Here is a 144,179-nt window from a genome sequence, read left to right on the forward strand (position 1 = left end):
CTCATAGGAACAGGCTGAATTTACTGGAACATTTTTCTCTTCAAGCGCTGGAGGCTGAGGGGTGACCTCATAGAAATTCATAAAATCATGAGGGGCATGGATAGGGTGAATAGCCAAGGTCATTTTTCCTAGGGTGAGAGAGTCTATAACTTGGGGGCATACGTTTAAGGTGAGAGGGGAAAGATTTAAAAAGGACCTGAGGGGTAACTTTTTCATACGGAGGGTGGTGTATGTATGGAACAAGCTGTCGCAGGAAGTAGTGAAGGGAGGTATAAGTACAACATTTAAAAGGCATCTGGATAGGTATGTGAATAGGAAGGTTTGAAGGGATTTGGGAAAATTGCTGGCAAATGGGACTAGGTCAAATTGGGATGTCTGGTCAGTGTGGATGAGTTAGACTGAAGGATCTGTTTCCATGCTGAATGAGTCCCAAATCCCTCTATTCTTCCTAGCAAGTGGATGACCTCAAATTTTCCCACATGATATTCAATGTGAGAGAAGGCGATGGCCTAGTGGTATTATTGCTGGACTGTTACTCCAGGGACCCAGATAACATTCTAGGGACCTGGGTTTGAATCTCGCCACAGCAGATGGTGGAATTGGAATTCAATATATATCTGGAATTAAGGATCTAATGATGCCCATGAATCCATTGTCAATTGTCAGGAAAAACCCATCTGGTTCACTAATGTCCTTTAGGGAAGGAAGCTACCATCCTTACCTGGTCTGACCTACATGTGACTCCTGATCCACAACAATGAGGTTGACTCTTAACTGCCCTCTGGGCAATTAGGGGTGGGCAATCCTGTAAATGAATAAAGAAATAAAAAAATCTGCTAGCTTTTGCCCATTCACTTCACCTGTCTATAACTCTCTGTACACTCAGTCTCATCCGCAAACTTGGCATTCGTGCATTCATTTTTCTCATCCAAGTCATTAATAGATATTGCAAATAATTATGGCCCTGGCACTGATCCCTGTGGCATTCCACTAGTTACAGGTTGCCACCGTGAAAATGCACTCCCAATTCCAACTCTGTCCACTATTAGTTAACTAATCCTCTGTCCTCATGTTAATATACTACCCCCAACTTTGTGGGCTCTTATTAAGTAGGCTTAAACATGGTATCATAACAAACATCTTCTGGACATCCAAAATATTACAGCTACTGGCTCCCCTCTGTCTGTCCTACTTGTCCCAAAAGAATTAAAGTCAATTTGTAAGGGATGATTTCCCTTCATGAAGCCATGCTGACTCTGATTAGTTCATGCTTTTCTAAATATCTCCTATTACATAGTTATTAATAGACTTGAATGTTGTCACAGTAATAGATATTAACTGGCTATAAATGACTCTTATTTTTGTCTCCTTCCGTTTTTGTATAATCCTTGTAATTTTTACAGCTTTGGGTACCTTAAAATTAAGTAGAATCTCACATGTATGGATTCATTTGTCAATTTATTTAATTGTCACTCCAAATACTCAGAATCATCTTCAGTGCACAGTGAAAGAAATTGTTTTAAGTTTGCTCGTCTGATGTGAACATTGCTGGCAAGCCCCTTCCTGAATCAACCCCTGGGTGCTGCAAACACAAATGACTGAGTGCTTCAAAAACAAAATTGCTAAACCCACATTGACAAATTTCCGATGTTGATTGTACATTGGTGCCAGTTCATGACACTGACTGTTCCTGCATCGAGCAGCAAGGGTCTGTTTCTTGCTTGCCTTTCCCCCCTCTCCACGTACACGTACTTATCTGGAAACTCCAATGCCATTTGAGACCGGAAGGTAAGCAGACTCAGGCCTGGTTAGTACTTGGATGGGAGAGTGCCTCAGAATACCACGTCCACAAGGCTTTGGAGGATAGTGTCCCTACCTCTGGGCCAGCAGGTCCAGTTTCAAGTTCCAGAGATGTGTCAAAACACAGCCAACCAGTCTATTAAAAACAAATTACCTCACTCCCTGGCATTGAATGGTTGGAGATGAATCTTATTCAGCAGAAATGTTCAGTGTGATGTGGGATCATACATGAACTCTGTCACGGTTAGGATTTTAAGATACAACTCAGATTTTTGTACCTGAGCTGATATTTACACTGTGCAAGTAGCACATACTGAGTAACAGACAGCAACTGAAACCTACACCAGCATCTTCACAAGTGGTTGAGAAAACATTTTCTTCTTGCAAACAGCTGCTGCGATGTCTGTCTATTACAAACTAAACAGTTCACTACCAGGTGCCAGACACCAATCCATATCTCAATTCTCACCTTGTAAAAAATATCTCATTGCTCATTTGTTCCTGAAGACAAAATGGCAAACAGTGTAAACTCTCCTTTCACCCATAAACAACAGTAGCTACGCCTCCAAAAAGAATTCACCAATTGTGAAACCCATTGGGATGTCCACTAGGTCTTGAAGGATTGATGAAAGCATATCTCTGTCTTTTCTCCAAGCTATGCACAATCCTGACATTGATGTTCATTCACTGTAACTGGTCAAGATGCTGGAACTCCCTTTCGGAAATTGGCTTGCTGAAAGAAGACAGAGGGTGATAGTTGATGGGAAATGTTCATCCTGGAGACCAGTTACTAGTGGTGTACCACAAGGGTCGGTGTTGGGTCCACTGCTGTTTGTCATGTTTATAAATGACCTGGATGAGGGCGTAGAAGGATGGGTTAGTAAATTTTCAGATGACACTAAGGTCGGTGGAGTTGTGGATAGTGACGAAGGATGCTGTAGGTTGCAGAGAGACATAGATAGGCTGCAGAGCTGGGCTGAGAGGTGGCAAATGGAGTTTAATGCAGACAAGTGTGAGGTGATGCACCTTGGTAGGAGTAACCGGAAGTCAAAGTACAGGGCTAATGGTAAGATTCTTAGTAGTGTAGATGAGCAGAGAGATCTCGGTGTCCATGTACACAGATCCTTGAAAGTTGCCACCCAGGTTGACAGGGCTGTTAAGAAGGCATACAGTGTTTTAGCTTTTATTAATAGAAGGATCGAGTTCTGGAACCAAGAGGTTATGGTGAAACTGTACAAAACTCCGGTGCGGCTGCACTTGGAGTATTGTGTACAGTTCTGGTCACCGCATTATAAGAAGGATGTGGAAGCTTTGGAAAGAGTGCAGAGGATATTTACTAGGATGTTGCCTGGTATGGAGGGAAGGTCTTACGAGGAAAGGCTGAGGGACTTGAGGCTGTTTTCATTAGAGAGAAGAAGGTTGAGAGGTGACTTAATAGAAACATATAAAATAATCAGAGGGTTAGATAGGGTGGATAGGGAGAGGCTTTTTCCTAGGATGGTGACAGCGAGCATGAGGGGGCATAGCTTTAAATTGAGGGGTGAAAGATATAGGACAGATGTCAGAGGTAGTTTCTTTACTCAGAGAGTAGTAAGGGAATGGACGCTTTGCCTGCAACGGTAGTAGATTCGCCAACTTTAGGTACATTTAAGTTGTCATTGGATGAGCATATGGATGTACATGGAATAGTGTAGGTTAGATGGGCTTGAGATCGATATGACAGGTCGGCACAACATCGAGGGCCGAAGGGCCTGTACTGTGCGGTAATGTTTTATGTTCTACCAGCACTTTGGGTACCACTATGCTACACAGGAAATAGGGAACATTCAGCCCCTCGAGCCTGCTGTGTCATTCATGTCATACAGCCATAGAGTCATACAGCTCAGTAACAAGCCCAAGGTGTCCATGCTGACCAGCTTTCCTAATGGAACTAGTCTCATTTGTCTACACTTGGCCCATATCCCTGTAAACCCTTCCTATCCACGTACCTGTCCAAATGTCTTTTGAATATTGTAACTCATTCTAATATATACACCACCCTCTGTGTGAAAAAGTTGTCCGTAAAGTCCTTTTTATATCCCTCTCTTCTCATCTTAAGCCTATACTCTCTAGTTTTGGACTTCCTTACCCTGGGGAAAAGACCTTTGCTATTCACCTTATCTGTGTCCCTCATGATTTATAAATCACTATAAGGTCACCCCTCAGCCTCCTCTGCTCAAAAAAGTAGTCCCAGCCCATATAGCCCCCCCTCATAACTCAAACTTCTAGTCTCGACAACATCCATAGGTCATCATGGATCTACTACCTCAATTCCTTTCTCCCCCATATTATCTTCGTATCTCTTAACATAAACATCCAAAAATCCACCTCTATCTTGAAGATACTGAATGATTGATTTTTCACATCCTCTAGCATTGAAAATTCCAAAGGTTCACCACTCTCTGAGTGAAGAAATTCCTTTTCATCACAGTCCTAAATGAACCGTTCTCACCTGACACTGCGTCCCCTGGCTCTTGACCCACCACCCCCATCAGAAGGGCATCCTGTTGAACCCGCTGACTGATTTATATGCTTCAATGGCATTGTCTCTCCTTCGTAAATTCAGAGAATATGGGCCAAATCTCCTCAGGATTAAATCTTGACATAATGGGTGGCATGGTAGTTCAGTGGTTAGCATTGCTACCTCACAGTGCCAGGGATCCAGGATCAATTCTAGCCTTGGGTGACTGTCTGTATGGAGTTTGCATATTTTCCCAGTGTCTGTGAGGGTTTCCTCCGGGTGCTCTGGTTTCCTCCCACAATCCAAAGATGTGCAGGTTAGGTGGATTGGACATAGGGTTACAGAGATGGGTAGGGTCTGGGTGGGCTGCACTTTGGAATGTTTGTGTGGATTTAATGGGCCAAATGGCCCGCGTCCACACTGTTGGGATTCCATGGGTATTCTGGCTACCATGGGTGAAGGGTCCTCAGCTGTGTCCAATCTACTGCCCCCACTTTTGCTCTCCCAGAATAACACTCAGGTTCTCCACCAATCTCTGTATTTAAATGATCATTGTCTGCATTTCTGCAACCCCCACCCAAACACATCTCTTTAAAATGTACAAGATCCTTAGGGCAATACTAGGAGGATAGTTCCCCTTGAGGGACACAGCTTAATGATAAGACTTTGCCCTTTTCTGACTGGAAGGAACGGAAACTTCTTGATTAATGTCAGAATTGTTACAGCATAGAGGAGACAATTCAACCCTTCTGTGGAATTCTCTTCCCCAGGAGCAGTGAAGGCTGGCCTGTTGAAGGGGAGGCAATGGCCTAGTGGTATTATCATTAGACTATTAATCAAGAAACTCAGCCTACGTTCTGGGGACCTGGGTTTGAATCCTACCATGTCAGATGGTAGAATTTCAATTCAGTAAAGAATTTGGAATTAAAGGTCTAATGATGACTGCGAAAACATTGTCGATTGTCAGGAAAAATACCATCTGGTTCACCATGTCCTAAGGGAAGGAAAAAGTTGCCATCCTTACCTGGGTCTGGCCTTTATGAGACTCTTAGCTGCCTCAGGGCAATCAGGGATGGGTAATAAATGCTGGCTCTCACCAAAAATTCCCACGTCCCATGAGTGAATTTAAAAAACGCTGACCTGGGGAGATTTTTGATAGACAAGGGGCTCAAGGGTTATTGAGAGTTTTGGGAGTTGAAACAACAACCAGATCAACCATAATCTCACTGTATGGCAGAACATGCTCAGAGGTTCATAAAAGAGTCAGTCATTTAACCTACTCTTGATCCTAATTCCCATGTTCCTATCTGAACCTCAGGAGCCTGGGTCTAAACCAACCAGATGCTAAGCTTGAAAACACCGAACCAGTGGGGCAACCGTGGCGAGACCAAATGGAAATATCATCACTCAAAGCAACTGGGATCAGCAATGAATGCATCTTTACTAAATAATTCTATATCGAGATTAAATCTAAGTGCAGAAGCTCTCACCATGCATCGATCTGGATATAGTGTCTGAGAACTGCAGGGTCAACAATATGACATGTTTGTTCATGAACCAATCCAGTAATTTTGCAGCAGACAGAGCAGACTGTATAACCTGCTTGTTTTAGAGGCAACGGTCATGGAGTAAACTATTGCTCATTCAGAGAATACCAGGGGTTGTAAGCAGCAAATCCTACCTGTCAAAATCAGTTATTTGACTTGGTTCAACAAGGAAGTTCAATGGATGATACCTGCAAAGGTTTTCAAAAAGCTATATTAGCGAGATGCTAAAAGAACAAAGCATTGAGATAATACAAGCAAGTATTCTGGGTTCTGTACATCTGTGAAAAAAACACGAAATACTGGAGAACCTTTGTAGGTCTGGCAGCATCAACACAGAGAGAAACAGAGTTAACATTTTGAGTCCAATGTCTAACTGCCACAAAGAGTTGCAACATAAACTTGGTTCTCTCTCCTCAGACACTGCCAGACGATTCTCCAGCATTCTCTGAGTTTGTAGCAAAGTCCTGGGATTCAATTTCAGAGGCCCAAAGTTTTAAAACAGGGAATGGCAGCTTTTATTTTCATCCTGCAATCCTCAGGATCACTTAAAAAAAAAACCAAAGAGCCCATCCCACAATAATTAAAGCAACGTGCTGGCTTCTGTCAGTTTAAAACAATTCTCACAACCACACCGATAGCCCAAGGCCAAAATTTTGAAACTCCAGCACAAATTGACAACATTGTGATAAATATAAAGGAGTGTACACCTGTCTATGGTTCTGCTTCAGCTCAATCTTTTAAAAACAGAATTCCCATCACCATACTTCTCCACTTTCAAATGTCAAGTTATATCTCATTGCAAACTTAAAAAAACACTAACAAATCATCTCATCTCTGAGTTTCTCATAGCACTGCCCTAGCCCAACCATCTTCAGTTGTTTCATCAATGACCTTCCCTCCATCACAAGGTAGAAGTGGGGATGTTCGTTGATGATTGTGCAATGTTCAGCACCATTCGCGACTCCTCAGACACTGAAGAAACTCATGTTTATTTGCAGCAAGACTTGGACAATATTCAGGATTGGGCTGACAAGCGGCAAGTAACATTTATACCATAAAAATGCCAAGAAATGACCCAGTGCAACAAGACAAAATCCAACCATTATCCCTTTATATTTGATGGGATTACCATTGCTGAACCCCTGCTTTCACCTTCTGAGAATTATCATTGACCAGAAACTGAACTGGACTAGCCATGTAAATACTATGGTTACAAGAGCAAGTCAGAGGCTAGGAATCCTTTAGTAAGTAACTCATCTCCAACCTTCCCAAACCTTGTCATTATTTACAAGGCACAAATCCAAAGTGTAACGGAATACACCTCACTTGCCTAGATAAGTGCAACTCTAACAACACTCAAAAAGCTTGACGCCATCTAGGTCAAAGTAGCCCACTTCAGTGGGATTGCATTCACAAGCATCCACTCCCTCAACCATTAACACTCAGTAGCAGCAGTGTGTACTACGTACAAGATGCTGCAGAAATTTATCATGATCCTCAGGCAGCAACATCTAAACACACAACCACTTCATCTAGAAGGATTTGGGAACACCATCATCTGCAAGTTCCCCTCCAAGGTACTCATCATCCTAACTTGGAAATATATCACTATTCCTTCACTGTTGCCATGTCAAAATTCTGGAAGTTCCTCACTAACAATGTTGTGGGTCAACCTATTATACATGGAATGCACGATTCAAGAAGGCACAATGACATAAATGTAGAACTTGCTAACACAATAAATGGATGAGGGGAAAAAAAGATACATTCACGAAAAGCCAGGTAAATACAAGGATGAAGAAATAGCTAGAGATATTGATAGGGGCTAGATGAGAGGGATTGGAGATTTAAGGTGTTTCAAGATGGATCATTTGGGCTGAATGGCTTGTTCCTCTGCAATAAATACTCTTTGATTTCTCTATCAATGGCATGTACACTCGATCAAACCCCAAAGGCTCACTGTGCCAAAACTACAAAAAATGTTTTGAGGATGTAACTACTAGAGTCGATGCAGAGGAGCCAGTGATGTAAGATACTTGGATTTTCAGAGGGCTTTTAGTAACATTCCACATAAGAGGGTAACTCATAAAATTAAAACACATGGATTTGGAGGTGTTGGACTAAAATGGATTCAGAAATGTTTGGTAGACAGGAAATGGAAATCATCGTCACCCAGTGGCAGGCAGTGACTGGTGGGGTACCACAGGGATCAGTGTTTGGGCTGTAGCTATTCAAAATGATTTAGATAAGGAAACTGTGTTATATCTCCAAATTTGCAGATGGCACAAAGCTGGGAGGATGAGCAGTGAGAAGGAGGCAGAGCTGCTTCAGCTTGATCTGAACTGTAAAGTAAGTGGGGAAAAACATGGCAGATGCAGTATAATGCGGATAAATGTGAGGTTATTCTCTTTGGTAGCTATCGCAAAAATAAGCAGGTAGATTGTCTGAATAGTGGCAGGTTACAAAACTGGGAAGTGCAACGAGATCTGGGTGTTCTTGTATATTGGTCACAAAGCAAGCATACAGGTGCAGCAGGCAATGAAGGCAGCAAATGGCACGTTAGATTGCACTGCTGGCAGATGAGAGAGCAGGAGCAAGGATCTCTTGCTGCAACTGAGTATTGTGTGCAGTTTTGGTCTCCATATCGAGGAAGGATAATCTGGCTATGGAGGGAGCGCAAAGACGATTTACCAGAATCTGGGATGGCAGATGGCAGGACTGATGTTTGGAGAGTGACTGGATTGGTAAGGACTATATTCACTGCAGTGTAGAAGAATTTAGCGGAGCGCAGCACAAGGTGGATGCAGGAAAGATGTTCTCGATGACTAGGCAGTCCAGGTCCAGGAGTCATAGAGTCTAAGGGAAAGGGGTAGGTAATTTAGGACTGAGACAAGAAGAAAGCCTGTGGAATTCTCTGCTACAGGAAACTGTTGTTGTCAAGACACTAAAGACTTTCAAGAAGAGGTATATTTAGTTTTCAGAAAGATTACTATCTCAATGGAGTCAAGTTAGGTAAAGAGGAAGCACAACAAGATCTAGGTGTTCTTGTACATCAGTCAATGAAAGCAAGCATGCAGGTGCAGCAGGTAGTGAAGAAAGCTAATAGCATGCTGGCCTTCATAACAAGAGGAATTGAGTATAGAAGCAAAGAGGTCCTTCTGCAGCTGTATAGGGCCCTGGTGAGACCGCACCTGGAGTATTGAGTGCAGTTTTGGTCTCCCAATTTGAGGAAGGACATTCTTGCTTTTGAGAGAGTGCAGCGTAGGTTCACAAGGTCAATTCCCAGAATGGCAGGACTATCATATGTTGAAAGATTGGAGTGACTGGGCTTGTATACTCTTGAGTTTAGAAGGATGAGAGGGGATCTGATTGAGACGTATAAGATTATTAAGGGATTAGACACTGTGGAGGCAAGAAGCATATTTCCGCTGATGGGTGAGTCCAGGACCAGAGGACACAGTTTAAAAATAAGGGGTAGGCCATTTAGAACAGAGTTGAGGAAAAACTTCTTCACCCAGAGTGGTGGATAGATGGAATACTCTGCCCCAGAAGGCAGTGGAGGCCAAGTCTCTGGATACTTTCAAGAAAGAGATAGATAGAGCTCTTAAAGATAGTGGAATCAAGGGTTATGGCGATAAGGCAGGAACAGGATACTGATTGTGGATAATCAGCCATGATCATAATGAATGGTGGTGCTGGCTCGAAGGGCTGAATGGCCTACTCCAGCACCTATTGTCTATTGTTTATTGTCTATAGTTTTAGCAAGAAAAAGAGTTCAAAGGATATGGGTAGAAAGCAGGAACAGGGTACTGAGTAGAATGATAAACCATGATTATACTGAATGGGAGAGTAGAAAGCCTACTCCTGCTCCTATTTTCTATGTTTCTAACACACCACAGAATTTGCTTTCCCAATGCCACTACACCTCAAAGCTCAGTCATCACACTAATAAATCCTAATGTTGGATCCTTGTAGAAAGAGGGGAACTGACATTTACATTGAGCTCTTTTAGTTTAACAGGGAATATCAAATCGTTTCATGTAATGAATGCTTGAAAAATGAATCAATGTTTTTGTAGGCAAATTAGTATTATGTTTTAATAAAGGGAACCAGTTATGATGCATGCCCTTTATTTGTCATTGACATTAGGTCCAAAGCAAAGACAAAGCCCTTGTTGCCACTGGAGAAGTGGGTGTATTAAGTGAAATGAATTTAAGTTTTCTACTTTATTTTGGAAGTCAGAATTCATCAAATACAGGGACACTCCCCTCAGATGTTAAGACAAGTTTTTTAAAAAAGACTATGAGTCCCATGGCTTTGTAAATAGAGGAACAGTATACAAAGGTAAGGCAATTATATCAAACCTGTACAAAACACTAGGTGGACTCAAGAAACTGCACTATGTCCAATTCCAGGCCATACGTTACAACGCACAGCAATGGATGTGAAGGAAATTTACCAGAATAGCACCAGGGATGTGGGACTTCACTTATGTAGAGAAGCCAAATTTGTTTCCCCCTGAACAGAGAAAGTTAAAGGGAAATCTGAATGAGGTCTTAATTAGCGGCAATAAGGTCAGTACACAAAGGAAACAGATTTAAGATAATTGACTAAAAAATTAGAGGTGACACCAGGATTTATTTTCTTACGGTGAGTTAAGAAGGGAATATGCTGCCCGATGTGGTCATGAAAGCAGATTCAATCGTAACTTTGAGAAGGCAAATGGAAAAAAAGGAAATGGGGCAGTGCAACTAATTGATAACACTTTCGAAAAGCCTGAACTCATATGATGGGCTGAATGACCTCCTGCTTCTCCTGCAAGATCCCATAATTCTGCAATTTATACTGAGTGCTTGAGGTCTGTGTTTGTGTGCGTGGGAGTGCTGCGAATTAAATATCACTCATACACCCATGGTGCTTTCAAACTCTATTAACATTGACAAGTATCTGCCTTGGGCTAAACTGCAACATTCCTAAAAACCAGTTTTGTCTAGTATTGTATGTGATATTTAGCTACTAGACATTAACTCCCTTATCAAGATTTGGTGAAGCCTGTCCCTACACCTTTCTAAAAGGGTGTGGTGCTGACATTATACAAATTGCAAAATGCAAATTTATTGCAATTAGTACCATTTAAGAAAATGTGAATTATTCGTAAAACTACGGCAACTTCACCTTTACATATAAACATACAGATTGGGAGCAGGAATAGGCCAATCGGATTGTGGCTGTTTGGAATGTAACTTCTGATTTCCTTTCTACCCACTCACCAGCCTTTTAATGTAAGATAACAAAGTGTGGAGCTGGATGAACACAGCAGGCCAAGCAGCATCTCAGGAGCACAAAAGCTGATGTTTCGGGCCTAGACCCGTCATCAGAGAGCTTTTAACAGTCTGTTAGTCGAAAACAACAGCATCCAACTGAACCAAAGAGCTCCACGCTCTACCAACTGAGTTAGAGGCATTATTGGAGGTACCATCTTTTCAACGAGATGCTGAACCAAGGCCTCCTCAAGCAAACAAGGATCCTACTGCAACTTTTCCAAAGAAAAGGAGGACCAATATTTAATCCTTAACCATTCAAAAATCAATTTATCAATATCACATTGCTGCTGGAGGGCATGTGCACAAATTAGCTGCCATGTTTCAATCATGAAAAATATTGCTCTATAGAGGTCTTTGAGCCATCCTGAGGTCATGCACGAGAAATTCAAGTTTTCTTTTTCAGTTGTTAAGTCAGCAATTTCATAGGATTGGCATCAAAGTTGAATCATCTTGTATTATACTCAAGGTATTTCTGGTACTTTCTAATCCATGGGCTGCTGAAGTCTACAGTTGTATGCCAGCTGATATCAGCTAAGTCAGCATTGACTTGAAATTGAATCTGAGCTCTGACCACATAGCTTGGCCACTCACAGGGCATCTGGCTACCCCCTTCTAATCACATAAGATCAACCTCCATGGAGCTGATGGGAAGAAGCAAACTGCAGACAATCGAACCAACTCAAATCTCAGTGCAGGGCTTCAGCTACATTCCTCACACACACTCCTCCAAAGTCTCAAGCTCTATACCTGCACAAAGAAATTTTCAAGTCAAAAGCTATGGTGTAGAAGGGGATCTTGTGGTGAAAGCTATGAGGATGGGGCTATGCTGGGTATGTAACTTTAATGCTTGCAGTAGAATCCTATCCATTTTTTTTTCAGCACATAAAGTAATTTCAAATAGATTAAGGCTTTGCTGAGAGTATCCAGTTCTCACGCTGAATCAGGAAGAAGTTTGGAATTTCTAATAGTGATCCAATATGAAGTTTGTCATCTGAAGTTAACCATGAAAGTTAATGCATAAAATTTATAATCAGTCATCAATTAACTTTGCAGAGGGCTTAACCTGGCATATTTTGTCAGAGATTATTGTATTGCCCTCAGGGACAGATATTTCGTAAATTCAAATACTCCGTAACATCAAGAATCCAGTTTTCAACACTTGTTGAGTCAGGACCTGTTCTGCAACCTTCTGGGTACACCCAAAAGATCTGTAGAATCTACATTCTTGTGCATGAGAGAACTGAAGTAATCACTTTCAGATCACACACTTATTGGTTCAATCAACTTGAACGCTTCTTACCTGATCCTCAGTCAGCAGAATGAAAAGCCTGGAAATGTTGGGCAAGGTGGGATATCCTTTGCCTTTCAGTTCACTTGTCACCTGATAAGATCAGCTCCTTGCTGTGTCCCTGTTTCTTGAGGGGCAATAAGAAGTTCTCCTTTGCCAGGGTGTACTTCTATAGGGGAGGGGTGGCATCCTTTTGAATGCATCTGACAATTTATCAACGGCAGACAAAATGACCAAACCTGAACTTGTGCAAATACCAATATTACAACAAGGGAACAAACATGGTGGGTACTTCTCTTGGTTGGTGAGACAGCAAGTCCAATTTTTTCTTTATTTATTCATGAGATGTGGGTGTCACAGGCTAGGCCCCCATTTATTGCCCATCCTTGGTTGAGAGTCAATAACATTGCTGTGGGACTGGAGTCACATGTAGGTCATACCAGGTAAGGATGGCAGATTCGCTTCCCTAAAGGATATGAGTAAAACTTTCGTTGTTATTTCACCTAATTTAGCAGGGACAGGGCACTGAACTACAATGTTTTGTAACAGTCAGCCTCACATTACTATTGGCAGCAATGGGATTAACTGATAAGTTAAAAAGTGATACAAACTTAGGCTTCAAATAATAAGAAAAATGACATTGTCAACAGTTGGAGGAAGTCAGACTCCTGCCATTGCTATTTAATCAAATTTGGTGGACATGTTGATGACTTCCAACTGTACTCTCCTAGATTTATCTTAGAGTGGGTATCTTGTCTATGTCCCAGTTGCCTTTCCATTACCAGACTAGTGTGAGGTAGCTCAGTATTTTGCAGGTTGTGCAATAAATATTTTCTAGTCTAAATACTAACTTGATTGAGCTTTTTTGAAGAGGTGGCAAATAAGATTAAAGAACGTCGAGTTGACATTGCCTATATGGTCTTCAACAAAGCATTTGACAAGGTTCCCCATGGTAGACTGGTTAGCAAGGTTAGATCACAGAATCCAGGAGGAGCTAGCTAATTGGATACAAAATCAATTTGGGTAGGAGACAGATGGTGGTGGGAGAGTAGTTTTTCAGACTAGAGGCCCATGAACAATAGTGTGCTGCAAGGATCAGGGCGGGGTCCACTGCTTTTTTTTGTCATTTAATTAAAGATTTGGATGTGAATATAGAAGGTATGTTTAGTAAATTTGCAGATGACACCAACATTAGCGGTAGCTGGAGAGTGAAGCAAATTATCTCGGAGTACAACAGGACTTTGATCAGGTGGGCCAATGAGCCAAGGAGAGGCAGATCGAGTTTAATTTAGACAAATGTGAAGTGCTGCATTTTGCTAGGGCAAACCAGGGCAGGTCTCATACAGTTAAGGGTCAGTGCATTAAGTATTGGTGTTGGGTGTCATGTTGTGGCCGTACAGGACATTGGTGAGGCCACTTCCAGAATAGAGTGTTCAGTTCTGGTCACCCAGCTATAGAACTTTAACAATTTCAGAAAAGATTTACAAGAATGTCACTGGAATGGAAGGTTTGAGCTACAGGGAGAGGCTGAATAGGCTGAGGCTATTTTCCCCTGGAGTGTTGGAAGCTGAAGGGTGACCTAATAGAGGTTTATAAAATCATGAGGAGCATGGAGAGAGTGAGTAGCCAAGGTCATTCTTCTCAGGATAGTGGAGTCCAGAACTAGAGGGCATAGGCTCAAGGGGAGAGGGGCAAGATTTAAAAGGGACCTTAGAGGCAATACTTGCACACAGAGTGGTGCATGTGTGGATCAAGATGCCAGAAGACGTGGTGGAGACAGGTAAAATTACATTTAAAAAGCATTTGGATAGGTACACAAATATGAAGAGTTGGAGAGAGATATGGGCCAAATGCTGGAAAATGGGACTGATCAGTTTAGGATGGATGGTTGGCGCGGAAGAGTTGGGCTGAAGGTTCTGTTGTCTATGACAATGGCTGATGTGGAACATACCTCCCCTCTGTATATTACTATGTTATTACATCTTTCATCCACCCAAACCTTGCTGGTGCTTTCCAATACTGCTCTGTTCGTATCAAGGCCACAGTTGGCCAGTCTCCTCCAGATGAACACCACTGTTCTTTCCCTGGTGGTCAGTCACTGCACTCCTGTCTTCTAGAACACATCATCCAGTTTTCTCCTCATCATCTCACTTTCTGCTTTCGAAACAGCTTCGGAATCTTCCTCTTGAAGACTTTTGTTCCCCATTTTACCTTCTTCATTTCCTCCATTCTGCAAGCAAGAGGCTCTTTACGAATACCTCTTACGAATTTCTATAACTGGGAATTCTGCTAGGTGCACAGCTCAGCAGTAGCTACACAATATAAATATTTTATTGGTGATGGGCTGAATGGCCTAGTTTTGCTCCTGTTTCTCATGGAAAGTGACTAAAACAATCAAAGCTACAGCCAGATTAAGACCTAAAATTCAGGGAAAAAAATCATTTTGTTTTCCAGCTAGTGAAGTGTTTTTGAACTGTAGTCACTATGGCAATGCAAAAAGCATGGAGGCTAATTTGCACACGCCAAGTTTCTATCAGCAGCAAGGTTAGTTTAAAAAGAAGTGTTGGAAAAACTCAACATCTATGGAGATAGAATTAAAGTTTCAAGGTGAAAACGACTCTAAGATAACAATGCTAAAGTCATTGTCTGCCCAGAAATTCACAAAGGTCAATAGCATAGAGGTGATAGGAAAACAGCACTCGCCATGTTAAGATATAGGTAGCAAACCTGTGGATGCTCTGAAGTAGCAAGTTTTGAGAAGATTTGTAGCTCAGGTTGAGGTTCTGGATGCGAGTTTGCTCGCTGAGCTCAGCGAGCAAACTCACATCCAGAATGCTCTGAAGTTTACAGAGGATCATGTTGTGATAGGTCCAGCCGAAAGTGCATTGACATAGTCATGTCTAATAACAAAGGAATAAATTAGGGTTTCAGCTGATGAACTGAAACAGGGACAAAGTCGGGCCATTTTAGAAATGGAACTAGATTAACCTAGTGATAGCACACGTCAGAAGCTCAGCTCACCATATCTGACACGAAAGTTGCCAACAGATTAGCTAATCTTAGACTGTTATAGAACATAACAGCACAGTACAGGCCCTTCGGCCCTCAATGTTCTGCCGACCTGTCATACCGATCTCAAGCCCATCTAACTTACACTATTCCATGTACGTCCATATGCTTATCCAAGGACGACTTAAATGTACTTAAAGTTGGCGAATCTACTACCGTTGCAGGCAAAGCGTTCCATTCCCTTACTACTCTCTGAGTAAAGAAACTACCTCTGACATCTGTCCTATATCTTTCACCCCTCAATTTGAAGCTATGCCCCCTCGTGCTCACTGTCACCATCCCAGGAAAAAGGCTCTCCCTATCCACCCTATCTAACCCTCTGATTATTTTATATGTTTCAATTAAGTCACCTCTCAACCTTCTTCGCTCTAACAAAAACAGCCTCAAGTCCCTCAGCCTTTCCTCGTAAGACCTTCCCTCAATACCAGGCAACATCCTAGTAAATCTCCTCTGCACTCTTTCCAAAGCTTCCACATCCTTCTTATAATGCGGTGACCAGAACTGTACACAATACTCCAAGTGCGGCCGCACCAGAGTTTTGTACAGCTGCAGCAAAACCGCTTGTTCCGGAACTCGATTCCTCTATTTATAAAAAGCTAAAACACTGTATGCCTTCTTAACAGCCCTGTCAACCTGGACGGCAACTTTCAAGGATCTGTGTACATGGACACTGAGATCTCTCTGCTCATCTACACTACTAAGAATCTTACCATTAGCCCTGTACTTTGCCTTCTGGTTACTCCTACCAAAGTGCATCACCTCACACTTGTCTGCATTAAACTCCATTTTCCACCTCTCAGCCCAGCTCTGCAGCTTATCTATGTCTCTCTGCAACCTACAGCATCCTTCGTCACTATCCACAACTCCACCGACCTTAGTGTCGTCTGCAAATTTACTAACCCATCCTTCTACGCCCTCATCCAGGTCATTTATAAAAATGACAAACAGCAGTGGACCCAACACCGACCCTTGCGGTACACCACTAGTAACTGCTCTCCAGGATGAACATTTCCCATCAACTACCACCCTCTGTCTTCTTTCAGCAAGCCAATTTCCGATCCAAACTGCTATGTCTCCCACAATCACATTCCTCCGCATTTTGTACAATAGCCTATTGTGGGGAACCTTATCGAACGCCTTGCTGAAATCCATATACACATCAACCAGTTTACTCTCATCTGTTGCCAGGGAGAAGGATGGATTTGTATGGGAGAGAGTTTGGAGCAGCAATTTTAAACAATGGCTCTAATCTTCCCAAAACATTACTGCAGGAATTTTCTACTAATGCAGTACTGGATGCTGGCGAAGCAGTCTAATCACTAACAATGGAGGAATTGTACTGGTGAGGTAGAACTGGGGTTCATTGGCGTTCAAGAAAAAATTAACAATAATGTCACTAAGATTTCAGGTAATTTATGTTTTGTGTGCCATTTGATAAGATCATGGCTAATCTGACTGGGCCTCAACTGTACTTTCCAGTCTGTCCTTTCTATTCTGAATCTCTTATCAATCACCAGCTTTAAAAATGTTGAATGGCCCTGCCTCCACTGCTCTCTGAGAAAAGAATTCCAGAGAAACAACCCTTTGAATGTAAAGGTTTTCCTTCCCTCCATTTTAAAACGGGGACCTGTTAACTTTAAAACTGTGTTCCTTAGTTTCAGCTTTTCCCGCAATGGAAAAATTCTCTCAACAATCATCCTGCTCCAATAAGACAAACTCTCATTCTTCTAAACCCCACAAGATACAGGCCCAGGTTGTTTGACCATTCCTTGTAATAGAACTCCTTCATCCCACAAATCCACTAAATTAATCTTATCTAAACTACGGCTAAAGCATTGGAATCCTTTTTGAAGCAAAGAAGCCAAAATTGTACTTGCATTCCAGTTTGATCTCACCAATGTCCTCCACAATAGCAGCAAAACTTCCTTATGTTAACACTACATTCCCCAAGCAATAAACACCAACGTTCCATGTAGTATCTTTAGCCAATCGTTTACTTTTAATGATCATGCAAAAGGACATCCAGATCCCTCCTAACTACAGAGTTCTGCAATCTCTTTTTATTTATATAATCCACTGCTTTTCCTCCTGCTTGCCAAAGTGGACAAGTTCACATTTTCCTACATTATTCTTCCACTGCCAATTTTTTGCTCACTCACTTCAGCTATTGAAGTCCTTCAGTAAATTCTCTGTTACATTCACCAATTTACTTTCCTACCTTTGCGTCATCAGAAAATTTAGCAACTGTACATTCAGTCCCTTCATCCAAGTCATTTATATGGTTTCTTAATAACCGAGGCCCCACTTCTGACCCTACACTCTACTGGTTACAGCTTGCTAACATAAGAATGACATATTTATCTCTACGCTGTGCTCCCTACTAACTAACAAGTCCTCTAACCTTATTAATAATGTTACCTCCAAATACATTTTTAAACGACTTGTTCAGAGATATTATTAAACACCTGTGGAGCAGATGAACTCATTTTGACTGGTAACCTTTAATATTGCACCTAATTAAATTTGCTTTTAAAAATCCAAGCACATCATGCCTATTAGATTCCCCTTTATCCACATTATCTGTCCCTCAAAGAATCCAAATTAGTCCAACATGATTTTCCTTTCACAAAATCATGTTGCCTCTGCCTAATTTCATTAAGATTTTCTAAGTAGTCTGCTGTAATCCCCTTAATAATAGATTCTAACATTTTTCAACAGCAGATGGCCTGTCAGACCTTTCACAATCCTTCTTCCTTTCTTGAGGAGTTGCCTTTTCCATCTTCCAATCTGACATTACCTTTCTAGAGCCAATGGAATTTTGGAAATTTAAAACCAATGCATCTACTATCTCCACAGCTCTTTCTTTAGCACCCTAGGTCTCATCAGGTTCTAGTAACGGGTCAGTCTTTAGTTGTGAAAGTGTTCTGTACCCTTTCCCTGATAATTTTAACTGTTTCAAATTCCTCTGCCCTTTCACCTCTTCTTGATTTACAAGTATTTTTAAAATATTATCTGTATCATCTAGAACGAAGACAGACAGACAGACCGTTCAATTGCTGTTAGTTGCTTCTTTAAAATTATCAATTTTCCAGGGAGAATGCCAAAAAGCCATGGCACTATTCCTACTGTCCTGCCAACAGTTCAGCCACATTATCAAATCCAACTACCTAACCAATTATCCCATACTTGTGAGATCTTACATGCAAAAGAATAGTCAATGTAATTGACTACAAAGCAATAGTGACTTCATGTCAGAAGCAATTAATTGATTGTGACGTCCATCACTGGAATGTCCTGAGGATGTGGAAGGTGCCATATAAAAGCAAGTTTGTGTTTCTCACCAGCAGGTGCAGTGCAAACAGTGCAGCTTCTTCATTCTGCACAGTAAAATAGTGACTAGCACAGGATCACAAAGCATGCAAAACTGCCATTAGATTAACTTTTTCTTTTATTGGGGCAGGGTAATCTTTTAAAAATAGGAAACTCAACATACTACAGAAGACACAAACAGCAGTGCCAATCACACTGGGAAGCCACCAGTGGCATCATCTTTGCTGGCATATTCCATCTTCCTGAAGCACAACCTCAACTACAATTCAATTCAACTGGTCATTAAAGGTATGTTCCTCCTCACAAAACAGTTGCCCCCCCAACATCAAACTACAATGTTTGCCAGCTCTATGGATTTGACTAGCTATTTGTGGTCTTGTTAAATTCTTACTGGGGAGACAAGATTCCACAGTCTTATACCAGTAAAATATCAACTCTGTGGCTACTTTAGTTAATTACAGGGCATTGTATGATGACACTTTTTAAACTATAAACTGCAATGAAAAAATGGGCAATAATCAAACAGATAAGTGAACTTACAGAAATCTCTGGGGCAATTGTTTTCTCAATTTCCATTAAATCGATTCCAGGAAGATAGGCACCAACTAAGTTCAAATGGCAGAAATACCACCTGTGATCTTGGTAAACTTTTCTATGGTCCAGAAAGCACTTGTAAAGAGTGGGTATAGGAGTCAGCTTTACCAGAAATACTATCCTTTTCAGTTTTCAGGAAGCAACATTCGCAGTTCTTTAACACATCAATCAAAATCCATGGAAATTAAGTACACAGAAAATGAGAGATAAAGATGTACATACATTGAAACGGAACGCTGCCACCTGTGCACTTTGACCTTGTGATTCAGGCATTAAGCCATATTTATTTAATGAGGAAAAATAAATATCCCTTAAGGGGACCAAAAGCAGGCTGGTTTAAGTACAGCATACAGCACCTTTAAATTTCTGTACCTTTTCTTCTGCCCCTTCATAATTCATTCATTCCACTTTGTAGCACTGAATCTCAAACTGGCCATGGGGCCGTAGGATGGGCTAAAAGAGTCCATTACCCCGGCACCTCTACAAATGTGTAAAAAGAAAATCCTTCTAACTTATATAAACAGGTAGAATAAAAAACGGTACAATACTAATCAATTAGTACAACTAACTGGAATGAAAAGTTTTGTATTTGTTGAATTCATTCTTTCTTGTCTTCACTCTCGGGTGTAGGCTCTGGCATGGTTTCTTCTGCCATGGCGCTGTTGCTCTCTGTACCAGAGGTGCTCTCGCTTGCTCCTTGCTCCACGCTGCTGTCTGTCGTGTCTTGACATCCCTCTTTGTATTCTGGAGTTGCAGTGCTCTCTTCACTACTCTGTTGGGTTTCTGGTGTTTCATCATTGCGTGGCTCATCTGTAAATAAGGATGCATGTTTTAGTCACAATTTTCTTCACTTAAACAGAGGGAAACTCAGAGTCAGCACATTCAGAACCCAATCATAAAATCTGCTGAGGTGGATGAAAAGTTGTGTTCAAAATGAAAGGTTCAAAACAATGCAGGGGACTTCTTATAAGGGCTTTTCAACTGATCTTTCATCTTGAACCTGCCTGACAAACCTCATTTAGAATAAACTGCCAGCTTTGTTCCACTTCAAAACACCAAATACATTTCAAAAATAATCCATTGACTGTAAAGCCCTTTAGCTTGTCCTGAGGATCTGCAAGTCAAAGTAAAAGGGATTGGAAGATAATAAAATGTGAGGCTGGATGAACACAGCAGGCCAAGCAGCATCTCAGGAGCACAAAAGCTTCATTGGGTCTGATTGGCTGTGATTCTCTGCACTACTTAATAGGATCTCAAAGTCGTCAAGTGGAGTAGTTCTTAGTTTTGTACTAAAATAGCAGACTTCACTCCTGGTTCAAGTCACTAATTGAGGTTTGAACATAAAATTGTGTAATTTAACTGCAGGAGTTCCAGAATGCAGAATTGGTATCATCCCAAATTACATTCTTTCTAATTAAAAAAAAGGTTAAAGATCAGGGCATGGAATTCTTGTATAGCTTCTTCTAATCACCCCTGACTTTAGCAGAGGAGGTGGGAATCCTAGAGAAACAGAGCAAGCCAACTTCTCCTGCCCATCTTTTATCAAAGTTTAACAAGAACATTTTCTCACTTCAGCTCAATTTTTTGCCATTTCATTAAGTTAGAAGATTGAAGTGCGAATAAGTGAGAAAAATCACTCAAGAGTTGCAAACATTTCTGCAACCTCCCAGGTTGGATTTAGAGTGGCAGAATTTTTGGGAATGAGCTGTTATGTAACATCAATTCTTCAAAAAAATCTACATAGAACAACAACCCAGTCCAATAATCATGGCTCCCAGCTAGACGCAGTCAAATCTGAAGAGGACGAAGGAACTTTGAATTGCTTTCCCACATAATTCCAAAGGCCAACCTGGGACACCTAATCTGCCGTTTGCACCATCCTTAGAAAATCAACAAGTTTGAAGAAAATCACACTGACAACATGGTTTTTTACCCAATTCCACAGGGAGATTCTGGAACACATTAAAAGTGCCTGGGAATTATGCAAACAGAGTCATAGAGTGCTATAACACAGAGACAGGTCCTTTGGCTCAAACTAGCCCATGCCAGCCAAAGTGTCCGTCCATGCAAAGCCCATTTCCCTCTAAACCTTTCCTATCCATGTATTTGTTCAAATGTCTTTTAAATGTTGTTAATCTATCTGCCTCAACCACTTCCACTGGCAGCTCATTCCATATGCCTACCACCCTCTGTGTAAAAAAGCTGCCCCTCAGGTTCCCTTGTATTCTTTCCCTTCTAACCTTAAACTGATGCTCTCTAATCGTTGATTCCCCAACTCTGGGCAAAAGACTGAGTGCATTTACCCTATCCATACCTCTCATGATCTAACACACGCTCTAAAGAAAAAATCCTTGCTTGTCCAACCTCTTCCTATAACTCAGTCCCTCGAGTCCTGGCAACATCCCTGTAAATTTCTTCTGTACTCTTTCCAGTTTAATAGCAGCCTTCCTATAGCAAAGTGAGCAGAACTGAACATAATCCTCCCATGTACGGCCTCACCAATGTCATGTACATCTGCACCATAACTTCCCAACTTCTATACTCAATACCCTGACTGATGAAGGCCAGTGTGCCAAAAGCCTTTTTCATTGGCTGTCTACCAAAGACTCTATTTTTAGAGAACTGTGCATCTGAACTCCAAGGTCCCTCTCTTCCATTACACTCCTTAAGGCCATACCAGTCACCATGTAACTCCCGCTTGGTTTTGACTTTCCAAAATGCAACACTTCACGCTTATCTATATTAAATGCCATTTGCCATTTCTCAGCCTACTTCCCCAGATGATCAAGATCCTGCTGCAATTTCTGATAACCTTCCTCACTGTCTGCGATACCGCCTATTTTAGAGTCATCTGCAAACTTATTAATCATGCCTTGTACATCCTTACGCAAATGACCAATACAGATAACAAACAGCAATGGGCCCAGCACTGACCCCTGAGGTATGCCAACAGTGACAGGCCTCGAATTAGATAAGCATCATTCCAGCATTATCCTTTGCTTCCTACCATCAAGCCCGTTAAGAATCCACTTTGCCAGTTCTCCCTGGATTCCATTTAATCTAACCTTCCAGAGCAGCCTACCATGTGGAACTCTATCAAAAGCCTTATTGAAATCCATACAGACTATGTCTACTGTCTTGTCCTCAACAACCTTCCTGGTCACGACAAAGAACGCTAACAAATTTGTGAGGCATCGTCTCCCACACACAAAGCCACGCTGATTACTCCTAATCAAACCATGTCTTTCCAAATGCATGTATATCTTATCCCTCAGAATCTTCTCAAGTAACTTATGTACAAACAGATGTTAAGCCAAATAAATAGCTAATAATGTTAAGCTAAATAATTATGTTTACTTGCAAAACCCCCAAGCACTCAAAGCAACTTACCTACCCAGTGACAAGAACTCTTTCTTCCGTACAGTTTTCATGTTTGTGAAATTCAACGAGTTTCAACATTGCTGAAATGGTGGGATTTACTTAATAGCCTAAAGCACAAGTACGGCAGGTAGTGCCCTAATTCTGAGCCAGAGGGCCTGGGTCAAAGTCTTATCTCCATGTCTAAATAGATTGATTAAAAATATGTCCAACATTACACTCAAATACTGTGAACTTCATACGCATTGGGTGGCATGCTCTTTGGAAGGTTGGTTCAGACTTAATGGGCCAAATGGCCTCTTTCTGCCCTTTAGAGACTCAATGATTCTATGATGTAGTGCCAATCAAGCAAGCTGGGTTTTTTTCCTGGATGGTGTCAAGCTTCTCAACTGTTGTTGATGCTGTGCTCATCTAGACAAGTGGGGAGTATTCTCTCAGATTCCTAAACTGTGCCTTACACACAGTGGATTACTTCTGAGAATGAGATGAGTACAGGTACTTCTAGTCTCTGACCTGCTCTTGTAGCCACAGTATTTACATGGTAACTTCAGTTCAGTTTTTTTTTGTCAATGCTAACCCAATGAATAATGATAGTGGGGGATTCAGCAATTGTAGTGTCATTCAATGTTGCAACTAGAAGGTTTGATTATCTTTTTTGGAGGCCGGCGCTGAATAGAAGCCCAAGACCGCGCTCTGAATAACATAGTGGTGGTTCTTCAATACAGTGAACTAGCTGCAAACTTGAGATTCCTGAGGATGAGTTAAATCCATACTGAAGCAAACTGCCTTAGAAGCAGGTGAAGTTCCAAAGGGATAGGGGACAGAGGGTGGCGCGTGTATGGAATGCACTGCCAGAGGAAGTGGTGGAGGCTGGTACAATTACAATAATTAGAAGGCATCTGGGACGAGTACATGTATAGGAAGGGCTTAGAGGGACAAGGGCCAAATTCTGGCAAAAGGGGGTAGATTAATTTAGGACATCTAGTTGGTGTGGGTCAGCTGGACCAAAGGGCCTGTGCCCATTCTGTATGACTTTGTGATTCTATACTAACCAAGCATTACTTATTTGCTGATGATTAATGTTTCCAACTGTGGGAAGTTCATTTGCCCATCTATAGTCTCAGTATCTCCAGTGTTCCCTCACAACTTTAGAATGTGTTTCACACAAGCCCCCACTTGCCCTTAAACATTTTTTGGAAGTACTGTGGTTCCTAAGAATCACAGTGCTTACAGTGCAGAAGAAGGTCATTCAGCCCATCATGTCTTCAATGTTTCTCAGAAAATTTTAACTCAATGAAAATCTCCTGCCCTTTTCTCCTAACCTTAATACGGTTTCAATCTTTGGAATGCGACAATTGAACTTACCTCCACTACACTTCCAGGTAGTGCACTCCAAACTCGAGCTGTTCATGTGTGTAAAAGCTCTTTTTCTCATCTTGCAGTTGTTTAATTTGAAAAGCAATTTCACACTGTGCCGCCTGGTTCTTGATACCTTTACAAGGTGCAGTTTCTGCCTATATACTCTGTCCACACTCCTCATGATTTTGAAAACTTCTCTTAAATCTCCTCAGCTTTCTCCTCTCCAAGAAGATAGTCCTAATTTTTCCAAGACAATAAAATGTGAGGCTGGATGAACACAGCAGGCCCAGCAGCATCTCAGGAGCACAAAACCTGACGTTTCGGGCCTAGACCCTTCATCAGAGATGGGGATGGGTGAGGGTTCTGGAATAAATAGGGAGAGAGGGGGAGGCGGACCAAAGATGGAGAGAAAAGAAGATAGGTGGAGAGGAGAGTTACAATGCATCATCCTCCGACACTTCCGCCATCTACAATCCGAACCCACCACCCAAGACATTTTTCCATCCCCACCCTTGTCTGCTTTCCAGAGAGACCACTCTCTCCGTGACTCCCTTGTTCACTCCACACTGCCCTCCAACCCCACCACACTCGGCACCTTCCCCTGCAACCACAGGAAATGCTACACCTGCCCCCACACCTCCTCCCTCACCCCCATCCCAGGCCCCAAGATGACTTTCCATATTAAGCAGAGGTTCACCTGCACATCTGCCAATGTGGTATACTGCATCCATTGTACCCGGTGTGGCTTCCTCTACATTGGGGAAACCAAGCGGAGGCTTGGGGACCGCTTTGCAGAACACCTCCGCTCGGTTCGCAATAAACAACTGCACCTCCCAGTCGCAAACCATTTCCACTCCCCCTCCCATTCTTTAGATGACATGTCCATCATGGACCTCCTGCAGTGCCACAATGATGCCACCCGAAGGTTGCAGGAACAGCAACTCATATTCCGCTTGGGAACCCTGCAGCCCAATGGTATCAATGTGGACTTCACCAGCTTCAAAATCTCCCCTTCCCCCACCGCATCCCAAAACCAGCCCAGTTCGCCCCCTCCCCCCACTGCACCACACAACCAGCCCAGCCCTTCCCCTCCACCCACTGCATCCCAAAACCAGTCCAACCTGTCTCTGCTTCCCTAACCTGTTCTTCCTCTCACCCATCCCTTCCTCCCACCCCAAGCAACACCTCCATTTCCTACCTACTAACCTCATCCCACCTCCTTGACCTGTCAGTCTTCCCTGGACTGACCTATCCCCTCCCCACCTCCCCACCTATACTCTCCTCTCCACCTATCTTCTTTTCTCTCCATATTTGGTCCGCCTCCCCCTCTCTCCCTATTTATTCCAGAACCCTCACCCCATCCCCATCTCTGATGAAGGGTCTAGGCCTGAAACGTCAGCTTTTGTGCTCCTGAGATGCTGCTGGGCCTGCTGTGTTCATCCAGCCTCACATTTTATTGTCTTGGATTCTCCAGCAACTGCAGTTCCCATTATCACTGCCTAGTTTTTCCAATCTTTCTTCATTATTAAAGAGTTTGATCTCTGGAACAATTGTCATAAAACTCTTCTGCAATTTTTCTAATGCATTGACATGCATGTGTTGTGTGACACCCAGAACTATACTCAAATTTCAGCTGAGATCCAATCAGTGCTCTATACAAGATCACCACAATCTCCCAGCTTTTATGTTCTGCACCCCAGTTATCGAAGCCTACAATACTGTATGTTTTATTACCAGCTTTTCTACCTGTCCTGACTAATATACATACATACCCTGGCCACTCTGTTCCTGGATACCATTTAAATAATACTTTATTTGATAAAGTCTCTCCATGTTTGTGACACTAAAGCGGACCACTTCACACTTCGTCATGTTAACTTCTTCTGTCATCTATCGCCCACCCCACGAGCATGGCATTGACATTTGAAATTCTACATTATCCTCAAAGAACAAACAAAGAACAAAGAAAATTACAGCACATGAACAGGCCCTTCAGCCCTCCAAGCCTGCGCCGATTGAGATCCTCTAAGCATATCATCTATTTTCTAAGGGTCTGTATCCCTTTGCTCCCTGCTCATCCATGTACCTGTCCAGATACATCTTAAAAGACGCTAACGTGTCTGCGTCTACCACCTCCGCTGGCAACACGTTCCAGGCACCCACCACCCTCTGTGTAAAGAACTTTCCTCACATATCTCCCACAAACTTTCCTCCTCTCACTTTGAACTCATGACCCCTAGTAATTGAGTCCCCCACTCTGGGGGGAAAAAGCTTCTTGCTGTCCACCCTGTCTATACCCCTCATGATTTTGTAGACCTCAAATCAGGTCCCCCCGCAATCTGTCTTTTTAATGAAAACAATCCTAATCTACTCAACCTCTCTTCATAGCTAGCACCCTCCATACCAGGCAACATCCTGGTGAACCTCCTCTGCATCCTCTCCAAAGCATCCACATCCTTTTGGTAATGTGGCGACCAGAACTGTACACAGTACTCTAAATGTGGCCAAACCAAAGTCTTATGCAACTGTAACATGACCTGCCAACTCTTGTACTCATTACCCCGCCCAGTGGAAGAAAGCATGCCATATGCCTTCTTGATCACCCTATTGACCTGCGTTGCCACCTTCAGGGAACAATGGACCTGAACACCCAGATCCCTCTGTACATCAATTTTCCCCAGGACTCTTCCATTTACTGTATAGTTCACTCATCTCTTCATATTTCATAATGCTTCCAAAGGTTTGCAACATCTTTGAAATTGTCCCCTGCACACCAAGATCTAGATCATTAATGTAAATCAGGAAAGCTTCCTGCCCGCTAATCCATCCAATAAATGTCATCTACTTTGCAGGTGGAGGCAATGATTCGAAAGCAATGCCAAAAAATCCATTCTTTCCACTGATTAGAGTTCAAATAACTTCTTGAAATAATAAGTTTGGACTAAACCTGAAAGATTTTAGGTGAATTGAATTAGTGGCATTTTCAACCTTAGGAGTGCTCCTTTCCAGTTTCTTCCTTCAATCACATTTTACCTTACTTTGAAGGCACTCGAGTCTATTCCCCTCGTGTTATATTTCAAGTTCAATCACTTCTGGTCACTGCAGCCAATTGTGAACGATTTGGAATAATAGAGTGCAGCACTGAAAAAAATAGCCAATTGCTTTGACGGTGGCTCTTTTCTACAAAACTAATAAACTGCTTTGCTTAATTTATAATGTTACAACTTCAAACAGAGGGCGACTCAGACTTGTAAACTCAGCTGGTTAAAATGGAATTTCCTTTCAGCGCGAATAGATTAAAAGCTAATTCCTGTGAGAAGCAACAGTTTAAAATATTCACAAAAGGTATTTAAGATAGTTGAGAAAGAAATAATCACCGTCTTTACACGAGTATAAAACTGTCAAAAGCAAACAGCTAATCCTGAAAGTTGTACCTGCAAAAATGCCCACAGAATGTGGTCAAACAACTTAATTCTGCATGACAGCCAATACTTGGAAGTCAGATAACCTAAATACCTGAGATGATGAGTTCAGTGACTGGATTCTTAAGTTTCCATCAATGAATTCATCATTTAGGAAACATCACTGATAAAAACTCACTCACTGCATTTAGCATCCTTTATTCGCTTACAAAAATAAACATTTGTACTGGCAGCTCCACTTCAAATGTTTTATAAGCACTCGGAGCTGTGAATCAAAACACTGAACTAACAGACATTCCACTCTGATATTAAGAGGTATGAAATCAGCAATGTAGCGCTAACCTGACACTGTTAAATCTGAGACCTATGTCAACAGCCTCAGTACAGGCTTGGTTCAACCATGGACAAAAGAGGAACTCCAGGGGTTTGGTGAGAATGATTGTTGTTAACATTATGGCAGCATTCAACAGAGTAAGACAGCCAAAAGCCCTAAAATAACTGAAGTCAATGTGAATTAAGGGAAAACTCTCTGCTGGTCATAGTCATACTTAGCACAAAGGGAAAGTGTTGGAGATTACTGGAGGCCAATCATCTCAATTCAGGGACATCACAACAGCTGCTGGTCAGGATACAGTCACAGATTTACAGCACAGAAAAAGGCCCATCAGGTCTGTGCCAGTCAAAAACAACCAACTATTCTAGTCCCATTTTTCAGCAGCTGGCCTGCAGTTTTGTATGCCTTGGCTTTGCAAATACACAAAATATTTTTAAATGTTACAGGCAAAAACCCTCATAGCTCATTATAGGAAGTGAGTTCCAGATTCCCACCACCCTTTGGGTGACAGTATATTTCTTCTCATCCCCTGTAAACACCCTGCGCCTTGCCTTAAATCTATGCCCTGATTACCAATCCCTCCTTCAAAGAGGGAAGTTTCTTCCTGTCTACCACATTTCTTATGCTCGCTGTAATTTTATACATCTCAATAATGCAACCCCCAGCTATGCCACCACCCTCCACTACTATCAAGTTTCCCATAGTCCAAGGCAAAAAATGCAGTCTAACCAATCTCTCTTCATAATAAAAACTCGCCAGGCCAAGAAAACTCCATGTTTATCCCTTCCATACCATCTCCAAAGCAAACTAATTTCTCCAATAATGTGGAATCCAGAACTGCACAGAATGCTCTAATCGTTGCCTGACCAATGTCTTATAAGTTGCAGCGTCACGTTCCTGCTCTGAAACTCTATGCTTTGGTTAATAAAGACAAGTATCCCACAATGCCTTCTTAAACAGTTTATCTAATTACCCTGCTACCTTAAGGGGCTGGGCCATGCATATTAAAGGTCCCACTGATCCACAGTGCTCCCCAAGGTCCGGCCATTCATCATGTATTCCCTTGCCTTGCTTGTCCTGCCAAAGTGCATCACTTTACACTTATCTGTAGCGTCCTAGGCTTAACCATCTTCAGTTGCCTTATTAACAACCATCCCTCCAGATTAGGTCAGAAGTGGGGATGTTCGCTGATGATTACACAACATTCAGCATCATTTACCACTCCACAGATACTGAAGTAGTTTTGTAACATCTAAGCTTAGATTCATAATATGCACCTTAGGTGGCAAGAAATAAGCATCATCTCCAAAGAATTTAACCATTCCCCATTACATTCAATGGCATTAATATTAGTGAATCTTACGCTATCAAAATCCTGGAGGTTACCACTGATCAGAAACTGAACTAAAGTAGTTATACAAATACTGTGACCACAAAAGCAGGTCAGAGGCTGGAACCTCAGCAGTGAATAATTCACCTCTTGAATCACCAAAGGCTATCTACCTTCTATATGTTATAATTTAGGAACTGGAAAACATTCTCCACTTGCCTGGATGAGTGCATCTCCAACATCATCAAGATGCTACCATCATCAGAGAAAACCCACTTGATTGGCACTCGGTCCATGACTTCCAACATTTCCCTTCAGCATCAAAGCACAGGAGTATGTACCATTTACAAGACTCCATTGACAGCATCTTCCATACCTGGTGACCTCTATCACCAAGAAAGAGGGGGGCAGCATATGCACGAGAGCATCAAACCTCCACATTCCCCTCCAAGCCACCCACCAGGCTGACTTGGAACTACACTGTTATTCTTTCAATGTCACTGTGTCAAAATCCAGCACTGTTAGTGTCGTCCCACCCCAGACACTGCAGCAGTTCAAGAAGATAGCTCACAGCCACCTCTGCCAGAGCAATTTGGAATTGGCAATAAATGCTGACCTAGCCAATAACATTCACATCCCACAAATTTATTTTAAGAAAAGATTAAGAGCAAGCAGATTCTTTTTACAAAAGAACACTACAGGCAGTTTTCTCAACTACTTAAATGGCAGTAGATTTAACAGCTAACAGCTCCCATGAGTTCATCTACTTTCTAAACATATTCTTGTTGACCTTTACTGATCCTAAAGGACACTTGGCCTTTTTCAAAAGGTGCACCAGGGTCATGTACAAAAGGATACCATATCCCTTCAAACAGTCCAGTAAGTTTACGCTTTATCCCACCAGGTCTAAAATGTACACATCATGTTTCTCACTCTCTCTTTGTGAAAATCAGATCAGAGTAAAGGAGCTGCTCTTCAAACAGATTTGTCTCTGTAAATCACTGATGTGGAAACTGTGACTCAATCTCTCCCACTGGCCTCTCAATTCAGACCACCGCCACTGTGTTTCAAATGTGCGCAGAAGATCAGATCAAATCTTTAGCCCTAATATTAAAAGGTATGTCTAGTCAGGTTTTGCAGAAACTATCATATATAAATTATATGGGTAGATTGAAAGTTAAGATAGGAGAAAATTATAGGTGCATCACCCAGTGGCATTGAGAGTCCAGTTCAAGTCATCAGAAATGCAACAAAAATTTAAAAACCTCTAGTCCACATGGTGGGACCTCATTTCAAACCATCTTTCCCTTACTATAAGATAATAAAATGTGAGGCTGGATGAACACAGCAGGCCAAGCAGCATCTCAGGAGCACAAAAGCTGACGTTTCGGGCCTAGACCCTTCATCAGAGAGGGGGATGGGGGGAGGGAACTGGAATAAATAGGGAGAGAGGGGGAGGCGGACCGAAGATGGAGAGAGAGATTCCCTGAGGTTGGTCCGGAGGGAGGAGGGTAACTTCTTCAGGTTAGGCATCCCTGGAAGAGGCTTCGCAGTGAGGTTAAAATAGTATCAGAGATAATGGGAACTGCAGATGCTGGAGATTCCAAGATAATAAAATGTGAGGCTGGATGAACACAGCAGGCCAAGCAGCATCTCAGGAGCACAAAAGCTGACGTTTCGGGCCTAGACCCTTCATCAGAGAGGGGGATGGGGGGAGGGAACTGGAATAAATAGGGAGAGAGGGGGAGGCGGACCGAAGATGGAGAGAGAGATTCCCTGAGGTTGGTCCGGAGGGAGGAGGGTAACTTCTTCAGGTTAGGCATCCCTGGAAGAGGCTTCGCAGTGAGGTTAAAATAGTATCAGAGATAATGGGAACTGCAGATGCTGGAGATTCCAAGATAATAAAATGTGAGGCTGGATGAACACAGCAGGCCAAGCAGCATCTCAGGAGCACAAAAGCTGACGTTTCGGGCCTAGACCCTTCATCAGAGAGGGGGATGGGGGGAGGGAACTGGAATAAATAGGGAGAGAGGGGGAGGCGGACCGAAGATGGAGAGAGAGATTCCCTGAGGTTGGTCCGGAGGGAGGAGGGTAACTTCTTCAGGTTAGGCATCCCTGGAAGAGGCTTCGCAGTGAGGTTACTATAGGCAGTGTAGTCAACATCTATGCAAGCAACATAGCCTAAGGCTTACTTCTAAATGGAGGCACCTAGATTAATCTCAATCCTGACAAAAAGAAAACTGCCTTGCTTCACTACTCAAAAAGAAAGTGCCTTTTCAATCCTTAACATCAGCCAAAGATGACAGGTAAAGTCATAGTTGTTTTGCTGATGTTACTTTTATAATAGAGAGCTTTTACCATATGGCCACTAGACTTAAGAAGCGAAAATGAGGCTTCTGATCATTTTCATCGTCACTTGCTTGCTTTATTTTCATAACTTGATCCTCTATCTAATTAAAAACATCTCTCTCAGCCTTGAACATTCTTAACTACTTTTCTCAACAACACTGTCAAAGAATTCCACAGATTCACTGCCTTCTAAGAGAAGAAATTCCATCTGACTTAAATGGGCAATCCCTTACTCAGACTTTTTCCTCCAATTCAGACCGTCCCAAATGAGAAATCACTTCTCCACATCTACCCAGTCAACCTGCCCAAGAATCTCATATGTTCCAATATGGTTCCTTCTCATTCTTCTAAACTCCCTTAAATAAAAAGTCCAAACTACACACAGCCTCTCCTCTTAAGATGATCACCACTTGCAGAATAATGCAGGTATATCTTTCCTTAGATAACAGGGCCAAAACAATTCACGGTATTCTAGGTGTGGTCTGATGTGTATCTTGTATAGTTTTAGCAAGATTCCCTTATTTTTATACTTCATTTTCTTTGAAATAAATGTTAACATTCCATTTGTCTTTCTCATTACCTCATGAATATGTATACTAACTTTCTGCAAATCATGTATGTGGATCCCTGAACCCCTCAAACTTTCTGCAGTCTTTCACCACTTAAAATGATATTTAGTGCCTCCATTTTTCCCACCAAATTGCATAATCTCACATTTTCCCACATTTTATTCCATCAGCTGGGCTTTTGCCCACTCATTAACCTAGCAGGTAACTATAGGCCAGTTAGCTTAACTTCGATAGTGGGGAAAATGCTTGAATCTACCATTAAAGGAAGAAATAGCAAGAAATCTGGATATAAATTGTCCCACTGGAAACACCCAGCATGGGTTCGTGAAGGGTTGGTCATGTTTAACTAATTTGGTGGCATTTTGCATGGTGGACAATGGGGAACCTGTCGATGTAGTGTTTCTGGATTTCCAGAAGGCATTTGACAAGGTGCCACATCAAAAGCTGCTATATAAGATAAAGTCATACTGTATTACAGGTAATGTATTGGCATGGATAGAAGATTGGTTCACCAGTAGAAAACAAACAGTAGGGGTAAATGGATGTTTTTCTGGTTGGCGGTCAGTGGCTAGTGGTGTGCCTCAGGGATCAGTGTTGGGGCCACAGTTGTTGATAGTTTACACAATGATTTGGAGTTGGGGGCTGTGTGTGGTATGTTAAAAGATGACACTAAGATAAGTGGTAAAGCAAAGTGCGCAGAAGACACAAAGTCTACAGAGGGATATTGATAGTCTAAGTGGGTGGGCAAAGGTCTGGCAGATGGAGGACAATGTTGAAAAGTGTACGGTCATCCACTTTGGCAGGAATAACACCAAAATGGACTATATTTTAAATGGTAAAAAACTGCAGCATGCTGCAGTGCAGAGGGACTTGGGTGTCCTTGTGCATGAATCGCTAAAAGTAGGATTGCGGATGCAACAGGTAATTAAAAAGGCAAATGGAATTTTGACTGCCATTTTTACAGGGATGGAGTTTAAAAACAGGGAGGTTATGCTGCAGCTGTATAGGGTCCTGGTGAGACCACACCTGAAGTACTGTGTGCAGTTTTGGTCTCCTTACTTAAGAATGGATACACTAACACCGGAGGGGGTGCAGGGGAGATTCACTCGGATGATTCCAGAGTTGAGAGGGTTGGATTATGGAGACAGACTGAGTGCGCTGGGAGTATACTCGTTGGATTTCAGAAGAATGGGAGGAGATCTTATAGAAATATAAAAGATTATGAAGGAAACAGATAGGGTGGAGGCAGGGAGGTTGGTTCCACTAGCATGTGAAACTAGGATTGAGGGGCACAGCCTCAAAATAAAGGAAAGCAAATGTAGGACTGAGGTCAGGAGGAACTTCTTCACCCAAAGGGTTGAGAATCTGTGGAATTCCCTGCCCAGTGAAGCGGTTGAAGCTACCTCGCTGAATATTTTTAAGGCAATGCTAGACACATTTTTGAACAGTAAAGGAATTAAGGTTTATGGTGCTGGAGCTACAGTTGTTTACAATATAAATGACTTGGATGAGGAAAAGTGAATGTACTGTTGTCAGGTTTTACCGATTACATGTGGAAAGGTGAGTGGTGAGGATGAAACAAACGCTGCAGCAGGATATAAGAACATAAGAACTAGGACTAGGAGTAGGCCACCTAACCCCATGAGCCTGCCTTGCCATTCAATAAGATCATGGCTGATCTTTTTGAGAGGCAAGGCAGGCTCGTGGGGCTAGGTGGCCTACTCCTGGTCCTAGTTCTTATGTTCTTATATCCTGCTGCAGCGTTTGTTTCATCCTCACCACTCACCTTTCCACGTGTAATCGGTAAAACCTGACAACAGTACATTCACTTTTCCTCATCCAAGTCATTTATATTGTAAACAACTGTAGCTCCAGCACCATTTCCTGTGGCACTCCACTTGTTACAAGTTGCCATTCCAGAAAATGCACCCATGTCCCTGTTCCATTCCTATTAGGCAGTCAATTCTCTATCGATGCCAAAAGCTTCAAATTAAGCTGCTCTTATCTTATTAAGTAGCTTTGCATGTGGTACTTTACAGAAATCCTTTTGGAAATTCAAATTTACTATATCTCCTGGTTTTTTTTGTACCCATCGTGCTTGTTACCTCTCCAAAGAATTGTGATAAATTTGCCAGGCATTGTTTCCCCTTCATGAAGCCATGTTGACTCTGCTTAATGATATTACGCACTGTTAAATGCTCTGCTATTACATTCTTTTTAATAGGCTTCAATGTTTTACAATGGCAGATGTTAAGCTAGTGGTCTAGAGTTACCTGCGTTTAGTCACCCTCCCTTCTTGAGGAAGGATGTTACAAATAACAGTTTTCCAAATTTTCTAGGAACTCCGCTTAAAACAGAGGTTAAACAATTTTAACCTACCCTCTCCCATTAGAAAGCTGTTGGATTAATCCAGCTTCACTCACTAATAACCATCTTCCTATTTAGCACGATGAAAAATTTTGCCTTTTCAAATTGTGACAGAATTCCTTTGTTGGTTCGGTTGGGTAGTGAAAATTCCTCAAATCATTATTTAGATCCTTTGACTCAATCCATGCTCTCATTTTTCTATATTGTTTATCAATTAAAATTTCAAATTCCACCAACAGCCATGGCAGGATTTGAATTTGGTCCACCACAGCACGAGCCTGGGTCTCAGGATTATTAATCTAGCGACACTGCCATTAAATCAACATCTCTCACCTTTGATAGCTGACACCGGGTCACACTCTACGTTAAAGACATGCTCTGCCAGCAGAGTAATATGGCAGTTTTTCAATAGCACCATCCAAATCCACTACCTCCAGCAGCTAGAAGGAAAAGGGTAGCACGTTCACTGGGAACACCACCACCTGGAGACCACACACCAGTCCAATTTAGAGATACATCACTGATCCTTCATCCTTACTTGTTCAAAATGCTGGAACTCCTCATCTAACTGCACAAGTGCACTTTTACCACAGACTACAGCAGGTCAAAATCATGACCTTGATGGGCAATAGACATTGCCAGAGACACCCAAACTTGAGAGGAAATGCTAATGCAACAATACAGTCCACCCATTCTGTTACCTGTGTCCATGGGGGTCTCCTCCACTTTGGATTCGTCAGCCTCAATGCTGCTAGGAGGTTCCTCAGGTATATTACTCTGGGGTTGTTCTACATGGTCAGCTTCCTTCTCCCTTTCTTCCTGACGCTTGCGGGCTTGCTCTTCGGCCTGAGCGATTTCAGTTGCAATTTTCTCCATGTCAACCTCCACCTTCAAATTGCACAACTAAGTAAAGCAAGCAGAGGTTAAAAACTCAAAAGGTAGTGACATTATTGCTCATTTAAACAAACACATGTTAAGCAAATATTTCCAATAATATCTTGTATTTATGTAACAGCTTTAACATCAATGTTAACATAGTAAAAATTAAAAGGCATTTCAAGAGAGTGTTACTGGAGTCACACATGTTATAACAGATAGCTAACAGTTTAGTCAGAGAGATTGATTTTAAAGGAGCGACTTAAAAACGAGAGTATGAAGGGGATTACAGAGTAAATGCCAGAGTTTTGGGCTTAGGTGCTTAAGACATGGCTGCCAACATAACAGCAAAAGAAATCAAGGATGTACAAGAATCCAAAACTGCAGGACTTCATGTAGTTACACAGAATTTTTTTGGGCCATGTGTGGAGTATGTGTTTGATTTTACAGGTTGTGCGTTTGCATTTTCCCAGTAAGTTGACAAGGCACAATTTGCCTCAAGTAGAGGTCAGGTCAAAGACAACACTCAGTATGCCACAGAATGGAAACAAACACCTACTAAACAGCATCACAAGCCAACAGCAAAATTCAACTGAAGTGACGTATGCACCCGAACACGAGTTAATACATGTAAGACAGAGTTATTAAATGCTTTTTCTCTGTCAACATTTGCTGCTAGACCTGCTGAGTTTCTCCTGTACTTACTATTTTTGTTTCAAATTTCCAGCATCCACAGTTTTTACATGAGAGATGCTACTGTTTTGGGACATATAGCAGGGCAGATTCTAGGCCTTTGCTTCAATTCTTTTGGAATTTTAACCCACCATTTTTTCACTTTATTTGATTTTTCAAATCAACCTTTTCAGAGATCTTGTTACATACCTCCACAGCAGGTGGAATTTGAACCCAGGCTTCCAGTCCAACAAGTGGAAAACTACCAGTGAGCCACAAGGTGGCGACCCTCTTTCTTCCTGAAGATATTGAACCCAAACAGATGCAGAAGTTCTCTAATACCTTTCCGTAATAGGTGCTCGCCATGTGTTAACATTGCCAGGTTATAAGTCCACAGAGGAGATCACAGTACAGCCTGACCCTGTCCCATTATCTAGCATTCTCCCAGGTATTTTTAAACAAGGTGAATGGAAAACAAACAGATTGAAGAACACCAATCAATTTGTCCTTTCCAGTCTGTGACTTCAAGATCAGCTAACTCTGACACCATAGAACACAGAACGTTACAGCACAGTACAGGCCCTTCAGCCCTCGATGTTGTGCCGACCTGTCATACCGATCTCAAGCCCATCTAACCTACACTATTCCATGTACGTCCATATGCTTATCTAACGATGACTTGAATGTACCTGAAGTTGGCAAATCTACTACCGTTGCAGGCAAAGCGTTCCATTCCCTTACTACTCTCTGAGTAAAGAAACTACCTCTGACATCTGTCCTATATCTTTCACCCCTCAATTTAAAGCTATGCCCCCTCGTGTTCGCTGTCACATCCACCCTATCTAACCCTCTGATTATTTTATATGTTTCTATTAATTCACCTCTCAACCTTCTTCTCTCCAACAAAAACAGCAAAAGTCCCTCAGCCTTTCCTCGTAAGACCTTCCCTCCATACCAGGCAACATCCTCGTAAATCTCCTCTGCAACCTTTCCAAAGCTTCAACATCCTTCTTATAATGCGGTGACCAGAACTGTACACAATACTCCAAGTGCGGCTGCACCAGAGTTTTATACAGCTGCAGCATAACCTCTTGGTTCTGGAACTCGATCCCTCTTTTAATAAAAGCTAAAACACTGTATGCCTTCTTAATATCCTGTCAACCTGGGTGGCAACCTTCAAGGATCTGTGTACATGGACACAGATCTCTCTGCTCATCTACACTACTAAGAATCTCACCATTAGCCCTGTAATTTGCCTTCCAGTTACTCCTACCAAAGTGCATCACCTCACATTTGTCTGCATTAAACTCCATTTGCCACTCTCAGCCCAGCTCTGTAGCTTATCTACATCTCTCTGCATCTACAGCATCCTTTGTCACTATTCACAACTCCACCAACCTTCGTGTCGTCTGCAAATTTACTAACCCATCCTTCTACGCCCTCATCCAGGTCATTTATAAAAATGACAAACAGCCATGGACCCAACACCTACCCTTGCGGTACACCACTAGTAACTGGTCTCCAGGATGAACATTTCCCATCAACTACCACCCTCTGTCTTCTTTCAGCAAGCCAATTTCCGACCCAAACTGCTATATCTCCCAAGATTCCATTCCTCTGCATTTTGTAAAATAGCCTATTGTGGGGAACCTTATCGAACGCCTTGCTGAAATCTATATACACCACATCAACCCGTTTACTCTCATCTACCTGTTTGGTCACCTTCTCAAAGAACTCAATAAGGTTTGTGAGGCACGACCTTCCCTTCACAAAACCGTGCTGACTATCCCTAATCAATTTATTCTTTTCTAGATGATTATAAATCCTATTCCTTGTAACCTTTTTCAACACTTTACCAACAACTGAGGTAAGGCTCACTGGTCTATAATTACCAGATGGTCTCTACTCCCCTTCTTGAACAGGGGAACCACATTTGCTATCCTCCAGTCGTCTGGCACTATTCCCGTAGACAATGACGAGTTAAAGATCAATGCTAAAGGCTCGGCAATCTCCTCCCTGGCTTCCCAGAGGATCCGAGGATAAATTCCATCCGGCCTAGGGGAATTATCTATCTTCACCCTCTGTAGGATTTCTAATACTTCTTCCTTGTACACCTCAATCCCACCTAGTTTAGGAGCCTGTATCTCAGTATTCTCCTCGACATCATTGTTGTTTTCTAGAATGAATACCGTCGAAAAATATTCATTTAGTGCTTCCCCTATCTCATCTGACTCCACACACAACTTCCCACTACTCTCCTTGATTGGCCCTAATCTTACTTTCATCATTCTTTTATTCCTTAAATACCTGTAGAAAGCCTTAGGGTTTACCCTGATCCTATCTGCCAACAACTTCTCATGTCTTCTCCTGGCTCTTCTGAGCTCCTTCTTTAGGTCTTTCCTGGCTACCTTGTAGCCCTCAAGCGCCCTAATTGAGCCTTCACATCTCATCCTAACATAAGCCTTCTTCCTCTTGACCAGAGATTCCACCTCCTTTGTAAACCACGGCTCCCACGCTCTACAGCTTCCTCCCTGCCTGACAGGTACATACTTATCTAGGACACACAGGAGCTTTTCCTTGAATAAGTTCCACATTTCTAATGTGCCCATCCTCTGCAGTTTCCTTCCCCATCCTATGCTCCCTCGATCTTGTCTAATCTCATCGTAATTGCCTTTCCCCCAGCTATAACTCTTGCCCAGTGGTATACACCTATCCCTTTCCATCACTAAAGTAAACATAACAGAATTGTGATCGCTATCACCAAAGTGCTCACCTACTTCCAAATCTAACACCTGGCCAGGCTCATTACCCAGTACCAAATCTAATGTGGCTTCGCCCCTTGTTGGCCTGTCTACATACTGTGTCAGGAAGCCCTCCTGCACACACTGGACAAAAACTGACCCATCTATAGTACTTGATCTATAATGTTCCCAGTCAATATTTGGAAAGTTGAAGTCCCCCATGACAACTACCCTGTCTCTCTCACTCCTATCGAGAATCATCTTTGCTATCCCTTTCTCTACATCTCTGGAACTATTCGGAGGCCTATAGAAAACTCCCAACAGGGTGACCTCTCCTTTCCTGTTTCTAACCTCAGCCCATATTACCTCAGTTGATGAGTCCCCAAACATCCTTTCTGCAACTGTAATTCTGTCCTTGACCAACAATGCCACACCTCCCCCCCCCTTTTACTATCTTCTCTGTTCTTACTGAAACGTCTAAATCCCGGAACCTGCAACAACCATTCCTGTCCCTGCTCTATCCATGTCTCCAAAATGGCCACAACATCGAAGTCCCAGGTACTAATCCATGCTGCAAGTTCACCCACCTTATTCCGGATGCTCCTAGCGTTGAAGTAGACACACTTCAAACCAACTTCTTGCTTGCCGGTGCCATCTTGCATCCCTGAAACTTTATTTTGGACCTCCCTACTCTCAACCTTTTCTATACTCGAACTACAATTTTGGTTCCCATCCCCCTAAATTCCCAAACTGTGAATAAGTGCTATGTAAGTAATATAATGTACAACAAGATGAAATCTGCCTGGGTGTAGACATCTGCCTATGAAATTACAGCCATGGAGAAAATTAAACCTCATAGAATAAAAACTTGGCATGACAGAGATTACAATAGAAAATACTAAAGGGCTTCTTTGAAAACTTAACATGTGCTCTTCCAACCACCAATAACTTACACAATACTGATACATGAGCAGCTGACTCAGGACCCAGCAGATAATTGAACATTTTAATTGTTGGATAGTCGCAACTCATCATCTCCCAAACCAATTGCTAATTTATTCTTACCCGCTTTAGTTCATTATTAAATAACTCTGTAGTTTCAAGAAATTTCCTTTTCTTGTCTTGGTGACGTTCCTCAATCTGAAGGAGCTCAGCTTCCAATTTTCGCTACAGGAAAATACATTTCAAAAATTATATTTAAAGAGCAGTCAAATGTGACTGAAAATCAACAGTGTTCAATATATAGAATCTCCAAACTTCTTTAATAGTTGCATTTTTGTGTTGATTTGTACTGTTTAAAAAACACATTACCTTAAATCCATATTCCAGTCTGTCCCCAAAGACCATTCACGAGCTTGTTTATCAAGGATCTATCCACCTCGATCTTAAAAATATTCAAAAGCTCTGCTTTCTCCACTTACAGTCATGGAATGACTCTGCCAACGTTGTCTCTCATATGCTGCAGGCAAGGATGCCCTGAGGCATGGCATATTGGTGAAACCATGCAGACGGTATGGCAATGGATGAATGGACACCAATCAACAATTGCCAGACAGGGATGCTCCCTCCCAGCCTGGGAACACTTCAGTGGTCAGTGACATTTGGCCTTGAATCTTCAGGTAAATGACCTCCAAGGCAGACTTCAGGATACACAACAAGACAGAGCCACCAAGCAGAGGCTGACAGCCAAGTTTGGTACCCATGAGGACAGCCTCAACCGTGATCTTGGGTTTGTGTCACACTACAGGTGACCCCACCACACACACTCCTGCACATGCACGTGCTCACACACGTGGGCATCTATGGGGTGAATTAGATACATTCTATTTTGTTCAAAAAGTGTACAATTCATAGACAGTCAGTCAATATAGCGTTTTATAAATTCCTGCCTTAGAAATACAACCATTCTGACTCCAAACCAATACAAGCAGATTCTAAACAAGGCCTCACACCTCCCATGCATTGTCTGACCTAAAATGTCATCCTTTCTTAACAGTGATAAAACCTTTAGTTCTCGGAGGACAGTGACTTCAAAAGAAATTTGGGGATTTAATCCATTAAAAGCTTCTCAGTGATTAAAGAGTTAACAGCACTTTAGGCTTGTTCAGTCCATCCTCATCAATGGTGTGACCCTTAGATCTTTTACTTATAAACTCTGTGTCTGATACTACCTCTTGCACAAACACCTGAGGAAGGACTGAGGCTCTGAAAGCTTGTGATTTCAAATAAACCTGAGGGACGAGGACTTGGTATTGAGAGATTTCTGACGGTACAGTCACGGAATCGTAGAGTTGTACAGCACAGAAACAGACGTTTCGGTCCAACCCATCCATGCCGAGCAGATATCTGAAATTAATCTTGTCCTTTTTGTCTGCGTTTGGCCCATATCACTCTAAACCCTTCCTATTCATATACTCTTCCAGATGCCTTTTAAATGTTGTAATTTACCTGCCTTCACCACTTCCTCCAGCAGCCTGTTCCATACACGCAACACGCTCTGCATGAGAGAACTACCTCTTAGATCCCTTTTGAAAATTTTCTCCTTTCACCTTAAGCCTGTGCCCTCTAGCTTTGGACACCACTACCCTGGGAAAAAGACCTCGGCTATTCACCCTATCCATGCCCTTGTGGTTTTATAAATCTCCATCAGGTCACTGTTCAGCCTCTGACGTTCCAGGGAAAATAGTCCCACTCTATTCAGCCTCTCCGCTTAGATCAACCCTTCAACCTTGGCAACATCCTTGTAAATCTTTTCTGAACCCTTTAAAGTTTTCACAACATCCTTCCTACAGCAGGGAGACCAGAATTGCACACAATATTCCAAAAGTAGCCTAACCAATGTCCTATATGGCCGCAACATGACCTCCCAACTCTGGTACTCAGTGCACTGACCAGCAAGGGCAAGCATACCAAACACTGCCTTCACTATCCTATTTACCTGCAATTCCACTTCCAAGGAATTATGAACCTACACTTCAAGGTGTCTTTGTTCAGCAACACACTGTAGGACCGTACCATTATATGTACAACTCCTGCCCTGATTTATCTTTCCAAAATGCAGCACCTCACATTTATCTAAATTAGACTCCATCTGCCACTCCTCAGATCTTTGGTACATCTGATCCCCTTGTACTCTGATGTAACCTTCTTCGCTGTCCACCATGCCTCCAATTTCAGTGTCATCCACAAACCTACTAACCATACCTCCTATGTTCACATCCAAACTATTTATACAATGATGTAAAACAGTGGGCCCAGCACCGATCCTTATGGCACACCACTAGTCACTGGTCTCCAGTCTGAAAAGCAACTAACCACCACCACCCTCTGTCTTTAGGACATACTGGCGCTGCAGCATGTCCAGCGGAGATTCACACGGATGATCCCTGGAATGTTAGGTTTAACGTACGATGAACGGCTAAGGATCTGGGATTGTATTCATTAGAGTTCAGAAGGTTGAGGGGAGATCTAATAGAAACTTACAAGATAATGCATGGCTTAGAAAGGGTGGATGCTGGGAAGCTGTTTCCGTTAGGCAGGGAGACTAGGGCCCGTGGGCACAGCCTTAGAATTACAGGGGGTCAATTTAAAACTGAAATGAGGAGACATTTCTTTAACCAGAGAGTGGTGGGCCTGTGGAATTCATTGCCACAGCGTGCAGGGGAGGCCGGGACATTGAATGCCTTCAAGGCAGAGATCAATAAATTCTTGATCTCACAAGGAATCAAGGGCTACGGGGAGTGTGCAGGGAAGTGAAGGTGAAATGCTCATCAGCCATGATTTAAATGGCAGAGTGGACTCGATGGGCCGAATGGCCGTACTTCCACTTCTATGTCTTATGGTCTTCTCTCTTTGAGCCAGTTCTGTATCTAAATGGCTAGTTCTCCATGTTCCATGTGATCTAACCATGCCAACAAGTTTCCCATGCAGAACCTTATCAAACAACTAACTGAAGTCTGTTTACATCACGACCACCGTTCTGCCCTCATTAATCCTCTCTGTTACTTCTTCAAAAAAACCTCAACCAAGTTCGTGAGACACGATTCCCCCATGCACAAAGTCATGTTGACTCCCTAATCAGTCCAATCCTTTCCAAATACATGTAAATCCTGTCCCTCAGAATCCCCTCCAACAATGCTCCCACCACCGACATCAGGCTCACCTGTATGTAGTTCACTGCCTTTCCTTACCACCTTTCTTAAATATTGGCACATTAGCCAACCTCCACTCTTCTGCCACCTCATCTATAGCTATCGAGGATACAACTGTCTCAGCAAGGGGCCCAGCAACCACTTCCCCAGCTTCTCACAAAGTTCTGGGGTACACCTGGTCAGGTCTCTGGGATTTATCTAGGATATTCAACACCTTCTCCTCTGTAATATGGACATTTTTCACGATGTTGCTATTCATTTCCCCACATTCAATATCTGCCATATAGTTCTCCACAGTAAACATTGCTGTAAAGTACTTTTAGTGCTTCTCCCATCTGCTGCGGTTCCACACATAGGCGGCCTTGCTGACCTTTAATGGGGTCTATTCTGTCCCTCGTTACTTTCTTGTCATTAACATATTTGTAGAATTCCTTGGATTCTCCTTAACCCTATTTGCCAAAGCTATCTCATGTCCCGTTTTTGCCTTACTGACTTCCCTCTTAAGTATACTGCTACTGGCTTTCTTCTAGGAATTCACTTGATCTCTGCTGTCTCTACCTGACATATGCTTCCTTCTTTTTCTTGACCAGAACTTCAATTTCTCTAGTCATCCAGCATTCCCTACACCTACAGGCTTTGCCCTGCATTCTAGTGGGAACATACCGTCTCTGGACTCTCGTTTCATTTGTGAATGCTTCTTATTTTCCAGCCATCCCTTATTTGCAAAACGTCTGGCCCCAATCAACTTTCGAAAGTTCTTGCCTAATACCGTCAAAATTTGTCTTCTGCTAATTTATAATTTTAAACTTTTAGATCCGGTCTATCCTTTTCCATCATTATATTAAAACTGGTAGAATTATGGTCACTGGCCCCAAAGTGCTCCCCCACTGACGTTTTTCTGGAAAAGTTCCAAAGACTCATGGCCCTCAGAGAGAATGTTTGCCAAATCTGCCTTAAGTGGGCAAACTACTTTGAAACCTATGACTAAGGGTTCTACATTCCTCCACACAAAGAAATATCTTTTCACATTCACCCCATCAAGACCCCCTCCTTTCTGAAGATGGGTCACTGGACCCAAAACATTAACTCTGCTTTCTCTCCATAGATGTTGCCAAATATGTTGTGTTTTTCCAGCAATTTCCGTTTCCATTTCTGATACTGATTTCCAGCATCCGCAGTTCCTTGGGGTTTTAGGTTTTCTTTCCCCCTCAGAATCTCGTATGTTTCAATCAAGTCACCTTTTACTCTTCTAAACTCCAGTGGATGCAAGCCCAACCTGGCCAACCTCTCCTCACACTACAGCTTGCGCTTTCCAGATATTAATCTAGCAAACTTTCTCTGAACTGCGTCCATTTGTCAGCAATGATTTTAAAATTAGCTGTGACTCAGTGGACAGTATTCACATCACTGAATCAGAAGATTGGACGTTCAGATCCAACTCAAGGACTGAAACTCTAGTGTACTACTGAAGGAGATCTGCACTGTTCAAGATGTCTTTCAAATAGGAGAATAAATAAAATCCCCAACTCCCTCAAGTGCAAGTAAAAGATCCCACTGACTTTTCCCAAAGAACAGCAGAAGAATTTATTGCTAGTGTTCTAGTCAACATTTAAACCTCAGATCAATATCACTTGGAGGAAAAAAAACTAATTGTGAGAGCTGATGTTAATACGGGACAAGTCAGATCCCAGCTGAAATCTGGCTTGATAAATCATATTTTGTTTTTATTTCAAATTAATGTGGTGGGCTTGCACTGAAACATAGGCACACCAGGCTGCAGATTTGCTTTTAGCAATAAAACAGAAGTTTACTGTGCAAATGAAAGAAAAATAAAATAAAACAAGCCAAGCTGATTCTACACAGCAGTTTTTCTGAGTCTGGAAAACATAACCAAAAAGTCATATTCAAAATGGAAAATAACAATGGGAACAGCAGCCTCATTCTGTTATATGAAGTGCCAACCTGCTACCTTAGGGCAGAACAACCATAAGCTTTTTGTCCCATCTCCACCAAGACCAAAGCTAGTTGGTTTAAGACATAAGATACAATTGGTTTTTTAGCATCTTAATCTTATACTAGATCTAAATCTACTAGTTTTTATTAGCCGCAGGCCAGGGGTTCTACTTATAAGAACAAAAGCAAGGGATTTTGTGAAAAGTGCAAGAACGAAAACTTCCACTGGCAATTTCCATTATACAGCAGACTCAGGAATTTATAAATGGGAACAGCGCCAGGGACCCGGGTTCAATTCCAGTCTCGGGTAACTGTCTGTGTGGAGTTTGCACATTCTCCCCGTGTCTGCGTGGGTTTCCTCCGGGTGCTCCAGTTTCCTCCCACAGTCCAAAGATGTGCAGGGTAGGTGGATCAGCCATGCTAAATTGCCCGTAGTGTTCAGGGGGGTGCGGGTTATAGGAGGATGGGTCTGGGTGGGATGCTTCAAGGGGTGGTGTGGACTCGTTGGGCCGAAGGGCCTGTTTCCATACTGTAGGGAATCTAATCTAAAAAAAGTTAACAGGAAGTGCTGAGACAACAAAAATATAGCAGTTAATTAGTAGTTAGTTTCATTAAAATTCAAATTGCATAGAGCAAAGAATATGATTCAGTATTCATTACCTACCTGGTGAACCATCAGTGACTGCACCTGCCTTTTTAAAACCTGCATTCGTGCTGTCGTCACCACAGATCGGACATCTGGGACTACACTCTCGCTCAGAATCTCACTAATCAAACGGTGGTTTCTCTGGAAACGTGCTGCAGAGATGTGTTTCATTGAAAAGCCATCATCATAATCTGAAAGGATCAGGAAAGAAGCAAGTCAGCAAAAATACCGACACAGTAGAAACTAAACTAATTAATTGTGGAATTTCTTCAGTTCCTGACACAACTGAAGTTCAGAATAACACAGCTGACAGTACTCATGCATTTGGAATGTCAAGAATGCAGCAATCATCACATCATTCTGCTGCAGTGAATCGATGCTGTTGAGCTATCAAGTGCCCAAGGCCACCACAGATTCACACACCAGTCTAAAATGTATTGTAGAGGGTGATTTTATTTTTCTAGTTTAAGCAAAAGGTTAGATGCTATGAAGTAATTTCAAAACAAACCTAAATACCACTGGAAATCTGATATCAAAATAGAAAGTGCTAGAGCTACACACAAAAAGGTTCTCCAACCCCTTCGAGTCTGTGTTGATCAAAAACAACCACCTAACTTTTCTAACCCCATTTTCCAAAAGTCTTGGCATCGCACATCCACATCTAAATACTTTTCAATGTGTCTGCACCAAGTAAAAGAACCCCAGTCTCCTGTCATAAGTGATTCCATTGTTTTTCACTCCAGTTACATCCGTCAAATCTGAAAAGATGTGTTTAGAAGAAACTGAAGAAACATTCCACATCCTACCCATGACACTTTTCACAAACTCTCTTATTCTGGTTGGTTATAATTATTTGCCTAAATGGGGATTCACAGAAAATCAGTATCAAGTTTACTTTCACTTTTCTAACAGAAGGACTTCAAGTGATCAGGAACTCTTGTCCAAGGCCACCAAAGGCAACTTTATTGGAAAGATGCTACTTCGTGTGGATATCAGTCACCAACAAGAAATCAAAATCTGGGCTTTTCCTCTTTTAAGCAGCTTGTTCCTTGACACTGATAACAAAGTGTGAAGCTGGATGAACACAGCAGGCCAAGTAGCATCTCAGGAGCACAAAAGATAGGTCAGATTGAAAAGTTAAAACTCTAAATTGGAGGAAGGCAAATTTTGATTAGGCAAGAACTTTCAAAAGTTGATTGGGAGGCGAATGTTTGCAGGTAAAGAGATGGCTGGAAAATGGAAGCCTTCATAAAATGAGATAATGAGAGTTCAGAGGCAGTATGTTCCTGTAAGGGAGAACGGTCAGGCTGGTAAACAAAGGAACTGCTGGATGACTAGAGAAATTGAGGTTTTGGTCAAGAAAAGCAAAATAAGCATATGTCAGATATACACAGGAGAGATCAAGTGAATCCCTAAAACAATATAAAGGCAGTAGCAGTATACTTAAGGAGGAAATTGAGGGCAAAAAGGGGATATGGCAATTAAGATTAACAAGAATACAAAGAGATTCTACAAATACATTAAGGACAAAATGGTAACTGGGCAAGAGAATAGAGCCCCGTAAAGATCAGCAAGGCCATCTATTTGTGGAGCTGTAAGATACGGGTGAGATACTACACAAGTATTTTGCATCAGTGCTTACTGTGGAGAAATAGATGGAAGATACAGAACATGGGCAAATAAGGAGCGATCTCTTGAAAAATGTCCACATTACAGAATACAGGCTGGAGGTTGGCTAATGTGGTGCCTCATTGAAGAAATGTGATTAAGGAAAAGTCAGTGAACTACAGACCAGTGAGCCTGACAACGGGTGGTGGGCAAGTTGATGGAGGGGATTCTGAGGGACAGGATTTACACGCATTTGGAAAGGCAGGGGCTGATTTGGGTTAGTCAACATGATCTTGTGCAAGGGAGATTGTTACTTCTTCAAAAAGCTCAACAAGTTAGTGACACACAAAGAGGATTAATGAGGGCTGAGCAGTGGATGTGATATATATGGACTTCAGTTAGTTGTTCAATAAGGTGCCTCATGGGAGACTGGTTAGCAAGGTTAGATCACAAGGGACACAGGGAGAACTAGCCATTTGAATACAGAACTGGCCTGAAGATAGAAGGCAGAGGGGGGTGGCGGTGGTGGGTTGCTTTTCAGACTGGAAGCCCATGACCAGTGGCCTGCCACATGGACACACTGGATACACTACTTTTTTGTCACATTCTATGCATATAAATAAATAATTTGGATGTGAACTTGGGAGGTATGGTTAGTAAGTTTGTAGATGACACCAAAATTGCAGACTTGGTGGACAGCGAAGAAGGCTACGTCAGAATACAAAGGGATCTTGATCAGATGGACCAAAGAGCTGAGGAGTGGCAGATGGAGTCTAATTTAGATAAATGTGAGATGTTGCATTTTGGAAAAATAAATCAAGGCAGGAGTTGTACACATAATGGTACGGTCCTGCAGTGTGTTGCTGAACAAAGACACCTTGAAGTGTAGGTTCATAATTCCTTAAACTTGGAATTGTAGGTAAATAGGATAGTGAAGGCAGTGTTTGGTATGCTTGCCCTTGCTGGTCAGTGCATGGAGTACAGGAGTTGGGAGGTCATGATGCGGCCATATAGGATGTTGGAAGTGTTCCCATATACTTGCTGCTCTTGTCTTTCTAGATGGAAGTGGTTGTGTGTTTGGAAGGTGCTGTTTGAGGATCTTTGGTGAATTTCTGCAGTGCATCTTGTAGATGGAACACAGTGTTGGTACTGAGCATTGGCGGTGGAGGGAGTGGATGCTTGTAGGTGTAGTGCGAATCAAGCAGGTTGCTTTTTCCTGGATGATGTCAAGCTTCTTGAGTGTTGTTGGGGCTGTACCCATCCAGGCAAGTGGGAGTATTCCATCACACTCCTAACTTGTGTCTTTGATTAGTCAGGACATGAATTATCTGCCATAGTATTCCTAGTTTCTGGCCTGTTGTTGTAGCCAGTATTTATGTGGTGAGTCCAGTTGAGTTTCAGGTCAATGATAACCACCAGGATGTTGACAGTGGGGAATTCAGTGATGGTAACACCAATGCATGTCAGGGGCAGTGGTCAGATTGTCTCTTATTCGTGATGGTCATAGCCTGGCATTTATGTAACGTTAATGTTACTTGCTACTTGTCAGCCCAAGCGTGGATATTGTCCAGATCTTGTTGCATGAGAACATGGGCTGTTTCAATATCTGAGGAGTTACGAATGGTGCTGAATATCATGCTATCATCGGTGAACATCCCCACTTCCGACCTGACGATAGAGGGAAAGTCATTGATGAAGCAGCTGAAGATGGTTGGGCCTAAGACACTACCCTGAAGACCACCTGCAGCGATGTCCTGCATGATTATCTTCCAACATGTCAGGTGTGACTTTAACCACTGGAAAATTTGCCCCTGATACCCATTGATTCCAGTTTTGCTAGGGCTCCTTGATAACATACTTGGTTAAATGCAGCATTGATATCAAGGGCTGTCACTCTCACCTCATCTCTGGAATTTGGCTCTTTTGTCCATGTTTGGGTCAAGGCTGAAATGAAGTCCAGAGTTTGGTGGCCCTCGCAGACCCTGAACTAGGTGTCACTGAGCAGGTTATTGCTGAACAGATGCTGCTTGATAACACCCTACATCCCTTCACTTATGATCCAGCGTAGAGTGATGGGGCAGCAATTGGCCTGGTTGGATTTGACCTTCTTTTTATGTGCAGGATGTACTTGGGCAATTTTCCACATTACTGGGTAATACCTGTGTTGTAACCGTACTGGAATAGCTTGGCTAAGGGAGTGGCAAGTTCTGGAGCACATCTTCAGTACTATTGCCAGAACATTGTCAGGACCCGTAGCCTTTGCAGTAGAGTGTCTCCAACCCGTTTCTTGATACCACATGGAGTGAATCGATTTGACTGAAGACTGAGATCTGTGATGCTAGGGGCCACTGGAGGAGGCCAAGATGGATCACCCATTCGGCACTTCTGGATGAAGATTGCTGCAAAAGCTTCAGCCTTTTCTTTTGCACTGATGTGCTGGGCACTTGCATCATTGAGGATGGGGATACCTGTGGAGCCTGTTCCTTCAGTGAGTTGTTTGATTGTCCACCAGCATTCATGACTGGAGTGTCAGGACTGCAGAGCTTAGATCTGATCCACTGGTTGTGGGATTGCTTAGCTCTTTCTATCACTTGCTGCTTTTGCTGTTTGGTGTGCAAGTAGTCCTGTTTGGTAACTTCACCAAGTTGACACCTCATTTTCAGGTATCCCTGGTGCTTCTCCTGGTATGCCTTTCCACACTCTCCATTGAGCCAGTGTTGATGGTAAAGGTGGAGTGGAGAATATGCAGGCCATGAGGTTACAGATTATGCTGGAGTACAATTCTGCTGCTGTTGATGGCCAAGCGCCTCATAGATGTCCAGTTTTGAGTTGCTAGATCTGTTCGAAGTCTGTCCCATTTAGCACAGTGACAGTCCACACAACATGATAGAGGTTATTCTCAATGTGAAGGTAGGAACTTCATCTCCACAAAGACTGTGCAATGGTCACTCTTACTGATACTATCATGGGTAGGTGCATCTGCAGCTGGCAGATTGGTAAGGATGAGGTGAAGTACGCTTTTCCCTGACCACTCGCTGCAGACCCAATCTAGCAGCTACGTCCTTTAGGACTGACAAGCTCGATCTGTAGCACTGCTGCTGAGCTACTTTTAGTGATGGACATTGAAATCCTCTACCTAGAGTACATTTTGAGCCCTTGCCATCCTCAGTGCTTCCTCTAAGCGTTATTCAACATGGAGCAGAACTGATTTATCAGCTGAGGGAGGGCAGTACATGATAATCAGTAGGAGGTTTCCTTGCTCACATTTAACATGAAGCTATGAGACTTCAAGGAGGTCTACAGCCAACATTGAGGATTCACAGAGTAGCTCCCTCCCAAGTGAATACCACTGTGTCACCACCTCTGCTAAATCTGTCATGCCAGTGAGACAGGACATATACAGGGATGGTGATGGTGATGTCTAGGATATTGTCTATAACGTATGAATCTGTGCGTATGACTATGTCAGGCTGTTGCTTGACTAGTCTGTGAGACAGCTCTCCCAATTTTGGCACTAACCGTCAGACGTTAGTGACAAGAACTTTGTGGGTCAACAGGCTGTTTCTGTCATTGTCTTTTTCGATGCCAGGTGATCCATCTGGTTGTATTTCCTTGAGACTTCGTAGCCATTTGTACAGCTGAACGTCTTGCTAGGGAAAGATTTAAAAGGGATCCAAGAGGCAACTTTTTCCACACAGATGGTGGTGCGTATGTGGAACTAGCTTTAAGAGGTATCTAAATGGGTGTATGGATAGGAAAGGCTTAGAGCGATACGGGCCAAATGCTGGCAAGCGGGACTAGATTTTATCAAGGATATCTGGTCAGCATGGACACATTGGACCAAAGGATCTGTTCCCGTGCTGTACATCAAGACAATTCCATCATACCCTAATTGAAGCTGTTCAATAAATGAACAGGTTGTGAAGGATCAGCTGAGCCACATTTCAGAGAAGACAGCTCAAACCTAACAGGAGACTGTAGCAAGCAGTGAGAGGAAAATAAAAATCATGCACAAACATAGAAAATAGGGACAGGCCCTTCGAGCCTCCGCCAATGTGACTGTGGCTTATCATCCAACTCAGTATCCTGTTCTTGCTTTCTCCCAAAACCATTTGATCCACTTTGTGGAAACCTTTGTCTAACTCCTCCTTGAAATCAATTATTTGGCCTCAATTCTCTGGTAGAGAATTGTACAGGTTCACCACTCACTGGGTGAAGTAATTTCATCTCAGTCCGGAATGACCTACCAGTATCCTTAGCTTGTGACCCCCGGTTCTGGACTCTCCAGTCCTCAGGAATGTCCTTCCTCTATTTATCCTGTCTAACCCTTTTGAAATCACACCTCCAATGATTGTAGTCCTAAATAATCCAGTCTCTCATCAGTCCTGCCATTGCAGGTATCAGTCTCGAAAACCTTCTTCGCACTTTCTCAATAGCCAGAACGCCCTTCCTCAGATAGGGAGGCCAAACTGCACACAATACTCCAGGTGGTCTTATCAATGCCAAGTAACAGCAAGACATCCCTGCCCCTGTATCTGAACCTCTTACTGTGAAGGCCATCATACCATATGCGTTCATCACCTGCCGAGCCTGCATACTTACTTTCAGCAACTGGTGTACAAGGACAGTCAAGTCTCACTGCACCTCCCCCTTTCTCAATCTATCACCATTCAGATAATCTGCCTTCCTGTTTTGGCTCTCAAAGTGGATAAACTCACATTTGTGCACATTATACGACTTCAGCCACACATTTTCCCACTCACTCAACTTGCTCAAATCACACTGAAGATTCTCTGCATAGTCTTCACAGTCCACCCTCCCAGTCAGTTTTGTGTCATCTGCAAACTTGAAGATATTGTATTTAGTTCTCTCATCTAAATCATGGATATATTTTGTGAATTGTTGGATTCCAGCATCGATCCCTATGGTACCTCACTTGTCACTGCTTGTCACTAGGAAAAAGGCCTGTTTACTTCCACCCTTTACTCCCCGAGTGCCAACCTACCAAACCCGTGCACTTCAATTTTACATGCGCATTCACTGACGCCTCCCTTAACTCTACTTGCTACATCCTGAAAAAAATCCAGTAAATTTGTAAAGCATGATTTCCCTTTTGCAAATCTATGTCAATCCTGTCACTGTTTTTCCAAGTGCTCTGCTTATTATAAAGAACTTTAGCATTATACTACTATTGAAGTCAAGCTAGGCAGTGATGCCAGAAAACACGGCTAGTGGAGAGGATACTAGAGGAGAAACAGACTGTGAAAACAGGAGCAACAGAAGGATGTTCACACTACTGACTGAAGAAAATACAGGACAAGTGCGTATATTTGATGACATAATCGGCAAAAATCCACCGGGCAGAACGGAATTTGATCTATACTCAGAGGCTATGGCAGTGCGTATTACCAGGGCTTACCATCAGGGTCCTCAGCTGGCTGTATACTCATGTAAGGTTCTCCCTTCTCCATCCGCGATTGCCGTTGGCGACTCTCTTCCTCAAGTGCTGCCTCAGCCCGGCTTTTTGCATTAATGTAAGCGAGATAGGCAGGAGAGTTGTGATATGCTTTCATGGCTTCATTATATTCAACCTAAAAATAGAAGTAAATCCCATGAAGTGGGAACAACCAAATGCAATAACTCCAACATATATTTTCTTCTAAGGGTATGTACTAATTTGGAGGTAGAGGGAACTTGTCAACTTGTCTGCCTTGAGATCATCTTTGGGAGGTACATATCTGTAATTCTCCCAACAGTGTCCCTCTTTCCAAAGGATTCCTGAATAGTATTCATACAGTAAATCAGATGTGATCACATATCAAAAAACATTAGGGTGACAACTGAAATGGTAAAATTACACAACTCTTTCTATTGAGATCAGAAAAAATTTAAAAGGATTTACAAAGTGTTGTTCATTAATATGCAGTATTGACATTTGTGAAATGCTGCCAAAGCGTAGAAAAGTTTAAAGCTTCGTGTTTTATTAGCTTAGATTAAACCAGTTCAATTAGAAGTAGCAAAATAGTAGCAGTGGTAAGGGTGTTCCACGCCCTGCTTGCCAATGTAGTTAACTCAGCCACATTAGAGGCATTTAAACAGTCCTTGGATAAGCATATGGATAATGATGGGATAGTGTAGGGGGATGGGCTTAGATTAGTTCACAGGCTGGCGCAACATCAAGGGCTGAAGGGCCTGTTCTGTGCTGTATTGTTCTACGTTCTATGATTTCCCTCAGAATGCAAACACCTTCCCTCAGCTTCAAACAGGTCTGCAGCAAAAAAACGTTTATGAAGGAAAATTCAAAACAATGTAAGATTAATATAAACCTCAGATAACAAAACTCATCCTTTACTACATGCTGTCCCATAACATTTCCTGGACCAAGATCAAGAAGAATCAAATGAATTCTCTTTAAGGGAGTTAGTTTGAAGAGAAAAAATGTCATAATGCTTTCATACAATTGATTCTCCAAATTAATTCACTGCTTCACAAAAGTTTCTTTCTCTTCCGTCCAAGAACTTGACACCAATCTAGCCTAGTGTGCTCACAGATTTTAAACTCTCAACAAGGACACATATTCCAACCATGTGTTTATAACAAACCATGCTGTGCTTTTACGAAGCCTATATACAAGGATTGGCTGGATTTGTCGTGAAAATAACAAGCAGGTCCTTCACCAATACAGAAGTGTCCAAATCCCAGAGCAATGGACTGATAGTCTTAACTCTCTTTCCAAAAGACATGGATCCATAGAAAAGGAATGAGCAAAGGCTGGCAATTTCACTCAAACGATGGCTAAGGAATTGATGCCAAAAGGCATAGCCAAAATCATGTTTATTTTGGGGGGGGGGGGGGTGTTGGGATTAGGCAAAGGAAGGTTGAAGAGGTGAATTATGCCTCACTGTTTGGGGCAGACTTACAGTGTATCCAAACAGTACAGGATGTGGCTTGATGGATGTATAGAGGGAGCTTTACTTTGCTGTCGAACTCATGCTGTATCTGAGCTGAAGCAATGAGGCAAATAAATGCTCGATTCCTAAATGCAGACATTCCTCAAGTCAAAGTTAGCATCCCCACAAAATAAAAACAGGACAGGAGAACAAACCTAGATAGTTAACACTCCCAACCAATGCATTTTATGGTCACTGAAACTCATTTACTGAAAGGAAACCTGTTCCTGCTGTTTTACCTTTTCTGCTTCATAGTCATTCAGATATTCCTGCTTTTCCTCATCTGTGAGATCCCGCCACATTCCACCGATGATTTTCCCTATTTCCCACAGCTTCAGATCAGGATTGGAGGCCTTAACCTGGTCCCATACCTAAAATGTAATAAGGAGACTTATTTACAGAGCTAATACAGTAATAGAATTATCACACTGTCAACCAGACAGTTTCTGGGTATAGTACGATCAACACCCGAATGTACTTACTAGAGTTAGGCATTAATGAGGGAGTCCTGTGATTAGTACTCCTACAAATCTTTTTTTTCCTTTTTCTTTCTAAATTTAAATTTAAGCTGCAGCTCTTGGTGACATCATCGGTGGAAGCTGGCTGGGAGTTAGTATGTCTGAGAATGCGAAGGAGCTGAAGTCTCACATGGATACAAATGGAATGACAAATAATTGCTGTGAGTGGCAGCAGTTTAAACACTGGCAACATACATTCAGCCAATCACATTGTCAGACTCTAACTCATCCAAGTTAATAACTAGCACAGTGTCTTCGAATAAGAACAGTAAGAGGAAAAGCGAACATCTGTTAAAGCAGAACACAACATTTAAAGATGTTATTCTTTCGTGGTTGCGCCTATAGCAAGACTCACTTTAAAACCAGGTGAGAGACAGTCACAGACCTGGATTTAGTAACATTCAGGTACATATAAAAATTTCCCTTTAGGAATGTTTACAGCCTCCACCTAATACAAGATGTCAGATGTTTACATCAATGACAATGAAGATCCAACAGGAAGTATAAACTGCAAAGTAATCCCAATTGTTGCGAGAAACTCTCGATACTGAAAGGCTCATGGTTTAACAGTGATATTCTTTCCTCAGTTGGCTTGTGGAATTAGACTGGGTTCAGCCTGATGAACGCATGTCGCAGTGTATGCTGTGATACAATTCTGCAACTACTGTACCTTTCTGCTGTAGCGCATATAGGGCATCAGAGGCTTGTCTGGAGGCTTTGGGGGCTTTGGAATAGTGATGCCTGAGGATGTCTGCGGGAGACAGAAACATATCATGTTACCTTGCATTTCAAGGGGACAACAAATAGTCAAATTGTCAATCAGCAGCATAAAATAAAATCTAAAAATTAATCACAGCAGAAATTCCATCTGCACCCAGGTGGGACTGAGATTTGAAATATATCACTTAAGGTTAAACTTTGAACACCAAATACAGACAAATGAAGATTGCAAACTGAAGGTCTTTTAGGCAAGGTCATATTGGGAAAGGTCTGCTAGGAAAAATATGATGATCAAATAAATGCTTCTCATCAATGACTGCAGCTATAATGAAGCATAAGACATTCATGTAGAAGTAGGTCATACAGCCCATCAAGTCTGCCTGCGATTCAATAAGTTCATGCCTAACTCCACTTCCTGCCTTTCCCCCATAACTCTTCATTTCTTTATTGACTAAAAATATCTATCTTACCCTGAGTATGTTTAATGATCAAAGCCTCAACAGTCCTCTGGGTATGAATTTCAAAAGATTTATTATCTTCAGAAAAGAAGCTTCATCTCATCTGTCTTAAATATGCAACCCCTTACTCTGAGACTTTGCCCTCTGGTCCTCCTACAAGGAGTTTGGGAAATACTGCGGAAAGCTACTTCACAGAAGGCTTTGGAGGGGTCCTCATGCATGAATTACGGAAAGCTAGTATACACATTCACATGATAATAGGGAAGGCAAATGGAATGTTAGTCTTTACTTCAAAGGGAATGAATTATCAACATAGGAGAGTCTTGCTAGAACTACACAAGAGATCATACCTGAATACTATGAAAAGTTTGGTCCCTTATCTAAGGGAAGAAATATTGGTATTGGAGGAAGTCCAGAAAAATTCTCAGGTCTGGAGGGTTTTTCTGATGAGGAGTGGTTAAGTAGTTCACTCTGCGCACCTTGAGTTTACGTGAATGAGAAGTGACCTTATTAAAAGGCAAAATGCAGTAGGTGTGCAGGTGGTTTCCCCTTTCTGTGCATCTTTCTTGTCACTATAATAGAACAGTTTGCAGTCAAGGCAATTGTCAAATGTTCAAATATGAAGATCATTGGAAATATAAGCTTGGGAAGTCACACTCAGAATTTCATCTGACTGATTTTTCTTGGCCAAGACTTTAAGTGATACAGAACATGAGAAGGTGGATAGAAACAGGTTACACAATCTCATTTGCGCTGAATGGCAGAACAGGCTGGAAGGGCTGAACAGGTTCCATCAGGGTGCAAACACTATCTTGCATCTTAACAACCAAGAATGCAGTTTATTCACATTATTCCAGAAAAGTGAGTTTGAAATAGAATAAGTGCTGCTATGTTCCATTACCAAATCAGAAATTCTGAATCTACTGAATTATAAAGCAAGACTTTGCCACAGCTCAGACCCAGATATCTTCACAAACTTGGAGTTCTAGACTAGAATGATTTCTATTTTGCCAATCAGGGTTTCCCCAGGACTCCCAAAAAGTATTGTTTAAACAGAGCTTCAACAGTTCAGCAGGACAGAGTTTTCAGAACCAACATCAAATAAATGTATTTCAGGATGCCAGCATTTAAAAACCTGAACAATTTCATCTGAAGCTTTGAGGACTGTGGTATGGAGATATCAGTATAAGCACATAAAAGTTCTCCACATTATAAAATCGGTCACACAGTCAGCCAATGCCTTCATTCACACTCCACAAACCTTGCGCTAGTCCTCTGCATCTGTCATATAATCCCAGCAGCAAATTCACTTGGTCTTCTCATTTCCATCCAGATGTGTTTTCTATAACTCACCCCAAAGAAATATTGAGGCGATATGTTTCACAATCTTATCGTTCTTTTTATCATCATGAATTCCTGCGACAACTCTCTGCACATTTCAACTGTTGAGACCGCACCGTACCCACCCCCCCCAACCACCACCCCGGCATATAACTTCTATTTCCCCTTTTTATTCATTTTTCTTTATTTCTTCTTGGCCTTTCTCTCCTGTCAATGTGCCTCTTCAATTCAGCCCTTTCGGTAGTCCATTCTTTCACCCCTAACCCCAAACAATTGTTACCCCAATCTTTCAACATTCCTTGACTGTACAGTGCTTCGCCTACATCCTAGCTCAACTTCCTCGAACAGGAGCTAAAACTTCCCTTTATGCTTCTCCTGGTGAACCTGGAAGAGCCAATTGTGTATTTTCCCCCTTTCCCTTCCAAGTAACAATCTTAACTGTCCCATTCTATTCTTTCAATGACTAGCTCCTCACAAGCAGGCAATGCAGCTAATTCTGGCTGATCACTTTCCACACAAATCATTTGTTGCACTGTTGAACTTGTGAAATCTAGTCATCACCACCCTGCTTTGTACCATGCTTCATAATATCCATTCCCTTGAGACGAGGTCAATGCCATTTACTAACCTGCATACGAACAACAGTCGGCCAATCAGCACTTTCAGCCTGCCTCACTATTAAATCAATCATGGCTGATCTGATTTTAGTCTCAATTCTACATTCTGAAAATCCCAATAAATTTACAGCCTAGCTCTGCCTTAAAAACATTTAAAGATTCTGCATCCACTGCCTTTTCAAGAAAGGAATTCCAAAGACTCTCAATACTCAAAAAAAAAGTTTCCTCATCTGTTTTAACTGGGTGCCCTTTTAGACTTTGATCCTGAGTCTAGATTCTCCCACAGGAAGAAACATCACTTTAACGGTCCCCCAGTCAAATCCCCTCACCATCTCACGGCGTTTCAATCAAGTCACTTCTGACTCTTCTAAACTCCAGAAAATTGAGGCCTAACCTGTCTATCCTTTCCTTATGAGGCAATCCACTCATTCCAGGTATTAGTCCAGTAAATGATCTTTGAACTGTTTTTAATGTATTAACATCATTCTGTAAATATGATGACCAGTATGATACACAATACTTCATATGCAGCCTCACTAATCTCTTGAAAACCAAAGCACAATCTTCCTACTCTTGCATTAAATTCCCCTCGCAAACTAACACCACACTGTTAGCTTTCCTGGTTATTTGCTGTATCTGCAAACTAACACTGTGCTTCATGCACTGGGACATCCAGATCCCTGTGTTTCTCAGGGCTCTGCAACTTTGCACCATCATGAAGTTATTGAGGATTTATTACCAAGGTTTGATGGAAACTTTCCTGAGAAGTGATTAAACTTGTCCCCAAATAAAGCCTCTCTAGATGGTTATAATTTTCACCAGCTGCCAGTACAATTCATCAGTGTTATTTCTTACAGAGATATTTGAACTGCTTTCCTTTCATAGCATCTATACTAAACAACTTCTCATCGTCAACACTTTCAACCTCCATTTCTACTCATTTTCCAACTGTTCTGCATTCACTGACTTCTTATCCTCCCTCAATCACTGCCTCCATATCAATACCGCTAGCTATTCAAACAGCCATCCTTTTAAACTTAATGGCCTCATGGCTCCCTTTGCAGGAATCACAGATAACCATCTCTAATAACTTCCTCGCATGCTTTTTCAATGCTCATTCCACTCTCCCTCCAATCCCACTTCATGTCTAACCTCAAAAAAAAGATCTCTCTCCCTCAACCCTTCAAAATCACTTAAAGACATTTCCAAACTTTCTTTAGGTCTTTATTCACCACAAAGAGATAAGCAGAGTGGTAGGCCATTCAGCCCCACTCTGCCATTTAACAAGATCATGAACGATTTGATGTCTCCACATTTCTGCACAGCCCTGATAACACTGAAATGTTGTTGCCACTTATATCAATGTCTTCTTGCATTTTGTTGTTGCCACTTTGTGTACCTACACATATGTAGTGTCAACAGCAAGTTTTGAAATGACACTCGATTTCCTAATTCCAAATCACTAATGGATGTTGAGAACAGTCAGTCCAACATTAATCTCTAGATGCCAGCTGTCTAGTTTCCACTTTAAAAAAGGCATATCTCAACTCTAAGCACTAAATTTATTTCACTCAAGCAAGCAACAAATCCCCTATAACATCCAACTCATTTCCAGTTTAAGTGAAACCCACCCACCTCTAATTTGTTTTGAGGAAGACACCCCAAATTAACAGCTGATTACAGTTGTTTTTTCACTCTTGAAATTACAATTTCATAAGTTCAGAAGTTCGATATTACCTTCTCCCTGCCGATTATACTGGAAGCACGTGGAGTTCCATTGTGGAATGGGGCTGTGGGGCCACAAGAATCCTATTTATAAACACAAGTCATGTAATTTGTCACACAGACAGGACAGTAAATCAAGTTGATTAAAAAGCAATTGTTGACAATACCAAATAGATCTAGTTGTTTCACTATAATTTAATATTGTTTAAAACTGGAATATCAAATTACTTTTAGGAATATACAGCTGGCAGAAGTTGCCACAAGATGACGCACTTAGATGGTGTGGAATAACACAATACAGCAGTCAAAGTTTAAGCATACTTTTTTGGTCACCCTCACCAACCCAATGAAAATAAGCATGGTTAGTTAATGTTTGGAATTTAAGCATCAAGCCATTTCAGGAATCATTTGGCATATTTAAGAACACACTTCAAATGAGATTTGCTTTTCATTGCAACAAAGTTGCAAAAATAGGTTACAAAATGGAAAAATAATGTGGCTTCAAATACAATGATGGTATTGAATCTGCACCATGCTTTCTTCTTCCATTGAAAGAAATTACCAATCCCATTACAACCCAACATTTGAAAAAGCAAGCTCACTATAATTAGTTCAAAAGGTTGGTCACTTAGAAATTTATTTGACTACAATGAAATGAAAAATTGTTGAATAATTTCAGGGATGTATGAAGGCCAAATCATTTAAAGAAATCATTTTTTTTGCAAATCATAAATTCTGCCTATATATTATAACCAGACTCCAGTTTAAATCCCAATGTTTACTGTTAGATTATTATTGGTGTTGTCAAGTACCCACTACAGTTACACTGGGATTTGTTTTGGCAGTGTGGGGAGAAATCATACTGAAATAAATGTTGCTAGTTATTTATTTGTCATGTACCATCAAGCTTTCTTTATGAAAATGTATTCACATTTTAGCCTTGCAAGTTGAATCAAGAGAGCACAAATAATAACAAGATAACAAAGTGTGGAGCTGGATGAACACAGCAGACCAAGCAGCATCTCAGTTGCTGCTTGGAGCTTCTGTGCTCCTAAGATGCTGCTTGGCCTGCTGTGTTCATCCAGCTCCACACTTTGCTATCTTGGATTCTCCAGCATCTGCAGTTCCCATTATCACTGATCACAAGTAATAACAAATCAAGTTTCGGATGAATTATTTAAGCAGGTATTAATTTAGCTGGCTAATGGCAACCTTAAAGAAGGAAAAGGAGATTCTGAACCAGTCCATTCATTGTTAATGTGGGAACTAACTTTATACATTGTAAAACAGGAAGCAAGAGCGAGCAGAAGGGGGAATATGGCACTTGCTATGCATGTGATAAAATTGGGCAAGCTACGGCAAACAACAATATCCAATTTAAACTTGGTATAAAATAGGCATCTATATTAATCTCTCTGACACATCAAGTGTAAACTTCAGCAACATTCTGACTCCAAGGTGAGTGAAACTGCTGAGTCCAAAGTGACAGCCAAAGAGTGCGAGACAACAAGAAGAAAGGCTGTCAAAGAAAAAAAGAATAGGCTCACTGAAATATTTAGGCCTCTGGTGGCTTGTATCCAACCCTCCACTGGTCCAACCCACTCACCCAGTTGAGAGAGACTGGACCAATTTCTGATTCTCGCAAACAGTGAACTGCACTGACTCATAGCCACTCCATCAACTTCACACCTGTTCCAGGTGAAAAACAATGCATGACTTTGAAGATATGAAGGAAAACTGTATGATTTCCAGCACTAAATACGTACATGAAATTAAAAATAATGATTTCACCATTGCCATATGAACGGTTGTGACCATTCTACAATTTAGTTTTATTTCAGTCAGATAAAATTTGAAAGGGTTAAATGTTGAGTGAACAGCAATATAAATTGCAAAGATAAGAACAGGAAACAGAATAGAGAAACTTAAGGGACTAAGAACGGAATGTAATACCCATCTCTCGGACTTGTTTGGAGGCGGGGTAGGGCATTTAATCAGACAGAAGGGTGCAGACTCCGACATTTTCTGCCTCCACCCCAGTTGAGCCCATGGTAGCAAGGTTCACGGATAGCCTTTGTGCCCCAGCACCAACTGAAGTCCTTAAGTGGGCCCTTAGTGCTCAATTAAGGGCCTCATCCCATTGCTGCTGTTACTCACCCAGAAGTGGGTGCACAATTATCAATGTGGGGCCCTCATTACCCAAGTTGAATTCCACACTAAGAGACAAAATCAGAGAATGAACCATTAACTACAGCAAGTAAGGAGTGCATATGCTCTTTATCTTAGTGCATCATGCAAAATAATGCAAGGACTGCGGACGCTGAAAAACAGAAACAAAAACAATGGGTCACTGGACCCAAAATGTTAATTCTGATTTCTCTCCACAGATGCTGCTAGACCTGCTGAGGTTTTCCAGCAATTTTTGTTTTTGTCCCTGATTGGAACATGAACTTGCTATCATTGGAAGTGGCTGAGGCATTTAGATAGATACATTCAAAGGGAAATTGGACAAATATTGAAGGAGACAAAGACTACGATACTTTGACCAGCGAGATGAACAGGCAGGTGCAGAGTGGTGCAGGAGGCCTGCTTTGGTGATGTCAATGCACTATTAACCCTGTAAGTTCAGTGATATACAAAGTTTGAATCCAAACTGAAGATTACTGATACAAATTATTGTATCAATAAATAATTTAAATTATTTTTATGTAGGAACTGAGAGTAGGCCATTCAGTCCCTCCAGACTGTTTCACCATTCAATGAAATCATGGCTGACCTGTGGTCTAACTCCATTCACCTGCCTTTGTCCTATGTTCCTCAATGACTTCGCTTGCCAAAAACTTATCCATCTCCGATTTAAAATTATTTTAATTAGTTTTATTCAAATTAACCTGGAGACGACACCGTTTCTTGGTATAAAGAAATTTAAACAAGACAATCTAATCAGAGAAACACCATCCCAAATTAAAAGAATTGTATAATCATGAAGAGGGGAATTACAGGAAGGGGAGCACAGATCCCTTTAGCTCAACCAAGAAAGAATAGAGTGACACAGATATGAAAATAACAGCACCTCTGTAGAAATACACAATGCCAGAGCCAGATAAAAAATTTTAGAAATATCTACTGTTGAACCATTCACAAGGAAGACTTTGTTAGCAGACAACAAACTCACCACCCTTTGCCAAAATCGCAGAAGGTGTTCACAGATTACGTGAATAACGTGTAAATTGAAGTACCAATTCACAATAGTGTTGTGGACAGAAGGGCAAGAGGATAGACCCCATAACATGAAAGTGTATCCTCAAGCAAGGCAAATTGAAAGTAAAAGGGGCACAGATGGAGGTGCTACACAGATTATGGGTTAAATTTGAAAGAAACACACTTTGAAGCTGGCAGACAGGATACTATTAAAAATCAGTGAAGTCACTGGAGTGCAAGGATGTTCTGACAAATTAGGCCGGTATAAAATTTGATGTTGGGCAGAATAGTAAAATAGAACGGAGGCAATTGTGCTGCAAGATTGTTAAAATCGGAATTGGAGAGAAGAAAATAGGTTTCTCTTTTGGAGAACTGGCAATTATAGAATTGGAATGAAGTTTCCAAAGCCATTGCTTAGGATTCTCAGCACAAGCTCCACTCCAACACAGATTTCGACCCCTCCAAGCAAGTGTTCTGAAGCTGAACCCGAGCACATGCAAACTTGGTATTCTGTGTGACCTGAGAACCAACTTTTGACCACAGCTACTTCATCTTGCTGTCACAACAAGACTGCTATTTCTACCCCTGTATCCCACCTTGACTCAAAACAACTGCTCACCCACGTCTCTGTTACCTCCAGAATTAACTCCAATGCTTTCAAAGACTGCCTCACATCTTGTATCCTCTATAAATCTTAGTTCATCTAAAACTCATTCACATTAAGCCCTGTTTACCTATGAACTACTTTGCCTCAATCTTGTTTTAGAATCCCTTCTCACACCCTCCCATCTTTGTAACTGCCTTCAGCCCCACAACCCTCAGATTTTGGCACACCTCCAATTAGAGTCTTCATGAGATTCCAAGTTTAACAGCTCCTGAATGGGTGGCTGTGCTTTCAATGGCCAAGCCCTAAGCACTTAAATTTCCTCCCAGCTTTAATTATGACATTACAAGATCAGTAAAAGGTGAAACGTTCAGAGTCAAGGTCAGAGCTTCAACATTCAACATACAGACAGCGGACATGCAGAACTAGCTGTTTGGAAAAAGAGAAATCAGCATTAATAAAAAAAACATTCAGGGGTTCAAATGCAGTTTAAAAACAGATGAGTTACCTTTACAGTCACTATTTGTTACCCTAAACTACAACCTGTCAAGAAAAAGTAACTAAACTTGTGCAAATCTGTCACTCAGACTCATCTACAGCATTAAACGTAATCCTTTGGACTATGATTTGTTAAATGATTACAGACATCCAGCTGACAGAAAAAATTAGAAAAAAATCTGTATTCACATACTCCCTCTCCCAAATTACACTGCCATCCTCCCCACGACCACGACCACGACCACCAACACCCCCCCCCCCCCACCCAACCCTAAAACGTTTGGGGGGAAAAAAAGAACCTTTTCTACTCAGTCTATGCCTCCAATTTTATTTTAGCCTTTGTTGGATCACTAGGTATTACAGGAAGCAATGCTTAACTGCTGACAGATAAACATAAAGACCAGTGGAACGGAGCAAAAACAGGGTGAATGTGTGTGCATTTCCAAGAACAATTAAATCAATATTGGCAAGGCGGACGGCAGCAACAACAGCCACTCTACCTTGTGTCTTCTCTCTTAATAAACTGTTTCTAGTGAGTGATTTCTATTAACCTGAAATTACTTGCATATTTTTAAAAAAAAACTGAGAGACTTTCTGCATAGGATTATGTTCTTTGTAGAAGATAGCATCTGTACAACAATCATGAGCAGACTGATTCTACTTCCATACCTAACCAGATAAATAGAAGAGGGACGGACTTCTCAACTCATTTTCACCACAACTGCAAATTCCAGTAGCAATGGAATTTACGTTCCGTAATATAGCAGAGCAAACAGTAACACCCCTCTCAAGCCCACTCTAAAGTTGCCCTTCTGATTTAATTGGTCTGTAATCTTCAGATATTACAGCACAACAATCCATTTTATTACATGAAGTTCAATTGTAACACTTATCAAAAGCAACAGACCTAAAACAGGATATCACATATTTACGATAAATTAATAGGCTTTAATCAAAACTGAAGGGGAAGGAGTGAGATGACATCAGACTGCAATTCTAATGTACCCAAAAACCCTCTCAACGAAGGATGTAATTGTTATATTTTATGAATGCACAAAGCTCATTCACCTCAGTTATATAAATTCAACCTTCAGGAACAAGTGTTGCAATTGAACTCATGTGCCTAGCTTAATGAGTAACTATTGTTCGAAGGTGTGTTTTTATGAAGGTAAAGTGTTCACTGCAATGAGAACAGTGTCAGTCACAAGGTCCTGCATTGTCTGGTATTTTGTTTAGGAAGGTCTGTTCATCCAAAAGAGATCCAGAAGAAATCAGAAATTTCCCACTCTCCATTCCAAACAAAACTTCCTTAAGATGAACTTCAGTGGTATCCCAATATAAAATGTGGCTTTCAGTTCACCCTCTCTAATTTTCCTTTATTCATTTGTGGGATGTGGGCATTACTGCCTGGCCAGTATTTATTGCCCATCCCTAGTTGCACTGGAGAAGGTGGTGGTGAGCTGCCTTCCTGAACCAGTGCAGTACACTTCTCTGATGAAGGGTCTAGGCCCGAAACGTCAGCTTTTGTGCTCCTGAGATGCTGCTTGGCCTGCTGTGTTCATCCAGCTCCACACTTTGTTATCTCGGATTTTCCAGCATCTGCAGTTCCTATTATCTCTGATCACAGTACACCTGCTGTGGGTTGATCCACCATGTCCTTAGGGAGGGAATGCCAGGATTTTTACTCAGCAATAGTGAAGGAACAGCCATATATTTACAGGTCAGGGTGGTGAGTGGCTGGGAGGGGAGCTTGAAGGTGGTCATTTTCCCACGTATCTGTTGCCCTTGTCCTTCTAGACAGAAATGTTTGAGAGTCTGGAAGGTGCTGTCTGAGATTTTTGGTAAATTTCTGTAGAGCATCTGAAACAATTGGCTGGAACTATTGAAAATGATTTTTAAAGTTTACACAAGTTAACTTCTAAAGCCTAGTAACGTTGGTTTGTTATTTCGAACAAGGTCTCTTCACATTAATGATCAGGTATAAAATGAAAGCTGCAATGAGCAATCAGAGCAACATCCTCCTCAACAGAATGCATCATAGAACTGAAGTAATAAATAAGCAAATTGCTTCATACTTTGTCCTCCATCTCAGCCACAATTAGAATCAGAACTTAAACAGCTGTTTGTGAGGGAGCTACTGTCATTTATTTTGTCCATTTAGCAGGTATTCACATGACAGACTAAACAATCACAGGAAACAGGATTCAAGGAGCATTTTCCTTAAGATGGCCACACAACTCACAAAGCAATAATGGTTTCCAAACAGCAGAATACAAGAGATGCATACTGCAAAGGAAAAGGAACAAATACATAGAAGGGGGGGGGGGGGGGGGAATGATAGGTAACATCATATGCACTATGGGAAACAATGGTGTCTTAGCAAACTTTCTGCTCAATATCGCCAAACCTGTTTAGTTTAAAGATCTGAAGTTGAAATGACAGATTGAGACACAGATGTTTCAAGCCAAAAAAGTGATCTGAACCAAAATAATTATATATTTCACAACAAAAAAGACTTGGTATGACAGATGGTCACTTCACTGCAGATGCAGAAATGAATATTCAGTGCAATTTAAAATTCTAAACTCCCACTCCCTTGGTCACTTAATTGATGTTGTACCTAATTAATGCTCACACAAGTTGGAAAAAAATTACCAATCCCCAATACTGACATTTCCTTTAGTTCCCAATGTGATCAATATAACCCAGCATGAGGGGAAAATAAAAGCAAAATATAAACATCGCCAAAGTCTCCACTCTGATTAAAGTCTAGTTTATAATATTCAGCAATCAAGATTTCCAAAGACTAGTTCTGCAGCAGTTGTTGTTATTTGGACAAAACTAATCGGTTTAAAAATCACAAATGCTGTGCACACAGGGTTATAATCACGACTGCTTCACTGAAATGGCCAGACGCTGATTTTACTGCATTTTTCAAACACTCGTTTTTGAAACAGTCAAATTTTTCCACTTCCATCTTTAGACGTCCAAAGTAAATTCAGAAAATCTGGAAATGCACAGCATGTCTATCAACATCTGAAAATAGAACAGCCAGATTATTAGTTCAGCAACTGACCTTTTTATGGTAATTTATCACAAAAGAGAAGGCCACTCTGCCCACAAAAGGGACTCCATCATAGAAGTTAATTTTTGTTTCACCTTTCCAAATGCTGACTGACATGCCCAAGAGTTCCAGGACTTTCCATTTATATCTTAGATTTCCAATATTCCGACATTTTCATTTATCTTTCTTGAAGAGTTAGCATTACTCCCACATTAATTAATGAAGTGGCCAAAGTTAGCCTCCAGAGGCAGTGTTCCCAAATGAACAATACATTGTGAGAACAGAGTGCCAAACACTTCCTTTCTAAATTACCAGGTAGAGAGACTCGGCACATACGCAATCCTGGCCTAGCCTTTAGATTTTGTTGCAGTTCAATAGTTAATACTCCTACCGTGACCCGGCTGTTGGTGCCTGGGTTCCCTCCCAGCCTGTAGTTGTTGTAGGCCAGATGACTGTATGGATTGTATCCCACAAACCCTGGGGTGCTGGGCATTTGCTGATGGAACAAATGAGACAAAACACGAATGAGAATGAGTTCAAACAAGAAACACAGAAATGAAATGGTCAGCATACAAAAAATGTGGCAAAAATTTAAACAAGTCATGGTTGCGCATGGAAAAGCACAGTTGTAACTACACTTAAACTAGTGTCTTCCCACTCTCCTCTGAATACATAGCATGCCCACAAGATACATCTATCACCTCTGTGGCAACATCCCCTCCAGTCAAGAGGTTTTCATAAAGTAATACGACCCTTGGACCTCTGATAATAATGCTCCCTTTTCTATTTTTAGGCATGCCACCTTCTTTTGCGACAGTATGACATACGACAACCTAATCAGGAGTGAAAATCCATACATGTAATGGTGCAGGAGAATCCCAACTGGATACTGTCAGCCAGGAAACAGCATGATTCAAACGTTCAGTTAAATATCGAGTAGGTCAGTTAAGACACTATAACCGCTAACTTTGAAATTGGTGTTACAACGAATTATAATGCTTAACCAATGCTTTTTGTGCTGCAGAGGGTATTTAATTGCCCCACTTGGATGTGATATATGTTCTCTACAAAAAGTAAAACAACAGAGGAGCAACAACTGAGGAACTTGGAGATGCTTGAACGTTGACAAACCCAACACAAAACATCATAAAGAACGAATGTTTCTTTTCAGCCAATACTGCTCCTTATAAAAAGACCAGTTATGTAATAGGACGGTGATTTACACACACCCAAAAAGCATTTTTTAAAACATTCCTGATAAAAAGGTGAAACAGTTTAAAATGCTTTCAGTCATGCAGGTGACATACAACAAAATAAAAATGCTCTGAACATTCTTTCACAAATACTCCAAAATTACTGGGACTGGATTGACCATACTATAGAAAATCTGATATCTATTTCACTGGCAGAGTGTATTCCATCATGAGGGTTCCACCAAATGAATGGGCCTCTGTAATTGCCCACAAGGAACAATGCACAGCTGCACCACCTCAGCTCCGTACGTTACTGACCTGAGGACATGCAAGAGGTTTTTGAGAATGTATTGTTGAGTGTGGCGGAACACACTTTGGATGAACAGCAAACATTCCAGTGACTTTTGAAGAGTTAAACTATGAAGGCTCCCAGCTCTCATAAAATGATGTTTGCTTCAGATCTTTTGAACTGATCTATCCTAAAGTTAGGTTTTACAGAAATCAGTAACTATTGTAACAACATTCTTAACAAAAGATAATATTTTTCCACAGCAATGTTGCATCAGTGGTAGGTTTCAAAAGCAAACAAAAACAAATTGACTAACCCCAAATAGGCATTATCACTTAAGCTCCTGCCAAATCATTTTGTAAAAACTACACATCCTAACAATATCAGTTATTTTAGGCCACACTGCAAACTCTACTTTCCTATTGAGTGTCTACTCAGTTTTTGAGTGTTAATAAGTGAAGATTTCCAATACCAAATTTTAACCCAAAAGTTGAAAAATAAAAAAAGGAGGTTTTTAATTCAGTGAGAGTTGCATCACATAGGAGCAAATATAACCCCTCTATTAAAGAGGGGGAAAAGACATCTAGGCCCGAAACGTCAGCCTTCCTACTCCTATGATGCTGCTTGGCTGACTGTGTTCATCCAGCTCGACACCTTGTTATCTAGAAAACTACTGAGCCAGTTTGCTTGATACTGGTCATGGGGCAAGTTCTAGAATCAATCAGTAATTATGTCTAGAAAACTTGAGGTAATCGTAAGAGTCAGCATGGCATCAAATGAAAATCATGTTTAACCAACATTCTAGAGTTCTTTGAAGGAATAACATGTGCTCTGGTTAATAAAGATCCTGTAGACATACTGTACTCAGATTTCCAGAAAGCATTTGATAAGATGTATTTTAATGATTACTGCAGAAAATAAAAGCTCTGGTATATGGAATAACATATTATCACGCAAGACCAATATGGTTCCCCTTGTCCTTAGCTACCATCCCACCAGCATCCACATCCAGAAGACATCAGATGCCATTACCACCACCTCTAGCGAGATGCCATCACCAGACACATATTCCCCTTCCCTCTCTTCTCTTGTCTGCCTTCTGCAGGGACCATTCCCTCTGGAACATCCTGGTCCACACTTCCTTCACACCCAACACTAGCCCCCCCATAGCCCTATGGCACTTTCCCCTGTAACTGAAGATGAAACACCTGCCCCTTTACCTCCTCCCTCTCCAGAGTCCAAGGGCCCAAACATAGGAAACACTTCACCTGCACTTCACAGAATCTAGTCTACTGCATTCGCTGCTCACAACGTGGTCTCCTCTACATTGGGGAAACAAGGCATTGACTGGGTGACCACTTCGCACAGCATCTACATTCTGCGTGCAAAAAAAACCCTGAGCTACTTGTTGCCTGCCACTTTAACGCACCACCCTGTTTCCTGGCCAACATTTCTGTCTCTGGCTTGCTGCAGTGTTCCAATGAAGCTCAACGCAAGTTGGAAGAACAAAACCCTATTTTCTGCTTGGGGACCCCGCCGCCCTCCGGACTCAATATCGAGTTCGATAATTTTAGGGCCTAAACTGTCCCTACCCTACACACCATACCTTGTTATCCACATAGCCTGCCATTACACACTACCTGTAGTTAGTCACTAATAGACCCCATTAACAACTATTCACCATCCCAGCCTGATCATCATCAACTCCTTTGTCTGTCCAACTGTCTTAGTCTCTCTTAAGGCTGTATCCTATCGTTTACTGCCCACCCTACTCACCTCCCTATTTTCTGCATAATAACTGATGTATTCCCAGCTACCATCAGTTCTGAGGAAGGATCACCGGACCCGATACTTTAACTCCGCTTTTACCTTCACAGATGCTGCCCGACCTGCTCAGCTTTTTCAGCAACTTTGTTTTTGTTCCTGATAACATATTAGCTTGGATAGAAGATTGGCTGTTGGCAGAAAAGAGTATGCATAAATAATTGGCAGGATGTGACAAGTGGAGTCCTGCAGATCTCCGTGCTTGTGCCTCAAGGGGATGTCAGAGGCAGGTTCTTTACGCAGAGAGTTGTGAGAGCATGGAATGCGTTGCCAGCAGCAGTTGTGGAAGCAAGGTCATTGGGGTCATCTAAGAGACTGCTGGACATGTATATGGTCACAGAAATTTGAGGGTGCATACATGAGGATCAATGGTCGGCACAACATTGTGGGCTGAAGGGCCTGTTCTGTGCTGTACTGTTCTATGTTCTATGTTCTAATTTACATCACTTAGGTGAACAGAGTGAAGCACAGTAGTTAACTTTTCAGAAAACACCAAATTAAAGTATGCTGCGAAGAAGACACAAGGAGGTTGGAGATAGCTTTGGGCAGAGTTGAGTAAGGAGCCAAAAATCTAGCAGATTGAGTATAATGTGGGAAAGTGTAAAGTTGTTCGCTTAGGTAGGAAGAATGAAAAAGTAAAGTATGACTTAATGTGAATGATTGTGGAATTCCAAGTACAGAGAGATTCAGACATTCTAGTTAGATTCACAAAAAGGTTAACACACAAGTACAATATGTATTCAAGAAGCTAAAATGGGATGCTATCCTTTATTATAAGAAAGTTGAAGTAATGAGTCAGGATGTTATACTTCAGTTGTACAGGGCATTCGTAAGATTATATCTAGAATACAGGGTGTAAATTTGGTCCTATGAAGAAAGGTTGAACAGGCTGGGCCTGTTGCCACTAGAAGAATGAGGTGACTTCATTGAAAAGTCTTAAGGTGGAAAAGATATTTTCAATTGTGACTCAGTCCACAAATACAGGACACTATTTTACAATTAAGGGTTACTGAAGATGGAGATGAAAATGCTTCCCGCTGAGGGCTGTGCAACTTTGGAACTCCCTGCCTCAGAAGGAGATGAAGCCAGCATAATCAAGTATTTTTAAGTCAGAGGTAGACAAATTCCTTATAGGTAGATAAGGAAACTTGAATTCTAAATACAAATCTGAGCAGCCACGATCTTATTATATAACAGAACAGATTCAAGGAGCTGAATGGTCTTCTCCTGCTCCTATTTTATATGTTTGCATAAGGACCAAACAAAGGATGATTAGCACAACAATGTCATTCATTGACATTGGCACATTCATTTGGCAAAGCAGTACACCTTCAATGCATTGCATATTACTCTGAAACTACTCCGAATATCTAGATAATATTCAATACACACATACAGCATCGTTCTCAATATGTTATTCACTTCCATCGATTCACACACATGGTCATTTTGCACTCAACAATAAGACTTTTCACTGCAAGTTTGAAGTGTTCCACAGTCTAACATTCCCCAATAAAAACAAACCTGAAGTTCAATTCCTATCCCACCAACAGGTGCAAATAGCAATGCCATAATACTTTGTTCTCTGGATATGTCAAAAGTAGCTACTATGAACGCTGATGGCTTGCAGTGAGCATCATTTGCATATTCCAAATGTTTACATTATAGAAAACATATTCACTAATACTAACCAATGTTGCACCTGCTACGGACATTGTTTAATATTCAATTCCAAATTTGACAATGCACAATATGAGCAATAAGTCACAGCTAGGTAGCAATTGCTGTATTCAGTAATACTTCTGCAGTTTCAAAAGATCCATTTTTGCCTCAAAGAAGTAGTTACCTTACTTTCTTATAAACACAGTGGTTGAAAGGTTAAAGATTGTCATCTGATGCCTATGCTGATGGCATTGTGGTAATGTCACTAGACTAGTAAGCCACAATGCCGGGTTAATGTTCTGGGGAAAGCAAAGTGCTGCAGATGCTAGATGATGTTCTGGGCATACTGTTTCAAACCCCACTGTTGCAGGTGGTGGACTTTATTTTATATTTGTAATAAATTCAAAGAGCTAATTTGATGGTGACTATGTAACCATTGTCAACTGTCATAAAACCCACCCAGTTCAGTAATGATCTTCAGGAAAGGAAATCTGTCATGCTTACATGGTCTGGTCAACATGTGATCCTGCAATATAGTCAACTCTTAACTGTCCCCTGAAATAGCCCAGAGGGCACTCAATTGTATCTAAACACTACAAAAGTCAAACAAAAAGGAAAGAAGGGCAGCCTGGCATCAACCTGGACACTAGAAACCATAATGATCTGTAAATGCCTTCCTTAACAACATCTGGTGGCTTGCACGGCTATAGGAAAAGCAATCTCACAATCCGACATAGTCATGCTTACAGAATCAAATCTCACAATGTCCCAGATACAACTACCACCATCTCTAGGTACATTTTGTCCTACTAGCAGGTCAGATCTGGCAAAGTGATGTCATAAAAGGTGTACACAAATGGCACTTAGTCATACAACACAGAAAAAGACGTTTCAATCCAACTCATCCACACTGACCAGACATCCCAATCTGACCTAGTCCTATTTGCACACCCCCAAACCGGTCCTATTCATATACCCATCTAGATAGCTTTTGAAAATTGTACCTATAACTACCTCCACCACTTGCACTGGCAGCTCATTCCATACATGCACCACCCTGTGCGTGAAAAAGTTACCTTTACAAATCTTTTCCCTCTCACCTTAAATGTATGTCCTCTAGTTTTGGACTCCCACCCACTCTAGGAAATTGGGTATTCATCCCATCCATGACATTCGTGATTATTCATCACATGCAAGGCTGACAAGACATCAGACTGCTGGATATCAAAGTCAAACTCAGAATCCTACAGTTTAGCATGACCCATACACCTAAGCCGCACATCTTTGGGCTATGGGAGGAAACCAGATCACCCACTGGAAACTCATGTAGACATGGAGAGATTGTGCAAACTCCATATAATTGCCCCACGCTGGAACTGTGAGATGGTAGTGCTAACTACTGAGTCACCGTGCCTTGTATAGTCATACAGCAAGCAATGTTTCTTCAAACTTCAAAAGCATTGTGGCAAGCACTCTCTGAGATTGATGCATGTGTTTTAAAAGGAGAGTTGTTTGTACATGGTCTGTTCATTTCCAACACTGCACATACACAACTGCTGCACAACTGTGTGCAGACTACACACAGGTGAGGGAATATTGTTTACAACCATTTGTTCACAAAACTTTGCACTGCAAATCTTTCAACATGCTCCAATATAAAAATAAGCAATCTGTTCAGAGATGTGTTGTAACACCTCTACAGTCATCACATTCTGAGATGGGACTTGAACCTGGACTTTTTGTCAGAGGTAGAGGTAGGGACATGGCTACCACATCATAAGACCCTTAACCTGCTCCGGAAGGAAAATTATTTTTAATCAATCCATTCAGACATCTGATTACACACATCCAAAAGAAGCGAGACTGGATCTTCTGACCCAGAGATGGAGACACCACTGTTGCGCCACAAGATATGTAGGTATGGGAGCTTAATCCAGAAACTCCAAAGGCAGAAACAGGTCCTGTGCCCACCCCAGCCAAACAGAGACCAAGCCCAATGTTGTCAATACAAACTGATCCACATCAACCATTGAGCCAACTGTGTCAATCATTCCACTGCAAAAATTATTTTTAATCAAACTATCTAATATGTTAGAATACACCTCTGGGATAGGTGACAGTTGAACCTGGATCTTCTGGCTCAGAAGTAGTGCCCACAAGAACCTTGAACCTGCTCTTAATTCAAGTCCCACCTGCTCCAGAGGTGTGTAATAACCATCTCTGAACAGGTCGATTAGTAAACAACCTACAAATATACAAGCACACAAGAGACATCGATTAATATCCACTATTTGATACAATTAAACTCCCAATTAATTAAATTTATAAAATCTGGCAAATTTATAATATTGTTTCAAAAATACTGCACAAAAGAAGAATCAGATTTTAAAAAAGTGAAAATGTCAGATTAAAAACTTGATATGAAGAACAATGCTCAACAGAAAATGTAGTAGACATCAAGGTATCTGGAAATAGTCAAAACCTAGCCAGATGGTAATAGAAGTTAAAGTGTTTGAAGGAGGAGCTCAGTAAGCAAATGGCTACTTATCTTCCAAAATCTCTTCACATATCACTCTCTGGTGTGTCATGCTTCAGTGAGCTGGATTTCAGAAAGCAACAAGACTGAGCTTTTTGGTTACTTGATTTTTTAAAAAGAATAAAGTGCTCTCCAGAATATTCTTCCTGATCAAAACACTCACTTAGAAGCAAAGTGCTCGTAGTCAATTAAACTAAACTGAGAAGGTAAATAATAAGCAAGTGCAAGCAAAGAGACAACTAGTCCTAAGTTTTCCAAGTGACGTATTGTTAACATCGATAGTGAACGTCTCATTTTAAATGGGTCACAGTCCATGATACGAAAACACAAAAATCAGAAAATCGAGGCTATAATATATTCACAAAACAGGGCAATAACCCCTCAGGATTAAACCTTCCCTCTTTCACTCCACATTTTAAATATAAATAGCCAGAGCACAGTGTAACTATAAGCTGTTTGTTACTCATATTTCCACACATAGTCTATTCTCTTGCAACACCTGTTGGAAACTTTAATTCTGTTAAGTGCAAGCCTATTGAAATAAAAATGACTGGGCATAATTTCTCTTGTGTAACTAAACTTGAATCACATTTTTTCTTTATAGTCACATGGCCATAATTTGTATAACAAAGTGTTCTTAACACCAGCAGGGGTACTGCATTTATATTTCAGATGTCACTCTCTCTCCCTCCCTCAAATTGTTTGCCTGATGAATTCTGACAAAAGGTTTTAATGTAGGCTCTTTACGCAGCATCCAGGAGAAAAAGCATCCATCTCTTCACAACATGCACCCACTATGATCATTGTACCATGACACACAGTAACAGCATGGAGGCTGGCACACTCAATTCCACACGGAGAACAACTCCACTACAGTTCAGAGGACAGGTCACTAGACCCGAAACACGTACTCTGATTTCTCTCCCCAGATGCTGCCTGACCTGCTCAGCTTTTCCAAAATTTCTGCTTTTGGAACTTTGCCTTAGGACCTTGGTCAGGGTAAACAGAGATTATGACAGAAGGTGCATCAGCTTCATCATCTACAAAAAAAACATTCCCCTTGACTCATCCCACACAACCCCTCCCTGCAATAACAACCAAAACAGAATCCCCCTCATCCACATGTACCATCCCAACAACCTCTGGATCCAACGCATCATCCTCTGACACTTCTGCCATCTGCAGTCCAACCCCACCACCAAAGACATTTTTCCATCCCCACCCTTATCTGCTTTCCAGACGGGCCACTCTCTCTGAGACTCCTTTGTCTGCTCCACACTCCCATCCATGCTCACCACACCTGGTACTTTTCCTTGCAACTGCAGGAAGTGCTACACCTGCCCCTATACCTCACCCCTCCACCTGCACATCTGCCAATGTGGTATACTGCACCCGCTGTACCCATTGTGGCCTCCTCTACATCTGGGAAACCAAGCGGAGGCTTGGGGACTGCTTTGTGGAACACCTACACTAGGTTTGCAATAAACAACTGTACCTCCCAGTCACGAACCGTTTCCACTCCCCCTTCCATTCCTCAGATGGAATGTCCATCCTGGGCCTCCTGCAGTGGCACATGATGCCACCCGAAGGTTGCAGGAACAGCACCTCATATTCTACTTGGGAACCCTACAGCTCAACTGCATCAATGTGGACTTCACAAGCTTCAAAATCTCCCCTTCCCCGTCACATCCAAAAACCAGCCCAGCTTTGCTTGTCCGTGCCTCCCTAACCTGTCCTTCTTCCCACCCATCCTCTCCTCCCATCTCAAGCCCCACTCCCATCTCCTAGCCTCATCCTGCCACCTTGACCTATCCTACACTCACCCTTATTGGCTCCATCCCCACCTCTTTGGCCTGTTTGTCTCCTCTCCACATCTTCTATCTGCCTCTCCTTCTCTCCCCATTTATTACAAAACCCCCTTCCCCTCCCCCATTTCTGAAGGAGGGTCCAGGCCTGAAACATCAGCTTTCCTGGTCGTCTGATGCTGCTTGGCCTGCTGTGTTTAACCAGCTCTACACCTTGTTAACTCTTATACCACAATGGAAGATCCCTAATGGACCAATCACCCCAGCCACAAAACTGATGTGTAGGAACCACAAACAATAAGTCAAATAATATTGCCGGGTGGGAAAGAAGACTCATACTATGACTCACCATATAGGGTCCAACAGCTTATTTTGAGAAAGTAACAATAATAACTGACAATGTTAGAAATAATCGGATTCATCAGCATTTGAAAAAGTACTGTTTACATGTTCATATCAGAACATTTAGATGATGTTCCCACTCAAAACAAACTTACTGTGCTTTCTGTATTTCTGAATGAAACAGCAGTGGATTTCCAGCATTTACATTTTTAAAATCTGTACAGAGAGCTCAGCAACTTAAATATCACAGATGAACCAAACTTCATATTTTAGCACGGCACCTTATTTTACAGTGTCACAACTTTTCCAAAATCATTTAATACTCAAGAAAACCCATCAATCTTGAAACATTAAAACCAACAGTCTAGTATCCATTCTGAAATGTCTGCCAAAATCTACAACCATACTGTAGCTGGAGAAACAGATAATAAGCATATACACATATCACCAGCTCTTGACAGCAAATTCAGCAGGAGGTGGTACAAAATCACCCAATCAATAAAACTTTAACAGACTAATTCTAGTTCCGAACTTACATTAGTCTGGAAGCAGGTTGTCCAAGACAACTATTTCATTCCAAATGTCAACATACACAATGACAGAAATTTATCTCAGAAAGTGAAGATAGGAGGGTGGCACAAAATGGAGGATATCTGACTGACTACAACATCTGACACATAATTCTACTAAGTACAGAGGAACTGAAGTATCAATCGCCGAGTATAATGAGTAGCCAATCTAATATCCTCTATTCTACATCACTGCACAAGATTAACATTTACCTATCAACTTTTAAGTTCAAGGGCTTCAAACCAAAAACAAAACTGCAACTCTCTAAAATTTAAATCCCAAATATTCCATGCATGAAATTACTTTCAGAGTTGGATCACTGCACGAGTAAAATAAAGGTAAGAATGAAACATTCATTGCAAATGTCAAATATATAAAAGCCAAGAAAACTAATATTTAAACTGAAATTTTTCTCCTTTCTAAGTACAGGCACACTGAAATCAGAGTGATCAAGATTCTAATACTTCAAAAAGCCGTTCAGCAGCTGCAAAACTGAAACATCATGACAATGTTGAAATATCCAAAGAACCACAGGCTCAAAAGGTCAGATTAACCAACAGCCAGACTTAACCATCAATACACATTCATCTAATGTTGTTAACACTTGCAAAGCCTTCATGCTGGCTCTAATGGATGGTGGATTTTCTGTCATTATATGACAATTTGTCTAAGCTAGTGTTTTTAGAAAACCTCTGACAACTTTAAGAATAAATATGGAAACAGGATTCCATCATTCTCTTCATCAGGTATGGCATCTTTTAATAGAAAATACTACTTCCATTTCAGAATCCCTTTGACAACATACTGCATAGGAGGCTGCTAAATAAGATAAGAGGTCATGGTGCTAGGAGCAAGGTACAGGCACGGATGGTGGATTGGCTGGCTGGCAGAAGTCAAAGAGCAGGGACATAGGGTTCTTTTTCAGGACAATAGCCAGTAATTAGTGGGGATCAGTACAGATCAGTGTTGGAACTATAACTATTCATGTTATACATTCATGACCTTGATGAAGGAACTGAGGGAACTGCTCCTAAGTTTACAAATGACACAATGACGGGTGAAGAACAGGAGGCACAGAAGCTGCAGAAGGACCTGAACAGGCAAAGAAATGACAGACAGAAATCAAAGTGGTAAAATGTGAGGTTGTGCAATTTTGTAGGAAAAATAGAAGTATAGACTCTTTTCTAAATAGGGAAAGGTTTCGAAACTCTGAAGCACAAGTGGGCTTGGGAATGCTAATTCAGGATTCTCTTAAGGTTAACAAGCAGGATTTGTTGGCAGCTAGAAAGGCATATGCAATATTAGCATTCCTTTCAATGGGGCTAGAATACAACTGCATGATTTACTGCTGAAGCTGTATATGACTCTGGTCAGACCACATTCGGCATATCTCGAGCTATTTAGGACTCTACCTAAGGAAGGATGAGCTGGTCTGGAAGAAAGTCCAGAAGAGGTTCACAAGAATGATCCCAGGAATAAAGAACTTGTCATATGAGAAGCTGTTGAGGACTCTGAGTCTGCAGTCGATGGTAGTTTAGAAGGATAAGGAGGGGGTGCGCAGAGAAACTTACAGAAAACTGACAGACCTGGATAGAGTGGGCGTTGAGTAGTAGGAGACACTAATAACCGAGATCACCTTCTCAGAAGCGACTCACCAGTCAGCCGATCCACTATTCATGCCTGTACCTTGCCCTTAGCACCATGACCTCTTATCTTACTTAGCAGCCTCCTATGCAGTCCTTTAAAACTGACATGAGGAGGAATTTCTTCAGCCAGAGGGTGGTTAACCAGTGAAACTCACTGATGCTGAAATCTGTGTAGGTCAGGTCACTGAGTGCATTTAAGCCAGAGATAAATAGGCTCTTCATGAGTAAGGGGATCAAAAGGTTACATGGCGAAGGTAGAAGAATGGGGTTGAGAAACATATCAGCCATAATCAACTGGCAGAGCAGTTTTTTTATGGACGACTGGCCTAATTCAGCACTTTTTTGTCTTATAATTTTGTTTAAATTATTGGTCAAATCCAATATCTAGTACCAGCTGTTCCTGTAACACTTAAAAGTAAAAACCTTTTACTCAATCTCCATAGATTACTTAACCATCTATGCATAATCTACACCCTTCAGCTACCAACCTACACATAATCAGGGTAGTCCCCTAACTCCCTCAGTTAAGATTATATAAAAATCTCTCATTTAATTAGAAAAATAACCGTACATACTATCAGAACAAAACATTCTGCCAAGTCACAAACAGGCTGCAAAATGACACTCACGAGTGCTATTTCACAAAGTCTTGAAGTTATACAATCTACGAATGCATCTTTCTTCTTTAACGGTCTTTAAGTATACTTGCACATTAATTTATTTTGCAACATAAGTATTTTATCTGATTAACTATAAAAGAATATTGATACAGCAAAACTTTCCAAGTACCCGTTCTTCCACTTTCTCTCATTCCACAACCAAGAGACTCTTCTAGAGACCATTGTATAATAGACATGACACTATGTCATGCATCAATTCCCACCTTTTGTACAAAAAAGATTAAACCATTCGCAATGACAACATTTGTGTCTGGTTCTGGCCAAGGATAACACTTTGACCCACCAGTTCAAGCCAGCACCACATCTCATGATTCAAGAATCAGTTATGTAAAAAAGTTAAAAGTCATTCAACTTAAGATTGTGTTTTTAATTAAAAACAAAAACATAAACTTACAGTGGTGGGAGCAGGAGCAGGGGGTGGTGCATAAGATGGTCTTTCTGTAAGAGAAGAAAGTAATAAAATGTATAATTCTGTTTTATGGGCACATCACAACAATAGGAAAATCCTAACCAATCGTATTCTGTCTCATGAGATGTCTTAAATCTTTAATTAACCTCCCTGAAGGCAGTACCTGCTACCAAAAAGAATTCTATTGGTGCCAAGTACATTTTAATATTTCAACCAAGTGCCCATGCTTCCAGTGTAATTCATTCAATAAGGGATAGAGTTTCTGAAGAGATTTCCAGAGCTCCAACAAAACTCCATGTTGGAAGAATTCCCTCTTTATTTATTTAAGCTTGGCTACGCAGGGAGAATTCCGGGTCTGAGCTATCACTTTAGGAGATGATTCATATAGGCAGACACAAACTTTCCAAAGAGGAGGACAAGCAACCTGAAGAGATCTTACACACTTGGCAATACATGGTTAAGGAGTGCCATTGGCAAAGAGCTGTCAGCAACAGGCTGTGTATCGGTGGTGCCACAAACTCCTGAGACTTTTTTTCCTCCCTCACATGCTGGGTCAAGCAGTAGCAGCATACGAGTGTATTTCTACCTGATATAACTCCATCCCTTTCCAGATCTGTGGCACTTAAGTAGCATATTTTCCTCTTAACTTCCCATTTGGAACTATAAACACAACAATTGAATACTGAGAGGGGGAGAAGCCAGCAGAATAGATGAGTCTAAAATCAGCACTGGGAGCTCGAACTGTGATGAAAGAGTTTACATTTCAATCTCAAAGATTTAAAGCAGCAAAGCAACACAAAGTAAATGGATTAATTGAAATGAAAACAATTAGAAAGAAATTGTACTTGGTGACAGGAGGAGAAATATTTGCTGGATAGAGAATTATAATGATCTGCCTTATTAGAAAATATTGAAAGAAAATACAGAATTACGTTTCCATAGCAGGTTTTAGGAGTCTGCAGTACTTCAGCAGGCCTTAAGCGTAGTCACTGTCACAGTGTAGGAAATCTCTGGTAACTTGCATAGATCAGAATCCCACAAAAGGCAACGTGTTGACGGGCAGACATTCCGTGAAGTGATCTCAGTTGAAGAATAAATGTCAACTAAGAAGAACTTCCCTGTTTTTATCTAACTAATGACATGGGGATTTTCTTTTTACAACCATCTGAGACAGTTTAACATTGCATCCAAAACCAAAATATTTGATTTGGAATTGGTCTTGTGTATATGTTTGTGATACATCAGTTTATCTATCAAAATTAAAATCATGCAGTGTGTTTCAATATTCCAAAATGTAAGTATAAATATTCACATACACATCTTCCCTGCACTGGAGCACTTTTGCATGTAATTACATACATGCTCCAATTATTATTACTTCCTGTCTTCCCCCTTCAACCACCAGTACAAACAACTACAACAATATGCCACCAAAATGGATACAGATTGCCCACAGAAACAATGAGCAATTAGAGACTAATCTAAACAGAGTTAACAATGAAAAATGATTAAATAATTGCAATCGTAAGCCTGACAACACTTGGTACTCAACAAATGGCTTTTTTTTAAATCTGAAGAACTATTCAACAAAAAGTCTGTGTTTAAATTATAGTTAAAAAACACACCGCTTGGTAGCTCATGGTTGAAAACTAAATTACACAATATGGAACACAGCCATTCACAATAGGATGATCCAGTATCCAAAGCAGTGCGACTTTCAGTTAACTGGTTTCGAGTAGGGCAGCAAAGAGTTATATCTGATGCTGGTACTTATAGGCTGGAGAACAAAAAACCTTCCTGGTCCTCGTATGTCTTCAGTCCTCTAATCATATTAAACTACTTTGAAAAGAATAGTTACTAGAATTAAAAATCATGACATTGTTGAAGTCAGTAATGTGCACAAAACATTAGGTTAAAAACGTAAGACATGTAAAGAGCAATTTCCCAAGAAAGTGGATTTGAATGACAAATGATAAAAACTCGAAAGAAATGTTGCACTGCGACGAAACAGCATACTCAATCATAAGTGGCTGATCTTTCATTAGCAGATCCAGCAGGTTGGTATTAACTGCCGCATGTGCTCTTGTGGTTTGTAAAAGAAAATGGATCATTTAGGTGCAGATCACAGCTTACGTACATTATAGTGCATTTAATTGGCAATCAAACCAATCAGGCTGCTAGTATTTCTGCCAATCTGTAAATGTAGCAGTCACTATGGAAAACAGGCGAATGTGGCGATTTAATTAAAACAGTGACAATGAGCCCTGGATCCACAGTAAGAAAATAAGGAGTGAGAAGTTGTTTTCATAGTGAAGGAAAAGATTTTGTTTTATAACATTAATCAAGATTACCACAGTAATAATCACAGGATCAACTTCGATATAAATCAGATTTCAAGGGTGCAGGTGGAGGAAAGAACAGTCCTGAACCAGCTCCTCACAAAACCTTCCACTACCCAATGTAAATAAAGTTCCAAGTCACTTTGACAAATTCTATATTTTCTAAATGTTATAGCCAACATTTGCACTTTCATTCAAAAACAAATGCAAAATCACAATTGTTTTGCTTACTTGACATGATGATGCCACCAACCTCTTAGAATCTGAAATAGAAGGAAAAACACATCAGTAAAGCAAAATCTTTCAGAAACTGCATGTTTAGTCCACTTATTTCTTAGATGAAGAAGGCTCACATTTAGAGAAGGCCTTCGATGACCAACATAGATTCGGAATGAAGAACAAGGTCTTGGAGCTCAAAATGCATCATAGCTTGGAAGGACATTTTTACAGGGAATTACACTCAACTTGACTCAAAGGGTTAGTCAAAAGTCAGGAGTGTTACTAAAACAAGACATGCTGATGAAGCTTTTCATCACGCACTCATCGGTCAGAATTTCAAATACTAAAGGGATTTATTTACAATTTATACTGCAAGTGGAACAGGGTGCTGTTTGTTTGGCAAATGTACTCTGACAGAGGCATTTTCATTGAGAACTCATCAGTGAGCAGTTACCCCAAGGTTTTGCTTAAATTCAAGTCAGACAAGTCCATTCGGATTGGTCAAGATGTGCCACGAGAAATGGGCCAGAGACCTGAAAGCCTTTGATTTCATTTTTAAAAAGTACAATGGCTAGGCAAATATCTTTGCCTACAGAGGACCAATGCCTGCGCAGAAACATACATGGCTCTAGCAACCCTTAGAGTCCCATTCTAATCCTGACTAATGATCGTTCTCCACTGTATGTTAAAAATCTCCAAAATCATAAATAAGTCTAGTCCTGAAAACTGCCTACTCTACCTCAAATTATCATGGAAAGTTAAGAGTACCACAGTGTTACGCAAAATGGCATATTCTTTCAGCTGTAAACAACAGATGCAGTACTGACCACCCTGTGCTTGCAAAACTCAATACAGTTTCCAACATCAATGTGATAATTCAAGTGGAGCAATATTTACTGTACAATCCCCAGCGTGAAAAGAATTACACTAACAACCAATTTAAGATTATCAGTGTATCTCACAATGTGGTTCACTTACACTTGCTGGAAGCTCCATATATATTTGACTCCCCGCAAGCAAAATTAACTTGTACAGACACTGCACCTATTCAAATAAACAAGAGTCTGGGGACACTGTTCCCTGGTGTACTCCTCATGGCATTGCCTTGAACAGTCAGTTAACCTGTGAACCAATCAGCACTCTGTTTCTCATGTGGTATAAACATTGCTCCCTTTGAAATCTGGGAATATTCTTACATCTGTGCTGACCAAGTCTAAGATGGAAAAGTTCAAGATCATGTCTTTTTGTTCAGCAACACTCAGCGCGTACTCCAAAGTCATGAGTCATATCCCAATTCAGGGATCCAAGGATCTAGGCCAAGACTTGCAGTTAGCCACTGAAGCAAGGAGATATGAGAGAGAGATAGAGATACGGACAGAGACATAGATAGAGTGCAAAAATGTTCGGGGAGAGAAAAGTACCTCAACTTTGACAAGTTACAGTGCCATGAGAACAGAACAAAGGGAAGAACACAAACATTTGACAGAAAATAGCCATGTTTTCATCAGATTTAATGTTTCTTCAGCAAGAAATTAAGGAGAATGCCTGCATTTTCATTTAAAATCTTCTGCCTTAACAGCAAAGACATTTGGGAAATTGCTCTGCCTGCACTACACTCTGCCTCAAGCTGAGAAAGCCACAATAATACCAATGGACACCACACATTAGCCATGGCTCAACAGGTAATACCTTCCCCTTTGGGCAAGAAGATTCTGTGTTCAAATCCCACTCCTGAGATTTCTGCAAGGTTAATTGAGGGGTACTATAACAGCAAAGGTACCCTCCAATGAAACATTAAACAAAGACTTCATCTATTCTCCCAAGTGAATGGCACTATTCTGAGGATGTGAAGGTGTTGGTGTTGGATTGAGGTAGATTAGACTAGATTCCCTACAGTGTGGAAACAGGCCCTTCGGCCCAACAAGTCCACATCGCCCTTTTGAAGCATCCCACCCAGATCCACCTCCTTATAAATGCACACACCCCTGAACACTACGGGCAATTTAGCACGGCCAAGCCACCTAGCCTGCGCATCTTTGGACTGCGGGAAGAAACCGGAGCACCCAGAAGAAACCCAAGTAGACATGAGGAGAATGTGCAAACTCCACACAGACAGTCGCCCAAGGTTGGAATCGAACCTGGGTCCCTGGTGCTGTGGGGCTGCAGTGTTAACCACTGAGCCACCGTGCCGCCCCTATAGCAGACAACATCAGAAGTCAGGAGACACTAGGTTATACAATTTGGACCCAAAACTTTTTTTCCTGCTCCTCAGCGTGTTGTCTTTTTCTAGCTTCACATCTATTGATTCTATAATCCCAATTTTGCCCTGTTATTCCCAATTTGGCCAACACAACAAAAACTGATAATCTGGCTATTATCACACTGCTGATTGTGGAATTTGCCATGTACAAATTGGCCACCATACTACTGACATAACAGCAGTGATTGCATAGCAAAAATATATACTATATATAATAAACTGATTGGTTATAAAACAAGGTGTGGAGCTGGATGAACACAGCAGGCCAAGCAGCATCAGAGGAGCAGGAAAGCTGACGTTTCAGGCCTAAACCCTTCCTCTAGACCTGTGTTCATCCAGCTCTACACCTTGTTGTTTCAGATTCTCCAGCATCTGCAGTTCCTACTGTCTCTGGCTATAAAACAATCTGAGATATTCCTTTTACTTTAAAAGGAACTATACAAGTAAAAGGCTTTCATTCCATAGTCGGTCCTAGATGAACTAATTGCTCATGACAGGTTGGTGTTGCTTTTCAAAGTCCTGAATTCTCACCACTCCCCAGGCAGACATTTTTCCTGAATTCTCAAATGGATTTATTAGTGACTGTCTTATACTGCCAACATAGCAAAGAAATATGGAGAAACTCAGCAGTTGTGGCATCTGTGGAGACAAAAAAGAGAGTTTAGGACATTTTTTGAGTTAAAAAGATGTTGGAATTTTTTTAAACACTTGTTATACTTTTGACTAACAAAAGACAAAGAGGTTGCCGATGGTGGAGAAAAAAAAATGATGTAAAGTGGAAATGAGTCCCCAACCAATCATAGCCCCAAAGGACCATGGGGCTACTCTTTCATTACAGAGATGATTAGAAGTGCTTTAACTTAAAGGTTATCACACCTCAAGTTAGGGGTGAGGTTGAAAAGGAGAGTCCATGTCACTCTGCATCACAAACCAGCTGTCCATTCAACTGAGCTGGCCAAGCCCAAACGACTGAGGTTATGATTAAGAATCATCGGACTGGAAACGTTAACTTTTTCTGCTAACAGGTTCTGCCTGACCAGCTCAGCTTCTCCAACAATTTCTGTTTTTGTCCTAAACTACTATTAGAATGATAACAGCCTGGTCCTACTGTCCTACGGAAGAAACATCTTGTGTGTGTGTCTACGTACATTTTATAGTCCCAAATATTTCAACTGGGTCACTCTCCACCCATCCCCCTCAATGTTACCAAGACAGCCTTTATCCCCGATTTAATTCATTGGGAGTCAGTCACCCTCCCAGCTCCGGAATATTGTCCATGACAACATCCTGCAGCACCCACACTTCCCACCCAAAGTGAACCCTCGGAGAGATCCCCCTCCCCCCCGTCTTCTCCCTTCACTGCCTCCCCAGCCCAGCTCATCCCTCATGATGTCCCGTTCATCCCCCCCCCCCGGGATCAAAGCTGTACTCACGGAGAGGGCGGGGAGTCCTGTGTCCCGCTGGAGCCGCGGTCCCGGGGAGGCGGTCGGTGTCCCTGGCCGAGGAGGGAGGGAGCTCGATGCCGGGAGCTGGCCTGTGTCGGGTGGGGTAGTTCGGTGACCGGAGCCCGGTACCCGGGGGGGGGGGGTGGGGGAAGGGTCTGGATCCGCAAGCCCGGGGCCGGGGGGCGGGAAGCGCGCGGACCGAGCGCGAGCGGGTTCCTATTGTCCGGGGGCGCCGAGCTCGCACATTCCACACAAACAAAACCCGGCCACGGCTGCCGGATGAAAATTTCCCGACACCCGGGGAATACCCGCCGCCTCGGGTGGACTTGATCTTCCCCCAGTACACTCCCACCTTGGGCCTGGCAGAATTTTATAAAGTAATAAACAGTTCCGCCGAATCTGCGAACCTCTTTCCAACTGTGCCGACCCAAGGCCAAATGTCAGTGTGAGTAGCAACCGTACATTCGAGCCTCCAAATAAAGTTCCCTTCTATAAATTAAATAAGCGCAGTTGTAATATAGTTACAACATCAGTTGTTTTGAGTCTTTGTATAGGTGTTATAAGCTAATAATTTCCTTTTTAATGGAAAACATTTTTCTAAGAATGTGCTGCTACAGACAATAAATCTACTGTGGTTCTTCAAATAGAATGCATGTCTGACCTAAAGTGCATATGCTGTATTGTTTCTGTAAGACTGATTTATTTTGTCCCCAGTCTCACTGAGAAATCTCCTTATCTTGAGAAATGTTAATTTTAATTTGCTGCAGGACTGGGAACATGTCAAATAGTCACTGAAATCTAACAGGTAAGGGACAATATCGAAACACAATCAACGTACCCAACACTAATCAATTTACACCTTGTACAGTTGCTGGTGACTAATAAAATCTGCAATTTAGTTGGTAATTAATTCACAAGATTATTAACAGAGAGGCAATAATGTAGTGCCAGAGCTGTTGGTGGAGTAATCCGGGGACACAAGGTCCCAGGGATAAAAGTTAAAACTGCTTGAGGGGCTCAGCAGGTCAAGCTGTGCAGAGAAAAACAGGCGATAACGTCTCGATTCTGGTGTGACTACTTAAGGATTTTGCTTTCATTTTAGTGTCCCAGGAACTCATATTCAAAATTAAAAACAAAATCTCTAACTGAAAGTCTGATGACGACCATGTAGCCTTTGTTGGGAAAATCCATCTAGTTTGCATGTGTTTTTTTGGGTAGAATAACTACTATTCTTTCCAGTCACGTATATCTAAAGCAATGTGATGGACTCTTAACTGGAGACGTAACAGAACTGTGGAAATAAAGAATCAGAGAATCCCTACAGTGTGGAAACAAACCCTTTGACACAGCAAGCCCCACACGGACCTGCAGAGCATCCCACCCAGATCCATTCACCTAATCTATAAATCTCTGAACACTATGGGCAATTTAGTATAACCAATCCACCTAGCCTGCACGTCTTTGGACTGTGGGAGGAAACTGGAGCACCTGGAGGAAACCCACGCAGACACGAGGAGAATGTGCAAACTCCACACAGACAGTCACCTGAGGGTAGAATTGAACTCGGGTCTCTGACACCTAGAGGCAGCAGTGCTAACCACTGAGCCAAAGATGAACGCATATTTCAAAATCCCCAGGCTAATGTCAAGATTTGAATACCACCACAGCAGATGGTGATATTTGAATTCAATATAACCTAGATTTTTCTTGTAAAAGCTAGTCTGGTGGACATTATTGTTTAGAAATCCATCTGGTTCATTAATGCCCTTTTAGGCTTGGTAATATGCCTCCCTTACCTAGCCTGGGTAATCTACAACTGGAGACCCACAGCAATAGAGTGTAAATTTTTGTCCAGTCACAGCCTGAGAATGAATGAATAACTGTCCTCCAACTGGCCACAAAAGCCATTCAGTTGTATCAAACACTAAAGTGCAACACACAGGGAATGAAACTAGGTGGATCATCTAACATTGACCTGAGCACAGGAAACAACAACAGCTAAAGTAAGCCTGTCAAATCTGCAAAGTCCTGCTTACCAACACCGAAGGATGGTACCAAAATTAGGAGAGCTGTCTCACAAACATGACAAAATTCACAGAGTCACAGTCGTGCAATCATAACTTGCACAGTTTCCCAGATACACTATGTTCTGGGTCATCCCACAGAACCATACATTGTCAGGGGGGAGTTGCCTTGTGAGTCTTCAGCATTGATTCTAGAGCCTGTGGAGTCCAATGGCATCGGGCCACATATGGGCAAGGAAACCTGCTGATTACCATCCAGTGGCCCCACCCTGAGCTGATGCATCAGTATTCCTCCAAGTTAAACACCATGTAGAGGAAGTGTGAACTTATCACACCCATAGTCAAGCTGATCCAGTTTGTCTACAACACTGATAGCGACTTGACAATGTGGAAAGTTGTCCGGGTATGTACGGTGTACGAAAAGCAGGACAAATCAAACTTGGCCAATTACTGCCCCATCAGTACTCTCGATCATCAGTAAAGTGATGGAAGGTGCCTTCAACGGCGCTTTCAAGCAGCACCTGCTCTGCAATAACCTGCTCGTTGACACCCGGTTTGGGTTGCGCCAGGACCACTCAACTCTGGACCTCATTACAGCCTAGATGCGAACATGGACGGAAGAGCTGAATTCTAGAGGTGACGTGAGAGTGACAGCCCTTAACATCAAGATCACATTTGCCTAAGTGTAATATCAAGGAGCCCTAGAAAGACCTGAGTCAACTGGAATCACTTGCTGTCTGGATTCATACCTGGGCCTCTATGGGCAGCATGGTGGCTTAGTGGTTAGCACTGCTGCCTCACAGCGCCAGGGACCCAAGTTTGATTCCAGCCTTGGGCACCTGCCTATGTGGAGTTTGCACATTCTCCCTCTGTCTGCGTGGGTTTCCTCTGGGTGCTCTGGTTTCCTCTCACAGTCCAAAGATGTGCAGAGTAGGTGGATTGGCCATGTTAAATTGCCAATAGTCCCCATAGATGTTTAGATTAGGTGGGTTAGACTTGGGAAATCAGGGGATTGGGTCAAAGTGGGATGCTCTTCGGTGGGGCGGTGTTGACTTGTTGGGCCGAATGGCCTGTTTCCACACTGTAGGGATCCTATGGCTATTGACGGTCAGTTATCTCAGCTCCAGGCCATCTGTGCAGGAGGGCCTCAGAGTAGTGTCCGAGGCGCAATCATCTTGAGCTACTTCATCAATAACCTTCTGTCTATCATCAGATCAGAAATTCACTGATGTTTACACAATGTTCTAAACCATTTGAGACTACTCAGATACTGAAGCAGTCCTTGTCCAAATGCAAGATCTACCCAATATTTAAGCTTGGTCTGACAAGTGGCAACTAACTTTCACCCCACATAAATGCCAGGAAATAACAGACAATCTAACCATCACCTTGACATTCAATGACATTACTGTCACTGAATTCCCAATTATCAACAATCTGAACTGGACTCATCATATAAATACAAGCCTACAAGTGCAGGTTAGGGGCTAAGAATTCCGCAGCAAGTAACTCAACTCCAGACTCCCCAAAGTCAGTCCACCATCTACAAGGCACAGGTCAGGTGTGTGATGGAATACTACCTACTTGGCTGAATGAGAACAGCTCCAACAACACTCAAGCAGCTTGACACCATCCAGGACAAAGCACCCTGCCCAACTGGCTCCACATCCACAAATATTCATTCTGTCCATCACCGATGCTCAGTCACAGCAGTGTATACCATCCACAAGATGCACTGCAGAAATTCACCAAAGATCCTTAAACAGCACCTTCCAAACCCACGAACAGAAGGACGAGGACAACAGATATGTGGGAACACCATCTACAAGTTCCCCTCTGAGCCACTCACCATTCTGACTTATTCCATCACTATCGCTGGGTCAAAATCCAAAGGCATTATGGGTCTATCTACAGCACATGGACTACTGTACCAGGTACAACAAACAAAAGGTACCCTTTAAGGGAGACAGCCAACTAGAGTTTCTGATGAAGGGTCTAGGCCCGAAACGTCAGCTTTTCTGTTCCTAAGATGTTGCTTGGCCTGCTGTGTTCGTCCAGCCCCACACCTTGTTACCTGAGAACCCAGGTATCTCTGTTTTAAATACTCTGAATGACAGCCTTCTGCTCAATGATTTCCACAGATTAATTACCTACTGGCTGAAGAAATTCCCCCTCATTTCGATTCTAAAAGGTTGTTCCTTCACTTTCAAACTGTGCCCTCAGGTTATAACTGGTGGAGACATGTTTTCCACGTCCACCCTACCCAGCCCTGTTGGTATTAGAACATAGAACATTACAGCACAGTACAGGCCCTTCGGCCCTCGATGTTGTGCCGACCTGCCATACCAATCTGAAGCCCATCTAACCTACACTATTCCATGTACGTCGATATGCTTGTCCAATGACAAATTAAATGTACTTAAAGTTGGCGAATCTACTACCGTTGCAGGCAAAGCGTTCTATTCCCTTACTACTCTCTGAGTAAAGAAACTACCTCTGACATCTGTCCTATACCTTTCACCCCTCAATTTAAAGCTATGCCCCCTCGTGCTCGCCTTCACCATCCTAGGAAAAAGGCTCTCCCTATCCACCCTATCTAACCCTCTGACTATCTTATGTGTCTCAATTAAGTCAACCTTCTTCTCTCTAACGAAAACAGCCTCAAGTCCTTCAGACTTTTCTCGTAAGACCTTCCCTCCATACCAGGCAACATCCCAGTAAATCTCCTCTGCACCCTTTCCAAAGCTTCCACATCCTTCTTATAATGCGGTGACCAGAACTGTACGCAATACTCCAAATGCGGCCGCACCAGAGTTTTGTACAGCTGCAGCATAACCTCATGGTTCTGGAACTCGATCCCTCTATTAATAAAAGCTAATACACTGTATGCTTTCTTAACAGCCCTGTCAACCTGGGTGGCAACTTTCAAGGATCTGTGTACATGGACACTGAGATCTCTCTGCTCATCTACACGACCAAGAATCTTACCATTAGCCCAGTACTTTGCCTTCTGGTTACTCCTACCAAAGTGCATCACCTCACACTTGTCTGCATTAAACTCCATTTTCCACCTCTCAGCCCAGCTCTGCAGCTTATCTATGTCTCTCTGCAACCTACAGCATCCTTCGTCACTAACCACAACTCCACCGACCTTAGTGTCGTCTGCAAATTTACTAACCCATCCTTCTACGCCCTCATCCAGGTCATTTATAAAAATGACAAACAGCAGTGGACCCAACACCGACCCTTGCGGTACACCACTAGTAACTGGTCTCCAGGATGAACATTTCCCATCAACTACCACCGTCTGTCTTCTTTCAGCAAGCCAATTTCCGATCCAAACTGCTATATCTCCCACAATCTCATTCCTCCGCATTTTGTACAATAAAATTCTGTAAGTTTCAATCAGATCCTTCCTCATCCTTCTGAAACTCCCATCAAGTACAGACCCAGAAGACTCAACTGCTCCTCATTTGAGAAGCCCTTCATTCCTGGGATCATTCTTGTAAACCTCCTCTGGACTCCCTCCAAGGCCAGCACATCCTTCCTTTGATACAAGGCCCAAGGCTGCTCACAAGATTGCAAATGTGGTCTGACGACAGTATAATACAGCTTCAGCTGTACATCCCTGCTCTTGTATTCTTGCCCTGTCAAAATTAATGCTAACATTGCATTAGCCTTCCGAACTGCCAACTGAACCTGCATGTTAACCTTAAGAGAATCCTGAATTATGACTCCTAAGTCCCTTTAAGCTTCAGATTTTGGAAGGTTTTCCCCATTTAAAAAATAGTCTAGACCTCTTCTTCCTACCAAAGTGCATAATCTCACAACTACCCACACCGTATTCTTCACTTCCTTGCCCACTCTCCCACACTGTCCAAGTCCTTCTGTAGCCTCTCCTCTTCCTCGGCACTACCTCCACCTACCATGTGCAAATTTAGCAACTATGCCCTCAGTTCCTTCATCCAGATCATTAATGTATAACGTGCATGGTTGTAGACCGAACACTGACCCCTGTGGAACTCGCTAATCACCAGCTGTCATCCTAAAAAAGACCCCTTAATCCCCATTCTCTGCCTCTGCCAGTCAGCCAATCCTCTATTCATGCCCTTTTTCTTGCCCCTAACATGGGCTATTATCTTATTTAGCAGTCTTCTGTGTAGCACCTTGTCTAAGGCTTTATCGAAATCCAACTAGATTGCGTCCTTTATCTAACTTGCTCAAAACATTCTAACAATTTGCCAGGGATGTGTTTGCCTTGACAAAGCTGTGCTGACTCAACCCTATTTTACCATGCACGGTCGGTTCTGCTATAACGTGTTTCTTTGACGCGAATTGAATTTAATGTAATTGAAGAAATTAGACTACTATTTGTAGAATGTGAGCTTTCCTTACCGGTAATGGCTATAACACAATTCCAACCCCATTAGTTTAACTGGCACAGCTATTGTGCAGTTTTCTTATAACACAAGATAGCAAGAGAATGGAAACGTCGCATTATATTAGAACTGACTGCACTTCCAAATATTCAGCAATCTAATCCATAACAATGGACTCTAAAACTTTACCGATGACCAAGGTCAAGCTAATCAGCCTATAGTTTCCTGTTTTCTGCTTCCCTCCTATCTTAAATGGGGATGTTACTTTAGCCATTTTCATGTCCCCTGGGCCCTCCCTGAATGCAGTGATTCCTGAAAAATCACCACCAAAGCCTCTACAATCTCCGCAGCTATCTCCTTCAGAACCTATGTGGTGTAGTTCATCTGGTCCTGGTGATTTCATTGCCTTAAGACTTCCGCTGGGTCAAAATCCAGGAACTGCCCCCCCCCCAAAGGCATTATGGGTCTATCTACAGCACATGGACTACTGTACCAGGTACAACAAACAAAAGGTACCCTTTAAGGGAGACAGCCAACTAGAGTTTCTGATGAAGGGTCTAGGCCCGAAACGTCAGCTTTCGTGCTCCTTTGTGATGGACACTACACTCACCTGTGCCCCGATTCTCTTGAAGTTTTGATATGCTGTTAGTGTCTTCCACTATGGAAACTGATGCAAAATACCTATTCAGTTGCTCTGCTGCTTCTTTGTTCTTCATTGCTACTTCTTCAGCCTCATTTTCTAATGGTCCAGTGCACTCTTGCATCTTTCTTACCTTTCACATACCTAAAAAACTCTTGTAATCTTCTTTTATATTACAAACTCGCTTACCCTCATATTTAATCTTCTCCCTGCTTATTGCTTTTTTTAGTTACCCTGTGCTGGTTTTTAAAGGCTTCCCATTAGTCTTCACCACAACGTAAGCTTTTCCTTTGGCTTTTGTGCTGTCCCTGACTTCTCTTGTAAGTCATTGTTGCCTTGTTCTCCCCTTCTTCCTTGGGATGAACTTCTGCTGTGCCTCCCAAATTACCACCAGAAACTTTTGCCATTGCTTCTTCACCATCTTCCCTGCTAGGCTCCCCTTCCAATCAACTCTGCCCAGCTCCTCCCTCATATTTTTGTAGTTACATTTACCCAATGGTAGTAGCGTTACATCTGATTCCAGCTTCTCCCTCTCAAACAGCAAGGTGAATTCTATCATATTGTGATTATTGCCCCCTGGGTCATTGATTTATTGGGTTGAATGGCCTGTTTTGTACTGCAAATTCTCCTGATTTCAGTTGGGGATAAGCTGTCATTAATGGCTTGGGACCTCAGAGAGCCAGTCTGTCTAAAAAAGATTCCAGACTAAAGGCAGATTGGAATTGGCAGGTTTATACTGATAAATTACTGACAATTAAAATCTACCTCATAATTATACAAGACTTTTGACTGTTTTGCAGATGTTAAATCTGTTGTGAAAGAATCGTTGGGACACACATGCATAATGTTACCGTAACCTCTTTAATAAGTCTATCAGTTACTACCTGGAGTCACAGCAATCATCTCATTTTAGGTTGAATAAAAGCCAAAAGAACTGTGGATGCTGGTAATTAGAAATAAAAACAGAAATTGCAGGAAAAGCTCAGCAGGCCTGGCAGCATCTGTGGAGAGAAATCAGAGTTAACATTTCAGGTCCAGTGACCCTTCGTCAGAACAATTGTTGTAGATTGAATAAATCAACGTTCTTCAGCCTTCTCTTACAAAATAGCTCCTTGAATAGTAACACTGTCTCTGTTACACTGATAAATGGGGAGTTGATTAGGGATTTATTGAAGCTGACATATTTAAAAAGTTTCCAGATTTGAGGAGTAGCTATCAGCACTGTGTTACTGAACTCACCTGGAAAAACAGGTAAGGTGAGATGAACTGCCCTTGACATCAAGGCAACATTTTACCAATTGTAGCATCAAGGAGCAAAGAACCCTTAGCAAAACTGGAGAGAATGGGAATCAGCAGGAAAATGCTCTGCTGGTTGGACTCATAGCTGAAACAAAGGAACACGATTATGGTTGCTGGGGAGGGGGGCGGGTAGTCAGTCATTTCAGCTCCAGAACATCTCAACAGGAGTTCCTCAGGGTAATGTCCCATACCCAGCCATCTTCAGCTGTTTCATCAATGACCTCCCCTCCATCATAAGGTCAGAAGTGAGGATGTTTGCTGATGGCTGCACAATGTTCAGCATCATTCGTGACTCTTCAGCCACTGAAACAGTCCATCTCCAACTGCACAAACATATGAACAATATGTAGGCTTGGGATGGTAAGTAGCAAGTAACATTCATGCCACACAAGTGCCCAGTAATAGCCATCTCCAACAGGAGAGAATGCAGCCATCTCCCCTTTAGATTGAATGATGTTACCATTTCTGAACTTACCATCATCAACAGCCTGGGGGTACCATTGACCAGAAACTGAACTGGTCTAGCCATAGTCCTGAAGAAGGGTAATACCCGAAACATTGACTGCTCCTTTCCTCCAGATGCTGCCTGGCCTGCTGTGGTCTTCCAGCCTCCTGTTTGTCTACGTTGGATTCCAGCATCTGCAGGTCTTTTTTTGTCTCTCGCCATATAAAAATAGTGGCTACAAGGACAGGTCAGAGACTGGGAATTCTGTGCTAAGAAACGCACCTTCCAAACCCACAACCACTTCTATTTAGAGGAACAAGGGCAGCAGGTATATAGGGACACCTCCATCTACAAGTTCCCCTCCAAGCCACTCATCATCCTGATTTAGAAAGCTATCAATGTTCCAGTGCCACTGGGACCAAATCCTGGAATTTCCTCCTGGATGGTATGAGGGTGAACTTACACGACACATTGTACGACATGGATTGGTAGAAGAATGCAGTTCACCACCACCTGCTCAAGGAAACTAGGAATAGCTCGCAAATGCTAGCACTGCCTTTGACACTCAAGTCTCGTGAGTCAGCAGAAGAACTCTGACATCTATCATGTAATTCACACCTAGTCCCATTCATTTACCCACCCTATGCTTGCTCACCTACACCAGCTCCTGTGCCTCAGTTTTAAAATTTTCATTCTTACTATCAAATCCATGCATGGCCATGGTCTTTGTTACCACAACAATTTCCTTGAATCCTGCACCCCCTGGCATTTCTCCAATCCATTGCACATTTTACACATCCATGGTTTGAGCTATTCTACCATTAGCAGTTGTGGGTTCATCTGCCTGGGTGTTAAGCTCTGGAGTTCCTTCCCAGGCTCTCTACTTCTCTATTCTCCTCCAAGACACTGCTGAAGAAACCTACTTCTTTCAACAAGCCTTTGGTCACCTGTCTAATGCCTCTTTATGTGGCTCACTGTCAAATTTAGTTTGATATTGCTACAGTGAAGTTTCCCAGGATTTAAAATAGTATGTAAATGTAAACTGTTGTTGGCTGCAAGGTTAACAGATTGAAGCTATGCAGCAGGAAAATTCTACAAGAATCTTCAACATGCCCAGGTTCAATGAAGACTATTTGTCTGTATACTGAAATTCAAGAATCTAAAGGTCACTGCCAAGTGAAGAATGTGATAAGCAATGCCTTGGCATGTCGGCAGCTCCAGCAATACATTCTGTCAAATTCCGCCCACACAAGTACACCTTGCTTCTCCATCGGGAGTTTGATTACTGTGTCGTGTTTCTCTCTGGTCGTTTCCTCACCTGTAGTGTTAACAGTGACAGACCTGACTCCAATCATCTACCTCTGTAGTTAACCTCATCAGTGATTGCAATAGGCTAGTGCACCATAGGAGCTATCACAGAATGAGTCCCCCAGTGCATCTCATACATGTTTTCCAGTAGAATGGCAACAGGAGCAACAAGCACAGTAGGGCTGGGGAGGATGGAGAAATTGACTTTCCTTAGACAAGATGTAACAATATTAAATTTTATTCTTTTAAATGCTGGACCAGCATTTATTACCCTTCCCTAAATGAAGTGCAGAAGGTGGTGGTGAGCTGCCTTCTTAAACTGCTGCAGTCCATGTGCTATAGGTAAACCCACAATGCTTTAGGGAGGGAATTCCAGTTTCTCGATCGCGTGACCCTGAAGGAACAATGATATGTTTCCATGTATCTGCTGCCCTTGTTCTTCTGGATTGTAGAGGCCATGGATTTGGAAGATGCTGTCAGAGGACCCTTAGTTTCCCCTCCAAGCCACTCACCATTCTGACTTGGGAATATATTACCATTCCTTGACTGTTGCTGGGTCAAAATCCTGTAATTCCCTTGCTAAAGGCATTGTGGCTCAACCCAAAGCACATGGGCTGCAGCAGGTCAAGAAGCAGCTCACCACCACCTTCTCAAGGGCATCTGGGGATGGGCAATAAATGCTGGGCCCAGCCAGCGACGCCCATATCCCACAAATAAGCTTTTTAAAAAGTTAGTTGCTGCAATGCATTTGAAGATGGTTTACACCATTGTTTCTGAGCATCAGTGGTAAAGGGAGTTACTGTTGCTGATGGCGGATGTGGTGCCAGTCAAGTGGGCTGCTTTGTCCTGGATAGTGTTGACTTTCTTGAGTATTGTTGGAGCTGCACTCATCCAGGCAAGTGTGGAGTATTCCATCATACTCCTGACTTGTGCCTTGTAGATGGTAGACAGGCTTTGGGGAGTCAGGAGGTGAGTTACTTGCAGCAGTATTCCTAGCCTCTGATCTGCTGTTGTAACCACAGTATTTATCTGAATAGTCCAGTTAAGTTTCTGGTCTATAGTAACCCCCAGAATGTTGTCGGTGGGGATTTAGTGATGGTGACGCCATTGAATGTAAAAGAAGGATTTTTGGATTCTGTCTTGTTGGAGAATGGCATTGCCTGGTGCTTGTGTGGTGTGAATGGTTTTGGGAAGACTATGACCATTGGCTTAGGTCTCAGCTACAATTACCATGGTAACTATCTAGAGCTGAACCACCCTCTTTGTAATCTCGGCCCATCCTTGACTCTGAGCTGAGATTGTGATTTTTTTATCTACACTAACACTAAGAATGACCATTCAGGCGTCTGGATCATGAGTGGAATTGGGCTTCATTTGAGGGTTGCTCCCTTGGCCTGTTAGCATTCACTCACTTGGAGTGTGCCTGGACGCTCACAGCATCCCTGCCTTGCTATGCTTTGCCTTGCTTTATAGTCTTTTCCCCTCGGCCATACTTTAAAAGTGATGGTACCTTTGTCTTGCCTTGCTACTTAACACAGACACAAAGCCAACCAGCCTGCTGTGGTTGATGTTGTGCTGCATTATGTCACAACTGCAGTATGTGCCAACAAAGACACTGCATGTGCTTCAACCAAATGGCCATGTCTCAAAGGGATCAGCCTTCAGTCAAGTCAAGGGGGTGTTGTCAGTCAGGAATCTGGTACAATCAGCCAGGAGCAGTGAGTGATCTCATTCCAGGAATCTGAGCACAATCAGTCACCACTGAGGCAGTCAGGACCAGGGGGTCAGTCTCACTATGGTCCAGGGAGTGAGCCACAGTTAGTCCTACAGCTCCAGTAAAAACAGTCAGGGATTCACGGTTCATCCGTCAGGGATCTTCACATAGAGTGGTTGAGTATCTGCTCAGTCATCACTCAAGGCTGTCATCTACATTGGTCAAGGTTGGGCATGGGGAGGGATTAGAGAATGGACAGCTTGGGGGATTAGCTTTGGGATATTGAGAGACACTGTTGCAGTTGGGAGCTGACAGTCTTGGTGCTGGGGATTGTAGGTACCAGAAGGGGATCTAAAGGGCAATGGACACTGAAGAGGCAGAGTACAGCCGTATTGGACTTGAGACATAAACACTCTTTCTCGGTCGATAAACACTCTTTCTCGCCAAACCTGCTGAGTGTCTCCAGCACTTTCTGTTATAGTTCTGCTTTGGCTTCTGTTGGGCATTACCACAGTCATCCTAAAGGACCAACCATCTCTCTGTGTAGGAAAAGCAATCAGCAACACTTTGAAGAAAATGATCTTGAAACATAAGCAAGCTGGAATAATGGTTAGTTATCTATGTAGGTATATTTATGACTCAGGACATGTAACCCCATCTCTTGAAATATGTAAATATTCGGTGATCTATACAGTACCTTGGCTCTTCGTTCGAAAAATTACACTGTAGACTGTGTCCTGGTCTGCATTAGTTTGATCATTGCAGTCTGGTTGAAATTGGATGGATCAGTGCAAAATATTGAGGCATTCAAGAGTGAGTTACTTTGATCATAAATAACCTTTCCATATTCTTTAAAATTGAATTCAAATCATTTCACTTGTAGCTGGAGCTGCCTACAAATCTCTTCTTCACATTATCTCTGTTTCGCAAGTGCATAGGTAGCAGGAGATCTGGGTGAAACATTTTAAATGTTTAAAGAGACTGTCTAATTAATGAAAAAAAACACTGAAAACTGTGGCCTAATAAAACTAGTAAATGGCTTTTTATAATTTCTGAGTCATTTTTAGCTATTTTAAATCAGTTTTGTCTCTGATGGTGGATCAGGCCCATGTTAATAATGATATTTCTGTGATAAACTGTGCTGTTTTTTAGTTTGTCCATTTTAATTTGTCACTGGATAACTAATATTCACTGCTCCATCCTTAAATATTCTTTTACACAAGAATGAAAAGCATCTACTACATTGCCCTAGCATTCATGGAAATTTTACACTGTTTGCAAGTTAATTATATCAGAGAATTCAACCATAAACTAACTAGTGCAATGTCAAACAAAGTTATGCACCTCAGCAGATATCTTGATTACATTCAATGTGTAATACTCTGCCCCTATGTCTCAGCTCCCTCGCTGTCTGTCAATCTCCCTGCAGGGAAACCAGCGTGTGTGAGAGTTGGCAAAAACATGTTATTTCTTGTCTCTGACGTTTAAACAAATGTACTCACTAAACAAGTTCTGACATAGACTGAGAGCAGTTGATGACCTTTAAAAATTCAATGGCAATTGTAATCCCCAAAGCAGCTGTTTAAACCACCTCACAAAGAGTATTTTGTAAGGAAGGCTGGCATACTTAAATTAGGGAAATAAAAACTTTAATGTTTAGAATTAAATGCTCAAACATTAGCTTCGTATTGAAGATTGGAAGCTTCAAAAACATAAAGCTATGTTGAATTTGGCACAAGTTCACTGATGTGTAAATTTCATGTCAGTTATAACTATCTTCCTCATCTGTGAATCAGACAGCTGTGACCATCAAATCCAGTTCGGTCCTCTTGTCCAGCCCTAAGGAGGCTGGTTCCAGTGTTGCAAGTGCAGAGTGTCGGTGGGGGGGGCGGGGGTAGAGGTTACAGCTAACCTCTCCAGTTGAAGTTTCTGTGATGAAAAAAATCTGGGGAGTTCTTCGCAGTGGCCCGACCAAATTTTATTTAGCCAACAGCACTTTAAGAAAATCTCAATCTGGTCGAATTTGCCTGCATGTTTTCCATGCCTTTGAAAAGTAACAATGCTTCAAAGACATTTAAAGTGCTCTGAAAAACACCAGGCTTGTCAAAGGTGCTAAATAAATGCAATGCCCACATCCTGTGAGAAAAACAAATCCAATTCCACATGTGAATAATTTGGTAAAGCATATGATTTCACAAACAATGGGAATCTCCTGGTTATCCTTTGTGTCCAAACCATGTGGTGAGGAGCCAATTCATCAAACATACTCTTCAGGCTTTGCCCTTTGAGTGATCATGCTGTCTGATTTCAGGGTTCAGACAGGGTTATGGTGGGGAAGCCACCTCTGGCTCAACGCTTACTGAACTGGGTAGCCATCCACATCAATGTTTATGTTCAAAATTATGTTCAAGTCTGCACTTGCCATACTGACTGAAATGGAGTTTGCACCCTTCACTCCCTGTCTAAGGTGTGGGGCACCAACACAGAGTCCAATCCTCACTTCGGGCACAGTGCTCAATTTCCACCGGAGGAGGATAAGAATCTAGAAAAACAAGAGGAATGTTCACAGCCAATATTATCAAATTGTCACTGAAACCATAGAAACAATATAACTTTTATTTTGTAATTCAACATTATATTAATAAATATAGATTCCACGTCTCAACAACTGTATTTCATTTCCATTACAATAATAATAAGACATTACAGTCCAACAATGCAACAGAATTCAGATTTGCATTATATTATACCCATTGCAAGCAGATGTTGAAGAAAAGCAAGGTTAGAATCTGGATGTTAGTTCTACCTGATGGATAATACCTCCCTAAAGATCCTGGAACTTCCAGTCATACCTTTCAGGATTTGTTCCCAATGGGATCACTCTGAGATTCACTCTGTGCTGATTGGCTCCATGGGAAACAGGGTTTCGATCCTTTTCGTGATTCATTGAAACATATTCACTGTTGTTTCAGTCAGCACCTCCGAGTTTTCTCATGTTGATTGGGATCACTAGGGCTGAGAGTCTGGTTCCTAAAGCTTGAATCCGATCGTGTTTTATTCAACTCCATCTGGTGTTTGTTACAGTAAATGAAGCCACAAATGTCATCCCAGGACCACGTGAAACCCCCATATTAGATCGACTTCACAGTACATTTCTATACAATTCCCCTCAGACAATGCCAGGGCAGGGACAACACAGGGCTATGTACAGAATGAAACTCTCTCTACACTGTCCCTGTCAAACACTCCCGAGACAGGGTTAGCATGGGGTTTGATACAGAGTAAAGTTCTGTTATATCCTGTTAATTTTTTCTCTGTTTCATTTCCATTTACTGTGAGCCTGCAGTCCAGACGTTACACTGGACAGTTAGTCTTACCTCAGCCCCTTTCATATAGAGAACAGAAAACAAAAGAGAGAAAGTTAATTATTAAATCCAAACAAAGAGACATGTTTTGCAATTGTATCAGCTGGGAAATGATTCTGACAATAATTAAATCTAGTTGTATGATGAAAGAAGTTAGACCTAACAGTCTAACACAGTTTGCCTATCCACATGCATAGTGCACACTGCAAACAAAAAATGCTGGAGATCACAGCGGGTCAGGCAGCATCTATGGAGAGACAGTAAGCTAATGTTTCGAGTCTAATAGGTGTTTATCAGAGCTCTGATGAAGAGTCATCAAGACTTGAAATGTTAGCTTGCTCTCTCTCTATGGATGCTGCCTGACCTGCTGTGATCTCCAGCATTTTTTGTTTTCAGTACAGATTCCAGCATCTGCAGTAATTTGCTCCTACATAATCCACACCTTGGATTTTTATCAATTATCTCAAATCCTGAGTGACAACATGTGAAGGGAGGGGAATGTTACAGTTTGTGAGGTCAAAAGCTACCCCCTGCCTTTACAGATCAGGAATTCACCCTCTCAGTGCATCTGATTTTCGAGTCAATTCTTATTAATATTTAAAACTCACTCATGCATCATGTTGGAATGAAGATTTATAGCAATGCCTCACTGGAGCCTGCTTCTATCTGCTCCTGAACTATAAAGCAATTTGTGTACTATTCTTGCAGCCTTGATACTGTGTGTGATACCACTCCATTGTGTAGTCATTAACTTACACTAAGTTAAAATCAGGCCTTTGCTATCTGCATGGAGCCTGCACACTGTCACAGAGCAATCATTCTCATTGTTCAACGGGACAGAAAATCTAGGAATCTCTTATCTAAAAAACTGAGGCTGGGAATCATTTGGAAGTTAGAATAGAAGAGAGATTTGTAGGTGTTTTAGTGGTGTTCAATATTATGGAACCTAAGTGTGTGAATGGCATTAAGATGTTCACCAGCCATGATCTGATTGGATAGTGGAAGGGGCTGAATAGCATCCTGCTGTTGCTGTGAAAGGTCAATGAAGGTGATTTGTCTCCAAAATCAGGTTCTTAGTTCTGATTTCTGCCAAGTACTCTCCCTTCTGGAATTCTGCAGGTTTGAACAACAGAGGAAGGACAGTATCCGGGCTGCAGTAGCTCCCATTACCAAATAGCCTGTTATTCCTCAATGTCCAGACTCTTGCATAAACCATTGCCTCCTGTTGTAATTGCCAGGCAGTTGCAGTTTCCTATGGAGCTATACCAGGGGTGACCCCACCTCCTGCCTAATTTGAACAACTTTGACAGGTAGATGCTGCTGGTCTCAGATCACAGAAAGCTTGTGCCAACCTGAAAATGGCAGTAGGCGCATGTCAACTTGGTTTGCCATTAAAACTGCCAGAAAGAGGTCTATAATGCTAAATGTGAACCTGTCCGAGGTTTGATAGTTTACTAAATGACAGGTTAAGACTCAATGAATAGTACACATACCTCTGATTGAGCAGCTTATGGGTTCAAGTCCCGTTAGACAGTCTCAGGGCAGTATTGAGAGAGTGTGCTGTTGGAGATGCTGTTTTTGGATGTGACATTAAACTGAAGCTTGTTTGTTGTCAGTCGGATCTGAAAGATCCCATGGCCACTATTTAAGTAAGAGCAAGGGAATTCTTTCTTATGTCCTGGATACTATTTATCTCTGCATAACCAATACCAACAGAAAAGGTTATTTGGTCAGCATCTTATTATGTGCATTGTAGCTGCTTTGTATCTTGCAGTAACTACATTTTGAAAGTATTTTCTGAGCAATAAAATGCTTCAAAGCATCCGGAAACACAAAGATGGCAGTTAAAGTAATCATTTCTCATATATAGCAAACCTCCATGACAACCCATCATCACAAACGTGATCTGGGCTCATTAATGTCAACAATAGAATCTCCAGGAAAAAGTATTGAATCCACAGAAAATAAATCATTTGATATTTGATTCTATTAGGTTGCTGTCCATGCCACCCCCAGCCCCCGCTAGGATGTAGAAACTCTGAACTGTTTTTAATTTTGCCATTTTAATATGTAAGTAATTCCCATTGACAGAAAGCGGGCCTAAATATGTGCAGATGAATTAGTAATTGATCATTTTAGCTCTTTAAATACTACAATGGCTCTGACCACCTTAAAAACGTTACAGAAAAAGCAATGTTTTTTTGATTTCTAATTATTTTGTGATGTACTGCAGGATTGTGGTTTTGATGCTGGATCACAGATTGTGCAGTACAAACCTGGGCAAGCTTTGGAACCTAATTAAATACATCCTGTAATCAGTGAGTCAGAAAACATGACCACAAGAGCTATCATAAAAACAGCCTCAGCCTGTTTGCTGATGTTTGTGGGAATGGGATCCTGCTGCCTTTATCACACTGGTTTACACCAATCCTTGTCTGCATGTGTTGCATTGAGTGACTCGGAACATATAGAAGCAAGCTTTGCAGTGCAGCTGGGGTGGCCTTTAGATATGGACTTGCTGTTCTGTTGAGAACAAGGTTTGTTAAAGGGCTGAGATAAGCTTATTCCATTTAAATGTAATTGTTTTGACCATGAGAGACTATTTAACCCAGCATGAGGAAGGCTGTTACTAACAGTGTCTAAACGTTCCTGCTGACATATCTGGCTGCCTGTTTTTTTTGTTTCGATATTAAGCTGCAATAATCACGGTCATTTCGGTTTAGCAATATGCTTGGTCCATGCTCTCTTAACCTTTGGGAAATGCTTCAGGAAATATAGTTTCCTGGGAAAAATGGAAGACATTTGAACGCACTCAAATGCATCTGCTTTCCCCGAGTTAAATCAGACCCATTGCCTGAAGATGTTGCTGTTCTGACAGCACTTGGCACAATCACCACATCTTTGTTGCTGATGGCTCATTCTCAGATATCTACTGTTTTACCCACAGCAGAGAGTTGGGGCTCAGCTACTGCACCAAGTCTGAGGGATGATACATGGACTATGATTATTCACAGTCTTCTGCATCCAGTATTACATTCAAACGTCTAATAACTCCACTGATAACCCAGAAGCAATATTTTAGCACCAGTTAGTGACAGTAAGATATTCTGCAAACCTTTCTGCCCATCAAGCCCACCTATCCACAGTGTTCCCATGCTGCCCACCTATTTGGAGTTTTTCCTTGTTGCACTTTGAGTTCCTCGGGGTTTAGACGAGTGTGGAACGTAAACACTAGTATAGGCCAGTTAGGTGAATGGTCTGCTTCAGTGCTGTCATTCAGTGTAATTTCATAAATCTCGCACATTACTGAATTCTATGTACTTTCTTCTTCACATTAAGATTTCTTGATACTAATCATTGTGGTTCTAGTTGAAGTGTATTTGCTTTGATATTTTATAAGTTTCCACATTGTAAATTTTAATGTCAAATTTCTTTACATCCAGAACGTGTGGGTTTGCAGTGTTTAATTGTCTAGTTCAAGATGTTAAACCATAGAACTTTTAGCTGTAACAATCTGCAAAATCTTGTGGAAATATCTTGTTCTCTTCCTCTGTGAGCTAGCTTTATCTGGTGATTGATGATAATAGACAATTAGAAAGACACATTGACAGAGATTACAGCTTTATAGGGACCAGCTATCTAACAATAGCAACAACTTGTATTAATATATTGAGCCTTGAACACATTAAAACATCCTGAAATATCTCCAGCTGCATCATCAAACAAAATTACACAACCAAATGTTTAAGTAAAGAGGTAGATTTTAAGGAGCATTTTAAATTAAGAGAAAGAGATTGAAAGGTGCAGAAGTTTGGGGAGGGAATTCCAGTGTCCAGACAGCTGGAGACAGGACTGCCAATGGTGAAGTGATTAAAATCTAAAATTGAACAAGAGGCTGGAATGGAAAGAATGTGGATATCTCAGAGGGTTGTGGGGCTGGAGGAGATTATAGAGATAGGGAGGGGGCAAGGCCATGCGGAGATGTGAAAGTAAGGATGAGAATTTTAAAATTGAGGCGTTGCCAGACAAAGAAGCAACATGGATCAGTGAACGGCCTGACACAGGCACGGTGGCGGTAGATTTTGTGATGGGTGAACCAGGCTGACTGGTACTTAGATGTTGCCAGGCAAGAATGTAAATAAAAACAGGACTTTCTGGAATTGTGAGTTTATGTGCATGTGAAAGAAAACAGCACTACCTATTTTTCATCAAAACATTTTGTCATAACACAAGTTCACCCTGAATAAACAGGTGATTTCTATCAGATGTTCCACATCCTGCATATTTCCAGCAATTTATGTTTTTTTTTCAAATTTTCTGATCTCTAGAATTGGCAGATAATTCCCTTCAGTTTGAAGTGTATTCATACAGAGACCCAGTTAACTCTGTTGAACAAACAGGTCTGCCTAACCTCCTACTGAACACAGTAACAGACTCTGTAGGAGTCAGAGCTTTTTGAGTGTTGTCATCAAATTGTTCAAAAGATTCAAACACATGTTTCCCATGAACAGGTGACAGTGTGATATGGCAAAAGCTTCCTTCCAACATTCCTGCACTTTCCAGGTCTCATTGTGGCTTTTGATCCCCAAAACTCAGAGAACACAAAGGCCTGATCAGCTCGGATTACATTCAAAGACCTTGCTATTTGTATGGCTAACTTACCTAATTTGAATAGAGTTTCTCATCCTCTTTCTCAGGTTTTTCTCGTTCATCTTTCATTGCCTCAGAATAAAGTATTTCCATTTGCCAGCTTTTCTTGGTATTTGATCCCTTGCCTGCGATTGTATCAGCTGGTAATGGTTGCAGGTACTGATATTGTGAAAGCACTTCATCAAATGGCAACAAACACAACAACTAGACTAACCAACTCATTCTGAATTTATGCAGCAACTGCCTGTAATTGAGGCAGACCATAAGCAACCCCCCAGCGTCACCTTCTTGTTCTGTAAACCTGACCATGAACTCCAAGCCATCTCTGTACAACAAAAGCTATACTTCCTGCTCAGCTCAGTTTGGCTTCGGACTTTTAATTTCTGTTTCTGTGAGCATGTAAGTGTTAAATAGTACATTCGACAGGTAAGGTGTTAACTTACCTGAATACATTCACCATTGATCTGTGAGTATTATATCAAACTATCATTAAAACATTAAGCTATTTAAGGCCTTACATATCAATGTTTTTCCCTTCTGACAAGGTGGTGCTGAACATTGCTGCAGCTCTTGCTTGCCAGTTCACACCATGTAGTCAGCAGTAACATAATACTCTGTCATGTTTTGCCTGGACAATTACATACATGCAGTTATACAGGCATGGTCAGTGGATAAAGCTCAGGAGCAGGCACCACAACTGATTATTAGCTCGCTCCCACAAATAAGGTGCCATGGAAGTGTCCTCCTGCTGAGAAAGAGGTTAACTCCAATAATAACTAGGATTGAACTTTGTGTTGGCTTGACTGAGTCACTCATAGAGAAAACTCAGGTGACACTTGACCTTAAACTCAATGTTCATTGAAACGGCAACTCAAAACCAAGCCATTTGTTGAGCATCACAACAAAACAAGTTGGACGCAGTAAAATTTAAATTTTCTTAATGCGCATTAATTGGAAGTAAAGGAATTTAAGAGTCCCACTCCCACAGGGACAAAATAACTTCAGGAGAAACAATCGATTGAATGATAATTTGCTATTGAATAAAAATAAAAGTAAAAAAAAACTCCGAAAAAAAAACTGAGCAGAATCGGCACTTTCTGTGGGAAAAGAAACAGAATTAACATTTCAACTTGATGACCAGTTCTTCAGAAAGTTCACCGGACTCAAAAAATTTCTCTCTCCATAGATGCTGACAGACCTGCTGAGTTTCTCCAGCAATGTCTGTTTAAGTTTCTGATTATTGGCATCTGCAGTATTTTGCTTCGGAGTAACATCCGCTTTGATTAATATACCAGTGGTTTTTCATGCACCCTAGTTCATTTAGAAATTTAATAAATATTGAAAGAGCATTCCCACCCTCCCCAATCCTCATCTATACACCGATAAATATAACACAACAGCTGCAAGGAGGAATTGAAATTGGTGTGTGCTGTATATCACACTGGTTATGCTGTGCTTTGCTGAGCATTATGATTTCAGAGATGGAATGCTGCTTGACTTTCTCATTACCAGCCTGAGTTCAATGTCAGGAAGGCTGCCTTGCTTGGTCTGTGAACAGCTTTCATCTGTTGCTGCCAGGTGCAGGTCAAACCGGAGTGATGTAGATTTCTTCCGAAGGTGTGGATTATCCTTGAAAAAGGAGCATTCCCATTCCTTGATAACCTCGTCCACTTTCTCTGTCCTAAAACAATCACAAATATTGAGCAGACTTACTGATCAACTCCTGTTTCTGAACATTTTAGGACGGCACTGATTACTTATTTTGTCGAATCTAACACTTAACAGAAAGCAATCATTCAGTCCAGTATGTGTACCAACTCTTTGAAAGAGCTATCCAATTAATTCTGCTCTCCCCGGCTCTTCCTTCATACCCTGTTAGTTTTTGCCCTGTAGCTTTCTATCCAATTCTCTTTTAAAAGTTAAATTTGCTTTCACCGCTCTTCCAAGCAGCACGATCCAAATCACAACAATTCACTGCGTAAAAACAATCCTTTCTGGTTCTTTTGCTATTACATCATGTCTCTGTTCTCTTATTACTGACTCTTGAGTGGCTAGAAAACAGTTTCTCCCTATCCACTGGCCAAAACCATTCATATAACAGATACGTAAATCACTGGCTCAGTCACAGCAGAATCACTATCCGCTGTTCTCAATACTGCACTTTAGCAAGGAGATATTGGTCTTGGAGAGTCTGCAGTATAGGTTTACCAAAATGATACTCGTACTCTGAGGTAGAATGATGTGAACAGATTACAGAAACTGAAACTATATTCCTAGATTTAGAAGGTTAAGTAGCAATTTAATCAGTTTATTTGAGCTATCTGGAGGCACAACGGGTTGATGGAGAAAAATCTGTACCTGCTGATCAGGGGGAATCCAGAGCGGAGTCTATAAAGTAAATCCAGGCCTTTTGGCGTGAAATTAGCAAAGACCTGTCATCATAAAGGGTGACCTGGAGGTGCCAGTGTTGGACTGGGGTGGACAAAGTCAGAAATCACATAACACCAGGTTATAGTCCAGCAGGTTTATTTGAAATCACAAGCTTTTGGAGGGTAGCCCTTCGTCAGGTGAAGTAAAACAGAAGCACACAAACCTAAAATTTATAGGCAGAGAGATCAAGGGCAGAGAGATCAACAGATCATACAACTGGTGTGAGTGGAGTGTCTGCACAGTATATTCGCAAGACCATACAAACTCTACAACAACGGATGAACAGACACCGTGCAACATTTGCCAGACAGGGATGTTCCCTCCCAGTCGGGGAACACTTCAGCGGTCAGGGGCATTCAGCCTTCGGATAAGTGCCCCCTCAGGCAGACTTTGAGGTACACAACAATGTAGAATTGCCTCAGCAGTGATCTTGGATTCATGTCGCGCTACATGTGACCCCATCACACTGTTCTGTATCTGTAAAATCCCCTCCCCATCCCCCTCTCTGATGAAGGGTCTAGGCCCGAAACATCAGCTTTTGTGCTGCTAAGATGCTCCTTGGACTGCTGTGTTCATCCAGCTTCACCCTTTGTTATCGTGAAATCTTCCTTACTGTTCTGTTTTGACACTATCATCTTGACGAATTGTTATGATCTCTTTACCCTAATTAGTTTGTACAATTTTGGATTACTTGTTTCTTTGGTTAGACCCTTGGCATGTGACTCTTACACTTATCATGTTATTCCAGTCATTTGGTTTGTTCCAGCACCACCTTGTTATTCATTTTTTTGTAATTATCTCTCTGCCTCATTTAGTTGGATTATAGGCCTTCTCTTCACTGGTTAGTCAGCTGTAGACCCTTTACTCACTAACACTCTTGGTCACCTGCAGAGACTTATCATTCAACACTCCACGCACACGAGTTGTATGATCATCTGATCTCTCTGCCCTTGATCTCTTTGCCTGTAAATTGTGTGTCTGTGAGCTATTCTCTCTCACTTCACCTGATAAAGAAGCTGCACTCCAAAAAGTGTGATTTCAAATAAACCTGTTAGACTAAAACATGAACATTGTTCCTGATTTACAGCATCCACACTTCTTTCGGTTTTTATTCTAAAACCTGGTTTCATGTGACTTCTGACATTTTAAGTATAGCATGGTAGAAGATTGGAACTCTCTTTCACAAACAACAATTGATGATAGCTTAATTCAAAATTTAAGACTAATAGATTTTGTTAATCTGTTTTTAAGACATTTGGAGTAAAGGTGGGTTTGTCGAGTTAGGTTGCAATTCAGTGAACTCATTCAATGGTGTCACATGTTTGAGGTGCTGAGTTGTATCTCTGCTTTCTACGTTCCAAACTTCAGAGAATCAGTTCAGGTTTGCTATTGCCCCTGTTACATTCAGAGATGTCAGATGTTAACGATTGCTACAATCCTACAGCCTTTCTTTACCCATTTCATGCTTTTTGATTTCTTTCTCACTTCAAAGTTCTTTTTGCCTTTCCTCATCTCTTTCCTCCATTGCCAATTTCTGTGTCCAGAGTTCAAGTTCAAACATTTGCCTTTCTCATTCAAATTCAGGTTTTTCTTTCCTTCTTTGTTACAAGCTGCTTCAACTGCAACTGAATTCTGGCCAACTCAAACTGTGATATGCCTGGGTTAGACACTTCTTCTCTCAGTCGAAGAGGATGCACTATTACCTCAGCTATTTCTATTTTCCTAGCGCTTTTAATTCTAACTCCAACTTTTCTACTAACCTAGCCTTGGCTATTGCTTACATAATATTCAGGGTCCCTTTCCAGAAAAGTCATTTAGGTTTTCAATAAATAGAATAGCATTCACAATGAAGGTCCTTTCAGCCTTCATCTCAGCAAGTCCCAGCACCTTTGGATTTGTCTCTGATTTTCAAATCCCACAGGAACCCCCGAATTATGTTATGATCGTGGACCAAGCTGGCTAGGGACTAATCACTTCTTCTGTAAAGTTCACAAAGTGTAAGATCCAGAAGACTTATTCAGAGAGTAAAGCCACAAGATTCCAAAATGTTCAACAAGTAACAATAAACGTTACCACGCAGTGTTAGAAGAGTGATACAATCTACAGCACATGTGCTAACTATTCCCAACACCCAGGATTAACCTCTGGTAAACATGGAATAGACTGTTATCAAACATTCCACGGAACACATCAAATACCAAATGTGACCAAAACAGATCCCACAATTTCTCAGCAATTCTTCTAGACCTTAATGACACAGTGGATTAGCAAATCACATTAAACTTCACAATAGATGATAATTTTTTACGTTTGCTGATCTGGCCTTGAAACCCCTGCTCAAGAATGTTTCTATCAGAGATTGCATCAAAGAGTGCTCCCATTATGGTTGATCATCCTCCTTCCTGGGTCACCAGGAAAGGAGGCAACATGTCCATCCAGACTAAAGTTAGAAGATGGTGATGGAAAAGGACTCTTGAGCTAGAGCTCGTCTGCTCCATCATTTGCTTTTTTGTCTCTTTTTCTGTTTTCTTTTTCTTTTTATCTCCCATCCTCACAGCATCAGCAGCGTCCAATTTGAAAGCTATTGCAGACTCCCTGCCTCAGCGTGGACTTGACACCTAGCCTCAAGGTGAAGCTCAGTGCAGTTTTCATTGGAAGGACTGTTGTTCTGAACTCTTTTTCCTCTATTTATGTTGCACTTTGCTATTCTAATTTTTGCTCCTAAGAATTTGTAGTTTAGTAGCTATACTTAGGTACTTTGGTACCTAAGATGGTGCCGTAAGTGGCAACTTGTAAACTTTTCACTGTATTCATGTGAGTACATATCACAACAAAACTAATTCCAATTCTAGTTACTAGTCTCGGCTTTGAAAACTACATTCCAATACTTGTCATTGACCTTACTTCTGCTTTTCTTGATCAGCCAGCTTCACCAAGTTAGAGTTACCACCAGTTTTTCCATGAGCTCTCATTTTACATAATTGCCTAAAGCAACTACAGCTTGTGTTTTTCAACCCAGCAGTCAGCTGTACTGAACTGAGAGTGATACACAGCTCCTTCAGATCCCGTATAATTTCGAAAATTTTTCCTAAGCCCTAATTCCAACACTTAGCTGCCTTCTAACTCCTGGAACTTATGCCTAAACTCTAACACCACTAAGATTGCAAATTACTCCTGACTTTTAAAAACTGAAAGAACTCTCGATGGTCTAAATTAGACACAAAAACAGAAGTTGCTGGAAAAGCTCAGCAAGTCTGGTAGCATCTGTGGAGAGAAATCACAGTTAACGTTTCGGTTCCTCAGTTCACTTTCTTCACAGATGCTGCCAGACTTGTTGATCTTTTCTAGAAACTTCTGTTTTGCTCTTGACTTTTTACTGAACCTCCTACACGAAGCCATGGAGTATATACAATTGCTTCCCAGCAGTACAGTGTAAAAGAGAAAGAATTCTTAATACAGAGCCTATCCTTTTCCTTCTACAATTTTTTTATCCTCGAACTCCTCTCCAGTGACCCCAAACTGTCTGAGTGACCTATCAAGATCTTTGCTTTCAGCGCCTGCACTGTTGCTGGCTAAAATTGTATGTAGCCATGTACCAACTCTGAGAGCTGAGTGTAGTCTGCATGTTACAGCTCACAGGTTGCTGGCTTTTGAACACAAAACTGCTTACAAAAGGAAAGATTCATCATATTTTAGTTTATTTTATTGTTGACTCAATCAGTCCATATTCACTTGTACAGCAGGACAAGCTTAAATTATGCAAACAATAATGCACTCTCAGTTCCTGACATATGAGAATCTTGTCTTTCACAGATGCCCTTCCTCACTTCTAGCTGTGGCTCAGTGGATAGCACTCTCACAAACTGAACTGCAATGATTCATGTCACACTCAGAGGTGTGAGCAGATATTCCACGCTGACACTCTGAGTTAGAACATAGAACATAGAACGTTACAGCACAGTACAGGCCCTTCGGCCCTCGATGTTGTGCCGACCTGTCATACCGATCTCAAGCCCATCTAACCTACACTATTCCATGTACATCCATATGCTTATCCAATGACGACTTAAATGTATACTATCTCCTAGACTTGATATTTTGCTATTTCAATACAATTTGGAATTTATTTTGTTACTTTGTATATTTTGTCCATTTTCACATTTTATATTTGTGTAAACTTTTATGCACCACTTTTCTATTTCTTCACACATGTTGTGTAACTGATTCTATCATTTGTAATTTCTGTGAGCGGCTGTCTACTTTGACTCCAGTTCTGGTTTTGAATGGAATTGAGTTGACACTGAGTCTTGGAATCTGGGATGGTGACACAGTGGCCATGTACTAGATTAGTAATTTAGCAATCCAGACTAATTCAGGAAAGATAGGTTTAAATTCCATAACAGCAGCTACTGGAATTTAATTAAGTTAATACATTTGGCATTTAAGGCTCGTTTCGATAATGGTGACCACAGGGCTCTTGTAGTGCAGCCTCTACCTCTGAATTAGGAGACCTGGGTTCAAGTCCCATCTGACCCTGAGGTGTCTAACAACATCTCTGAAGAGGTTGATCATTTTTTAAAAAACAAAAAAGTGGTGATCATGATAGCTGTTCTCATTTGCTATAAAAACACATCTGGTCCATTCATGTCCTTTAGTGAAGGAAATCTGCTGATCTGACCTACATGTGGCTTCAGAGCAACATCAATAAGTTGACTCTTAACAACCCACTGAAAAAGTCTAGCAAGCCATTCAGTTTAAGGGCAACAAGTGCTGACCTTGCCACTAATGCTCAGATCTTGGTCATGAATAAAAAGAAACAAAATTCCTTCCAGTCTTCACTAACTTTAGTATAACATTTCTGTCTTTTTGTGGTATTTCATTCCTCACTCCTCCACCCTTTTCCAAGCTCATCTCATCCATGAAACCAAGGTGATTCCTCCTCCACATAATTCCTGACCACTCAGTTCTCCTTTATGACCCGCATGCAAGCAATTGTTTCTAAGTCCTTTCTTTCCTTGTACACTTTGTGTGGTTGTGTGTCTCATGCACTATCTCTCCTCATGCTCCTGATTTTATTTTGCAGTAAGAAAACCATGCCTTCCTCCAATGTCTCTCCTTTAACTCAGGAAAATATGGCCCATCTCATGTCCTTCTATTCCTGCCTTTTAAATGTGACATCAAAAATCAATCTTCATCTGTCCATTACACCATATCAGTCCTTGACCCTCTCCTCTGCTTATCTAATTCTGTCCTGAGTGGGAGCTTAGCAGTTACAGATCTTCTGTGTAGGGATTCAAATCACAATCCCATCTGCAGTCTGATGTGGGCAAAGATACTATGGCACTATTTTGAAGAAGACAAGGAGAGTACACCTGGTGTCCTGACAAATGTTTATCCCTTAACCAACATCACAAAAATAGATGATCTGGTTATTATTGTATGACTATGGAATGTTGCTGAGCACAAATTGGATGACTTGTTGCATTTCAACATTAAAAAAATAATTAACATCTATAAAGGGCTTACAGGCAAATTGATGTTGTGAAAGACTCTATAGAATTGAAAATCTTTCGGTTTATTTTTTAATCATCCATCTGAAACCTGGAACTGTTTCAACACTTACTCTATGCGCAGTGAGTGTCTGCAGGTTCCTGAGAGAGTCAGGTACATTGTACCTGTGCAGTGAAGAAACTGAAATGACAATCACAGGGCGTGGGGGAGGGGGAGCTGGTGTGGGCGGGAGCTGGTGTGGGCGGGGAGCTGGTGTTGGGGGGAGCTGGTGTTGGGGAGGAGCTGGTGTTGGGGAGGAGCTGGTTTGGGGGGGAGCTGGTGTGGGCGGGGAACTGGTGTGGTGTGGGAGCTGGTGTTGGGGGGAGCTGGTATTGGGGGGGAGCTGGTGTTGGGGGGAGCTGGTGTTGGGGGGAGCTGGTGTTGGGGAGGAGCTGGTTTGGGGGGGGAGCTGGCGTGGGGGGGAGCTGGTGTTGGGGGGAGCTGGTGTGGGCGGGGAGCTGGTGTTGGGGAGAGCTGGTGTTGGGGGGGAGCTGGTGTGGGGGGAGCTGGTGTGGTGTGGAAGTTGGTATGGGGAGAAGCTGGTGTAAAGGGGAGCTGGTGTGGGGTGGGAAAGCTGGTGTGGGGTGGGAAAGCTGGTGTTGGTGGGAGCTGGTGTAAGGGGGAGCTGGTGTGGGGTGGGAAAGCTGGTGTTGGTGGGAGCTGGTGTAAGGGGGAGCTGGTGTGGGGTGGGAAAAGCTGGCGTAGAGGGGAGCTGGTGTGGAGAATGGAACCCTTTGGGAACATAAAACTTAGGCAGAAGCTGTTTTGGGAATGTTTGCAGGTTATGTTATGAACAGGGTTTAGCCTTTAGGGAAACAAAAGCTGAATCTTTGTGAATCAATGAGATAAGCATGTGAACATAACCTGTGTAACACTGTCTAAAAATTGATAATAATCTGCAGCCAAGTTATTTCTGGCAAATCTCAAAAGTTCTGTCAATAACTACAATAACTCAGTGATGTGTCAGAATTTAATTTTATCCACTAATATTCACCATTTGTCTTAGAACTGAATTGACTGCCACTGATTGTGTAGATTCAACAGCCCTCTAATAGTGGATCTTCATGGCTTAGCGAACGCTGGACTTGCTTCTCAGTTGAAAAGGTTCTGGGTTCAAGTCTCAGTCCAGAAAACTAAGTAGAAAAGCTAGTTTGAAGCTTTAGTCCAGTGCTCTGGGAATTCTATACTGTCAGATGTGCCAGTGTTTAGATGAATCTTTAAAGTGAGGTCCCACCAGTCCCCTCAGGGAGACTGATGAACTCGTCCTTAATGTCCTGGCCAATGTTTACTCTTTGATCATCACCACTAAAAAATATATGATTTGATCACATTGCTATCCGTGGGAAAATCAATGTGCTCAAATTTGTTGACACATCCTCACATTATTAATAATAATAACCACACTACTTCAGTTTTCAGTGGCTGTAAAGGTCAGAAATGCAGAAAGGTGCGATACAAATGTGTATTTTTCTCTCGTTATGCAATGTGTCACTGTGGGCTGTGTTGAGAGCAATACAAGTGATCGGACGCCTCACTGTGTTTAGTATTCACAGGCTCTTTAACTCATCAATGATAGTCTGTCACCTAAGAAACCAGACACCTTGTTGAGAAATGGAAGCCAGCACCATCACATAGGGCACAGTCCTTAGGGGTCAATTTGCTCAGAATGTGCTGTTCAAGAATCTGTATTTAGTTTTAAAAAATGCCACCAGTGAATGTTGTTAAAACAAACTCTGGTGCACTAACGTCTCTCAGGGAAGAAGAAGTCTTACCCTGTCTGGATGATGAGACTCCAGACCTAAAGCAATGTGGCTGGCTGAGGAAATGCTCAGGCCTTTGTGAATTTGAGCCGTCCCCATCACCATTTAAAGAAGGTGATGGTGAGAACCCTGCCCCTTTCCCAGAGCTGGCTATTTCCCCTTAGGGAAGGATAAGGATGTGAATAGCTAACACATACTCCTGACCTGGCTGACTCCAAAGTGAGGGTAGGCATCTCCTCACCCTCTGCTTCTGAGGTCGATGAGCTGGACTTGACTACCCCTGCCCGCGTACTTCCACAAGGCAAAGACTGGATTTAACACGTCCCTTCATCATGTCGCAAGGCACAGACCTCAGTAGCAAATGTTCAGCCCTCCATGTTGACCCAGTGCGTGTGGTAACTCAATTGGGAAAGCACCAAATATCACTTACTTACAATAGTGAGGAATGGTTGACAAAGAGGTGACCTCATCCTGATAGTGAATAAAAACAATACGGCAGCAAATTTCTTTTGCTTACTCAATGCTTTGTAAAGAATGAAACAAACATTTTTGTACTTACTGAATTTTGCCATGAGCCTTTGAACTCCCAGCCATTGAATTTTGACCTAGAATCTCCTGAGTTGTCACCATCTGGATTCTCTGCTCCAGGCGGCTAGAGATGGTAGCAGCTGCAAAGGAAACCATTAGATTAAATGCCAAGGATTGAGTCTTAGACTTAGAATCCCTACCTCGTGGAAGCAGGCCTTTTGGTCCAACAAGTCCACAGTGACCCTCAGAACATCCCAACAAGACCCATGCCCCTAATCTACACATCCCTGAACACCACAGGCAATTTAGCATGGCCTATCCACCCAGCCTCTACCTCTTTGGACTGTGGGAGGAAACTGGAGCACCCGGAGGAAACTCACACAGAGAGAATCTGCAAACTCCACATAGACAGTTGCCATGGTTGGAATTGAACCCAGGTCCCTGGTGCCATGAGGCAGCAGTACTAACCACTGAGTCACCATGCCACCTCAATCAAGAGAACTCAGCAGATCATGCCCCACCACTGTACATCAATAGCACCTTGTTTGGGAGTCGAGGTTTTCTTAGGGCAACAGTGGAGGAGCACTCTACTCCCCTCACAATCATGAGTTTGGAAATAAGGAATGACTGCCTTGAGAGATGGAGGTGGGTTGGGGTGTAGTTGGGGGCTAGATATTGGCCTCAGATTGGGAGTTAGATATTGGGCTGGGGCTGGGGGCTAGGTATTGAGTAGGAATTAATTTGATAAGTCTTTGCTGCACTTCCTCTACAGCAAGATAATGAGACTAAAACTGCACACAATATTCCAGGAGCATCCTCACCGAGGCTGCGTATAATTGCAGTAAAACATCTCATTCCTCTGCTTGAATCCTGTAATCTTTCAACTGAGGCTATCAAAAGGCCATTGGATAATTAGTTAGCCAGAAACAATCTACAAAAGTATGGGGAAAAGGCAGGAGAGAGCACCAAGTCATGATGTTCATTTTGGAGAACCAGCATGGATATGATGGGCCAAATAGCCTCATTGAGGGTAGTAAAAGGTAAAGTTGCCACAGTCCTACTCTCCTGTTAGAGAGAGATGACTGGTGGTGGCTTAACCTAAGAGTCACGATGAGATTGAGAAGTAGTTTCCTTCATGGTAACATGGTAGCTGGTGTGGGGGGGAGCTGGTGTGGGGACTATTGGTATTACACTGCATTGTAAACCAGCCATCCAAGCAACTGAGCTAACTGATCCTATGACTGATGTACAAAGCTGCATTAGAACATGTGGGACAGGGGTCATCTATAGGCCATGATAGCATGGATACCAAGTTGTTTCATCTGATCAATGAATTAATTTGCTGTGTTTTGAGATAACAATAGTGACCCTTTTGATTATTTACTGGTACCAGCCCAGAAATGGCTAAATTTCTGTAATTTATTTCATAATTTGCAGGGGTGGAATTTGGACTCTCAAACAGTAGGTAAACTCTCTGGGCAACGAGAGATGAGCAATAAGTAAGGGCTTGCCGACAACACCCACACATTGAGAGTAAATAAACACGAATCATTCTGAAACCCGGTGCTGTGATCTATTGGAATGTGGTACTGCAAAACTGTGCTGCTGGAATGCCTCTGCCGCCCAGAGGGCAGCTTCATTACCCATGGGAGTGGCCTCTGCCTGTTGGCACAAGAAACCATCTGCAACTACTTTACCAACCGTTAGGAAGAAATGTTGTCTGTACTCCACACTCAAGATCATCTTGGGCAGGGGCGTGGAAAGCAAAGACAGATTCAGATAAGAGCTTAACACCACAAAGATAGATAGGAGAGCAATTTGTGACGAGGACTCAAAGAGTCTGCAAGAGGATTGAGAGCTGATGGGAACTGCAGATGCTGGAGAATCCAAGATAATAAAATGTGAAGCAGGATGAACACAGCAGGCCAAGTAGCATCTCAGGAGCACAAAAGCTGACGTTTCGGGCCTAGACCCTTCATCAGAGAGGGGGATGGGGAGAGGGTTCTGGAATAAATAGGGAGAGAGGGGGAGGCGGACCGAAGATGGAGAGTAAAGAAGATAGGTGAAGAGGAGAGTATAGGTGGGGAGGTGGGGAGGGGATAGGTCAGTCCGGGGAGGACGGACAGGTCAAGGAGGTGGGATGAGGTTAGTAGGTGGGAAATGGAGGTGCGGCTTGAGGTGGGAGGAGGAGATAGGTGAGAGGAAGAACAGGTTAGGGAGGCGGGGACGAGCTGGGCTGGTTTTGGGATGCAGTGCGGGGAGGGGGAGATTTTGAAGCTGGTGAAGTCCACATTGATACCATTGGGCTGCAGGGTTCCCAAGTGGAATATGAGTTGCTGTTCCTGCAACCTTCGGGTGGCATCATTGTGGCACTGCAGGAGGCCCAGGATGGATATGTCATCTGAGGAATGGGAGGGGGAGTTAAAATGGTTCCCGACTGGGAGGTGCAGTTGTTTGTTGCGAACCGAGCGGAGGTGTTCTGCAAAGCGGTCCCCAAGCCTCCGCTTGGTTTCCCCAATGTAGAGGAAGCCACACCGGGTACAATGGATACAATATACCACATTGGCAGATATGCAGGTGAACATCTGCTTGATATGGAAAGTCATCTTGGGGCCTGGGATGGGGGTGAGGGAGGAGGTGTGGGGGCAAGTGTAACATTTCCTGCGGTTGCAGGGGAAGGTGCCAGGTGTGGTGGGGCTGGAGGGCAGTGTGGAGCGAACAAGGGAGTCACGGAGAGAGTGGTCTCTCCGGAAGGCAGACAAGGGTGGGGATGTAAAAATGTCTTGGGTGGTGGGGTCGGATTGTAGATGGTGGAAGTGTCAGAGGATGATGCGTTGTATCCGGAGGTTGGTGGGGTGGTATGTGAGGACGAGGGGGATTCTCTTAGGGCGGTTATTGCGGGGGCGGGGTGAGAGGGATGTGTTGCGGGAAATGCGGGAGACACGGTTGAGGGTGTTCTTGACCACCCGTTGAGGGCGTTCTCGACCACTGGATGTTGCGGTCCTTCAAGAACGCGGACATCTGGGATGTGCGGGAGTGGAATGCCTCATCCTGGGAGCAGATGCGGCGGAGGCAAAGGAATTGGGAATAGGGGATGGAATTTTTGCAGGTGGGTGGGTGGGAGGAGGTGTATTCTAAGTAGATGTGGGAACCAGTGGGCTTGAAATGGACATCAGTTTCTAGCTGGTTGCCTGAGATGGAGACAGAGAGGTTCAGGAAGGTGAGGGATGTGTTGGAGATGGCCCAGGTGAACTTGAGGTTGGGGTGGAAGGTGTTGGTGAAGTGGATGAACTGTTCGAGCTCCTCTTGGGAGCAAGAGGCGGCGCCGATACAGTCATCAATGTAACGGAGGAAGAGGTGGGGTTTGGGGCCAGTGTAGGTGCAGAAGAGGGACTGTTCCACGTAATCTACAAAGAGGGAAGAGGATTTAGATGGACAAATGGAGTAGGATACTGGAAAATGTGTAGGTGTTGACCACTTTGATAGGAAGAATTGAAAACAGAATACGTGTATTCTTCAAATGGAGAGACTGCAGAATGCTTCGGTACAGATGGACCTGTGTGTTCTGGTGCATACATCACAAAAAGTCAGTGTGCAGATACAACAAGTAATTAGGAAAGCAAACACAGTTTATTGCAAGGAGGCTGGAGGATGTAAGTCAGAAAGTCTTGCTCCAACTGTCCAGGACAGTGACAGAACTGTTGCTGGATTTGGTTAATGTATTCAAGGAGGGACGGACTTGTATTGGAACCAGCTCAGAGAAGGTTCATGAGGTTGATTCCTGGGAAGAGGGGTTGTCTTATCTGGAAATGCTGAGCAGGTTAGGCTGATAGTCATTAGAGTTTAGAAAAGTGGGGATGGCGTGACTTTTATATTAGATTTTGAAAGGTTTGACAGGATGGTGTTGACAGGATGTTTCCCTTGATGTTGGGGGGGGGGGGTGCGGTAGTGCATCTGGAACAAGGGAATTCCATCTCAAAACAAGGGGGAGATGATGAGTAGTGCTCATTTCATGTTATGCAGTTGTGTAGCCACTAAGAAGCTCTGCACACACCAAACAGCACCAATGTGTAACTCCCATTTCAAGAAGCTGCTGCTGCACACAGACCTGAGAGGGTCTTCTTCTCTCAGAGGGCCATCAATCTGTAGAATTCTTTAGCCCAGAGAGTCATAGGAACTTGGTTGTTAAATATATTTAAAATTGAGTCAGACAGTTTTGCTTGACAAAGAACTTGAAAATTGTGCAGGCAGGAAGGGAATTAATGTGATAATCATGCCACTTGGTGCAGCAAGCTCAATGGGTAAGTGGCCTACTCCTGCTCCTATTTCCACTGATCTTACATCAACATGAACTCCGAAGGTAAAAGGTTCACCCGCTGTTTTTGAAGTCATTTTCACCCTGATGTCTCACAAACATCAATGATCACATGGGTTAGATAGAGAGTCAAGGGTCCTTCTACACAGTCCCAGAGAGAAGAAGGTCTAGCTGTACGATACTGTCAGCTGCTTAGAATGAAGGATGCTTAAGGTAGGAGTTTGGACAAGCCTCATGTACAAGAAAGTGGTATAGGTGAAACTTACCGGAAGGGAGGGCCATTTCTTTCTGACTTAAACTGCTGAGGGATGACTGATAGTCACTAGAAGTTGCTCCAGAGAGTCTGAAAGGTAGAAACATGTAAAAATTGTAAAATTAACTGTTTAGCATCATTGATTTGCTTCTCAAGCGGTAATTAGGGACAGGCAATAAGTCCTGGTCCAACCAGAGATCTTCACATCCCATGAACAAAATAAATTAACAATAGTTAGTCAACACACTTGTATTTTGTGACTTTAGGTTTGATGGAGGAGTAATGGTTATTGAGGTTATTTCTGAATTCATCTAATTTTGTTTCTGTAAAATACACCATAAAGCAACATAAATACAGAAGGTAAAGTGACTGAATAACTGTATCATGTAAGAAATTAATTGATGAGAATGAGAAAACAGCCCCTGAAACTCAAAATGTGGCCTCCTCCAACAGCAAATATTGTTTTGTACCCTATTTTCAGCATCCGCAGTTTATAAATTCACAAAGTCATAGAGTCACACAGCACAGAAAAGGCCCTTTGGCCCATCAAGTGTGCATTGATGTAACTCCCACTAAAGGTGTGCTAATCCCAATTTCCTGCACTTGTACCATATCCTTGAATGGCAAGTTATTTGAAGTGCTCATCCAGATTTTTTTTAAAGGTTGTAAGTTTTCCAGCCTCCCCTTCCTTCCCAGGCAATCCATTCCACATTCCCACCATCCGCTGAGAGATAAAAGTTTTTTCCCAAATCCCCTCCAGATCTCCTGCCCCTTACCCTAAAATTATGCCCTCTCATGATTGACCCCTCAACCAAGAACAGCCGTTCCCTGTTTAACCTGTCCATACCCCCTCGTAGTCTTATACACCTCAACTATGCCCCACCCCCGTCTTCTCTGCTCTAAAGAAAACAATCCAACTCTATCTAGTCCTTCACTTTTGCTCAATTTCTCCATCCCAGGCAACATCCTGTGGTACCACCTCTGTACCCCTGTCCCCAGTGCTATCACATCCTTCCTATAGTTGGGTGACACATTATTGCAGCTGTGGCCTGACCATTGTTCTGTACAATGCAACATTACCTCATTGCTGTTATGCTCTATGCCTTTACTGATAAAAGCAGGTTTCCAATATAACACAGTAGGAACTGCAGATGCTGGAGAATCTGAGATAACAATATGTCAAGCTAGATGAACACAGCAGGCCAAGCAACATCAGAGGAGCAGGAACGCTGATGTTTCGGATCTAGACCCTTCTTCAGAAACGGGGGAGGGGAATTCATCCAGCTCTACACCTTGTTATCTCAGATTCTCCATCATCTGCAGTCCCTACGATCTCTGAAACAATTTTAACCCCACTGCAAAGGCCCTTCTAAGGATGCCTACCTTTAAGAAGTTACCCTTCTCCCTCCAGAAAGACCTCAGTGGATCTCTCTCTTCTCCTTTATCCATCTTCTATCGCCTCCCCCTCTCCCCCTATTTATTTCAGAATCCCCTTCCCCTCCCCATTTCTGAAGAAGGGTCCTGACCCAAAACGTGAGCTTTCCTGCTCCTCTGATGCTGCCTGGCCTGCTGTGTTCCTCCAGCTCCACACCTTGTTATCTCAGACTCCAGCATGAGCAGTTTGTACTATCCCTGAGGTTTCCAATGTGCCTTCTAACTATCCTGTTGGCATGCTGTGCCAACTTCAGAGATCTGTCAATAATTACCCCAAGATCCTGTGTTCCTCTAAGCTACCTGGTGTCCTGCCATTCATTAAATACTCTTTCATCTTGTTTCTTCTTCCAAAGTGCATCACCTCGTACTTATCGGGGTTAAAAGCTATCTGCCACTGGTCTGCCATCTGACCAACCCACCTACATCTTCCTGTAACCTACAACCATCTTCGCTATTAACCACTCTACTATTCTTGGTGCTGTCTGCAAATTTGCTTCACATTGCCCCCCCAAATCTTCATATATATCATTTACGTATCTAACAAACAATAAGGGCCCCAGTACTGATCCTTGTGATATACCTTAAGACACCAGCCTTGAGTCATGACAATAGCCTTCTACCACTCTCCTTTTTGTCCTATTACAAAGCCAGTTTATGATCCAGTTTATCAAGATTTCCTCAATTCCATGTGCTTTCAACTTTTCAATCACTCTCACATGTGGGACCTTGTCAAAAGCTTTGCCAAAGTCCATATAAACTACATCAATTGAACTTCCTTCATCCACACACTTGATCACAATTTCAAAAAATTCAAACAAAATTGTTAGACATGACCTCACTTTAACAAAGACATGCTGATTATCCCTAATTATCTCATGCCTTTCCAAATGGGTATTAATTCGCCCCTTCAGAATTTTCTCCAATAGTTTCCCTACCACTGAGAAGGAACTGTAATTTCCTGGTTCATCTCTGCCACACTACTTGAAAAGTCGGCACAACATTGTGGGCTGAAGGGCCTGTTCTGTGCTGTACTGTTCTATGTTCTAAGTACAACCACATTAGCCATTCTAGTCAGGCACTTACCCCCACAGCCAGAGAGGAATTCAAAATTTGTATCAGAGCCTCTGCACTTTCCTGCCTTGCCTCTCACAGCAGCCTAGGATGCAGTTCATCTGTGCCAGGAGGTTTGTCTGTTTTTAAACCTGACAGAGTCTCCAATACCTCCCCATTTCCTATGTCAAACTGTGCAACTTCCTCACAGTCCCTTTCCTGAATTCCTTACACACTTCCTCCTTTTCCAGAGTGAAAACTGGAAAGAACCATTCATTTAACATCCTTCCAATATCTTGTGGCTTCTTTCCTCAAATCCACACCCAGTACTGCACCCCCCCTTTGTTGAGCTTTCTGCATATTGACACAAAAAACTCCCCTGGATGGTGTCACCAAGTCAACCTTTATTTACATGTGTATTGTATTTGATACAGGTTCAGCTTCATCAGAGCCAGCTCTCAGATGACCAGAATCCCTGTCTCTCTTGTTGCTATCTGTCAGCCAGGACTCCCTGATTGGAACAGGTTAACAGCTCCAATCAGGGAACTCATATTCTGTGACGTCCACTTGGCTGACCTCGTGACAATCACTACATCCCTCCCCCTCTAAGCCCAGGGATATAGGCCTGTTCTTTTTCTTGAAGCCTGTCCTTCGGCATTTTCACACCAGCTCCAGTTCCTCGGACACAGCCTCGGATATGGCTGGCGTGTACTGGACAGTAGCCTGCCCTTGTGCCCAGAACACCTTGGAAGAAATTCATCCTCTCCTTCAGATGGTAAAGGCATTGAAGCTGCAACATCCACTGTGTCCATCTCAGACCCTGAAGTTTCTTCGACACTAGACGGAGTGAGAGAACCCTGACCTTGCATCAACCATGCCTCTTACTCAGGCAGGGCCATTCCTGTGGTTTGGAACCAAGCTTCATCCCCTGAAGTAAGCGCTCTTCGAGGAGCCTTGTGTCCAGCATTGGCATTCCTGATACCATTTCACTGTCCCACCACTCCCACCCCAGGCCTGTGAAGATCAGACTTAACCTGGTGCACAGTCTTCTCCCCATTAGCAACTCTGCTGGAGCTATCCCTGTAGTTGCATGAGTGCAGGCCCTATAAACAAGTAGGAACCAGGACACTTTGGTATTGAGTGAAGCTGTAGGCTGTATCTTGAAAACTTACTTTAAAGTCTGTTCTGCCCTTACCACCTGATAATGGATGGCATGGAGCTGTCCTTATATGCTTAATGCCATTCGACTCCAGGAAATGCTTGAGTTCTCTGCTGGTAAATGGTGGCCTTTTCTCTGTGACCAACACTTCCGGGAACCCATTTATTGCAAATGATGCATGCAGTATATCTATTATCATCCCTGTGTTTGGTGAATGAATTGTATGCACATCCAGCCACTTTGACTGGGCCTTCATAATGATGAAGAACATTGAGCCCATGAAAGGACCTGCGTTATCTGGGGTTTACCGGGCCATTCCCACGAAAGTAGAGGAACTGCTGGTGGTAATTTTTGTCCTTGTTGGCACTCTGGGCACTAGGCCACCAATGCAGCTATGTCTGCATCCATTCCTGGCCACCAGTACATCTAAGTCATCATTGGACAAGCATATGGACGTACATGGAATAGTGTAGGCTAGATGGGCTTCAGATCAGTATGACAGGTCGGCACAACATCGAGGGCTGAAGGGCCTGTATTGTGCTGTAATGTTCTATGTTCTACCAGACATAACTTCTTGCCAGTGTTCTTTGTCTTGGAAACTTCTGGATGACCCTGTTGGAGTTCAGCTAGTATCTGCAACAACTTTTACTCAGGACAATCACTCTTGCTCCCCATAATAATATGCTATATTCTACAGTGATCTGGTCTCATTGGACCCAGAAATGTTTCACTTCTGATTGTGATGGCCCTTCTGTTTCCTCCACCATCACCAGCTGTTTCAGGTTTGCTAGGACAGGATCATTTTGCATCCACAGTCTGATATATAACAATTCTGTTATGTTTACTTTAGTGATGGAAAGGGATAGGTGTATACCACTGGGCAAGAGTTATAGCTGGGGGAAAGGCAATTACGATGAGATGAGGCAAGATTTAGGGAGCATAGGATGGGGAAGGAAACTGCAGGAACTGGGCACATTAGAAATGTGGAGCTTATTCAAGGAAAAGCTCCTGTGTGTCCTAGATAAGTATGTACCTGTCAGGCAGGGAGGAAGCTGTAGAGTGCAGGAGCCGTGGTTTACAAAGGAGGTGGAATCTCTGGTCAAGAGGTAGAAGGCGGCTTATGTTAGGATGAGATGTGAAGGCTCAGTTAAGGCGCTTGAGGGCTACGAGGTAGCCAGGAAAGTCCTAAAGAGAGAGCTCAGAAGAGCCAGGAGGAGACATGAGAAGTTGTTGGCAGATAGGATCAGGGTAAACCCTCAGGCTTTCTATAGGTATTTAAGGAATAAAAGAATGACGAAAGTAAGATTAGGGCTAATCAAGGATAGTAGTGGTAAGTTGTGTGTGGAGTCAGATGAGATAGGGAAAGCGCTAAATGAATATTTTTCAACAATATTCACTCTAGAAAATGACCATGTTGTCGAGGAGAATACTGAGATACAGGTTACTAGACTAGGTCGGATTGAGGTTCACAAGGAAGAGGTATTAGAAATCCTTCAGAGGGTGAAGATAGATAAGTTCCCTGGGCCGGATAGGATTTATCCTCGGATCCTCTGGGAAGCCAGGGAGGAGATTGCCGAGCCTTTGGCATTGATCTTTAACTCGTCATTGTCTACAGAAATAGTGCCAGATGACTGGAGGATAGCAAATGTGGTTCCCCTGTTCAAGAAGGGGAGTAGAGACAACCCTGGTAATTATAGACCAGTGAGCCTTACCTCAGTTGTTGGTAAAGTGTTGAAAAGGTTATAAGGGATAGGATTTATAATCATCTAGAAAAGAATAAATTGATTAGAGATAGTCAGCACGGTTTTGTGAAGGGAAGTTCGTGCCTCACAAACCTTATTGAGTTCTTTGAGAAGGTGACCAAACAGGTAGAGTAAACCGGCTGATGTAATGTATACGGATTTCAGCAAGGCGTTCGATAAGGTTCTCCACAATAGGCTATTGTACAAAATGCGGAGGAATGTGATTGTGGGAGATATAGCAGTTTGGATCAGAAATTGGCCTGCTGAAAGAAGGCAGAGGATGGTAGTTGATGGGAAATGTTCATCCTGGAGACCAGTTACTAGAGGTGTACCGCAAGGGTTGGTGTTGGGTCCACTGCTGTTTGTCATTTTTATAAATGACCTGGATGAGAGCGTAGAAGGATGGGTTAGTAAATTTGCAGACGACACTAAGGTCGGTGGAGTTGTGGATAGTGACAAAGGATGCTGTAGGTTGCAGAGAGACATAGATAAGCTGCAGAGCTGGGCTGAGAGGTGGCAAATGGAGTTTAATGCAGACAAGTGTGAGGTGATGCACTTTGGTAGGAGTAACCAGAAGGCAAAGTACAGGGCTAATGGTAAGATTCTTGGTAGTGTAGATGAGCAGAGAGATCTCGGTGTCCATGTACACAGATCCTTGAAAGTTGCCACCCAGGTTGACAGGGCTGTTAAGAAGGCATACAGTGTTTTAGCTTTTATTAATAGAGGCATCAAGTTCCGGAACCAAGAGGTTATGCTGCAGCTGTACAAAACTCTGGTGCGGCCGCACTTGGACTATTGTGTACAGTTCTGGTCACCGCATTATAAGAAGGATGTGGAAGCTTTGGAAAGGGTGCAGAGGAGATTTACTAGGATGTTGCCTGGTATGGATGGGAAGGTCTTATGAGAAAAGGCTGAGGGACTTGAGGCTGTTTTCGTTAGAGAGAAGAAGGTTGAGAGGTGACTTAATTGAAACATATAAAATAATCAGAGGGTTAGATAGGGTGGATAGGGAGAGCCTTTTTCCTCGGATGGTGACGGCGAGCACGAGGGGGCATAGCTTTAAATTGAGGGGTGAAAGATATAGGACAGATGTCAGAGGTAGTTTCTTTACTCAGAGAGTAGTAAGGGAATGGAATGCTTTGCCTGCAACGGTAGTAGATTCGCCACCTTTAGGTACATTTAAGTCGTCATTGGATAGTACATGGAATAGTGTAGGTTAGATGGGTTTGAGATCGGTATGACAGGTTGGCACAACATCGACGGCCGAAGGGCCTGTACTGTGCTGTAATGTTCTATGTTCTATGTTCTATAGTCAGCAGTGACTGGAAGGAAGTCCCGGATGGTGTTCCAACTTGTAATTGTACGCGCTTAGAATGATCAGCCACCACTAGACCTGAAGCTATGGGCAGTATGGTCCTGCCCTCTTTGAACAGCTCTAGCAGGGATTTGTGGCCTGTTACTGTTACAAATTTGTGTCTGTAAAGGTATTAGTGGAATTTTCTCGCGCCAAACCTTCCTTCTCTCTCTGGGCATATTTGTGCTGTACTTCACCCAGAGTCCAGGTAGCGTATGCCATCGGCTGTTCCTCTCTATGGGGCCATGCATGAGCCAACGCCACCCTGATTCTGTGTGGGGAGGCGTTGTGTATCAGTGCACATCTCACTTGAGATCACAGTGTGTCAACACCTCAGACGCTGATAGCTGCTTTTTCACTTCCCTGTGGGCTATATCTTGGCTACGAGATCATTTCCAAGGCTGACCCTTTATCAATAGCGGATGTAAGGGTGCAGTTATGGAGACCAGGTTATTTGTGAACTTTCTGTAATAATTCACCAATCCAAGGAAGTACCTAAGCTCCTGTACGGATATACAGTAGGTCTCTTGGGTTGCCTGGAATATACATTTTCCCTTCTATGGCGTACACCAGGGCTGGGGGAAACGTCCAAGCACTGTGTCCTTGTTCTCTCAGAGCTCCTTATTGATCTTCCCTGTTACTAGCATGTCATTCGGAGAAATGGCGACCTGGGGTCGACCTTGTAAAATGTTCTTCATTGTCTGCTAAAAAAAATTTCACAGGCAGGATCCTATTTCTAAACTCGCTCGCACATGGCACCAGGAGAAATCCAGAGTGAACAGGAAACCGGGTTAAACTCAGCAGCATCTATGAAGAAAAAAAATCAGAGTTAACATTTCGGGTCCAATGACCCTTCCTCAGAACTTGTCCGGACCCGAAATGTTTCCTCTAATTTTTTTCTTCACAGATGCTGCCAGACCTGCTGAGCTTTTCCGGCTACTTCTGTTTTTGTTCCTGATTTACAGCATCTGCAGTTCTTTCTGTTCTTAGGAAACCAGGTTAACATTCAAATCAGGGAACTCACAATCTATGAGGTCCACCTGGCTAACTTCATTATAATCACTACAGACACATTTCAAGAAATCTGCCCCTGTAAACCCTTAACACTGTGACTATCCCAATTTATGTTGGGAATGTTGAAATGCCGTAGTATAATTACGCGACTGTCACTCTTACACACCTTTGTGAATGATCTACATGTTTGCTCCTTTATTTCCTGCTGATTCTTTGGGGCCGATAATACACTCCCAGTAAAGTGGTTGTTCCCTTAACAGTACTAGGTTTTACCCACAAAGCTTCATTTGAGGACAGTCCCCAGATATCTTCTCTCCTTTTTGCAGTATGTAACTCCTTAATTAGTAGTGCTACACCACCACCCTTTTCACACCCTCCTCTGTCTCACCTAAAGATCCTAAACTCTGGAATGTTGAGCTGTCAGTCCAGTCCTTCCCTCAACTATGTTTCTGTGATGGCAACAATACCACACTTCCGTGTGTCAATCCACACCATTAACTCATCAGCCTCATCTATTACACTCCTAGAATTAAAGACCATCCAGCCTTGCCTTACCCTCTTGACACTCAACGTAGCTCAACTTACTGTGACTTGCGTCCTTTGCTGTAGCATGATGTGTCTCTGTTTCATCGATATTCTGTGCCCCCTGCCCCTGCCACACTGAACTCCTCCAACTAGCAAACCCACCTGCAAGGATGTTGGTCCCAGTGTGCTTCAGATGCAGACTGTACTGTTCGTACAGGTCCCACCTTCCCCCAAAAACAGTCTCAGTGATCCAGGAATCTAAAACGCTCCCTTTTGCACCAAATTTTGAGTCATGCATTCATCTGTTCTATTTTCCTATTCCTAAACTTGCTAGAACGCACACCAGGAGTAATCCATTACAGCCATTGAGGTGCTGCTTTTTCATCTACTGCCAGATCCCTAAATTCTTGATGCAAGACCTCAAAGAGGGCAGGACCATGCTGCCCATAGCTTCAGGTCTAGTGGTGGCTGATCATTCTAAGTGCGTACAATTACAAGTTGGAACACCATCCGGGAGGCCAAGTAGTAAATGTGGATTCCTCGCGCTGCTTCCTGTCGGCGGGTACAGCACTGGTGGTGCTGCCACTAGAAGAGTCTGTTTATGTTTTAAACTTTCTGGACTTCCTTATGGTCACTGCTCACAGATGTGGATGCAAAATGATTTGGCACCAACATGTACCACGACCTAATCCCTGACCCTGGCATTCTAGAGGCAGCACAGCATCCTGGAATCATGTCTTCAGCTGCTATAACGCCTGTCTGCTCCCCTGACTAAAGAACCCCTTATCACTGTTGGTCTTCCTTTCTTCTTCCCCAGAAAACCCCCCTCAAACCCGGTATAGTCAGGCCGCTTGTGGGACCAGAAGCTTGGCTCTGACTGCACTCACATCAGCTTCCAAAATGCTTGTTCCTCCATTATTCGTACTGTGCTGGGCATTTGTAAATGAGATTAAATTTAAAATATTTATCACTCAATTGTAAATTGTACTTTTCTGTTATTAAAACTCACTTGTGTGGATACAATTAGGACATTATTGTACATCAACAGGTTGGTACTAATTTCCTGGGAGATTTTGTACCATTTTGAATCACTAAGCTAACACCAACAGTTGTATGACAATAGAATGCATCACTGTTAGTTCAACATATTCTCATTTGTACCTGGGATTGTTCTCTGTAGTGCTTGTGAAGTTTATGTTTTTTGGATGCTGCCAGTCTCCACATTGTATTGACCAGTTTCAAAGGAGTGAAGCCGATTGTGTAATATGTAACTGTCTGACAAAACTGTGGTCGTAAAGTGTATCGTCCTGAAATCTAAATAGATCCATTGAGTACAAAAGCCGAATACTTTCTAAACCTACAGAAAATAATTTACCTGCACTGTAATGATGTTCTCAGTCCAAGGTACTTGAAGGACGTGAAGAGGACGGTTAAGAGTAGTAGGAGTGGGGTGATGTGATAAGAGGCCTAGCAACAGGAGGGGCACAAGGGCCCATGATTTCTCTCCCTGTCCCTTCCTGTAACCTCAAACCCTGCTAGACGTGTGAGCTCTAACAGTAGGTGAGACTGAGATCAGCCTTAAGTGTGAGGCCCTCCATAGCTAAATACCTGCCAACAGCGACCAACCAGGTTCATATGCAAAGAGTGAATTCTTAAGCTGAATGCTACAAACAACTGAGCTGCAAAAATCAGAGAGAGAATTGAGATCAGCATGTCCTAAATAAAGATTCTAATAATAAGAAAGAACCTGATACGTTTAAAATAAAGATACAACAAAGGCAAGGTTAAACTCCTACAAAATAGTGGAATTGGTTTACCTGTCATCCTCTCTGTCCAAAAGGCTACGATACATTGCGATCTCACTCTCCAATTTCATCTTTGTGTTGAGCAACAGTTCATGCTCCCAAACCTGGTGTTCAATGTCTCTCCTAACACCGTGTAACTCGCCCTCCAGCTCTCGAATCACGGATGCCAGATTCTTCAGTTGCACCTCGTATCTCTGCTCAGTCACCTGCAGGGAATTCTCCAAACCCTTCTGCTGTGAGAAGAACATCAAGTCAGTGTCGCCTCATAATGGTTCTCCACCCAGGGAACTGACTCCAAACGTACAAAATATAACTGCCTTCATTTTCATTATTCACATGTTCATCACTCACACATCTCTCTACTTCTGTCGCATTGGTAAAAATATAGTGAGAGCTATAATTTTCATATGTTCAGGTTTATAATGGCAGAAGAGGAGATATTCATGGGGTCATGGAGAAAAGGCAGGATAGTGACAGAGGTTGTTGGACAAGGGAGGTAAGTATTTGGGGGGGGTGGACAGGAATGTAGAGATGAGGCCACAAACAGATTTGTCAGCATCTTAGCAAGCAGTGGAACAGGCTCGTTGGCCTACTCAAATTCCTTATGACCCCATGAGTGGGACAAGCTAAGTAGCTCTCACAGAGAGTTAGCATCAATCTGACTGGCTGAAGAGCCTCCATCTGTGCTGTAACAGTTCTACAATTCATTCTGAAACATTCCATTCCATGCTCACTGAACTGAAACTTGGTCCCAATTACAACTGCCTCTCTCTCACAAATACTGATACTTGTTGAGCATTCCTAGCTTCTCTGTCTTTATTGTAGATCTCCAACATTTTCATAGAATCTCTACAGTGTGGAAACAGGCCATTCAAACCAACAAGTTCACAGCACTCCTCCGAAGAGCATCTCTCTCAGACCTATTCCCCTATTCCTGCATTTCCCTTGTCTAACCCACCTAAGCTAAACATTGCTGGGTGCTAAGGGCAATTTAGCATGGCCAATCCACCCTAACCTGCATGTCTTTTGGGCTGTGGGAGAAAACCGGAGCACCTGGAGGAAACCCGCACAGACACGAGGAGAATGTGCAAACTCCACACAGACAGTCACCCAAGGGTGGATTGAACCTGGGTCCCTGGTGCTCTGAGACTGTGGTGCTAACCACGGAGCCACCGTGCCACCCTTTTGTATGACAACAAGAATCTGTATGTAAACATTTCAAAAGGGGAACAAGGGAATGGAAAACCCCACTTATAACTGAGTAACTCAGCTGTCCTTCATTCTGCTTTTGAAAATTTTATTTTCCTATTCCAGGTTTAAGGTGTGTCAGCACCACTCTGCCCAAACAGCTTGTACTTCAAGAGGGTACCAGGGATCTGGACATACTGGCAGGGGCCTGTGCTTGAAGTCTAGGAACTCTGCAGGCTGCTATCTGGAGGTCAAACAGCGGGCTCAGAGTCTCAAATAGATTGGGTCTTGCAGCATGACATGCCGGATTCTATAAACAGTGATGCTGCCTGGCCTGCTGTGTTCCTGCAGAAGTCCAATTATTCAAAAGACCATTCTTTTTAGAGACTGCAAGATTTTATTCTGAAGGTTGAGCTTCCAGCTGTACAGTGAGTTCATAGTGCAGCTCTGCAGGGAAAGATTTCAGAAGTGAATTTGGAACCACGATGAAACAAACAGGGCAGTAACAAGGAGCAGGGAGAGTGTTAATGACACAGAGGAACTAGTTGCATGAGCCACTAACTTTCCTGCAGCCGACAATTGAAATGACTTCATAAAACAAACTGCAATCCTGTTTCCTGGATGCAGAAGCCAAGAGACGATCAATTATTTAGCTCTAGATGTATGAATGCCAGTGAAACAAAGAGCTGTAAAACATAGTTACTGGTTCTACATTCATTAATAGGACGAGGGTGTAGATGGCTAGACCAGCATTTATTGACTGGCCCTAACTGCCCAGAGAGCAGTCAGTGAGGTCAATACGAAAAGAATGAGTTCTGGAAAAGAAATATAAACACATCAAATGTTCACGTGTGAAATAAAGGTTTCAAAAATATAATTGTCAGTTTGCTGAAAATTATTCGGCATTAGCAAAATAAATCCTTACAAAGCAAAGGAATAACCAACTGGTAAACACTTAACAACAAACAGGGCCCACTCCCTCAGCACTGACCCTCCGACAGTGCCCGCTCCCTCAGCACTGACCCTCTGACAGAGCCCGCTCCCTCAGCACTGACCCTCCGACAGTGCCCGCTCCCTCAGCACTGACCCTCCGACAGTGCCCGCTCCCTCAGCACTGACCCTCCGACAGTGCCCGCTCCCTCAGCACTGACCCTCCGACAGTGCCCACTCCCTCAGCACTGACCCTCTGACAGTGTCCGCTCCCTCAGCACTGACCCTCCGACAGTGTCCGCTCCCTCAGCACTGACCCTCTGACAGTGCCCGCTCCCTCAGCACTGACCCTCCGACAGTGCCCACACCCTCAGCACTGACCCTCTGACAGTGTCCGCTCCCTCAGCACTGACCCTCTGACAGTGTCCGCTCCCTCAGCACTGACCCTCCGACAGTGCCCGCTTCCTCAGCACTGACCCTCCGACAGTGCCCACTCCCTCAGCACTGACCCTCCGACAGTGGCGGCTCCCTCAACACTGACCCTCCGACAGTGCCCGCTCCCTCAGCACTGACCCTCCGACAGTGCCCACTCCCTCAGCACTGACCCTCCGACAGTGCCTGCTCCCTCAACACTGACCCTCCGACAGTGCCCACTCCCTCAGCACTGACCCTCCGACAGTGCCCGCTCCCTCAGCACTGACCCTCCGTCAGGGCCCGCTCCCTCAGCACTGACCCTCCGACAGTGCCCGCTCCCTCAGCACTGACCCTCCGACAGTGCCCACTCCCTCAGCACTGACCCTCTGACAGTGTCCGCTCCTTCAGCACTGACCCTCCGACAGTGCCCGCTCCCTCAGCACTGACCCTCCGACAGTGCCCGCTCCCTCAGCCCAGACCCTCCGACAGTGCCCACTCCCTCAGCACTGACCCTCCGACAGTGCCCACTCCCTCAGCACTGACCCTCCGACAGTGCCCGCTCCCTCAGCACTGACCCTCCAACAGTGCCCGCTCCCTCAGCACTGACCCTCCGACAGTGCCCGCTCCCTCAGCGCTGACCCTCCGACAGTGCCCGCTCCCTCAGCACTGACCCTCCGACAGTGCCCGCTCCCTCAGCGCTGTCCCTCCGACAGTGCCCACTCCCTCAGCACTGACTCTCCGACAGTGCTCACTCCCTCAGCACTGACCCTCCGACAGTGCCCGCTCCCTCAGCACTGACCCTCCGACAGTGCCCGCTCCCTCAGCACTGACCCTCCGACAGTGCCCGCTCCCTCAGCACTGACCCTCCAACAGTGCCCACTCCCTCAACACTGACCCTCTGACAGTGCCCGCTCCCTCAACACTGACCCTCCGATAGTGCCCGCTCCCTCAACACTGACCCTCCAACAGTGCAGCGCTCCCTCAACACTGACCCTCCGACATTGCCCACTCCCTCAGCACTGACCCTCTGACAGTGCCCACTCCCTCAGCTCTGACCCTCCGACAGTGCCCGCTCCCTCAGCACTGACCCTCCGACTGTGCCCGCTCCCTCAGCACTGACCCTCCGACAGTGCCCGCTCCCTCAGCACTGACCCTCCGACTGTGCCCGCTCCCTCAGCTCTGACCCTCCGACAGTGCCCGCTCCCTCAGCACTGACCCTCCGACAGTGCCCGCTCCCTCAGCACTGACCCTCCGACAGTGCCCACTCCCTCAGCACTGACCCTCCGACAGTGCCTGCTCCCTCAACACTGACCCTCCGACAGTGCCCACTCCCTCAGCACTGACCCTCCGACAGTGCCCGCTCCCTCAGCACTGACCTTCCGACAGTGCCCACTCCCTCAGCACTGACCCTCCGACAGTGCCCGCTCCCTCAGCACTGACCCTCCGACAGTGCCCACTCCCTCAGCACTGACCCTCTGACAGTGTCCGCTCCTTCAGCACTGACCCTCCGACAGTGCCCGCTCCCTCAGCACTGACCCTCCGACAGTGCCCACTCCCTCAGCCCAGACCCTCCGACAGTGCCCACTCCCTCAGCACTGACCCTCCGACAGTGCCCACTCCCTCAGCACTGACCCTCCGACAGTGCCCGCTCCCTCAGCACTGACCCTCCGACAGTGCCCGCTCCCTCAGCACTGACCCTCCGACAGTGCCCGCTCCCTCAGCGCTGACCCTCCGACAGTGCCCGCTCCCTCAGCACTGACCCTCCGACAGTGCCCGCTCCCTCAGCACTGTCCCTCCGACAGTGCCCACTCCCTCAGCACTGACTCTCCAACAGTGCTCACTCCCTCAGCACTGACCCTCCGACAGTGCCCGCTCCCTCAGCACTGACCCTCCGACAGTGCCCGCTCCCTCAGCACTGACCCTCCGACAGTGCCCGCTCCCTCAGCACTGACCCTCCAACAGTGCCCACTCCCTCAACACTGACCCTCTGACAGTGCCCGCTCCCTCAACACTGACCCTCCGATAGTGCCCGCTCCCTCAACACTGACCCTCCAACAGTGCAGCGCTCCCTCAACACTGACCCTCCGACATTGCCCACTCCCTCAGCACTGACCCTCTGACAGTGCCCACTCCCTCAGCTCTGACCCTCCGACAGTGCCCGCTCCCTCAGCACTGACCCTCCGACTGTGCCCGCTCCCTCAGCACTGACCCTCCGACAGTGCCCGCTCCCTCAGCACTGACCCTCCGACTGTGCCCGCTCCCTCAGCTCTGACCCTCCGACAGTGCCCGCTCCCTCAGCACTGACCCTCCGACAGTGCCTGCTCCCTCAGCACTGACCCTCCGACAGAGCCCGCTCCCTCAGCGCTGACCCTCCGACAGTGCCCCCTCCCTCAGCGCTGACCCTCCGACAGTGCCCCCTCCCTCAGTGCTGACCCTCCGACAGTGCCCCCTCCCTCAGCACTGACCCTCCGACAGTGCCCACTCCCTCAGCACTGACCCTCTGACAGTGCCCACTCCCTCAATGCTGACCCTCCGACAGTGCCCCCTCCCTCAGCACTGACCCTCTGACAGTGCCCGCTCCCTCAGCACTGACCCTCCGACAGTGCGGCACTCCCTCAGCACTGACCCTCCGACAGTGCGGCACTCCCGTAGTACTGACCTTCCGACAGTGCGGCGCTCCTTCAGCACTAACTCTCTGACAGTGCGGCGCTCCCTTAGTACTGACTCTCTGACAGTGCAGCACTCCTTCAGCACTGACCCTCCGACAGTTCGGCGCTCCCTCAGCACTGACTCTCTGACAGTGCAGCACTCCTTCAGCACTGACCCTCCGACAGTTCGGCGCTCCCTCAGCACTGACCCTCCGACATTGCCCGCTCCCTCAACACTGACCCTCCGACAGTGCGGCGCTCCCTCAGCACTGACCCTCCGACAGTGCCCGCTCCTTCAGCACTGACCCTCCGACAGTGCAGCCCTCCCTCAACACTGACCCTCCGACAGTGCCCGCTCCCTCAGCACTGACCCTCCGACAGTGCAGCGCTCCCTCAACACTGACCCTCCGACAGTGCAGCGCTCCCTCAGCGCTGACCCTCCGACAGTGCCCCCTCCCTCAGCACTGACCCTCCGACAGTGCCCACTCCCTCAGCACTGACCCTCCAACAGTGCCCACTCCCTCAGTGCTGACCCTCCGACAGTGCCCACTCCCTCAGCGCTGACCCTCCGACAGTGCCCCCTCCCTCAGCACTGACCCTCCGACAGTGCCCACTCCCTCAGCACTGACCCTCCGACAGTGCCCACTCCCTCAGCACTGACCCTCTGACAGTGCCCACTCCCTCAATGCTGACCCTCCGACAGTGCCCCCTCCCTCAGCGCTGACCCTCCGACAGTGCCCACTCCCTCAACACTGACCCTCTGACAGTGCCCGCTCCCTCAACACTGACCCTCCGATAGTGCCCGCTCCCTCAACACTGACCCTCCGACAGTGCAGCGCTCCCTCAACACTGACCCTCCGACATTGCCCACTCCCTCAGCACTGACCCTCTGACAGTGCCCACTCCCTCAGCTCTGACCCTCCGACAGTGCCCGCTCCCTCAGCACTGACCCTCCGACTGTGCCCGCTCCCTCAGCACTGACCCTCCGACAGTGCCCGCTCCCTCAGCACTGACCCTCCGACTGTGCCCGCTCCCTCAGCTCTGACCCTCCGACAGTGCCCGCTCCCTCAGCACTGACCCTCCGACAGTGCCCGCTCCCTCAGCACTGACCCTCCGACAGTGCCCACTCCCTCAGCACTGACCCTCCGACAGTGCCTGCTCCCTCAACACTGACCCTCCGACAGTGCCCACTCCCTCAGCACTGACCCTCCGACAGTGCCCGCTCCCTCAGCACTGACCCTCCGTCAGGGCCCGCTCCCTCAGCACTGACCCTCCGACAGTGCCCACTCCCTCAGCACTGACCTTCCGACAGTGCCCACTCCCTCAGCACTGACCCTCCGACAGTGCCCGCTCCCTCAACACTGACCCTCCGACAGTGCCCGCTCCCTCAGCACTGACCCTCCGACAGTGCCCACTCCCTCAGCACTGACCCTCTGACAGTGTCCGCTCCTTCAGCACTGACCCTCCGACAGTGCCCGCTCCCTCAGCACTGTCCCTCCGACAGTGCCCACTCCCTCAGCACTGACTCTCCAACAGTGCTCACTCCCTCAGCACTGACCCTCCGACAGTGCCCGCTCCCTCAGCACTGACCCTCCGACAGTGCCCGCTCCCTCAGCACTGACCCTCCGACAGTGCCCGCTCCCTCAGCACTGACCCTCCAACAGTGCCCACTCCCTCAACACTGACCCTCTGACAGTGCCCGCTCCCTCAACACTGACCCTCCGATAGTGCCCGCTCCCTCAACACTGACCCTCCAACAGTGCAGCGCTCCCTCAACACTGACCCTCCGACATTGCCCACTCCCTCAGCACTGACCCTCTGACAGTGCCCACTCCCTCAGCTCTGACCCTCCGACAGTGCCCGCTCCCTCAGCACTGACCCTCCGACTGTGCCCGCTCCCTCAGCACTGACCCTCCGACAGTGCCCGCTCCCTCAGCACTGACCCTCCGACTGTGCCCGCTCCCTCAGCTCTGACCCTCCGACAGTGCCCGCTCCCTCAGCACTGACCCTCCGACAGTGCCTGCTCCCTCAGCACTGACCCTCCGACAGAGCCCGCTCCCTCAGCGCTGACCCTCCGACAGTGCCCCCTCCCTCAGCGCTGACCCTCCGACAGTGCCCCCTCCCTCAGTGCTGACCCTCCGACAGTGCCCCCTCCCTCAGCACTGACCCTCCGACAGTGCCCACTCCCTCAGCACTGACCCTCCGACAGTGCCCACTCCCTCAGCACTGACCCTCTGACAGTGCCCACTCCCTCAATGCTGACCCTCCGACAGTGCCCCCTCCCTCAGCACTGACCCTCTGACAGTGCCCGCTCCCTCAGCACTGACCCTCCGACAGTGCGGCGCTCCCTCAACACTGACCCTCCGACAGTGCGGCGCTCCCTCAGCACTGACTCTCTGACAGTCCAGCACTCCTTCAGCACTGACCCTCCGACAGTTCGGCGCTCCCTCAGCACTGACCCTCCGACATTGCCCGCTCCCTCAACACTGACCCTCCGACAGTGCGGCGCTCCCTCAGCACTGACCCTCCGACAGTGCCCGCTCCTTCAGCACTGACCCTCCGACAGTGCAGCCCTCCCTCAACACTGACCCTCCGACAGTGCCCGCTCCCTCAGCACTGACCCTCCGACAGTGCAGCGCTCCCTCAACACTGACCCTCCGACAGTGCAGCGCTCCCTCAGCGCTGACCCTCCGACAGTGCCCCCTCCCTCAGCACTGACCCTCCGACAGTGCCCACTCCCTCAGCACTGACCCTCCAACAGTGCCCACTCCCTCAGTGCTGACCCTCCGACAGTGCCCACTCCCTCAGCACTGACCCTCTGACAGTGCCCGCTCCCTCAGCACTGACCCTCCGACAGTGCGGCACTCCCTCAGCACTGACCCTCCGACAGTGCGGCACTCCCGTAGTACTGACCTTCCGACAGTGCGGCGCTCCCTCAACACTGACCCTCCGACAGTGCGGCGCTCCCTCAGCACTGACTCTCTGACAGTGCAGCACTCCTTCAGCACTGACCCTCCGACAGTGCCCGCTCCCTCAGCACTGACCCTCCGACATTGCCCGCTCCCTCAACACTGACCCTCCGACAGTGCGGCGCTCCCTAAGCACTGACCCTCCGACAGTGCCCGCTCCTTCAGCACTGACCCTCCGACAGTGCAGCCCTCCCTCAACACTGACCCTCCGACAGTGCCCGCTCCCTCAGCACTGACCCTCCGACAGTGCAGCGCTCCCTCAACACTGACCCTCCGACAGTGCAGCGCTCCCTCAGCGCTGACCCTCCGACAGTGCCCCCTCCCTCAGCACTGACCCTCCGACAGTGCCCACTCCCTCAGCACTGACCCTCCAACAGTGCCCACTCCCTCAGTGCTGACCCTCCGACAGTGCCCACTCCCTCAGCGCTGACCCTCCGACAGTGCCCCCTCCCTCAGCACTGACCCTCCAACAGTGCCCACTCCCTCAGCACTGACCCTCCGACAGTGCCCACTCCCTCAGCACTGACCCTCTGACAGTGCCCACTCCCTCAATGCTGACCCTCCGACAGTGCCCCCTCCCTCAGCGCTGACCCTCCGACAGTGCCCCCTCCCTCAGCGCTGACCCTCCGACAGTGCCCACTCCCTCAGCACTGACCCTCCGACAGTGCCCACTCCCTCAGCACTGACCCTCTGACAGTGCCCACTCCCTCAATGCTGATCCTCCGACAGTGCCCCCTCCCTCAGCACTGACCCTCTGACAGTGCCCGCTCCCTCAGCACTGACCCTCCGACAGTGCGGCACTCCCTTAGTACTGACCTTCCGACAGTGCGGCGCTCCTTCAGCACTAACTCTCTGACAGTGCGGCGCTCCCTTAGTACTGACCTTCCGACAGTTCGGCGCTCCCTCAGTACTGACCCTCCGACAGTGCCCGCTCCTTCAGCACTGACCCTCCGACAGTGCAGCGCTCCCTCAACACTGACCCTCCGACAGTGCGGCGCTCCCTCAGCACTGACCCTCCGACAGTGCCCGCTCCTTCAGCACTGACCCTCCGACAGTGCAGCGCTCCCTCAACACTGACCCTCCGACAGTGCCCGCTCCCTCAGCACTGACCCTCCGACAGTGCGGCGCTCCCTCAGCACTGACCCTCCGACAGTGCCCGCTCCTTCAGCACTGACCCTCCGACAGTGCAGCCCTCCCTCAACACTGACCCTCCAACAGTGCCCACTCCCTCAACACTGACCCTCCGATAGTGCCCGCTCCCTCAACACTGACCCTCCAACAGTGCAGCGCTCCCTCAACACTGACCCTCCGACATTGCCCACTCCCTCAGCACTGACCCTCTGACAGTGCCCACTCCCTCAGCACTGACCCTCCGACATTGCCCGCTCCCTCAACACTGACCCTCCGACAGTGCGGCGCTCCCTCAGCACTGACCCTCCGACAGTGCCCGCTCCTTCAGCACTGACCCTCCGACAGTGCCCCCTCCCTCAGCACTGACCCTCCGACAGTGCCCACTCCCTCAGCACTGACCCTCCGACAGTGCCCACTCCCTCAGCACTGACCCTCTGACAGTGCCCACTCCCTCAATGCTGACCCTCCGACAGTGCCCCCTCCCTCAGCACTGACCCTCTGACAGTGCCCGCTCCCTCAGCACTGACCCTCCGACAGTGCGGCGCTCCCTCAACACTGACCCTCCGACAGTGCGGCGCTCCCTCAGCACTGACTCTCTGACAGTGCAGCACTCCTTCAGCACTGACCCTCCGACAGTTCGGCGCTCCCTCAGCACTGACCCTCCGACATTGCCCGCTCCCTCAACACTGACCCTCCGACAGTGCGGCGCTCCCTCAGCACTGACCCTCCGACAGTGCCCGCTCCTTCAGCACTGACCCTCCGACAGTGCAGCCCTCCCTCAACACTGACCCTCCGACAGTGCCCGCTCCCTCAGCACTGACCCTCCGACAGTGCAGCGCTCCCTCAACACTGACCCTCCGACAGTGCAGCGCTCCCTCAGCGCTGACCCTCCGACAGTGCCCCCTCCCTCAGCACTGACCCTCCGACAGTGCCCACTCCCTCAGCACTGACCCTCCAACAGTGCCCACTCCCTCAGTGCTGACCCTCCGACAGTGCCCACTCCCTCAGCACTGACCCTCTGACAGTGCCCGCTCCCTCAGCACTGACCCTCCGACAGTGCGGCACTCCCTCAGCACTGACCCTCCGACAGTGCGGCACTCCCGTAGTACTGACCTTCCGACAGTGCGGCGCTCCCTCAACACTGACCCTCCGACAGTGCGGCGCTCCCTCAGCACTGACTCTCTGACAGTGCAGCACTCCTTCAGCACTGACCCTCCGACAGTGCCCGCTCCCTCAGCACTGACCCTCCGACATTGCCCGCTCCCTCAACACTGACCCTCCGACAGTGCGGCGCTCCCTAAGCACTGACCCTCCGACAGTGCCCGCTCCTTCAGCACTGACCCTCCGACAGTGCAGCCCTCCCTCAACACTGACCCTCCGACAGTGCCCGCTCCCTCAGCACTGACCCTCCGACAGTGCAGCGCTCCCTCAACACTGACCCTCCGACAGTGCAGCGCTCCCTCAGCGCTGACCCTCCGACAGTGCCCCCTCCCTCAGCACTGACCCTCCGACAGTGCCCACTCCCTCAGCACTGACCCTCCAACAGTGCCCACTCCCTCAGTGCTGACCCTCCGACAGTGCCCACTCCCTCAGCGCTGACCCTCCGACAGTGCCCCCTCCCTCAGCACTGACCCTCCAACAGTGCCCACTCCCTCAGCACTGACCCTCCGACAGTGCCCACTCCCTCAGCACTGACCCTCTGACAGTGCCCACTCCCTCAATGCTGACCCTCCGACAGTGCCCCCTCCCTCAGCGCTGACCCTCCGACAGTGCCCCCTCCCTCAGCGCTGACCCTCCGACAGTGCCCACTCCCTCAGCACTGACCCTCCGACAGTGCCCACTCCCTCAGCACTGACCCTCTGACAGTGCCCACTCCCTCAATGCTGATCCTCCGACAGTGCCCCCTCCCTCAGCACTGACCCTCTGACAGTGCCCGCTCCCTCAGCACTGACCCTCCGACAGTGCGGCACTCCCTTAGTACTGACCTTCCGACAGTGCGGCGCTCCTTCAGCACTAACTCTCTGACAGTGCGGCGCTCCCTTAGTACTGACCTTCCGACAGTTCGGCGCTCCCTCAGTACTGACCCTCCGACAGTGCCCGCTCCTTCAGCACTGACCCTCCGACAGTGCAGCGCTCCCTCAACACTGACCCTCCGACAGTGCGGCGCTCCCTCAGCACTGACCCTCCGACAGTGCCCGCTCCTTCAGCACTGACCCTCCGACAGTGCAGCGCTCCCTCAACACTGACCCTCCGACAGTGCCCGCTCCCTCAGCACTGACCCTCCGACAGTGCGGCGCTCCCTCAGCACTGACCCTCCGACAGTGCCCGCTCCTTCAGCACTGACCCTCCGACAGTGCAGCCCTCCCTCAACACTGACCCTCCAACAGTGCCCACTCCCTCAACACTGACCCTCCGATAGTGCCCGCTCCCTCAACACTGACCCTCCAACAGTGCAGCGCTCCCTCAACACTGACCCTCCGACATTGCCCACTCCCTCAGCACTGACCCTCTGACAGTGCCCACTCCCTCAGCACTGACCCTCCGACATTGCCCGCTCCCTCAACACTGACCCTCCGACAGTGCGGCGCTCCCTCAGCACTGACCCTCCGACAGTGCCCGCTCCTTCAGCACTGACCCTCCGACAGTGCAGCCCTCCCTCAACACTGACCCTCCGACAGTGCCCGCTCCCTCAGCACTGACCCTCCGACAGTGCAGCGCTCCCTCAACACTGACCCTCCGACAGTGCAGCGCTCCCTCAGCGCTGACCCTCCGACAGTGCCCCCTCCCTCAGCACTGACCCTCCGACAGTGCCCACTCCCTCAGCACTGACCCTCCAACAGTGCCCACTCCCTCAGTGCTGACCCTCCGACAGTGCCCACTCCCTCAGCACTGACCCTCTGACAGTGCCCGCTCCCTCAGCACTGACCCTCCGACAGTGCGGCACTCCCTCAGCACTGACCCTCCGACAGTGCGGCACTCCCGTAGTACTGACCTTCCGACAGTGCGGCGCTCCCTCAACACTGACCCTCCGACAGTGCGGCGCTCCCTCAGCACTGACTCTCTGACAGTGCAGCACTCCTTCAGCACTGACCCTCCGACAGTTCGGCGCTCCCTCAGCACTGACCCTCCGACATTGCCCGCTCCCTCAACACTGACCCTCCGACAGTGCGGCGCTCCCTCAGCACTGACCCTCCGACAGTGCCCGCTCCTTCAGCACTGACCCTCCGACAGTGCAGCCCTCCCTCAACACTGACCCTCCGACAGTGCCCGCTCCCTCAGCACTGACCCTCCGACAGTGCAGCGCTCCCTCAACACTGACCCTCCGACAGTGCAGCGCTCCCTCAGCGCTGACCCTCCGACAGTGCCCCCTCCCTCAGCACTGACCCTCCGACAGTGCCCACTCCCTCAGCACTGACCCTCCAACAGTGCCCACTCCCTCAGTGCTGACCCTCCGACAGTGCCCACTCCCTCAGCGCTGACCCTCCGACAGTGCCCCCTCCCTCAGCACTGACCCTCCAACAGTGCCCACTCCCTCAGCACTGACCCTCCGACAGTGCCCACTCCCTCAGCACTGACCCTCTGACAGTGCCCACTCCCTCAATGCTGACCCTCCGACAGTGCCCCCTCCCTCAGCGCTGACCCTCCGACAGTGCCCCCTCCCTCAGCGCTGACCCTCCGACAGTGCCCACTCCCTCAGCACTGACCCTCCGACAGTGCCCACTCCCTCAGCACTGACCCTCTGACAGTGCCCACTCCCTCAATGCTGACCCTCCGACAGTGCCCCCTCCCTCAGCACTGACCCTCTGACAGTGCCCGCTCCCTCAGCACTGACCCTCCGACAGTGCGGCACTCCCTTAGTACTGACCTTCCGACAGTGCGGCGCTCCTTCAGCACTAACTCTCTGACAGTGCGGCGCTCCCTTAGTACTGACCTTCCGACAGTTCGGCGCTCCCTCAGTACTGACCCTCCGACAGTGCCCGCTCCTTCAGCACTGACCCTCCGACAGTGCAGCGCTCCCTCAACACTGACCCTCC

General features: G+C 44.0%; 2 protein-coding genes across 7 annotated transcripts in view; both read right to left on the bottom strand.

Moving 5' to 3' along the window:
• Positions 1–18,958: 18,958 nt before the first annotated feature.
• Positions 18,959–86,340, bottom strand: smarce1 (SWI/SNF related, matrix associated, actin dependent regulator of chromatin, subfamily e, member 1). 3 transcript variants are annotated; one of them, XM_048560719.2, is made up of 12 exons: positions 86,111–86,337; positions 82,430–82,461; positions 79,845–79,888; positions 67,295–67,399; positions 59,549–59,620; positions 55,346–55,426; positions 54,397–54,528; positions 52,627–52,798; positions 45,618–45,790; positions 39,915–40,016; positions 35,262–35,463; positions 18,959–20,262 (listed from the first exon to the last, which is right to left on the bottom strand). In XM_048560719.2, exons 2-12 carry the CDS (start codon positions 82,434–82,436, stop codon positions 20,051–20,053), a joined length of 1,302 nt encoding a protein of 433 aa, XP_048416676.1. In that variant the 5' UTR covers positions 82,437–82,461; positions 86,111–86,337; the 3' UTR covers positions 18,959–20,050. The 3 variants fall into 3 exon arrangements, with proteins under 3 accessions (XP_048416676.1, XP_048416677.1, XP_048416678.1); XM_048560720.2 differs by lacking the exon at positions 67,295–67,399 and having other exon boundaries at positions 86,111–86,340; XM_048560721.2 differs by lacking the exon at positions 54,397–54,528 and having other exon boundaries at positions 86,111–86,340.
• Positions 86,341–100,533: 14,193 nt separating this feature from the next.
• Positions 100,534–144,179, bottom strand: part of krt222 (keratin 222) — a 58,763-nt gene continuing 15,117 nt past the window's right edge. For 3 of the 4 annotated variants that reach the window (XM_059638631.1, XM_048560402.2, XM_048560400.2), the window contains 4 exons: positions 130,878–131,098; positions 120,796–120,872; positions 116,246–116,354; positions 100,534–107,627 (listed from right to left, as the gene is read on the bottom strand). In XM_059638631.1, coding sequence (XP_059494614.1) covers positions 107,414–107,627; positions 116,246–116,354; positions 120,796–120,872; positions 130,878–131,098 — 621 coding nt within the window. In that variant the 3' untranslated portion in view covers positions 100,534–107,413. The remainder of the gene's footprint in view (positions 107,628–116,245; positions 116,355–120,795; positions 120,873–130,877; positions 131,099–144,179) is intronic. The other variant, XM_048560403.2, reaches the window with a different exon arrangement.

This window comes from Stegostoma tigrinum, chromosome 31 (assembly GCF_030684315.1).
Source record: "Stegostoma tigrinum isolate sSteTig4 chromosome 31, sSteTig4.hap1, whole genome shotgun sequence".
NCBI lineage: Eukaryota > Metazoa > Chordata > Chondrichthyes > Orectolobiformes > Stegostomatidae > Stegostoma > Stegostoma tigrinum.

Excerpts from the sequence above, each read along its gene's own strand:
- smarce1 (XM_048560719.2), bottom strand. Across the intron at positions 55,427-59,548 it reads GTATAATCGGCAGGGAGAAG|ACATCCTCAGGCATCACTAT; the intron begins GTAATATCGAAC and ends TGTCTCCCGCAG. Across the intron at positions 20,263-35,261 it reads GGAGACCCCCATGGACACAG|ATGAGCCACGCAATGATGAA; the intron begins GTAACAGAATGG and ends CCTTATTTACAG.